At 44.0% G+C, this 144,179-nt stretch overlaps 1 long non-coding RNA gene across 5 annotated transcripts; it reads right to left on the bottom strand.

Annotated features, from left to right (window-relative positions):
• Positions 1–55,275: 55,275 nt before the first annotated feature.
• On the bottom strand, positions 55,276–134,102 carry LOC142830023 (uncharacterized). Of its 5 annotated transcripts, none has more exons than XR_012905038.1 (6): positions 133,830–134,102; positions 67,088–67,189; positions 65,857–65,959; positions 64,428–64,556; positions 62,108–62,269; positions 55,276–57,516 (listed from the first exon to the last, which is right to left on the bottom strand). It is a non-coding gene; the product is annotated as an uncharacterized LOC142830023 (long non-coding RNA). The 5 variants fall into 5 exon arrangements; XR_012905027.1 differs by lacking the exon at positions 65,857–65,959 and adding an exon at positions 59,435–59,466; XR_012905034.1 differs by lacking the exon at positions 133,830–134,102 and adding an exon at positions 96,836–97,143.
• Positions 134,103–144,179: the final 10,077 nt, after the last annotated feature.

The raw sequence follows: 144,179 nt of genomic DNA, 5'->3' as shown, positions 1-144,179 counted from the left end.
CTGTACCAGCTCTTCCCCAACTCCAGCAGCCCCAGCTTTTGCCCCCCAGTCTCACCAGGCCCGATTCTCTCCCCGTGGCCACCTGGGGGGGTTGGGCCAGGCCTGGGCAGAGGCTGCACAGCTCCTCCCCCCTCCCCAGGATGGGGGATTGGTGAGGGGGGAGGCCATGTGGCTGAGGGCAGAGCGAGGGGCTGTGGGATCTAGAGTGACACATGATGTCACTCTGTCGTTCTGTAGGAAAAGATTTTTTGTGTATCTAGATAGAGAGATGCCTATTACGCCGGGGGAGCGAGGGAAAAATGAGAAACAAGATCTCTGCAGCATCAGAACTATGGACATGCTTGCCTGAAACTAGTTTCAATAAGCATTGCACTGTTTGCCCTTTGGATTTCTGGTCCTCTGCTTTCTGTCTGCATGACAAGAACCAGAAAAGTGTGGGACTAGGTCCACACATCCCCGTCAATCTCCTCTTTTCCAAACTATAGGTACCCTGTTTCTTCAGCCTTTGCTGGCCTTACTTGCATTCTGTCCCTTTGACATCTTTTTCACTAGCCTGTGGACCCTTTCTGAAACCTTTCCAGTTTCTCCAAATCCTTTCTATAGACACAGTAAAAGTGACCTTAAACTTCTCTTCACATAGAGTGCTATGAATGATGTTTCAACACCAATAAACTGATTAGCAAGCAGTGATCTATCCCGGGAAGAATCAGCAGAAGTAATTTGGAAAAAGGCATCACATGGTATTGCCTTTGATCGTGAGGCAGGTATTTCAGGAACACCTCTGAATGCTAGCAGTTATATCGTAATCTCTTCAAGTGTATTTTGTAACAAATAAATAAGGCATGTTTTTAACATATATTGCAAGGGCTGGCTGCAGTTTTGATGCCAGAGCTGAGTGCCAAGAGGGAAATCTGAGAAAGACAAGAAGTACCAAGGCTGAGAAAACAATAATAAATGTTACTCAATGAATTTCTTCTGCAAACATTCTTAAGACAGAGAGCTTAGAAAAACTGTACACTTTTAAATTATTTCCCAAACAGTTTTGTCTTTGCTGAGCCCTCTTTCTTAATAGTCATTTGCTGTTTCTATTTCATCAGATTGCAGCCCACAGTCCAGCTTCCTTTGCATTCTGATTCATTTCAGTTGTGAACCTGCGTCTTAGGGGTTCACTGTTTTTAAAAAAAAATCAGGTTCATTCTGCCATATATTGGAAGGAGTGGAGCAGCTTTACCCTGGAAATGCCTAGGTAAGATCCTATCAATCACCTGTGACTGCTGTGACATGTGGTTACTAAAAAGTAATGAGGCATTAAGCAGTGACTTACAATTACATTGACTTAACTCTTAGGCTATGTCTACATAGCAGAGTTTTTCCCTACAACAGTCATTTTTGCTCAAAAACTCATGGAGCGTCCCTGCTACAAGTGTGTTTTCATACAAGAAAAAGTACAGTACATTGTCAGAAGACAGGGCTTTTTGCGCAAGAATTATTCCTCTTTCTACGAGGAATAAGCCTTTTTTTTGCGCAAGAGCTCTTGCGCAAAAAGGAGTGTATGGGCGGACAACAGGGGTTTCTTGGAAAAAGCACAGGTGCTCTGATGGCCATTCTGTGAATGGCCATCAGAGCTTTCTTGCCTAAGAGCATCCATAGTAGTGTGGATGCTCTCTTGCACAAAAGCACATCCCTTGCGGAAAAGCACATGGCAGTGTGCACGCGCTCTTGCGCAAGAAATTTTGCAGAAGACCTTTTCCACAAAAAGTTCTTGCACAGGAAGCCAGCAGTATAGACGTAGCCCCTTGATATCAGTTGCCCAGGGATTCTAGCTTGTCATGACGCTGCAACTCCACCCCTGTCTATTACCATCAGCAAGTGATGCTCTACCCAAGAAGAGAGGAGAAGGAGGAAGAGGAGCAGGACATCTGACTAGTCTATCAAGGAGTCTGACTCCCACAGAAAATCAGCTGCAAAAAAGATGAATGAAAAGGCTCTACCAGGCCTCCCTTACCTACCTTACGTCTCCCTAACCTAGCTTAGGTATTCAGTTCCAGGAGAGGGTCATGGCTATGAATCCCAAATGGACATAAGTGCCTACCTCTGGCCCAGAGTTACATAATTAAGTGCCTTTGAAGGGCTGGCCTTATGCCACACCCCTTTACTTGCTATTTCTTATTGGTTAACTTAGGGTGCATCTAGACAGGGGCGCTATTTCGGGATACTTCCAGTATCCCAAAATAGAGTTTTCTGTGTCTTGACAGTGTGCCTGTTATTTTGAAATAGCTTTTGAAATAACGGGCACGCTATTCCGACGTCCCTGTAAACCTTGTTCCTCATATCAGAATAGGGCTTTATTTCAAAATTTGGGATGCTGTGTAGACAATGCCAAATTTCGAAATAAGCTACGCAATTTGCATAGCTCAAATTGCATAGCTAATTTCAAGCTAAGGGTGCAGTGTAGATGCACCATTGGGTGGCTCCCCATTCAACTTGCTGGCTTTTGTGAACCCCTTTTTAAACACCTACCTGTCCCCTTACATTGTGCAGGTAGCCAGGGTACCTAACTTGGGATTACAAATTCCACAAGGTAGCCCGGTATCTAAATTTAGGCACATCAACACTTGGCTATGTCATACTTACATTCCCACTTGTGAATCCAGCCTATAGAACTTTTCTGCTGGCTGGCAATGACCGATGACTCCCATCCTCATGCAGGGAGGCAAATTTCAATATCAGGGTTGCTACTTTTCTTTAATGAGTCCAGCACTATGCAGATTTACAGCTGTGTATCACCCAGAAGAAGGGAAGTGAAACAGTGACTGTGTTAAATGGCAGTATGCTGCCATGAGAGCTCAGAGAAGCCCATGCAGCTGCTGCTGTGGGATAATTTAGCCACAGGTTTTACAACCTGTAATTGGAAATCCCCACAATGTCTCTTGAAATACATTAGCCTACTACAGTAACTTGTGTTTGGTACATAACTGTGCAGGACTGATCTTTGGAATGCTTCCCTTAAGGGACCCATTGTTGACCCTGGGGATCTTGTCTGAGCTCTGAAAAAACTGAATGGCCTTTACAATCTCGCAGTGAATGTTAATATTCATGGCAATGCAGTTGGAATGCTGAGCTTTGCTGTCAGGGGCCCAACAGGTTTTCTATTGCTATTTTGAATGCCTGGCATTTTGCTGTACATTATCTAGGGTAAGAATATGCTTTGTATAAATGTCAGAGCTAAGCTTGGTGAGTCTGTTAACTCGAGAGTTACACAGTTCATTATTGATAAGCTCTGGCATTTCCCAGGGAGTCAAGTATCCAAATTCCAGTGGATTTTAACAGGAAATGGACACCTAACACCCCAAAGGTCCTTTCAAAATACCATCCAAAATCATAGTAAAGCCCATGTTAATGCCTTGTTTTGTTCCCCTCAGATATGTGGAACTGTGTGCTGTAATCAGGGTATTTACTCATTGCTATTTCTGCTTTTGTGCCACAGTTTATTTAAATTATTAGACTGTACTTCAGTACCTTCGGGAAACACTTATCCTTTTGATCTCCCAGTGTTTTTTTCTTTTAAAGTGAAGTACAAGGGTCAGAAAGGCATGTGAGGAATCAGGACGATGGTAGGCGTTGAGTACTCATGGAGATACTAACACTCTCAGCCATGTAGGGCTACTTTGACTCTCTCCTGTCTTAGGGTACCACATTGCCCACAGTATGCTGAGGGGTAGCAATGAAAATGTTTCTAGAGGTGGGACAGGAGTCAGGACTTTGCCGCTCAGTGGTGGTGGCAGAAGCTGAGCACATGTGAAGCTATTTGAAAGCCATTTTGAGTACGTCTACAATTTCTCAGGGTTCACTCATAACTATGGCGCCTCCTGCTGGATGTAACAAGTATTAGTGCGGCTCTCTGGTGCATCCTCGCCTGGTGGTACCTTGCCTATCATTGTCACTGCCTGCAGACCTACCTCAGTCCAAGTGCTGCAGCATCTTCTTCATGATATTGTCTTCCAGCCATATCACTGCTCGTGTTTCTCCTTACAGGGAAATAGTTCTATTGTTTAGCCAATTCTCCAGTAGTTAGTGGGAAGCTGGGGATGGTAGAAAGAGAACATGCCTTCCATTTACTACAGGGCCCAGCCCAGGGACTCTGTAGCTAGCATACTCCTGCTGTCTCTGCTTAACTTCTCACCAGTGTGGCTTCAGTTCCCTTGACCAGTCCCCATGGCACCCCTACCTTCTTCACCCTCTTCTCAGGGCCTTGAGCATGCAACTCCCAGCAGCCATCCAGTCTCTCTCTCTCTCTGGCTTTCCAGTTCCCTGCCCTGTCTGAGGGGTTACCTTCTTGTAGCCTTCTAGGAACCCAGTCACCTCCCTATTTTCTGCAACTGCTCCTGCAGCTCCTTTTATGTGAGCCTGTTGTGCCCTGGTTGGTTGCTCCTTGCAACCTCTCTTAGATTGGCTGTTTTCTGTGCAGCCACCATAAACTGACTGTGGTAAGACTATGACCTATGGTCTTTCCCCAAGGTCTCTGAAAGGAATAAATGGGGCTGCATATGTGGCTGCCACCTTTCTATGAAGGGACCCCCCAAAAATTAAGAAAAAATCCTCCTGATTTTGAAATCTCCTGATCTCATTATTTAGGAGGGCCGAACTCATAATTTTTTAATGTTCAGAACTGGCAACATTATTGGTGTTACTCTTTGGCTGCAGCTAAGTCTCAAAGAGGGCAGACAGGAAACGCAAGAGGGGAGACTGAAGACAAGAAAAAGGAAAATAGATTTTAAAAATGCTTAAAATTAACAACACTCCTAATTCCTAACAGGATGATCCTGATATAATATTTTTTATATCTAATCCGGTCTCCAGTTCAGGACTCCAAATGGATGAGAAACTAATAAAACTTCAACCTCGAAGCCTCGAGCCATCCAGTGAACTAATGTTTTGTATATGTAAGACGAGTAGGTATTTACAAAGGCTTTGCTCCTGGACTTAGCATTTCACAGACCAGATACTCTCCCACAAGGGCTGTTTCAAAATATATAAGTAAAGTTTCAAAATTATTCTGCGGTTTTGGGATGTGAACACATGTCCACTGAGTACAAGGTTGATTCCCACCAAATACATTTCACTTGTGACCTACTTCAGATTTCAGTTTAGTTATCCAAGCCCCCCCCCCCCCCCCCCCAATTTAGTTCCTTACAAAGACACCATCAATTTAGTAATTTAGAAAATGGAAAAAAACTTGTATTGTTGCCATCCATTTCCTCTGCACATGTGACAGGACATTGTAGATAGTTAAGCACCAGTCCTGGAGTATGATGCATGTGGGTAGACCCCTGAATCTGTGCAGAGACCCAGCAACTTCACATTGCAAGAGCAGAGCTCTTCTTACTTAATTACCCAGATTGTTTGTATGGGTCTTTCATACAACGGGGGTGAAAGAAAAATATTTTAAATAGGGGAATGTAATTATAAAACCCCAGAAAAATTGGCACATGGTAGCTGAAAATACTTTTAACTCATGTTTTGAAACTATTTATCAAGTTGCACCATCCCTTTAATATCTCATAGCAGCACCTAACTAATATGATTAATGTGCACTACAGATATTAACCATCCTTCATGAGAGAATGGGTCGATGATTTAAAAAGGCTTTCTTACAGGAACTAGATCTCCAAGAGATTGCAAAACTAATGAGAGACTTGGATTGCAAGGCCTTAGAAGAATGTCCCTTATCCAGAACTAATGACATATTTAAATCTTTTCTCCTGGGTGGTCAGGGAATAGTGGAACTGTTATTACAGTGATAAATGACATCCTCTGGGTGTATTACCACATTCACAACAGTCTACAGAGTATGAGCTATTTGCTTCTAACATTGACTGAGATAATCAAATACAATCTGTTTAGAGGAAAATGAGCCAATTAACCTTCCAAACTGAGTTGAATTATATGATTTATTGTGATGGCTATTCCTTTAGTTGTATCACACTGCTACACATAGCTCCCAAGAAGCTCTGATGACCACTTTGCCTCCCAAACAATATAGTGTACTGTGTATTAAGCGTTACACTTTACTTGACAATATATATATATATATATATACACAATATGTGCTCTTTCATGGGTATATTAAAAGAAGGAATGGAAGGAACTTCTCCTTTCAGCAGCTTGTTCACAGTAGATGGTCATAATGTGATGGTCAGGACTTCTGCGACAGTTCCCATCTTGGATACAGGATAGCTATTTCAGGATACCTCTGTTATCTCAAAATAGCCTTGCAGTCTAGACATACCCTCACTCTGAGATACACTCCTGCAGAAGAAGAGAACCTAGTAATACTGTGTGTGTGTCGGACAGGGACGGGCCTAGTCCAGCCCCTCTCCACCCTCCATTCCAGCAGCTACCTGGAGGCCAGGTTTGGAAACAGACTTACCTGAAGGATATATCTTCTGATGTTGACAAGAGTTCATTCCTGTACTTCTGGAAGCACTGTGTTTGCCTCTGCCTCACATGAGATTAATGCCTCTCCTTCCCTTGAATGGGGCGCTCAAGTTTTATGACTGCTTTCCCTGATTTGGGTACTAATGGATCCAAGAGCCATAAATTATCCCTCTTTTAGTTTTCCAGTCAGGTAATCCAAGACATATTGTTCCATATGTAGCCCCTCCTGTTCACTAGCCCAGTATGTGATTATTCAACATCAAGCATCGGACTATCACAACTGGAAGTGTATATTGTGAACCATATTATTAACCTTCAAGACTTGCCTGCATACAGACAAGGACTCCCGGGATGCCACCAAATATTCTTATGTAGGTGACCCAGAGCTCTTGCTCTCCTATGCAACCCCAAGTACTGTCCCCCACAATCTCCCCCTGCAGCCAGCTCCACACACTCCATTCCCTTCACTCTCCTTGCACCTTCCCACAAGGTCTCACATACCACATTCCCCCATCCCCAATCTGAGCTCTCTGAAGGTGACGTAGCACTCAGCCCCACACTGTCCCTCTGTGTCCAGCTCTACATACTCCCCTCCTGCCCCACAACCAACCCCCATGCTCCTCCCCCTGCACCCAACCCTGAGCTCTGACCCAGAGAGTCCATCAGGCTGAAGAGCACCTTGCCTATCTAGGGCTAGGTAGTTCTGGAAGCTCCAGACTCCGTCTTCTTTCCGTGTCTCTATTTCTTCAGGAAGCACAAAAATCAGGATCCAGTCTTCTCACCCTCCTGGACAGTGAGGTTTCTCAAAGCACGTGGACAGTGGTCTAGCCTAGGTGGGGGAGTAGCAGTGAAAGCAGGCATATGGGGTTGTAGTGCCATTCAGATTTGGCCCTGACATCTCTCCATTGCAGAGTGATATAGACCGGTCAAATTTCCAAGTGTGGTTGTGGCAGGATTGGGATATCTGTGTCTCTCCATGCCTTCAGGCCCTCATTGCCCCACTGAGCAACACCATGCAGTAACTTAACAGCAAACATATAGCAAAGACCAGAAATGTTATGAGTTTCTGCTCCAGAAGCCTCTTTCCATTGAGCTATGTGCAACTTCATTTCAGAGCTCACCATGTCCACTTGAGCAAGAAAGAGCTGACACTACAGACAGTGGGGCATTATTATTAAACTGCACGAGCTTGACTTTGCATTGTGTCACATCTGCTGGGCTAGACCTAAAGCAATAGCAGTCCTATCTACTCAAAGTGGGTATAAAAATGCTACTGAGTCAGAGTTCTTCACACCTTCCCAGAAGTCCATTTTATAGTGATTAAATCTCACTTTCCACAGGTGCAAACAACCACACCAAGTGCAAAGCAAATGAGAATCACACTCTACATGTTTAAAGATGTATTATCAGTACACATTTCTTGGAAATGACCACATGCATGGGACATAAGCCTTTTTGTAGTAGAGATAAGTTTAGCTCACATTTCAGCTGTGAGTATCTGGTCTTGGCCATATTTGGTCTACTACAAGTTGCTGAATGAACAAACGAGGCAGCTGTGGAAACCCTTGCAGGACTAATAACTTCCAAATAAATGTCTCAGCAAAATAAACTACCACAAAGACAGCATGTTCATTGCACTGCTCCAGAAATAGATGTACATTAAAATAGAGTCAAGTGTTTTACAAAGTGTCCTGGCAACAAGAATATTGCAGTGAGTTGTAAGTCCTAGGAATGCAAAGAGAGTTGGGCAAACTGCTCAGTTATAAACAGAGGCTGCTGCAGAAAAAGGCAACTCCCATAATGAAATGGATGAAGAGACACTATAAATCTGATGTATTAAGTTCAGGAGGCAGCAAAATATCAGAGGAAATAAAAGACCCAATCTTTCGGAAGCAGTCTCCAGGGAACTTGAGATATGGTTAGGTCAGTTAAGGCAGCTGGAATAATTTCAATCTGAAGCATTGCCTACTTTGGGGGAGATGGTCAGAAAACAGGACAGACACCTCAAGCTCATGGTGTGTTCTTTAATTAGATTTCACCAAGTCTATAGCAAATGGGAACTCCTGGGTCACTCTAACAGCCTTACAAAGGTGTCACAGACAATCCTCTTGAATCAGGGCTGGGCAATAAGTGATCCAAAGGCAGGACATTGTTTGCCAGGGTTAGCCCCTGACAAGGTGCCAGATGCTTTATTTACCTGCACATCCACAGGTATGGCCACTCACAGCTCCCATTGGTCTTGGATTGCCATTTCTAGCCAAGGGGAGCTGCGGGAAGTATCATGGACTAGTACAATGCTTCCTGCAGCTCCCATTGGCCAGGAACAGTAATCTGCAGCCAGTGGGACCAACAAGTGGCCATACCTGGCCAATGGAAGTTGTGGAAAGCAGTATCCTGGTCCGTGCAGTTTCCTGCAGCTCCCATTGGTCAGGAACAGTGATCTGTGGCTAATGGGAGCTGCAGGCAGCCAAACCTGCAGATGCACAGGCAAATAAAACATCTGGTTACCCATCAGGGGCTAACTCTGGCGAACTACATCCAGCTCATGTACAGTTATTAACCACTTTTGTCTTGGACTCTCAGTGCAGACAACTGAACAGACATCCGGACTTTATGATAAAAAGGTCACTTACACCAAAAATAAAGTTATAAAAAATTACTCTTTGGTATTGCTAAGACATGTTCCAGGTTTAGAAAAGCAGGCACGAAGCAGTTCCTTAGAGACAAAGGCAAACTCAGCCAGCTGTCAACAAGGGAAGGAGCCTGGCTGAAAGGATTCCAGCCAGTAAGAGTATTGATGTATGTGGTAAGAGAAACCCTTTAGCTTGTGAAAGTAAAGATGAATGGCAGAACGGCATTTTAGCTTTTATTTTCTTATAAGCAATTCTGCCTCTTATGCCTCCACTTGTAATAATTTAAAGATCTATCAGTATTTAATAAACTTGTTTTATTGTCTCATTAAAACCAGGGTTTGTTTGGACTGAAGTGTTTGAGAAAGTCCATTTGAGATATCATGGGTTGTACACATTATTTTCTACTAATAAAATGCAGGATTTTATATGAACTTCCCATGTCCAGGAAGATGCTGGACTGTTCAAGAGGCACATTTCTGGGGACAAGTCTGGAACTGGGAGTTTGCTGGCATGGGTGGTTTGCTATAGCATTCATACAGTATAGATGGGAGTGATTTACATGTTGGAGGCTGTGTGAGAGCAGACCAGGAGTGGTAGGTTTGAGAGCAAAGCAGTGTAAAAGACACGCCCATGTAGAGAATAGAGGAGACACAGCTGTCCTTCAGCTCAGATTGTACCCTGGAGAATATCACAGCAAGCATTTAGTGAGGCTTGGGGCTTGGCCATGAATTGGCACCTGCTCAGCTAGCATCACAGGCGGTGAAAGGGATGATTCAGGAATGGTGGAAGATCTATGCAGGATGCCAGGAATTTACAATATTCTAAGAGGACAAGTGAAGATCCCAAGACATCTCCTGTTTGTGGGTGCGCCTGCTGGCCCGGGCGCGGATGGATGGTCCAGGCAGGGTGGTGCATCCTGGACTCGCAGGTGCTCCGGCTGTGATGAAACAAGAGAAGTGGTGATTTCTCCCTGGGGACACAGTGAGTGAAACCCCGCCTCCCTCTGCAAGGTGAGGATGGCAGGTCTCTGCACCATCACGTCCTGCTATCCCCAGGAGTGTGAGCTGGCCCAGGACTGCACCCCAGCCCCTGTGCTGCCTATAGTGTGGTGTGTGGGGGAGGGGGAGGGGAGATATGCCCTGCCTCTGTGTACAGGGGGCATCTGGAGGGAGGGCAGTGTGCAGTGTCTCTCCCCGGGGACAGGAGCCTGTCATGTGCCTTCACACGTAGACGCATGTGGGGAACTGGCTAGGGCCCCTGCATGGCACCCAGTTGGGGCCACATGTCCTGGCTGGCACAGCAGATGCACAGGTTGCTGCCTGCTCGATGGTCAGCAAGGACCACGCGCATGGTCCCTGGCCCCCTCCCCCGCCACCGCCCCTCATAAATGGACTGTGATGGCACTCACATGTGGAGGCCTTCCCGGCCTCAGATGAGGCTGCTGATGGGCTCTCCAGTACGGCTTGGGGGTCCTGAGTGCAGGACATGCTCCCTGCAGGCTCCTGGCTGCCATCCTCCTCCTCTTCCTTCTTTTCCTCTGTGTCAGGGGCGGGGCCCTCTGCCCGGGGTCAATGACCACCAGGCGGTCACGGACCATCTGACTCTCCAGGATGCGGTCCAGGGCCTCGTACTGTGGGCAGGCCACCAGGTCAGCCCCTGGTTGGGAGGCCCTGGCATTGCCCTGCTGCAGCTTGCTCCGCACCTGCTCCTGGCTGCGCATGTGGTCTCTGGTGGCCAGGCTGGGAGCCATGCGGCTGTAGACGGCCACATTCCTGTGCCTAGTGTGGAGATCATGGGCATTGGAGGCCTCCCCCCAAAAACTCAATGAGGTCCATGATCTCCTCAATAGACCAGGCAGGAGCCCTCCTTTTGCGACCCCTGGCAGGCTCCTGGGAGCTGCCAGCCTGGTCCTGGGGAGCGGTGGAGGGCTGGGTGGAAGCGGGTTGCTGGCTCATGCTGTGCCAGGTGCACGGTCTGCTGGCTGTGTGCTGGCAGGCTTGCAACTGGCACAGGCACTGTGGCCAGAGTCTACCCCTTTAAGGGCTCCAGGGCTGAGGGGGGAGCAGATGAGTTTTCATGGTTGTGCCCAGAGTGGCCACCAGGGCTCCCTCGGAAGGGGTGGAGGCCCCCTAATTTGAAATAAGTGTCTACACAGCACTTATTTCGAATTAGCTATTTCGAATTTGGTCTTATTTCTTATAGAATGAGGTTTACCAAATTCAAAATAAGTGATCCACTACAGGCAGTCCCTGGGTTACGTACAAGATAGGGACTGTAGGTTTGTTCTTAAGTTGAATTTGTACGTAAGTCGGAACTGGCGTCCAGATTCAGCCACTGCTGAAACTGACCAGCGGCTGACTACAGGAAGCCTGAGGCAGAGTTTCTCTGCCCCGGGCTTCTTGGAATCAGCCACTGATCAGTTTCAACAGCAGCTGAATCTGGACGCCTGGGACAAATTTATTTTGAAATAGCGGTTTGGCTGTGTAGACACTATTAAAGTTAATTTGAAATAACGGCTGTTATTTCGAATTAACTTTGTAGTGTAGACATACCTTAAGAGACCAGAGGAGCTGACCAGGATCACTGAAAACTGATAATATCGTAGGGATGAGAAAGGAAACTCTTAAGAAGCACCAAAAAGAGTCAAGCGTAGAAGATATATATGAAGCCTTAAAGCTATTGAAATACCTGGGCAAAGCTGCAAGAATGAGAGTGAGAGAGAGAGGCACTGGATCACTTTTAATAGTGGATGTGCTGAAACCCTTAGCCCATGCACCTCTTGCCTAGCTGGGGTGAGTATCAGGGCTGTGTTTCTGGGAAGGGCAGACCTGGACAGAGGTAAAGGGGCCAAGGCTGAGAATAGGCATCGGGGCCAACAGCCAGGATGCTGGGCACAGGACCAGCAGCTGGGACCCTGGGCACTGGGCCAGCAGCACAGCCCATATATGGGGCCAGCAGTAGAGACCACATGCAGGGCTGGGAGCCAGAAGCCTGCGTGTAGGGCTGGGAGCCAGGAGCCTGTGTGTGAAACTGGGAGCTAGGAGCCTGAATATAGGGCCAGGAACAGAGTACAACTACTTTCCGCAGCCTACACTTCTAGCACCCATACCTATGCACACACCGGCTACGTCTAGACTACATCCCTTTTTCGGAAAAGGGATGCAAATTAGACGTATCGCAATTGCTAATGAAGCAGGGATTTAAATCTCTCTTGCTTCATTAGCATAAAAATGGCTGCCGCTTTTTTTCGGTACAGAGCTTTGCCGGAAAAAAGCACCAGTCTAGACGTGGATCTTTCGGAAAATAAAGCCTTTTCCGAAAGATCCCTTATCCCTCTTAAAATAAGGGATAAGGGATCTTTCGGAAAAGGCTTTATTTTCCAAAAGATCCGCGTCTAGACTGGTGCTTTTTTCCGGCAAAGCTCCATGCCGAAAATAAGTGGCAGACATTTTTATGATAATGAAGCGGGGGAGATTTAAATCCCTGCTTCATTAGCAATTGCGATACGTCTAATTTGCATCCCTTTTCCAAAAAAGGGATGTAGTCTAGACGCAGCCTCCATGTAATAGAATTCTTCTGTCTTTATTTTGTATTCCCCAAATTGTGTGAACTCTTAGGCCAGGTCAATGCACCAGAAGTCTGTGCTGATGGTGCCAAAGTTTGAATTCAGTCACATCGACTCCTGCTACACAATTAACATAGCTGAAGTTGCATATTTTAATTTGAACTTATCCCCAAGTGTAGATCAGGCCTTTTGATTACAAAGGTGTTGGAGTGGCCAGTGTGGGATGAATTGTCCCGATTACAAAATGCTTAATAGTGACAGAATGCTTTAGTCAGATTCTTAAAATGTATGATCTTGAGATACAGAATCCACAAAAAAATCTTGTATAGACCTTAAAGGAAGTCCTTAAAGGAAGACATGAGTAGCTGCCAGACTAAAGCCTTTATATTTTACTCTTCCTTTTTTTCCTCCTGCAATGAGGTTTAACAGGTAGTTCGAAATAGGGCTTTATTTTGAACGCCTGTTTCACTGCCGCGTGCAGAGGCGGGCAGTTATTCCGGGCTTGTCAATTTCAAAAATGGTGCCCGGCTGGGAAGATGCAAATCAAGCACGGGATATTTAAATCCTGGGCTTGATTTGTAATTCCGAATGCCTACATTTGCAGCAAGTGAAATAGGCTGCAAGTGTAGACATACCCTATCAGATTTTATTGAGATGGAGTTAGTGGCAATGGTCAGGAAGATTCACAACTGTTTGGATTTCTTTTTGTCAAGAATGTAGACTTTGAAAAAGAAAAATGAATCTAAACTTAGGGCTCTTGATAATAATTGTGGAAACTTATGTTTTGATCACACAGAGCAGAGCTGTTCCAAATACCAAAGATTGGAAGGTGCTAGGCACTGTTTTGACAGGAGATACCAAGGCTCTTATTTATGCAGCCTTGTGGTGAATAGTAAGAAGAGTTCTCAGAGGAGAGCAGTATACATTGTTTGATGTCTCATTTGAAATATAGTGAAGGTATTTCTCATGAAAGAAAATACACATTCCTAGGAGCCCAACTGTAGATTAGAAAAATATTTGTCTTCAGGTCACATACTATGTTGATAGTGTAACCCACACACCTAGGGTACGTCTAAACTACATGGCTCCGTCGACGGAGCCATGTAGATTTGTTTGTTGGGCAAAGGGAAATGAAGCAGCCATTTAAATAATCGCGGCTTCATTTAAATTTAAATGGCTGCCGTGCTGAGCCGACAAATAGCTGATCAGCTGTTTGTTGGCTCAGTGCGCTAGTCTGGACGCTCCCCTGCCAACATGAAAGCCCTTTATCGACCTCCCCGGTAAACCTCATCCTACGAGGCATAACGGGGAGGTCGATAAAGGGCTTTCAGGTTGGCGCGGGAGCGTCCAGACTAGTGCACTGAGCCGACAAACAGCTGATCAGCTATTTGTCGGCTCAGCGTGGCAGCCATTTAAATTTAAATGAAGCTGTGATTATTTAAATTGCGGCTTCATTTCCCTTTGACAATCAGCCTAATCTACATGGCTCCATTGATGGAGCCATGTAGTTTAGACACACCCCTAGTGTGGTTACTGAGTAATGCAAGTGGCACCGAGACCACTGCAATAGTTAAGATCAAGAGACCTCTACAGCATGGGCTGGGAGCTAGCTGGCTTTTAGCTCAGAGGGTAAAGGTTCCCTATAGTCAGCTCCCAAGGTCCCAGGTACAAATCTGCCATGGTGGTGGTTACAATAGCAGCTAATAAGATATATAATGAGCATAGGCACCTCTATCTGCCAAGGTAAATGGTCTTAATATGGAGCTAATAAGGTCAGTCAGGTCACATTAAAAAATCTTATAGAAGATAGTTACTGTCTTTGAATTTACCTGAGAGGATTAAAAATTAAAGTGATGATTCGGTCTATGGCAAGAGACTATATTGTAACAGTAAACAAGAGTAATCCCAGAGAGACTGAGAAACTCTTACCTGTCAAGAGGAATGACATCTGAGAAGCAGACATACAAAATCAGAAGCTACAGAAAAGCCATAGCTGCCTTTAAAGTAAATAGGAAAATGTAAACCTGGCATGACCCCTGTGTGGAGAGCATATGAGACACAGAAACAATAATTAACATAAGATTAAATTAAATATCAACATAAATTGCTTTGCCTTGGAATTGATACTGAGAAGTATATTTCACAGGGATTGACTCTTTTCCATCTCTATTCCAGAGGAAGATGCATTATTTTCAACATTTTTAGAGTGCTACTCAGTGAATTCTGGTCAGCCTGCCAAGAGATTTTTTAAAAATCTCCCATTATGAAGCATTCTCAAAGAAATGGCCTTCCAATCCTTGCAGATAGGATATAAACTTCCATATGGTATCATCCATAGAATGATTAAATATGTCAGCATCATATGGCCATTAACAGTTACCTCAAAGAGTTTGTTTTATTCATTGGCTGTGTCTAGACTGGCCAATTTTTTCCGGAAAATCAGCCACTTTTCTGGAAAAACTTGCCAGCTGTCTACACTGGCTGCTTGAAATTCCGCAAAAGCACTGATGATCTAATGTAACATTGTCAGTGTTCTTGCGGAAATACTATGCTGCTCCCTTTCGGGCAAAAGTCCTTTTGTGCAAAACTTTTGCACAAAAGGGCCAGTGTAGACAGCTCTGATTTGTTTTCTGCCAAAAAGCCCCGATCGCGAAAATGGCGATCGGGGCTTTTTTGCGAAAAGCGCGTCTAGATTGGCACGGATGCTTTTCCGCAAAAAGTGCTTTTGCGGAAAAGCGTCCGTGCCAATCTAGATACTCTGTTCCGAAAATGCTTTTAACGGAAAACTTTTCCGTTAAAAGCATTTCCGGAAAATCATGCCAGTCTAGATGTAGCCATTGTGTAAATGTAAATAGAAATCCCTATAAAAATCTGCTGTAAAAGGCTCTAAAAAGATTATCTCCTGGCTATGTGTAAAAGGTTATTTTATCATTATTGTTACTCTTTTTCAGCTTTTCTTGTTCACCTCCTACCTTGTACATAATTCCTTTATCTCTTTCTGTGTCTCTTCATTCTCTCCCTCTTATTCCATTTCTTTGTGTTTCTCATGCTTCTATTCTTTAGTTTCTTCCTCCTCATTCTCTAAACTTGCTGTCCCAAATATTTGACAGGCTTCAGCTACCATGGTTATGTGAATGATTCCCAAATTCACGACTCTATACTTGACTTCTCCCCTTTGCCTAGTGTCACATCTTCAAATGCCTTTCAAACATCTGTTTTGGGCTATTCCTCCACCACTCAATCTCTCCCAAACTCCACTTCTCTTCTTGATTCCACTTCACTTCTTTCCCACAATGTTGTTTGTTCATGTCTACCAAATCCTCAGGCTCTGTAACATCTCTAGTTCCTCTCCCCTCTTATCTAGTGTTATGTAATACCCTATAGATTTCCCCTCTTTGATAAAATCAAATGCTATCCTTTCCTCACTACTATCATTGCAAAGAGGCCCACACCTTGTTCAACTCATGCCTTGATTTCTTTAACTCCTTTCTTGGTTGGGCAACAAGTGATTAATATTCTCCTCTGATCTCAGCCTGCCCTGTCCCACCATACCTGCAAAAGAAGCACAGACCAGACAAGGAATTAAAAAGGAGAAGAAAAACTCACTTGGGAGAAAACCTGCTATTTGCTGCTCGTGAGAAAAGAGCTGAAAGAAGGAAAGATCTCTCCCTAGAACTGCCTGAAGAACCCTCCCTGCGGGAAGAAAGGGCCTGTTGCAGATACACACTGAGGCCATGTGTACACTAGGAAATTATTTTGAAATTACTAAATTACTAAGAACTTGTGGGTTCTCACTATGGGGAAGAATGGAATGTAGTCCAAGGCAGGCGTCATTAATATAGATAAGCTACTTTGGATTCAGAACCCCAGGAAGCACTTTGGGGAGCTGCGAGAGGCCTCCCGGAGGCCAATTAATTGGCATTAGAGGCACCAGAGTGTTCACACTAACGTTATTTTGGACTTACAAATTTGGGAATAGCGTCATTCCTCATGAAAAACAGGACTAGAGAGTTCAAATTCTGCAGCCCATTATTCCGAAATAACAGGCTTGGTATTATGGACATATCACTTACTAATTCTAACTTGGTGGGGGGTGTATTTTGGACTAAGATCCTAATGTAGACCGGGGTGAGAGGGAGGCATTTCTCCCCTTATCCCATGAACTCAGTTCGTGTTAAGTCTCCTCATTTTGTTCATGGGCTACCCCATCAGGGGAGACACTTGGAACTAAGGTTGCCAATATCATATTTACAAAATAAGGAACTGTTTTCTTGGCAACTATGCCCCACCCTTCATCCTGATATTATCATAATTAAGAAGCAATACTCAACTATACACACAAAGGGTATTTCTCGACGCTTTTTGCACCACTCAGCAACTACCAGTCTTGTTATGCAGAGATGAGGAAATATTTGTAGGATAACGAGAACTTAATGTAAATTAGACTTGGCTTTTAATTAAATCGATGTTGTATCTGTTCCATGCATGGAAGCATTATTCCCCATTCATGAATCATAGAATCATAGAGCCATAGAGCTGAAAGAGACCATCAAGGAGACCATCAAGGAGGTCATCAAGTCCAGCCCCCTGCTCTAGGCAGGACCAATCCCAACTAGATCAAACCAGCCAGGGTTTTGTCATGCTGAGACAAAACCTTCTCTACAAATGTGTTTGGTTCTGCTGTATTAAATACAAACAACCCTATTTAGAGCAAGTTTTTAAAGTTTTCTTTTCCACATTTCTGAAACATATATTCACTGATAGATTTAGAAATATCATTTCTTGATGATTTGATCACATCTGGACTGGTGCAGAATTCCTTGTAGAAATGGTCCATATTTAGGATATCCCTCATTTTGAATGCATCTGTTACATCCTCAAGGTCTGAGACTCCAAGTTTCTTAGGGTATGTCTACACTACCACCCTATTTCGAACTAGGGTGGTAATATAGGCAACCGGAGTTGCAAATGAAGCCCGGGATTTGAATTTCCCGGGCTTCATTTGCATCTTTCCGGGCGCCACCATTTTTAAATGTCCGCTAGTGCGGACTCCGTGCCACGTGTAGCCATGCGGCACGGAGTCCGCACTAGCGGACATTTAAAAATGGCGGCACCCGGCGAGATGCAAATGAAGCCCGGGAAATTCAAATCCCGGGCTTCATTTGCAACTCCAGTTGCCTACATTACCACCCTAGTTAGAACTAGGGTGGTAGTGTAGACATACCCCTAGAGCCCAGTGGCTTTCAGCTTCACCACTATGAGAATACAAAATATTTATTGATCAGTCATAAAACTGAATGAAGTCAGGCTTTGCCTTTGCTTTTTGTTGTGACAATAGCCTTCCCATCAGTTGGCTTGGAATCCAGAAAACAATACTCTTTCCAATTTAGACTCTTCGTCTTAAAATGGCACATCTCTATGTACATATGAGGATAGCATAGCTTTGATTCCTTCCCAACTTTCCCACAAGTACACCGAAGACAAGCCAAAGTGTGGAAAAAAAAACCAACCACATGCACATTTCCATAATCCAAGCATACTCAATATCTTCTGTGTACACATTCTTTAATGCTACTGGACTAGACTCCCCTACTGACTCGAAATAGGCTGTAATTGCTGGCCAGTTTCTCAAAAGCTGATCAACTGGTGGGTTACAGGATAGCCATTTTGCATTCACCTATCACAATACTTATTTCCCTTCTATGTCAAAAAACTCAAAAACACTTTGGTGTTCTTCTCTGAATATTGTAATCACAAAAATGGCTGTACATTTTCACCATGATTGTTTCTATGTCAACCAATTCCCATGTTTGCAAGTATTGTGTGCTATGTGTGCAGGGCAGTTTGCCTTCATACTGAGGTTTTTTTCAGTACATAACAACTGATACTCCACATTTTGTTTGCCTTAGTCCATAGTAAGCTCTGAGAAGTTCAGATAGCTCCATTCACTTCAATAGCTGTTCCTTTCCTCCTCTCAGAATACTTTAGAGCCTGTGACAGGCATAAAATATGCCTAATCTCAGCTCCTGTCTCAAAAGAGCAGAACTTCCCAAATCCCAGTTTATATGAAAAGACAGCAAGGGGTCCTCAGATCTTCCCAAAAGCATGAAAGGAGATAGAGAGGGTGTCCAACTCCAGACAACGGGGCTCCCTGATCTTGAAATTACCGCACAATCTGCCTTTTGCAGATTCATCATTATCTTCACAGAAATTGAGTAGAAATTGCTATCTGCTACAGTGAAACACTGCAGGCATGTCAGAAACTTCTTCCTATTCCCCTTATTTGAGGCATTGTCACTGCACAGAATTACCCATGCTGTTCTGGTGGCAATGGTAATAAATCCCATAAACAATCCCCTGAGACTTTGGGGCAAAAACCTTGGTTGCTAATAGCTGCTGCTTTAGTTCTTCCACAACAAAAGTTTCTCCCAGTATTTGCAATTTACTCCAACCCTCCTGCAATCCCCAGTGCTGCTAGTGCACCCAAACCCCCATGCCTCCTCAAAGTCTTGGGAGGAAAATCAGACATGTAATTGATTCCAAGAAAGGATAATTAGAGGGGGGAAAGAGGGGAAATAGGAGGAGAGAGTTTGGGGTCTGCAGTAGGATTATGAGGAGGGGGATAAATAGAGAATGGCGGCAGAAGAGATGAAAGAGGTTGGGGACTGGGGATGGCTTGAGGGAGTGAAGGGATGAGATAATAGGAAGAGGAACATCAAGTGAGTGGCAGGGCTTGGGAAGAATAGGGAAAGGGGTACTCTAAGCACCCTTACCTGCCCTCTCCATATGAGCCCTTGCCCCTCTGGGTGTATACGCTCTTGCCATGTGTGCTTGTGGAATTTTGGAAGTGGCAGGGTGTTCACCAACACTAGATTTGGCCCACTCTGTCTGGCAGTTAAAATCAATGGGTAGCCACTGAGTCTATTTTTGTTAGAAATTGCCAATTTACCCCCTTATAAAATAGGATGTCTGGGGCTTTCAGACAAATCTAAAGAGGCAATGGTTCATCTCCTGTTCAAGAAACTTGATGTTGACTACCTTGTCAGCTATCTGCCTGTGTCAAACAGGAGAAATAGTGCAAGTATTCCCAATAGGACAAAGATGGTATTTTGTTACTGTACTGGAAGACTGCCATAAGACGAAGTTACAATAAAATATACAAAGCTTAATCCTGTACTGTATTTGAAAAGAAAAACCGAAAATGAAGACAACCTTCTTTGGGGTATGAGGATTTATATCAGATGGCAAAAATAGGAAATATCACTATATTTAGGAAGGAAAAGATATGAGATAGGATCTAAGAAAAAGAGGAGAACATGTATGTGGAAAAGATCATGAATTCAAGTTACACACAATTTGAAAACATGAGTTGTTTCTATGATCTCAATGTTCAGACAAATGATATCGATAAGGTAAAAACTCGCAGAAATAGGGAGAGAACAGGGAGAAATATTAGTAACAGACCAACTGACTAATGTAGTTGAACCCCCTTTTATCACAAGTGACCACAAATTCAACCTGTAAAACTTCCTCAGATCCAGTAGTAACACCAGCACCAGAAAGTCAATTAAGACATTTTCCCCTGTTAGAAGCAAAAACAACTCATATTCCAGTTAGCTTTAATGTAAACCAGTGGGGTTGAATACAAATTTATCAGGGTAGAAAGGTTAGGGTATGTCTACACTACCCCGCTAGTTCGAACTAGCGGGGTAATGTAGGCATACCGCACTTGCAAATGAAGCCCGGGATTTGAATTTCCACGAGGTGTACCGGTAGTTCGGAATAGGAATCCTAGTCCGAACTACCTAGTTCGAGCCCTGTGTAGCCGCGCTGCATGGGGTTCGAACCAGCGGGGTTTTAAAAATGGCGGCTCCCCGCTTGTGCAAATGAAGCCCGGGAAATTCAAATCCCAGGCTTCATTTGCAAGTGCAGTATGCCTACATTACCCTCCTAGTTCGAACTAGGAGGGTAGTGTAGACATACCCTTAGAGACTTACACAGCAATCTTAGCAATGGTTAAGATGTCCATGTTGTCTTTTATATGAACTCTCAGCAAGTTTTGGCACTGTTGATAATGAGATACTGTTAACATATCTGAAGTCCCTTGCAGGAGTGGACAGTGCTTCATTCCTTTTTAGTAGGAAAGACCCAGAAGATAATTTTAAATAAATACCAAGACCTCTTTTGCACAGCTTAGAAAGCTGCTGGAAGGGTAAAACTGGAGATCAAGGGCTACATTGTTTTCAGTATACAGAGGATAAAGCTAGACATGTCCATCTTATCAGAACCCATCAATGCAGTAGAATGGTTTACTTTCAGGATCTGATTAAGTTTTTTTTCAGGATCTGATAAAGTTTAACTAATTGATGTTTAATCCACAGAACTGGAACAAAGTTAGTGGGTTGCAAGAAGCAACTGCAAGTTCTGGAGGAGATGTTATTTAGGACCCCTGATTGAGAAAATAAAGCTAGCACTAGTAAAACAGGTTTGCAATCTAGGATCTGGCTGGACCAGAGGCTCTTGCTAGATAATTCGATCACAGTTGTGGCTAAGCACATTTTTTTCTATCTACAGGTAGTGAAACAAGAACAACAGATCTCTTATGTCTTGTCACCTTGAGGCTAGACTTAGTGGTAGGATTTGTACCTACATTTAATTGTAGTATTCAATATTTCAGGGATAAAGAGGCTAGCACTGAAAATATGGTTCCTAATATTCTTCTATAGTTATAATCTTCACAGATGATTAGTATCCAGCTCTGTGATTTCTGTAGTACTTTGATATAGGATATTCCCCCTCATTTTGTTTACATTTTTGTTTTCAGTTAAAGAACATCCCACAAAGGAAACAGTACTGTAGGTGCTACAAAACCATTTGAATAACTGGCTTTAGGGAAGTACACATTTTAGAGAGAGAGGATTAATATTTTAATATGGAAGAGCTTACATGCTATTTAGTAAGCTATTTTTAATGACTGCAAGTCAAATTTTATGCATGAGTTACAGGGGAAATGAACAAGTCATTTACCAGAAAAAGTCCTAGTTATCTGATGCAATAGAAGAAAGTGAGTATTTACATTATTTGTTTAGCACTCTTAGGTGTTAATTACAGCCCTTTTGATGTCAACAAATATCATTTAATTTTCCCTGCAGACATTTCAAAGGCGTCTGTAATAATAAGAAATATTTTCCCATTGCACAATTTCAGCTTTCAGAATAAGAACCTATCAGTCTAGTTCCTTGTTATTTGTATTTATCTTCTTTGAACAGAAGTTTATTGCAAATAAGAATCCATTCTTTTTTCACATTTAATGTCATGCTAGTAATAACATATACTAAAGAAATTGTGTTTCCATGACAAAGCAACAGCACTCTGTTATGCAACATATTTGGAAAGCAGTTTTAGTATTCTCTCAGAATTTTTTTTATGTTTGTATTCATTTTGCTTCCATTTTATTTGGAGTTCCTAAAACCTTTGTCATTCAACCATTATCACACCTAGCACTATTACAGAACTTTGTGTCTTCAAAATTTTGTGAAAATTAAAACTCATTGTATTGCTAGGAGAAGATTGAGCACAGCTGCCGAATTTAGAGACAGTGTTCAAATATCAGACCAGCTGGGCCTTTAGAGGTTATAGTCAAACTTAAATTCCATGTGGAAACCAATAGGCAACCAGTATGGTTAGGGAAGTACAGATTGCATATGCTCCTAGCAAAATACACTACTCAGGAAACGAGACACTACCTTCTGTACCACTTCAGTCTGGTTGCAGGTTATAGCCCCAAGTAGACTGCCTAGTGCTCTAGTTTAATCTGCAGATAACAAAAGAATGGATAACAGAAGCAAGGCATTCATCCAAAAGAAAAGGTCTCAGCTTCCTTGCCAGGTACAGATGATAAAAAACTGATTGGATTACTCCCGACATTTGAAATATTGACCAGCAGCTGGGGTTATAATCTAAATTGTGAGCCCTACTTATTAATGGTAGAGTTACTCCCTCACAGGGAATGCACCAGTTAGCTCTGCCATCTCCTCTGGCTGCTTCTCCAACCCACCATAATCACCTCAGTCTCATTTAGACTGAGCTTCAGTCAGCTTGCTCTCATCTATTCCTTACCCTCACATGAACACAGGCAAAGGGACTGAATTGCGTTTATCTGAGGTAAATGAGACAGCGACATTTCACAGGGTGCTGTCAGCATAGTGAGAACATCCATTGGATGCCTCCTTACTAATCCTTAGGCACATTGAAGAGGCTGACGAAAATAGCATCTGACAGAATGCCACACATGAGAGCATATCAGGAAGAATATCCAGCAACTACCAGTTGAGATCTGTCTGAGAAAAAAGAATGAAGCCCCTGAAAAGCAGCTCTGTCTGCTTCTGCCAGGGACCTCAGGCACCACTTCTAGACAACTGTACTGAAAGCATCTGATAGGTCTCGTATTCAGCATGGATGCCTCATCTTTATCCATCCCTGTCCCCATAATCTTAACCTTTTCCACCTCTCAAAATTCCTCAACATAAATGTTCTCCTATTAACACCATTTAAAACACATTCACCACAAATAAAACCAGCAGTCACAAGCATGAAGGTATGTGTCCAGCCCTCTTGTTGAGTCTTTACTGACTGGAAACAAAACTCTAGTGTAGGCACAGAGGCCCAACAGCAATAGGTTACAATCTGATAAGGTACACTTATAAAGTTTGCAGATGGTACTAAGCTGAAGCTGCAAGTGCTTTGGAGGAGAGGATGAAAATTCAAAATGATCAGGATGAACTGAAAAAATGGTCGGAAGTAAATAGGATGTAATTTGATAAGGAGAAATGTAAAATACTCCATTTAGAAAGGAACAATCAGTTGCAGACATACTAAATGGGAAATGACTACACAGGAAGGACTAATGAGAAAACGGATGTAGGGGTCATAGTGGATCACAAGCCAAATATGAGTCAACAGTATGACGCTGTGGCAAAAAAAAGCTAACATAATTCTGGGATGTACTAGCAGCTCATGAGAAGTAATTCTTTTGCTCTACTCTGCACTGATTAGCCCTCAAATGGAGTCTTGTGTCCAGTTCTGCTTGCCACCTTTCAGGAAAGCAACAACAAATGATTAAAGGTCTAGAAAACATGACATGTGAGGCAAGATTTTTTTTTAAATGGGTTTGTTTAGTCTGGACACAGTAAACATTTTCAAGTACATAAAAAGTTGTTATGAGGAGGAGGGAGAAAAATTGTTTTTCTTAACCTCTGAACAACAACAGGCTTAAATTGCAGGAAGGGAGGTCTAGGCTGGACATGAGGAAAAGGTTCCTAATGCTCAGGGTGGTTAACCACTGGAATAAATTGCCTACGGAATTTATGTAGTTTCCATCATTGGAGATTGTTAACAGCAGGTCAGACAACCTATTAAGAATGGTCTAGATAATACTTAGTCTTGTCATGCGTGCAGGGGACTGGACCACAGGGCCTTTCAGTCCTATGATTCTATAAGAATCATTTTCAATACAAGGGTGCAGAGTTTCTCTCTCCCTTTAATAAATAAGGCAACTTGTAACAAGTTATTTGAAAAAGATCCTATATGATGTTAGCATCTCCTGGCTAATATTTTAATACTGCTTATGTTTTTCGTGTAGGCCAGTGACTCGCAAGAGCCATAGTATAATCTTATTTTATTCCAGGAACTGATAAAAAATATGCCAGAAAACAAAACAAAACAAAACAAAACAAATCAAAATCTACCAAACCAAAAAACTTCCAACTCTTTTGTCTATATGGGTATGTCTACACTACAAAGTTAATTCGAACTAACGGACGTTGGTTCGAATTAACTTTGATAGGCGCTACACTAGCACTCCGCTAGTTCGAACTTAATTCGAACTAGCGGAGCGCTTAGTTCGAACTAGGTAAACCTCATTCCACGAGGACTAACGCCTAGTTCGAATTAAGTAGTTCGAATTAAGGGCTGTGTAGCCCCTTAATTGAACTAGTGGGAGGCTAGCCCTCCCCAGCTTCCCCTGGTGGACACTCTGGGCACCACCAGGGAAACTCGTATGCCCCCCTCCCGGCCCCGGAGCCCTTAAAGGGGCACGGGCTGTCTACGGTGCCCGTGCCAGGTGCAAGCCTGCCAGCACCCAGCCAGCAGATCCTGCACCTGGCACAGCTCGAGCCAGCCACCCGATGCCCCCCAGCCCTCCGCCGCTTCCCGGGACCAGGCTGGCGGCTCTCGGGAGCCTGCCCAGGACTGCAAGAGGCGGGCACCCGCCTGGTCTAGTGCTGACATCGTGTACCTCGTCCACGACCTCCGCACTAGGCACAGGAAAGTGGCCGTCTAGGGCAGGAAAGCTGCCAGCCTGGCCACCCAGGCGCAGGTTTGCATGAAAATCAAGGTGGTCCACTGAGACCCCCGCCCCTGAGCCCTGAGCTTAGAATGGCCGTACTGGGTCAGACCAAAGGTCCATCTACTCCAGTAGCCTGTCTGCCAACAGCAGCCAACCCTAGGTACTCTGGAGGGGATGGACCAAAGACAGTGACCAAGCCATTTGTCTCGTGCCATCCCTCTCCAGCCTTCCACAAATTTTGGGCAGGGACACCACTCCTACCCCCTGGCTAATACCACTCCATGGACCCAACCTCCATGAATTGATCTAACTTCTCTTTAAACTCTGATAGGATATGTCTACACTACCCTCCTATTTCGAAGTAGGAGGGTAATGTAGGCATACCGCACTTGCAAATGAAGCCCGGGATTTGAATTTCCCGGGCTTCATTTGCATAAGCCGGGCACTGCCATTTTTAAATCCCGGCTGGTTCAAACCCCGTGCCGCGCGGCTACACGCGGCACGAACTAGGTAGTTCGAACTAGGCTTCCTAGTTCGAACGACCGTTACTCCTCATGCAGCAAGGAGTTCCACAGGTTGACTATTTGCTTTGTGAAGAATAACTTTCTGTTACTAGTTTGAAGCCTGCTACCCATTGCTTTCCTTTGGTGTCCTCTAGTCCTTCTATTATGGGAACTAATGGAGAACTTTTCTTTATGCACCCTTTCCACACCACTCATATTTTTAGAGACCTCTATCATATCCTCCCTCCGTCTCCTCTTCTCTAAGCTGAGAAGTCCCAGTCTCTTTAGCCTCTCTTCATATGGGACCTGTTCCAAACCCCTGATCATTTTAGTTGCCCTCCCCTCTCCCAGCCCCTCTCTTCCCCAGTTTTGTTCAATAAAGAGAGATTCTATTTTTGAAAACACATGTCCTTTATTTTGTACATCAGGAAGGGGGGCTAGGGAGGGGTAAGTGGAAGGAGGTGAGGGAGGAATGGGGTACGAGCCCCGGATGGGGAGGACTGGGCTGGCTCTGCGGGCTGCTCGGAGTGGAAGTTCTCCTGCAGCCCCCCGATTGTCCCCTCCCCCCGGATGGCAGCCTGCGGCAAGTGCAGTCGGGCTGATGGCCGAGCGCTGTGATGTTCCGAGTGTAGGCACTCAGGGCACTCCAAGCCAGGACTGCTTTGCAAGCGGGGCACCCCTGAGAACTGTCTGTCCGGGGTGGGGGTCGGGTCCCTTTAAGCACAGCCCTCAGCTAGCCTGAGACAGCAGCTCCATGCTCTGAGTCCTACTCTGATGCCCTGCTGGCACTGCTTCCAGCCATCCTTAACCTCTGTCCACTCAATGTGGGTCCACTCAATGTGGACATGCTAGTTCGAATTAGCAAAACGCTAATTCGAACTAGTTTTTAGATCTAGATGCGCTAAGTTGAATTAGCTTAGTTCGAATTAACTAATTCGAACTAAGTTAGTTCGAATTAGCGCTGTACTGTAGACATATCCTATGAGCTGCAATTACATTAGGCAGGTTTTCTGGTATAGCTATAACAACAAACCCTCTTTAGTGTAGGTTAAGCACTTATGACACTGAGTTTATCTCAATCAGAGCCTGCCACAGCAGAACCCACAGCATCTGTGGGCCCTTGGGCAAGGTGGCAGGGGCAGTATTGTGCTTCCAGAATGGAAGTGGAGTTGAAAGCGGGAAGAGTAGTGCTCAGGGTAGCTGGCCCACACTGTGAGGCACCCTCCTCCCCCAGTCCTTAGTGCTAGCCAGAGCACATGGTGCAGCACAGTGCCTCTACTGCATTACAGGATCAACTCTGCTGACATTTCTGGCCTGGAATACACTCAGAATTGCACTGGTTTAGCAACTTTCATTGCTAGAATATCCATGTAACTTCTGTATTTAGAAAATTTCCCTGATACTTTCATCTCCTTCCACTTACATCTCAGTACCTCTTCTTCCTCCCCTCCCACTTAGTTCCTATGACCACAATTCAGCAGATGCTTATGACCATGCATATTTTAAAGCAGCTGTATATTTCTAGTGAAGTTCAAGAAGGTACTTATGTTTCTCTCCTTTAGCACACTTAGCAATTTCACTCTCCTACTTGCAGTCTCTGATAAAAAGTACTTTCTACCAATAACCAGTCACTACTGCTCTCTATGCACCATGTAGTACTTTAGAGAACATTCCAGAATAATTTAAAACACCTCTAAACTAATCTTTAAGTAGCCCTTAGCTATTTAGTTACTTTGCTTTTATATTGCACCACATCCCACCCCTTCTGTTTTTAGACCAGAGCTCTCCAGGGCAGTGTAATGTTCTTATCACTCCAGAGCACCCTCTGGTGATATTGCTCTGGGGTAGTCACTCACTTCCTCAGATCACTCCCATGGAGCATGATCATCTATTTTATGTAGTGGGGTATTCACCCTCCAGCCAGGTTCCTCTGGAGTTCTACTTTTCAATGCCCTTAATCAATATTAAAATGCAGGTAGCAAAGTAAAATGTCTTCTGACCCATCTGAAATTTTACCTCAGTTTCAGTTTGTTCACTGAAATAAAGTAATATCTCACACCTACAGCTTTGCATTTTCAGTTATCCACCCAGAAAAGGACTTAGGAGAGCATATAGATCTCTTTACTTCTCAGTCTTCCAATGCTACTGCTAGGAACCACTACTTCCTTTGAGGAAAACACTCAACTCCTCCACAGCTGGCTTTGATACTGAATTGAGCCTGACAAGGACTCCAGTGCAGTAAGGTGGGCTAATTGAGTGCTCAGGCTACTGTCAACTCTTCGTTGACCTGCGCGGGTTTTATACTCTCCTCATATAAGCAGTGTTGTGGATGTGTAAACAATAACCAGTGTGTTTATATTAGAAGACTAAATAAAATAAAATTCATTATACTGAAATTCTGTGTGTCTTTTTGTTCATTATTATCATTCCTGTTCATTTTTCATTCACCAGTCAGGAGTCACAGTTTTTGGGACAATGTGCAGAAGCAGGACTTATGAAATTCTGAACGGGGTTTAGGTAGTGAAGGTTGGTGAGATCTGAAAGTTCCTTGGGCACTCAGGGGCTACGTCTAGACTACATCCCTTTTTCATAAAAGGGATGCAAATTAGACGTATCGCAATTGCTAATGAAGTGGGGATTTAAATCTCCCCCGCTTCATTAGGATAAAAATGGCTGCTGCTTTTTTTCCGCACGGAGTTTTGCTGGAGAAAAGTGCCAGTCTAGACGCTGATCTTGTGGAAAATAAAGCCTTTTCCGAAAGATCCCTTATCCCTCTTGAAATAAGGTATAAGAGATCTTTCGGAAAAGGCTTTATTTTCCACAAGATCAGTGTCTAGACTGGCGCTTTTTTCCGACAAAGCTCCGTGCGGAAAAAAAGCGGTAGCCATTTTTATGCTAATGAAGCGGGGGAGATTTAAATCCCCGCTTCATTAGCAATTGCGATACGTCTAATTTACATCCCTTTTATGAAAAAGGGACGTAGTCTAGACATAACCAGAGTGTATCTACACTGCAGCGTTATTTTGAGATTAGAATTATTTCAAAATAACAATGTGAGCATCTACACAGCCATTCCGTTATTTCGAAATAATTTTAAAATAGTGGGTGGCTTATTCCACAATCTGTAAACCTTATTCTATGAAGAATAACACCTATTCCAAAAATAGCTATTTTAAAATAAGACGTATGTAGATGCTCCACTACTGCTATTTTGAAGTAGCTCCTCACGAAGGCCATTCTGAGTTATTCCTCCGCTTGCATCCTGGGGATCAAAATCAAGATAGCATGTCCACATTAGGGAAGTCTGTCTCAGACTAATTTTGAGGCTTCTCTGCATTGTAGATGTGCTATTTTGAAATAAGCTATTTTGGAATAACTATTCTGGAGATGGGTGAGCTCTCTACCTTTAGCTCTGGATGCAGGTACCTTATCCACTGCACCACTGGAGAAGCCCCCAACCTCCCTACCTTCTGTGCTCCCCTTATCCATCCTTTGTTCCAAAGGTGCCAGATCCGTCCCTCCAGAAACTAGAGGTGATTATCTCTAGGGAGGGTGGGACTCCAACCCTCAGCCACCCTTGGGGACTGCACCTAAAACATCACTTGACCTAACTTCCTCTTGTAGAGGTATATGTATTTCAGCAAAGGGCAAAACCCTTCTATCACTAGTCTTCACACCACAGCAGCACAACAGCTGTGCCACTGTAGCATTTGCAGTGCCAGCATAGTGTCAGCTTTCAAGGTTATGAGAAAGCTTTAAGTCTGGAGTTCTTCATGAATACTAAATTGGTATCTGCGTCTGCAGAAATGATCCACAGATATCCACATCCACGGATGCAGATAGCCAAGGATATAAAGTGAATATCCACAGATTTGCAGCGCTCTAATTAATTGTTGGTCATACAAAATTAACATCTAAAACTGTCTCAGAGGGTATCTGTGTTAGTTTGTATCTGCAAAAACAACAAACAGAGTCCTGTGGCATCTTAGAGACTAACAGATTTATTAGGGCATAAGCTTTCATGGGTAAAACTCACTTCAGATGAATTGGAGTGGAAATTACAAAGGCAAGGGCATATATATATATATATATATATAAATAAAACAAGAAGGAAATTACTTATCATGTTACAAGGAAGTTATTTATCACGTGTAAGTCCAACTTTAATGAGGCCAATTCAGTCAGGGTGATTAATCAGGTTTTACCCATGAAGGCTTACATCCTAATAAATCTGTTCATCTCTAAAGTGCCAGAGGACTCCTCGTTATCTAAAACTTTGTTTGGAGCCAGTTTACCACAGCAGGTACAAGTGATACTATATATAGCAGATCTGGGAATAGGATTGCCAGATTTGGTTGTGAGGTTTCATCACACTAAATTATGATGTCACAGCTGTTCACCAATCATTAGGAAATTGATGCTAGGAACTGTGTCATTAAAAAAAATCTAAATCAGCTGCAAGTCAATAGTTCATCACAGAACTGTGTTTTCTGACCCATGTGCTATGGTACACTGGTGTGCCACAGAATTTTTTGAAAAACCAGCAGAGGTGTGGGTACAAGCGAGATGGAAGGAAGGAGGAGAAGGTCACCTTCCAATTGGCCATCTGCATTATTACCTCACCTCATCCAGGGAAAAACAACCAATCAGAGCTCAGTCTCCCTCTCCTGCTCTGCCCCTCCCACACCTTCCTGCAGCCATTGGTGAAGGGAAGAGCCTGAAAGGGGAGCAGGGATCCTGCGGCAGCCTGCCAGAGTTCTGAGGGGAGAAGAGCCTCAGAAAAAGCAGAGGTGATGTCAGGGGGGCTGAAATGGGGGCTGGGAGCTAGATGTGAGTTGAGGGAGCCATTGGGACAGCTCTAGTGGGACTTGGGTGAGAGCAGAACTAATGCAAGGTAGGGGCTGGATACAGGTAGGGCAGAATTGGTGTGAGGTGGGAGCTGGACTGGTGGAGGGTGAGGACAGAAGTGATTGCCAGTGACCATGTAGGAAGATATGGCTTGGCCCAGCCCAGCCTGTACATAGCCACAAGGAACAGAGCTCACCCCACTCTGCTAACTAGGGACATATGGCTGGGCCCCACAGTGGAAGTACCCCCTTGGACATAGCCACTACCTATAACCTCAGCCACACAGGCACTAGCTTCCTCCTTTCTCTCTCCTAAGAACTCCAGAGTGGGAGGAAGATGGGTAGTGGAGCACCCCCAAGGATACACCTCTTGAAGAACGACTTTTACTGCATAAGATGAGTAACCTTCTCTTTTTCTTCTTCAAGTGCTGTCCCTTGCAGATGACTGTAGAGCAGTGCCCCTCACAAAGCAGAAGGGATTTCAGGTTCATTTGAGTCATAGGCTACATCTAGACTACAAGCCTCTTTCGAAAGAGAGGGTCTAGACTACAAGCAGATTTTTTGAAAAAGCAAGCTGCTTTTTTGAAAGAGAGTCTAGATGTTCTCTTTTGAAAAAGCACAGTTTGCATTCAATAGCACTTTTTTTCAAAAGAGCACTTTCGAAAAAAGGCGGTATTCCTCGTAAAATGAGGTGTACCGCGATCAAAAAAACTGCTGCGTTCTTTCAATTTACTTTCAAAAAAACATGGCTGCAGTCTAGACTCAGGTGAACTTTTTTCGAAAAAAGGTCACTTTTTTTGAAAAAGCCCCATAGAGGGCAATTGACCAGATTGAGGTCCCAGGCCAGAGTAGGTTGGTAAACCTTTGGATAAATGTTCTGGCGACCCATGAGGAAGTGTTTAGTTATGGGGTGTGTTCAGGAGTGGCCCAAGGCTGGCTATAGCAGCTGGCGCCCCAGGCGGAAGGCGTGATCGGCACCCCTGCCTTCACAGCCGTCAATGACCGTGATGTAATCAAAGGGCGCCCGGGCCATGCCTTGACATCATCATTGGGCGCCTGGACCGGTGGCACCCTAGGTGACTGCCTAGTCTGCCTAGGCTCACAGGCTGCCCCTGGGGGTATGTCTACACTACAGCGCTAATTCGAACTAACTTAGTTCGAATTAGTTAATTCGAACTAAGCTAATTCGAACTAACGCATCTAGAACTAAAAATTAGTTTGAATTAGCGTTTTGCTAATTCGAACTAGCATGTCCACATTAAGTGGACCCTGAACCGGGGTTAAGGATGGCCAGAAGCAGTGCTGGCAGGGCATCAGATGAGGACTTAGAGCGTGGAGCTGCTGCCTCAGGCTAGCCGAGGGCTGTGCTTAAAGGGACCCGACCCCCACCCTGGACAGACAGTTCTCAGGGGTGCCCCGCTTGCAAAGCAGTCCTGGCTTGGAGTGCCCTGAGTGCCCACACTGGGCACATCACAGCACTCGGCCATCAGCCCGGCTGCACTTGCCGCAGGCTGCCATCTGGGGAGAGGGGGCAATTGGGGGGCTGCAGGAGAGCTTCCATCCCCAGAAGCCCGCAGAGCCAGCCCAGTCCTCCTCATCGGGGGCTCATACCCCATTCCTCCCTCACCTCCTTCCACTTACCCTTCCCTAGCCCCCCTTCCTGATGTACAAAATAAAGAAAACGTGTGGTCAAAAATAGAATTTCTCTTTATAGAACAAAACTCGGGGTGACTGGGAAAAGGAGGTGGCAGAGGGGAGGGCAACTAAAATGATCAGAGGTTTGGAACAGGTCCCATATGAAGAGAGGCAAAAGAGACTGGGACTTTTCAGTTTAGAAAAGAGGAGACTGAGGGTGGATAGGATAGAGGTCTATAAAAGCATGAGTGGGGTGGAGAGGGTGCATCAAGAAAAGTTCTTCATTAGTTCCCATACTAGAAGGACTAGAGGACACCATAGGAAAGGAATGGGTAGCAGGCTTCAAACTAGCAACAGAAAGTTGTTCTTCACAAAGCAAAGAGTTAACCTGTGGAACTCCTTGCTGCAGGAGGCTGTGAAGGCTAGAACTAGAACAGAGTTTAAAGAGAAGTGAGATAAAGTCATGGAGGTTGGGTCCATGGAGTGGTATTAGCCAGGGGGTAGGAGTGGTGTCCCTGCCCATAGTTTGTGGAAGGCTGGAGAGGGATGGCACGAGACAAATGGCTTGGGCACTGTCTTTGGACCATCCCCTCCAGGGTACCTAGGGTTGGCCGCTGTCGGCAGACAGGCTACTGGGCTAGATGGACCTTTGGTCTGACCCAGTACGGCCATTGTAAGCTCAGGGCTCAGGGTCGGGGGTCTCAGTGGACCACCTTGATTTTCATGCACACCTGCTCCTGGGTGGCCAGGCTGACAGCTCTCCTGCCCTAGACGGCCACTTTCCTGTGCCGAGTGCGGAGGTCGTGGACGAGGTCCACGATGTCTGCACTAGACCAGGCGGGTGCCCGCCTCTTGCGGTCCCGGGCAAGCTCCCGGGAGCCGCCAGCCTGCTCCTGGGAAGTGGGGGAGGGCTGGGGGGCATCGGGTGGCTGGCTCAAACCGTGCCAGGTGCAGGGTCTGCTAGCTGGGTGCTGGCAGGCTTGCACCTGGCACAGGCATCGTAGCCAGCCCGAGCGCCTTTAAAGGGCCCGGGGCCGGGAGGGGGGCATACCAGTTTCCCTGGTGTTGGCCAGAGTGGCCACCAGGGAAAGCTGGGGAGGGCTAGCCTCCCACTAGTTCAAATTAAGGGGCTACACACCCCTTAATTCGAACTAGTAAGTTCGAACTAGGCTTAGTCCTCGTAGAATGAGGTTTACCTAGTTCGAACTAAGCGCTCCGCTAGTTCGAATTAAGTTCGAACTAGCGGAGCACTAGTGTAGTGCCTATCAAAGTTAATTAGAACTAACGTCCGTTAGTTCGAATTAACTTTGTAGTGTAGACATACCCTGGGTGTGCGAAGATCAAGGCCTTGTCAATCTCATGATGAAATGCTGTAATGACTGCAGGATGGACTTTAATCGTGTGCATCAGTGAACCTGAGTATTTCAGATCCAGTAGGTATTCTAACACTAATAGTAAAGATGTAGTGGAGGCCATCAAATGGTTTTTTTTACACCAAGAGGAGAATCTTTTTGAAAGTAAATCAAAGGGTAGGTCTTCAACATTGTTTGAGGTTCTTTGGGAATGCCCAAGGATTGCAGACAGGATGCCTGGTGCATCACTATGGAGGCTATGGTCATGGCTGCTGTGTCCACTATGTCTAAGGATACTTGAAGGGCTATTTCAAGTGACAAGTTGGCTTTCATTTAAAATGGCCTTGAATTGAACTTGCTTCTTCTCTGGAAGTTCCTCAGCTGGAAGGCACTCCAGCCCTACTGTGCTGGTGGTGGTGAGGTCCCTGTGACATTTTAAGTCATCTGCAGGGGCTGTCAGACAAGGCCAGAGGACAAAGGAGGTAGGGAGTACAGGGAGTGGCAGGTGGCAAGCTTTGGTGGATCCCAGCCCCTGGGCTAGGACTATAACTGATACTGGGGCCATGGGCCTATATAATTCGCCACCTATGATGGCACATAAATCCCTTTGTGGATCTAGCGCTAAAGGTGATATATATTTAATAACTTGGAACCAAAGGAGAAGTTAGTCCTTTTGTCCACTCACAATTTTCTAAAAATAAATGCAAACTGAAGAACCAAATTCAGGGAGATCATGAAAATAACAAACACAGCACCCACTCATACAGCAGCTCCATACACAACTACACACTGAATTAAATTTCCTAAAGTCAAAAAGCAGCTACAAGCACCTGCCCACATTTTTTGATTTAACAGAGAATAAACATGACTGCTTTAAAATCCTTACCAAACATGCCTTGCAAAACAGTTTCTTCTTCTCTTAGTCATATGTTATGTGACACGGAATATCACTATGTGGGCTAATAAATGAAAAGATCATATGAATCAAAAGGTGGTTTTAATTCATATATTTGTGACTCTTACATTAGTGACTCATATGAGAAATTATACATCATTAGTAACTTAAAAAACCAGAAGTACCAGTGTTAATGTGTTCCTATATAGTAATCACCTGAAAAACTTCATAATCCCACAAGATGACCAACATGCAGGCTGGACGGATATGCCTGTCCAGCTTTTTGAGTCAAAGCAATTAACTCCAGACTTCCTGAGTGAGAACATTTCCTAAAGAAACAAAGGGTGGTCCCACTATGTTATCTAAGTAACTTGGCCTTTCTTGGCTTCTGCAAGGTCATATGACTGAAAGCATGAGGTAGTCTTGTCATTATTTTTTCTTAATGATTTTTTTTAAAGGGAGTACCCTTAGAGGCCTTGAAATTTGTAAATGCCGTGTGTTCCCAATGCCAGCCACATTATAAGGGTTTCAGAACTGGAGAAGCAGCAAAATGATATCACAAGTAGCTTAATCTCCACGTTTCTCCCTAGTTCACAAAGGAACATTTCAGTATTGAGTGCCCTGGGTGCATTTGGCAAATATTGTGTCTTTTGCTCTTTACACAATATAAAAATGTGATGGGGTTCAAACAACTATGTTTATAAGAAGCAGGGATTAGCTACATAGACACAATGTTGCTCTGGATGTTGACAGAACACTGTGAGTGCTGTTAAAAGGCTCAAAAATTAAATGGATACTGGCATATTCCAGCACACACCATCAAGTTCTAAAAAAATCCATGAATCCTGTATCAAAGACATATACAAACTGAGAAATATTAGAGTAATACAGTTCCTTCTGTGATGGAAGCCTGTGTTAGAAGGCAATTTCAGGAACGCATCTCTGGGTAAACATATAGGGCCAGGATGAGATACTTTTTGCATAGTGAATAGCAGATTAAATTCATATGTAATCCCATGTTTTTCCAAATGAAATAATGCAAGTGATAAAATATTACAAAATAATTTGTCTATGAATAAAGGTGGCAAAATCTAGCCCTTTGTGTGCACATACTGGATCTGCTTGGGAATTGTTTTATGTTTTAGAGGAGGGTGTCATGTGTAGGATCCCTGCCTCATTTGTAGAAACTGGAAGGTGTATAGCAAATGAGGAAGGGGACTGAAGGAACAGAAAGGATGTTGCTGTTGTTAAAGCAGATGGATGTTGCCTAAGAGAACTGGATTCTATCCCTGTGTCTTCCAGAGGTCCTGTATGATGCTAAGCAAATAATTTAAAACTAAACTTTTCATGGATGGTCACAGTGTGTGTTCCTTATTCTCTGGGTGTTCAGCTTTATGCTCTGGATCAGATATGCACAACTGCTGAGCACTAACTGCCCCAAAGTCCAGGCAATGGGAGCTGTGCTTTGAGCATACACAAGTGTTACATTCTATTAAGTATTCTGAAAAATTAGGTCCTAGATGACTAAAATTAGGCACCCAAATGTGGTGGAAACTTTGAACTTTCTCTCCATGCCTCAGTTCTGTATCTATAAAATGAAGACAATACCACCGTAAGTGATGAGGGCTACAGAAAAGCCCAGAAGAAATTAGCCATTTTGTCTTCATAGTGGGTTTTGAATAGTGTACACTAAATAAGGCCTTGAGCCACACTTCAAATAATGTGAATGAAAAAAAAATTAAATATCTGCTTATCTAATGAGCACCATCTCATGTACTGAATGTGTGTGGAGTCCCGTGAAAAGTACAGTACAAGATCAGGTAACGAAGAGTGCACAGTAATGACTGTGCACAATGGTACTAGAATTAAGGCTGCATGGGCATTTTTTAACTTGTGAGTGCTTGACTGTGTAACCTTAATATTATTATTTTATTGTAATTTTTAGTATGTAATAGTTTGTAAAGAACAGGTGAGGTTTTAAAATATTTTTGACAAAGAGGAAGAGAGTTTAATAAACATAAACCATGAGGCAGCTCTCAGCAAAGAAAAAAGACACAAAGTAAGAAGCAAGCACTGTAGACAAAGGGAACCATCAGCAAATGGGCTTAGGCAGAGCACAAGTAGTGGGATGCAGAGCAGAAGGAATAAAAGTAAGTGATGAAAGTTGTTTCAAGGAAAAATTAATTCTTTTATTTACTGTTCCTCAGTCCCGTGGATGGAGTGGAAAAAAAATTAAACATCTATACTTTATAGGTAGAGTACTTTACATTTTTAAAAATAATGTTGTTTCTAAGAACTGTATTGTTATACAGTACTTCAAAACAGAAATGAGAAAGTTAACAGAAATCTGTATACCCATGGAGGAAACCAGTGGGGGGAGGGGGGAAAGAGAGGCAAGAGACTTCTGCCAGCGATCCCAGAAGGGGCAGGGCCTCAGCTAGAAGGGGCTGGGCTGGGTCAGCCAGCCCTCGGTACCGCCCAGAACATGCAGCGCAACATTCCAATGGCATTTTAAAGAGCCCAGGGCTCCAGCCTCTGCCACTCCTACAGAAGTGATGACGGTGATCCCTGAGCTCTTTTAAATTACCAGGCCCCAGGGCAGTTGATCTTTTGCTCCCTTCTTCCCTCCCCCACCATTGACAAACCAGCTTAAAATTAGTACACAGCACAAACACCATTAGGGTGCAAGAGAATGTATGAGTATACAAATATAAACATCTGAACACATGAGACTAAACAATCTAAAATACTACCCTTATATTTTGTCATAAATCAACTTATATATAAAATATGTAATACAAAAACACAAAACAGTAATATAACATTACAAGTGACATAAGAAGCATTATTCTTCCTCACTGTGTTTTACATCACATACACTGTAAAGCTATAGAAATAACATAACTGGATAATTTTTGACAATATTAAATACTCCCTATGCAGAATTCTCTCATATTCCTGCTACAGAGTAACTCCTCCAGGTAGCATAGAGATGCCACACTTCTTGGACATACTTTATGCAGTCTATTTTCCTGAGAGGTACTGAATGCTGGGACAGAGAAAAGAAAGAACCCCAGAACAGGGCAAGTGCAAGTTACCACTGAAGAACAGTAGGAGGTTTTGTCATCTTATTAGTGTACATACTTTCCATATCTAATAAGGGTTTATCTTGAAGCATGTCTGCTCATTGGTAAAATGGATGGTCTCAGAAGTGGGTGGAATGATGTTCTGGAAGACCCAATGAAACATAGAAATGGCTGCTACAGACCCTGTGCAACTGCAAATAAATCCCCCAACAGCCCTGAGAACAAGAGGAAATACTGAGAATGACTGGAAAAGGCTCAAACAGAAATTTAAGCTACATATAAAATAAACTAGGGGATAAGCAAAAGTTTGCTCTGCTAGTAGTGGCAGGCATAGAAGTGCCAAGTGTATATAATATAAGGTGGGGTGAGAAAGGAAAGATTTTCAGGAGTCATGAAAATATCTGAGGATCATTATGTCCCTAGAGAATAAAGTTACTTATGAGAGAGAAATGTTCAGGATGAGATTGCAGCAGGGGTTAGTCACAGATTTAAAACTAAAAAGTCAGTCCTGAGAATACGGGACATTAAAAGACTCTCTCAGGAAAGACCAGTTTAGCTTGGTATGTAACAATAAAAAAATTCTGTAACCATTGTTAAGGGAGGTGGTCTGTCACTAGAAAGGGCAATATGTATGTGACAAGAACAGAACCAATATAAACAAAATACAATACCTAGAAAAAGGCACAGAGTATGTGACTGTGGACCATAGCTAACCAGCAAGGGAAAAGGTCACAGATATCAAATTAGCTAAAGACAGAAACATGGAAAGCAAGAAACAACTTTCTCATAAAAGCAATGGCTGCAAAAGAAGATCCATATTTAACTCTACACAAGCGCAGAGCTACATGATTGTAATATGGAACTCCTCTACAACAGCTGTAGAAAAGCACAGTTAAACACATTTGTGAGGAAAATAAAGGATGATCAAGAAGTCCGATAGTTAGGAAAAGACTGGGAAAGTACAGAAAGTTTCAGAACCTAGGTCAGCTGAGTTCCAGCCTGAGCCTGAAAGTCTGCAGTGCTATTTTTACCCTCATTGCGTGAGCCCCACGAGACCAAGACTCTGAGACTCACAGCCACAGGCCTTTCTTGCTTACTTGCTGGCTCTGTAGCTATACTCTTAGGTTTCAGCATTCTCCCCCGACTACTGTATTGCAGGTCTTTGTCTGGAACAGACTGTTCAGTCTCAATAAAGGCATAGAAGGACTGATTTGTACAATGGTAGAGCCCAACTGCATTCTTCCCTTTTTACTACTAGGGTGCATGGGGGTGTAGATGGGAGCTTCAATAAGCATTACCAGAGGGGATCAAAAATATTTTACCTGAATGTCCCTATTTTGAGACTTACAGTTTCCAGTGACCACAAAGAACAACAAAGCAACACAAGGAATCCATAAAGTATGCTATTTAATGCACATGTTTGCATGTGAAGTATATTATTTAATGCTCACTAATGTAACACGTGGGTTTGTGTGTTGAGACATGAGCTTATTGAAGTCCAACGGCAAGGTACCATCAATGGTAGATCAATACTGAGATTTGATGCACAAAAGTGAACTGAATCCAGCTACAAACAAATATAGACTTACAAATGATGGGCTTGCAAAAGACAAGATACATATTTCAAGCTGCATATTGAGAGTGCACAATAGTCACTCTTGACAGTGAATCTGAACCCTGGGAGAGAAAGTTGGGCATATGTTCCTTGCAGGAATCAACTGTGGGAAATTTTGATGAGCACTTCAATTTTAGATGCAAGCAAATCCATGATCTCAGGCTTGAACTAAAAGGGTTTTGAAGCCAATCATTCTTTGCCATGTCATGAAAACAGTCTCTCCAGGAGGGTGGGATACTCAGCCATCACCTGCATAGGAGGCTGAATAATTTGACTGACAGCCAGGGACTTGCAAAGATGAATAGTTTGTGCTCAATAGACTATCCTCCCAAAAAACAATTTCCTTCATAGATCTTTTGATTCAATCACTCAGCTGAAGATCTGGGTGTTCTTTCTATTGCAGACCAATATTCAATTCATTACATTTCACAAAGATGCCTGGGAGGCAGAGAAGAAGGTACAACTTCCTTTGGGCATTTTGACCTTTTATCAAAAAAAGCTTGTTATGTATGTGAGCATGTGTCTTGAACTCTTATTTTCCATGTGTAACTGAATCACGAGACTCACTGCTGGAAGCTAAAGTAGACTGTCTGTGTAAAAATAGTCTGAGTCCATTGTGCCTATTTTCACAATCCAGAAAGAGGCAGTCACTGTTAATCCAATGATACCAGGACTTAAGAAGGCCCTGCAGTGATGCCAGAGCAACACAGAGACAGGGACTGACAAGTATTCTTTATCCTTGAGTGCCAATAGAGTACTCAGGGTAGCATAAGAGACAATATGGGTCCTGCCTTAAGGAATTTACAAGCCACTGCAGATTCCCATCTCAGAAAAGGCTGTCAAAGGCTCTTCCCAGCTCTGTTGGTGAGGCTGCTGCTCATGGATAAGGATCTTCTGAATTCCAGTCCCTGAGCTGAATGCCTGCACAGTAGGGGTGGCCCAAGGCAGGCTTCCGGCAGCTGGCGCCCCAGGCGGAATGCCCGATTCTGCCTCCACAGCCCTCAATGGTGTGACATCATCATTGGGTGCCCCATTTAACGCAGCACCCTAGGCGACGGCTGAGTCAGCCTATACGCATGGGCTGCACCTGATGCACAGCCAGATGGTGCAAATGGCTAAAATGGCCTCTGCACAGCCTCCTCTGCACAGCCAATGTGTCTAGCTCAGCTCCACAAGCACTGTACCAGGAGACTGCTGTTTTGATCTCCAAAATGGCAGCCTCTACACAATGTGATCTCTCATGCACTGCATGTGGTCTACTGGGTGCAGTGTTTGTGGAGCAGGTCTAGACACATTTCAGGAAAGATGGCATCATCTCATAAGCTAATTTGTCCTGCTGGTTCTTTGATCTCGTCTGCGGATGACAACACCAGTAGGGGTTGTTACTCCCAGTTTGGGATCCTGGGCATTATTGTAAAGGAGAGGGCAGTCACCATGAACTCCTTTGCAACTCTGTTTGGCACGTCAGCTTTGCCTCTCCTTAGTTTCCTTCAACTGGGCAGTAATAGGTTCCATTTATTGGCCTAGGGCCCGGAGAAGCCAACACCAGGAGAAGCCAACACATAGAAACAAAAGAGCATGTCCCCTTTTAATAAGGTTTCAGGACAGGAACAACTACAATACACAGTTCATAAGGTCCTCGCCTCAGGGCCCTGGTTAAAGTATGAAACACATAGACCTTGTCTGTACTATAAAGTTTTGTTGGCAAAAGTTATGCCACTTTAATTAAAGTCCTTTAATTAAAATTGTTGTTGCATGTCCACACTAGCTCCTTAAATCAGCAGAGTGCTTCCAAACTAACAGCTTTTGCACCAACACAGAGAGGAGTGCACTATGGATAGCTAGTCCACTGGGCAACTGGACATAGGGGGCTTTGAGAAGGGTTTCCAATGTTTCATGGAGCAGGTGCAGATTTCTCAATCCTATCATTTCAGGAACATCAGTACAATACAGTAGCTTGTATCAGAGGGGTAGCCGTGTTAGTCTGAATCCGCAAAAGCGGCGAGGAGTCCTGTGGCACCTTATGCATCTGACGAAGTGGGTCTTTGCCCATGAAAGCTTATGCTCCTACACTTCAGTTAGGGTATGTCTACACTACCACACTAGTTCGAACTAGGGTGGTAATGTAGGCAACCGGAGTGCAAATGAAGCCCGGGATTTGAATTTCCCAGGCTTCATTTGCATCTCACCGGGCGCCGCCATTTTTAAATGTCCGCTAGTGCGGACTCCGTGCCGCATGACTACACGCGGCACGGACTAGGTAGTGCGGACTGGGTAGTTCGTGAAACGAGGAGTAACGGTAGTTCGGAATAGGAAGCCTAGTCCGAACTACCTAGTCCATGCCGCGTATAGCCGCGCGGCACGGAGTCCGCACTAGCGGACATTTAAAAATGGTGGTGCCTGGCGAGATGCAAATGAAGCCCGGGAAATTCAAATCCCGGGCTTCATTTTCAACTCCGGTTGCCTACATTACCACCCTAGTTTGAACTAGGGTGGTAGTGTAGACATACCCTTAGTCTATCAGGTATCCTAGTAGCTTGTCAGCCATTTTTTCAACTGAAGTGTGGGAGGTGGAGAGAGAAGGGCAGGGGATATAGAAAGCTAACTGACCTATCCTGAGGCAGGGAGAAGGAGATACCATCAGCTTTGCTCATCGCAGCAGTCTCCCGCAAAGCCGCCCACTCTGCCTGCCTACCTATGGGTCTGTGATTTCCTCCAAATTCTCCCACAGCCTCCTCAGCTGCCAGGAGCCACATCAAAGCAGCACAGCAGTCCCCTCACTCATAGACTTTAGACTTTAAGATCATAAGGGACCATTATGATCATATAGTCTGACCCCCTGCACAGTGCAGGCCACAGAATCTCACCCACCCCTCCTAGAATAATCTTCTCACCTATATCTCAGATACTGAAGCCTTCAAATACTTTGAAGACCCCAAGATGCAGAGCATCCTCCAGCTGTGATCTGTACCCCATGCTACAGAGGAAGGCGAAAAACCTCCAGGGCCTCTGCCAATCTATCCTGGAGGAAAATTCCTTCCCGACTCCAAATATGGCGATCAGCTAAACCCTGAGCATGTGGGCAAAACTCATCATCCAGACACCCAGAAAGTTCTCTATAGTAACTCCTATCATCCCTCCATTGACATATTTACCACTGATAATGAATGGTCAATTAGTTACCAAGATCATGTTATCTCATCAAACCATACCCTTCATAAACCCGTCTAGTTTAATCTTGAAACCAGATAGATCTTTTGCCCCCACTACTTCCCTTGGAAGGCCGTTCCAGAACCTCACTCCTCTAATGGTTAGAAACCTTTGTCTAATCTCAAGTCTAAACTTCCTACTAGCCATCTTATATCCCCACAGCAGCAGCCTGCCTGTTGCTTTGTTCATAGTGCAGGGCAGAGCAGAACCATTCCATGTGAACGATTCACTATTTGTTCCCCCAATGGGGCAGCACACTGAGGTGCCAGATATGTCCTGGAGTTTGAAAGGGGAAAGGTAAGACTGGTGAGGAAATACCTGGAATAAAGACTTGTGAAGCTAAATCTTATCAATTAAAATATATTTTTTGCTTTTGTTTATCCTTTCTACCATTATTCCTTTTCCTTGGTACCACTTATGCCTATATCGTTTAATAAACTTGTTTTACTTTTATTATAAACCAATTCTGTGCTGTGTTTGAACGGAAGGGCATATTTATTACAGTTAAATTAATAAACTGGGCCTTAAGAAGAGCAGCAAATGTAATAAGTTACTGTACATGTACAGTGTTAGGAGCAGTGCATTGCAGAGAAACATATGAGGAGCCCAGAGGGTTACCACTTGCTAGGTACAATTTGGGCTGGGAGAGCCTTGAGGAAATTGCTGGTGAGGAAAACAGACTGCTGTGGCAGGGAGATGATTTATAATCTAGTATCATCAGCAAAGTTCATTCTTGCTGAGCCAGATAAGTAACACAGTGGCTCACAGCCCTGAATACCTCAACACTATGTGACCATCACCTAGTTTCTTTCTGCATTGCCCATCAACTGCCATCACCCCATACCCTGCCACTTCTAATCCATCAACTTTCTATTGAAGTCCACAGAGTCCAAATGCTAGTTCCCCTTTTTTCCTCCCTCTACACCTTTTCACTGGGTAATGCCATGTAAATTCAATTACATTCCAAGATCTACCTTCCTGTGGTCTCTCTCTCTGGCATCTCCTTGTGAACATCTAGCCATCAAGTCACACTCAACATGGTTAAAACAAAGCTCTTAATTTCCCCGAAGCCCTTCCCACTACTTCCTTTCTCAATCATGGTGATCAATACCACCATCCTTAACCAGGGCATCATATTTGATGTGGACTCTCTTTAGGTCCTCATATTCAGTCTTTAGATCTTCAGATTCATATTCAGGTTTTTCATGCTTATTTCAAAATAAGCTATTCCGGAATAGATATTCTGAAAAAGCTTATTTTGAAAGATCATGTCTACACTGCAGGGAAGCCTCAAAATTAATCCGAGGCAGACTCCCTAATGTAGACGTGCTATCTGAATTTAGAGTCCCAGGAGGCACTGGAGAGGAATAACTTAGAATGGCCTTGATGAACGGATATTTCAAAATAGAAGTAGTGGAGCGTCTACACACACCATATTTTGAAATAGGCATTATTCCTTGTAGAATGAGGTTTACAGAATTTGTAATAATCCATCCCTTATTTTGAAATCATATTGTTATTTCAAAATAATGGTGCAGTGTAGATGCACCCTAAAGCGTGGCCTTTCCTACCCATTCAAATAGCAAAGGATCTTATTCCACCTCTCTATTACTGCAAAAACCTTTTCTCTGGCCTTTATAAATGCATCTTGCACTGCTTGTATCTATTCAGAATGCTGGTGCAATGATCACTTTCCTAGCTCATCATTTGGATCAATTCACCCCCCTCTTTTCATCCCTCCATGGGCATTTGCTATCATATCAAACATAAGCTGTCTGTTGTCCCTTCCAAGGTCCTTCATGGTCAACACCCACTCTATCTATCAATTCTCATTCAGATAAATCTCTGCCTCATTTGGTACAGGGTAAGCCACCATTGTCCAACTGTAACATTTTCAAACATGCACCTTTGAGCCTTTTCCCATTTGCCTCTCATGCTTGAGAAGACCTCCCAAAAATATCTGCAGAGTCATTTCACCGCTCTCCTTCAAATGTCTCCTTTAGAACTGTCCTTTGCCATTTCTTCCTGCAGACATTTGGTGTCTTACACTTAGACTGTCCACTCTTTGGGGGCAGAGACAGTGTTTTTGTTCTCAGTTTGTACAGCGCCTAGCACAATGGAGTCTTGGTCCATGATTAGGGCTTATAAGGGCTTTGGTAATAAAAAACAAAACAAACAAACAAACAAGCAAGCAAACAAACCAACCAACCAACCAACCAAAATACCCATCAACCATGTGCAGACATTTACAGATAAATAAAATAAGTGCCCAGTGCTGCCGTTCTCATTGCTAGTGAATTTAAATGGGTATACAAAGTGTAGGGCAATGGAGAATCAGGCCCAGAAGCTTTGTTTTTTCCCGTACTAAGGTATTATTACAGAAAGGATTCCATGTACTTACATAGGGCTCAGATCAGCAAAATGCTCTAGCCAATTCAATAAGATTTAAGCATGTGTTTGTGCTTTACTCAAGAGCAGGGGTGGGGAACCTTTTTAAGGGTAGGAGGCCACTGACTCACAGAAAAAATCAGTCGAGGGCCACACACAAGTGAAAAGCAACAACTCCCCCCCTCCAAAACCTTAGTGATGTGGCCCCTGACTGAGAAGAAGAAAGGCACTCCCTATATTCCCATCACACACCAGAGCCGGGGTGGGGGTGGGGGGCAGCCTAATAGATTTTGTGTGCTACAGCTCTGCCATGGGACGGCAGAGGGGCTGATGGGCCAGCATGGGCTCCCCAATGCTGGGGTGTGGGAACCCTGAGTGTTAGGGGCCGGATCCAGGCAAGCTGAGGGCTGTATTTAGCCCCTGGGCCTGAGGTTCCCCACCTCTATAAGAGGGATGGACATAAACATGAGCTTAAATTTAACTGTGTACTTAAATGAGTTGGTGAACTGGGGCTGAGTTCTGATATCTTTCTGCCCTGCAAAGAGTTAAATTTTTCATGGTACATCAAATCTAGCAAAACCAGTAATCAATAAGAGACATTTCTTTATTGTGTATGGCCAGTAACATTTTAAATTGTGAGAATAAGATAATTGTAGCATTCTTTGCAAATGTTTAGAGAACTAGCTGGATAGAATCCTAGAAGAGAAACAACTGGATTGAATTAACATTGGGATCATGTGTTCTTGTGTATATCATTGACCTTTGACCTGAAAGGATATGGACAAAAACTTTATTACATTTTTATCCCAGCACTTCTCTGAAATGTCATAATTTATTACACCTAATTACTTGTGTTATTTATGTAATTAAAATACTTAATTTATATTTCCTGAGACATATATAGAAAATAAGTCCTTTTACTTAGATTTCCAAATGATCTTGCTGTCTTTGGCTGTGATATTTGGATAGGATTTTTGGATCGTGGCTTTCATTTCTGATTTTATGCTAAGGATTGTTTTGGAACTATTTCCATTAATGAATTGTGCATCCTTGACAATAAACATTGTAAATTAGATTATGATTTTGTGTTCCCATTAAAAGAGTTTCCTAAGAAATTGTAGTATAAGTTAGAGATAAAAGTATAAGTCAGAAATTCAGCCTGTCATATTTCAATTATTTCCTATATTTTAAAGATTTTTACGTGGCCTTTAGCTTTCATGATATTAATAAAAGTAAGAGGAATCTTGTTTGAAATTAGTGTATGAATCTCTGTAGGGATATAGGAAGAAAATCTCTTGATAATGTTGCAGATTTCATAATTTGTTCAATTTTCAAAAGAAAGATGAACTGGTATCCTTGATTTCAAAAAGGAAACTTTAAAAAAATTAAGGGGATTATATAGGACTGAAGAACTCAAGTATCAGGAATTACTTGTAATCAAAGTTGCAGAAGCTATCTCAAGCCTGTATCCCAAGCAATAGGAAAAATTCATAGGAAACAGTTGCAGACCAAGCTGGATGAGCAAGCATCTCAAAGAGGTTATTAAGAGAAAGCAGAAAGCCTACAAGGAATGGAAGATGGAATAGATCAGCAAGGAAAGCTACCAGAAAATGTAGGGATTATGTGAGAACTGCCAAAAAGCCAAGCTGTGTTGGACCTTGCAAAGGAAGTTAAGACCAATAATAAAAGGTTCCACAACCATATAAATAAAAATAAATCAAGGAAAGAAGAGGGACCATTGAGGATTATCTAGGCATGGCCCCACAACTGAACATATAACACAACTGAACATATAACTTTGCCTCAGTTTTTAGTGAGGCTAATGAAGAATTTAGAGAGAGTGGTTGGGTAACTAATGGCAACAAGGATATGGAGGTAGGAATTACCACATCTGAGGTGGATGCCAAACTCAAAAAGCTTCTTCTTCTTTGCTCTTAGCTCCTATGGGAGCATACACTATCAACAATTTCTTTCCAAGCCTCTCTGTTTTGTGCCACCTTTTTCTCCAGCTTTTGCCCGTTTTCCTCACATTCACATCCAAGTCTCTTCTCCAACTATTCTTTGGCCTTCCTCTTCCTCTTTTTCCCTGTGGGTACTAGGATAAGGATTGTCTGATAATGCTAGTTGGTGGTTTCCTCAGTGTATGGCCAATCCATCGCCATCTTCTTTTCAAAATTTCTTGCACTACTGGGCATTGCCCTGCTCTTTCCCAAAAGCTAATGTTTGTAACCTTGACAGACCAATTCAGGCCAATAATCTTATGCAAGCATTTATTAATAAAAGTCTGCAATCCTTTGATGTTTGTCTTTGTTGTTCACCATGATTCTGAGCCATATAGAAGTATTGATTTTACATATGAGCTGAAGATCCTTATTTTGGGCTGTAGCTTGATCTCTCTTGAATTCCATATGTTCCTCAAAATAATAAAAGAACCTCTTGCCTTCTGTATTATGGTCTTAATATCTTCGTCAGTACCTCCCACTTTATTTACAATGCTATCTAAATAAGTAAAAGTATCAACTTCCTCCAGTGTCGTTCCTCACAGGACAATTGGGATGCTGTTATTTGCTGCATTCATTTTTATGATCTTGGTCTTCTTCTCATGGATCTTCAGTCCCATCTGCTGTGAAATCTTGTCCAGCTTCACTGTTTTATTTTGCATTTTAAGTTGATTATGTGACAGAAGAGCTAAACCATCTGCAAAATCAAGGTCTTCTAGTTGTTTAAACAGGGTCCTCTGGATTCCATTCCTCTCATTAGCTGTTGTTTCTCTCATGATCCAATCAACAGCCAAAAGAAAGAGGAAGGAGGACAGCAGGCAACCTTGCTGAACATCAGACTTTATTCTGAAGGGTTCTGTAAGTTGACCCTTATGCACGACCGTACAGCTCGTATCTTTATAGGTCTTTTTTATGAGATTTATGAGCTTCTGAGGGATCCCATAATGCTGTAATAATTTCCATAACGTTTCCCTATCCAAGCTGTCGAACATTTTTTCATAGTCCACACATTTGATACACAAAGAAACATTCCATTCTAAACATTGTTCAATAATTATATGCAAGATCTATTTTGACGAAAGCCTGGTTGTTCATCTCTTAGCTTGGAATCTAGTTTTCTTGCGTCTTTCTAGAACTATCCTGTTTAATACTTTGCCTGGCACTGACAAAAGCATGATTCTTCTATAATTTGTGCGTTCTTGTACATTACTATTCTTTGTCAGTTTTACTAAATATCTTTTCCTCCAGTCTCTCGGTAATTCTCCCTTTTCCCAAATGTTACCAATAAAGTTGTGGAGTATTTCTGTTGATTTATCTAAGTCCACCTTTATAGCTTCTGCCAGTATTCCATCAGGACCTACAGCTTTCTCACTTCTTAGAAGTTGAATTGCTTCCTTTATCTCTTCTTTACTTGGCTTGCTACAATCGACAAAGAAGTCTTCAGCTGGCTGGATTTCTGGGGCATCTTCAGGAACTGGTCTATTAAGAAGTTTGCTAAAATGTTCTACCCATCTTTCCATCTGATCTTCTACATTTGTAATCTTTCTCCCCATTTTATCCTTGATGAGTCGGTTGTAGGTATTTTCCTAAGAGTTTCTTGGTTAAATTATACAGACCTTTCATACTTCCTGTAACTTCTGCTTCCTCAGCTTCTTTTGCCAAGTTGTCAATATAATTTTTCTCATCTGCTGTAATGCTGTTCTTAGCCCCTTTGTTTGCATTTTTATAGTTCTCTTTGGCTATAATTTTGGCAGCTCTGGTTTTACTATTATATAAGAATACTTTCTTCTCTCTCCTCTTTGATCCTCCTAAGTGTTCTACTGATATCCACTCTGTTTTTTTTTGCCTAAGACTTCTTCACATATACTGGTTCAGGCACCTTTATTTGTTGCCACTGGCTGTCAATGCTTAAATTTTTATCTAGATGTTCCAGTACTTGATATTTATTGCTAAGCATGATACAGAACATTTCTTCCTTGACCTGGTCTTTTAAAAATCCTACATTATAATGTGGTCTATAGTTTTGTATTGTCCTGTTCTTTTGTAATTTTAGCTTCAATTTGGCCATCAGTAGATGGTGATCTGAGGCCACATTAGCTCCTCTGTATATTTTAACATCCTGTAAGGATCATCTAAATTGTTGATTAATGCAGAAGTGGTCGATCTGATTCTTCATTTGATGATTGGGGTATATCCATGTTGCTTCATAGATGTTCTTATGTGGAAAAACTCTTCCTCCAGTAATAAGTTGGTTAACTGAATAAAAATTAGCAAACATTTCCTCATTTTCATTCATAACTCCTATCCCATGCTTCTCCACAGTCTTTTCATATCCTGTGTTGTCATCTCCTACTTCGGCATTAAAATCGCCCATGACTACGATGAAATCTCTTGGTTTTGTCTTGTCAAGCACATGTAGTATGTTATAAAATTCTTCTTTTATTGATTCCTCTTTATCATTTGTCAGTGAATAACACTGAATGACATGCATATTAATTTCCCTGTTTATGGTCCTGAATGTTGCAAGGATACTTCTTGGCCCTGCAGGTTCCCATGCTATAAGAGCTTTATGTGCCTCTGGTGACAGCAAGAGTGCAACCTCCTCTGTATGTGGTGCATCTACCTTTTCATGGCCTGAGTAGAGCATTATTTTCCCGATGAAACTTGTACTGTACCTGACTGTACCCATCTTATCTCACTAACTCCCATGATGTTTAGCTTGTACCTGTTCGTTTCTCTTACTACCTGGGCAGTCTTACTTCCCACAGGGCCAGGGCAGGATGAGCCTGCCTTAGCCCCACTGTACCACCAATTAGGAGCCACCAGCAGTGCCCAGCTGAAGCCCGCATGCTAAACTCCTGCTGGAGCTGCCACATGGCTCCCAACAGCAGACAGCAGGATGTTCCAAAGAAGTACCTTGTGCTGAGGCAAGTCTCATCCCGGCGCCACATGGTGCTGTTTAAGACCTAAATTTCTAGAAATCTATTTGTTTTAAAATGAATAACAGCTGCTGCACCTCTTTGTAATGAATGTTGCTTCCTCCCACAAGTCACAACAAACAATGTGTGTGGGTGGTTACTATTGGGGATAACAACTCCATCTAATCCAAGAGAGCAGAGCCTGCTTTACAGCGTATAGCACCACTGATTGATTCTGGAAATGATAAAACAAAAATAATAATAATAAAATTAATTGCAGAGTACAAATAGCTATTAAACTATTGACATATGGTAGAAACCAACTCTCTAACTACAAGGTCAAAGACCCATGAGGAGAAACTGCCTTAGAGTTCTGACTCTGCTCTCATAGGGTATGTCTTCACTGCCACCCTAGTTCAAACTAGGGTGGCTAATGTAGGCATTCGAACTTGCAAATGAAGCCTGGGATTTAAATATCCCGGGCTTCATTTGAATGTTCCTGGGCGCTGCCATTTTTAAATGCCCCGTAGTTCGAACTACCTGCCCGCGGCTACACGCGGCATGGTTTAGGTAGTTCGAATTAAAGCGTCTAATTTGAACTACTGTTAAACCTCCTTGCAGGAGGAATAATGGTAGTTCGAATTAGGAGCTTTAATTCGAACTACCTAGTGCATACCGCGTGTAGCCACGGGCAGGTAATTCGAACTACGGGGCATTTAAAAATGGTGGCACCCAGGAACATGCAAATGAAGTCCTAGATATTTAAATCCCGAGCTTCATTTTCAAGTTCGAATGCCAACATTAGCCACCCTAGTTCGAACTAGGGTGGCAGTGTAGACAAACCCATATAGCCTCAGGAGAGGCAATCAGGAAGCACAGCTGCATGTCACCCCCTGACGGTTTCTGCTGTGGTGTGCTGAGTGCTCACACACCAGGGTGGAATACATATCTGCATCTTCTCAAAAAACACCCAAGCAATACAGAATTAAAGGACATGCCCATTTAGCTTTAATTTTGCACATCTCCAAGGGAGCTATTTATGGGGGTGCTATAGGAGTCTGTAGTTTCCTCCTAAAGTTTGAACCTTTGGATTTCATACTTGAGGTCTGCTTAAAGTGCATACCCTAGCTCAGTGGTCTACAACCTACTTGAGCACAAGATCACTTTTTGAATTTAAGTGCAAGTCCAAGAGCTATCTCAAATATAAATACCTATCAAGACCCCTAGTTAGCTAGCAGCTCTTTATGGGAGGAAGAGCTAGGGATGGGCTTCCCAGTTCCCTCAACTGGGGGACGAGAGGGGGGAGCCTGGGGCAGTGCTGCCCAGCACTCCAAGCCTGATGACCAGCAGCTCCTGGGATAAGGGGCCCACCTGGCCTGTACTGCAGCTGAGAGCCAGGGGGATAGGCTTGGGAGCCATGTGGCAGCTCCAGCAGGAGTTTGGGATGTGGGCTTCAGCTGGGCACTGCTGGTGGCTCCTAATTGGTGGTGCAGTGTGGCTAAGGCAGGCTCACCGCTGCCCTGGCCCTGGACCACTCCCTAAAGCAGCCAGCAAACTCCATCCCAAGCCCTATTGTGCCCCCTCTCTGCTCAGTGGAGAAAGGATACAGTGGGAGTGGGCACCTTAACATCAGTGCCCCTCTTCTCCCTCCCCTGTCCTGCTCAGAAAGTAGGAGGATCCCAGGGGCGGGGCAGCTCCAAGGCAAAGGGCAAGAGATGCACAGTAGTAGGGAGAGGGGCAGCTGAAGTGCAGGCACTTTATAGACTCTTGGCCAAATAGTCAAGATCACCCACCTGAGGCTCCAAGATGTACCAGCAGATCCCGGGCTACTGGTTGATGACTTCTGTCCTAGCTCCAGAGACAATTCTTAACTGCAACAGACTTTGGGTATATCTAGACTACATTCCTCTGTTGGCAGAAGCATGTAAAATAGGCTACCTGACATAGTCAATGAAGCGGGGATTTAAATATTCCCAGCTTCATTAAAATAAATATGGCCACTGTGCTGTGCCAGATCAGCTGATCATCGGCACAGTGCAGCAGTCATGACACGGATTGGTCGACAGGGGAAGCCTTTGTCGATTGCTCCCTTATGTCTCGTGAAATGAAGTTTACGGGAGCAGTCGACAAAGGCTTCCCCTGTCGACTGATCCGTGTCTTGACTGCCGCGCTGTGCCGATGATCAGCTGTTCCGGCGCAGTGCGGCGGCCATTTTTATTTTAATGAATCCGGGGATATTTAAATCCCCACTTCATTGACTATGTTGGGTAGCCTATTTTACATGCTTCTGCCAACAGAGGCCTCAACCAGTCGATTGCGAGGCATCCTGTCCACCCCGCCCCCATTTCTCTCCCACCCCCGAGAAGCCCCACTACTTACCTCAAGTGAAAATGGAGGTAGTGTCGGCTTCCTGGGAATGGACTGAAGTCCCGCAGCTTAGCGTCACTTCTGGCAATTCTGGAAGTGCGCTAGCTGCTCTGCTGGGTGTACTGCGGGAGGGAGCATCGGTTCCCTGCACTGCACGGGAGGGGTGAGTCAGCCCCGGGAGAGGCGCGCAGGGGGGGGGGTGGCGGCCCCGGGGCAGGCGCGCGCGAGGCTTCCCTGCACCAGGGCGGGGGGAGGGTCGGCGCCAGGGCAGGCATGCGCTCTGCCTCCACTGGCATCCCACTCCCCAGCCCTCACTCCACAGCTACAGAATGCTGTCCCCACTCCCCTGTCCCCAGCTACAGAACGCTGACCCCACTCCCGTCCCCACTCCCCGAACACTGACTCCACTCCCCTGTCCCTAGCCACAGAATGCTGTCCCCACTCCCCGTTCCCAGCTACAGAACTCTGTCCCTATTCCCGTCCCCACTCCCCAAACTCTGTCCCTACTGGCACTCTGTCCCCTACTGCAGAACCCTGTCCTGTGCCCTCCCAGCACCCTGTTCCCTCTCCCCTGCCCCCAGCTGCAGAACTCTGTCCCCACAAAATGTATAATTATAAATGCTTAATTTTAGATTTAAATAGCATGAATAAAAAACAGACCATTTATTTCATAACTATAAACACGTGATTTTAATTTTATATATAGCATAATTTAAAAATAAACTGTTTGTCAGAGTGCATAAGTAAGGGCTGAGGATAGCAAGTGATGGACAGGAGGAGAATAGAGAGGGCGGGGCTTCAGGGAAGGGCCGGGGCTTCAAGGAAGGGGCGGGGCTGTAGATCTTCACCTGTTCTGAGATGTAAAAAGTGATCTTGGGTGTAAAAAGGTTGGAGACCACTGTACTAGACTATTTGGTTTTTTTTAAGTTTTTTCTCAAAATAGATAAGTCCAAAGCTGACTACAAAGTGTTACAAAGGGATCTCACAAAACTTAGTGATTCAACAATACAATGGCAGATGGAATTCAACATTGATAAGTGCAAAGTAATGCACATGGAAAAATATGATCCCAGATACATATACAAAAATGATGGGGTTTATAATAGCTGTTACCACTCAGAAAAGAGATCTTAGAATAATTGTGGATAGTTCTCTGAAAACATCTGCTCCATGTGCAGTGGCAGTCTAAAAAGCTAACAAAATGTTGGGAATCATTAGGAAAGGAACAGATAATAAGACAGAAAATATCATATTGCCTGTATTTAAAGTCATGGTATGCCCACAACTTGAATACTGGAAGCAGATCTGGTCACCCCATCTAAAGAAGATATATTGGATTTGGAAAAGGTATAGAGAAGGGCAACAGAAATGATTAGGGATAATTATCACCTTCCATATGAGGAGAGATTATCAATACTGGGACTATATTAGAGGTTTGGCAAGTCACAAATAGTGTGGGAAAATAAATAAGGAAATGTTATTTATTCCTTCATTAACATAACAAAAGAAGCGTATAGGCAGCAGATTTAAAACTAAACAAATTATTTCTTCACCGTCAACCTGTGCAACTCTTTGCCCGGGGATGGTGGAAAGACTCAAACTATGAGTTCAAGAAGGGCAGGTCCATCAATGGCTACTAGACAGAATGAGCAGGGATGGTGTTGTTAACTTCTGTTTCCCAGCAGCTAGGAATGGGGGACGGGCACGCATCATTTGATGATTGCCCCTTTGGTTCGTGCCTTCTGAAGCACCTGGTATTGGCCACTGTTGAAAGGCAGGGTACCGGGCTAGATAGACCGTTGGTCTGACTCAGTATGGCAATTCTGATATTTTTATACAAAGCCCAAATGTATCTGCCCCCTGCTGTAACTCACTAGACCCCAAGACCCTTCCAGAGCTGACATAAAGCCCAGGAGTCCTCTCTCTCTGTCTCTTCATAGTAACAAATTAATATGTACTAAAATTTTAAGCCTAATCAGTGTCCCTTAAGTGACTTGCCACAACATGTCAGAATATGTTAATACTAGCGCTGACTGGTTCTAATATTTATTTAATTTTCTTTTTTACATAAGAATTAGATACAGAGTTCCTTTCAGCTAATTGCTAAGTTAACTGCCAAAAAACCAGTGCCTTACTAGACCCTGGAAAAAGGTGATGTGTGTCTATGTATGTGTATGTTTGTGTGGAGTGTGGGTGAGGTCAGTCCCCCCTAATTTGCTGCTTCGCTTGTGCTGAAGCCAGTGCCTTCAGTCTGCCCCTCCCAATACCCTCAGTCTACCCACGCACCCAATCACGGCATGTACAAGACGGCCTCCCCTACCAAAATCTGAAATGGTTCTTCTGCCCCTCTCCAACACCAAGCTGACAACAACTCCAGGGAATTATCTATATGCATTGCAGCTGCTCTCAATTGAATGGTTTGAACAGAGGAGGCACTAGGTTGGGCAGGTTGGTAGAGGCATGTTTGTGATCTGAGACGATAAGGGTTAGCTTGAGGAGCAACACAGGACTGTGAATGAAATATGAGACAATCAGATGTACACCCACCACATGGATGAGTAAAGGAAAGGGAACATGTATCTCTTGAGGAACTATTGCAAAGGAGTGTAGCATCTCAGGGCATGGCAATACTATGCAAAGTACAGTTGCACAGCTGCAGCGGTAGTGCCAGTAGTGTAGCTATTTCATACAATGGAACATTTCCCCTCTTCCCCCTTCCTCCACGAAGGTACTACACCACCTCAAGCAGCAGTGGTTAGGTTGACCAAAACCATTTTCCGCCAACTTACTCCAGGTGATAGGTCAGCTTAACTACAGCCTTCAGTGGTATGGATTTTGCATTAGGTGGTTACGAGGTCGTGTACCTTAAGTCTATTTCCTGGTTTTCTGAAGTTAGAGTTTCACTGAACTCAACATTCAGGAGGAACATGAACTCACCAGGAACCCTTAGCTCTGCATGAATGAAGTTTCGGTGACATTTAATTTTCTTTTTCTTTTTTTAACAGAAAGAAAACTTGTTGGTAGGAGTTAGTAGCATACACTTAGGCTCCGTGTCTATGTGCAGTGTGATCCATTATGCTCCTGAGACTTAAGGGTACGTCTAGACTACATGGCTCCGTCGACGGAGCCATGTAGATTTGTTGTTTTGGAAAAGGGAAATGAAGCCACGATTTAAATGATCTCGGCTTCATTTACATTTACATGGCTGCCGCGCTGAGCCGACAAACAGCTGATCAGCTGTTTGTTGGCTCGCGCGCTAGTCTGGACGTTCCCCCTGTCGACATCAAAGCCCTTTGTCGGCAGCCCCGGTAAACCTCATTCCACGAGGAATAACGGGGATGCTGACAAAGGGCTTTGATGTCGGCAGGGGTGCGTCCAGACTAGCGCGCGAGCCGACAAACAGCTGATCAGCTGTTTGTCGGCTCAGCGCAGCAGCCATGTAAATGTAAATGAAGCCGCGATCATTTAAATCGCGGCTTCATTTCCCTTTGCCTATGTGTCTAATCTACATGCCTCTGCCGACAGAGGCATGTAGTCTAGACACAGCCTGAGTGTGCTTACAAGAATGTCTAACTCTAACACAAGATGCAAACTCTTTTTCTAATAATACAATTTGATTTTCCCCAAAGGCTAGGGAGTGGCATGTACCTTTCTGGGGTAAGAATGAGTGTTTGAGATGTGAGTCCTGGTTTGATCTCTGTGAAGAAAAAGAACACTGCTGGACTGTCACCTCTCAAACAAGCTGTTTTTCCAATGATTGTATCTCAGGATCCCTTTGGTCAAATTACTCCAAATTTGGAATAGTGATTGTTCCTTGCACCTCCACCAGCCACGCCTAGTTTCAAGGGAATCTGATCAACCATACAGGATTTAGAGCACTTTGAAGAATTCAGCTTCAAACAGAATGCTCATTTTAAACTTACTGTCAGCTTTGTTATAATGGAAAAATCAGAGTTTTGAGAAGAAAAGCTTACAAGCGCCACCACCACTTCTGCTACAGGAAGGTATTAACTGTTATTTTCTGTTTCCTGCATGCTTGCAAGAGCAGAATAATGTTCCCAGAATGGCCAGAGACTTTGAAGGGTGCTGAGGGGAGGACGTTGTGTTCCTAACCTGGACCTACCATGGACCTGTGAAGTGGAAGTTGTGGGAGCTGGTATGGGTGGGCCATACAGTGAAAGAATTTGAGAAACCCCTGCTGTAATTCAAATAAATATGAATCAGAAGAAGTTTATTAAAGTTGTTGATCTAAAAAGTAGATCGGTTTCATCTCAATTTGCTTTTGGTGAATACCAATTGATCTGTCTTATTTCAAAGGATTATTTTTGATCCCCTCTTAGAATGTCATCTTTTCAATTGGACTCTCTTCTGAAAAAGCTTCTTTCAAAATAAGCTTGCAATCTAGACGTACCCTTAGTGTCAACTGTTGTCAGCATTAAGTGCTCCTGCATTAGTGCTGAGACCAATTCATCCACAAGCATGGATGGAACAAAACTATTTTCAGAGCCATTGCAGAAAGCATGCTTCAGATCTGGGAAAGGATGTCTAAAGAATGCTTTCTACAACTGACCATAAAACATGCCACAAGAAGCAGAGCCTTTTTGGCATGTATGAGAGAGAAGATAGGCCACAGATGAATTGCCCAGGGCAGGAATTCTCAACCTATAAGTTGGGTCCCAAAATTGGGTTACCAGAAAGTTACAAAGGCCACATGGCACTCTTGTGGTTCCTGTCCCACACAACTGGCCAGGCTCACCTCCTGGCTCCAGGCACTGCAAACTTTCGGGTCCCAGTGCCACTCAAATTTACCCACCCATCATGATAGGAATCCCAGGAAGCCAAATTTGAGTGAGTGATACTGCAACCCCATGAGCCTGGTCGCAGCTCCACGCACACAAATTTGGTCCAGTTATGGGGAATGGGGCCAAATCTGCACTGCTATCCAAGAGGTTGCAATACTTGAAGTTGGAAAGCCAAGCCCAGCCATCCCGCAGCACAGGCACTGCAAAAGCAGCTATTGTGGGGTGAGTGCCAAGCAGACCCCAACCCTCTTGGAGAACAGGATCTCACCAAAATCATGCTGGGCCTCCACCCTCAGACTATTTAGTGAGACACAAGAGGTCATAAACATATACAAATAGGCCCTGAGCCTCAAAAGGCTGAGAACTCCTGGAGTAGGGGAAATGTTTTAATGCTCTTTGATCAAAACAAAAAATATAATGTAATTTGAATTTAAAATATTAATAAAATTGAACCATGATTAGGCAGTGGGGAAGGAACTCCATGTGCTGTGATAAGAGTCTCTCATTATTTTATCATCACATGCCTGTGCGTCCTCAGTATGATACTTACACACAAGCTCAATTTTCATCAGGACATTCCTGAATTTTGGACACTTATCTCGAGGAGCCAGTATCATGGACAATGCCCAGAAACTGTTGGTACTTAAGGAAACTTTCCCTTCCACTTCAAGAAAACAAATCAACAAATCAGTCCGAGCCAGAACTTGGCATTTTAGTGCCTGGGACACGCAAGCACATCTGTGCTCTGTACCAGCTTTTTTTCATCATTTTTCAAATTCTGCCCCACAGTAGTGTTTCCTGGGCAGGTGCCCTACTCACACATCTCTGGTTATAGGCCTGAGGGCAGCTGTCAGTAGTTTTCTTCAAGAGGAGGATGAGCCAGGGAATGGAGTAGTTTAACCAGCTAATAGATTTCCTGAAAGAGAGAAGATGAGTCACTCTGAAGCAGCTGCTTCCTTCCCTGGCAGTTCCCCTGTGAGGACTATATATATTGGGTATGTGTACACTGCAATAAAAGCGCCTGATCTAGGAGAACTGGCTTGCTCAGGGGGCTTGGGCTGTGGGGCTTAAAGCCTCAGTTTGAACATTCAGGTTCAGGATGGAGCCCAAGCTCTGAAATTTTGCATAAAACATCTTAGTAGTCACACAGAAGTAGTGTCAGTAAGTGGTTACATTAGATCAGTGTTTCTCAAAGTGGTCCATGGAACCACACTGAGAAAGCTGCTAACTGACTGCTCCGATATGTTTATTTCCCAGATCACAGCCATGGAGCCTTATGGCTCCCATTGGCTCCGGTTCACCGTTTGCAGTGATTGGGAGCCGCAGGAAGTGGCATAGCCCAGGCCACTGCTCCCCACAGCTCCCCTTGGCTGCAAATGGTAAACCAGAGCCAATGGGAGCCACAAGGCTTTCTGACTGCAGTGCTGGTAAATAAATAAACCTGAGCAGAGTGGGTCCATGCACTTTGAGAAACACTGCATTAGATAGTTGTATTTTGACACTAAGCATGTGCAAATGAGCATTGCAGAAGAAGCTTATAGCATTTTAAGCATTTAAGGAATTAACTAACAAAGGATTTCACCTCCGGGTAGATTAGATGTAACCAAAACATCATCCAAATAATACATATTTCCTTTGAAGTTATCTATGAAATTGCTATGATGCTTCTATTGTGTCACACATGTCAAACTGGTTCCAGCATGTTAACATCTTTATACTCAGGTAGATAGAAACGGAACACGTATTAATGCTCCCAATTCCCCCTGCGGGTTTCCTTGGCTCCTCGGTTTGTTTCATGGAGAAAAATAAAGTGCATACAATAATGGCTATATAAAGGGTGTAGGCTGTCCTAGCTAAGAGGTACCAATTTCATCCTCACTGTCAGGCAAAAGAACCTATATGGGGGTGCAGCTACACTCTAGTGTTTTTCTGGAAAAATGGCTGTTTTTCCAGAAAAACAATACTTGCATCCACACTGCCATTGAGTTCTTTTGAAAGAAAGTCCTAAGAACAGAGGGGTTTTTCCAACAGCAGTAAACTTCATTCTGCAAAGAAGCCTTTTTCCAAAAAAGCTTTTTCCAAAAAGGCGTGTGTGGACACAGAAGAGGGAATGCTTTCGAAAGAAGAGGACTCCAGGAAATAACACAGGTGCTCTGGTGGCCACTCTATCCAGACTAATCACAACTTAAATGCGATAGCATCCAATCAATGTGGATACTATCTTTTGAAAAAGCACATCGCTTTTTCGTTGCACTTTTGCTGTGTGAATGCTCTCTTTTGAAATAAGCTTTTCCGGAAGATCTCTTCCAGAAAAGCTTCCTCCAAAAGAAGCCTGCAGTCCAGACATAGCCTGGGACAAGCGAGACTTACAAATTGGGAATAAAACTGTAATTTGGAAGAACTGGCTAGTGATTAGATATCATTATTAATTAACCAATAATAAGGGGCTTTTCCTTTTATAATGCCAAAGTAGCACTGTGATTTGCTGCCCCTACAATTTAGCACATGCTAACAGGTCAATTTAGCTGAGATACCCTAGGTCTGCCAGAGGCCCCAGAACCACTGGCAAATTTAAAAATGCTTCATAAACTCACAAGATCCATGTCCACTATGTCTATTTTGTTAATGAAAAGGATCTTACTTAGCCCGGAGTTCTGTGTGAAAGCAAGAGATTTACCACAACCCTTTAAAGAATCCCAATGGCAGAGTATATTATGTTGTATTAAAAATGCCCCATGTATCTACAGCTGTGTTTGATACAACAACAAAACATTCTATTCAAAATATATCTGATATTACAGAGGTTATACAAAAAAGGTTATAAGCTTTGATACCTGTTGGTGCTGTAATAATGAAAACAGGACAGCTGTTGAAAAAGGCAGATGTGAGTTAAAATGGAATTCAGCAGCCAAAACTTTGCTGAAAATTATATCCAAGGATTTCTACCTGCTAAGGTGTGTTTAACTTTGTGACAAAGAGTTTAGTTCTTAAAGGCTGCAATGATCACCGAGCACGTGATTTTACAAAAATGGAGGACTAAGCTTATGCCCAGAATAGAACAGTGGCATTCAGACCTGAGTTAGAAGCCAAAGAATGAATAGCTTATTGTGACAAGGTCAGTTATTTATGTCTGAAGACATTTCAACCCCATTTCTAGATACGTTAAGACTCTCAGGGTATGTCTACACTACCCCGCTAGTTCGAACTAGATGGGTAATGTAGGCATACCGCACTTGCAAATGAAGCCCGGGATTTGAATTTCCCAGGTTTCATTTGCATTCCTCGTGGAATGAGGAGTAACGGTAGTTCGAACTAGGAAGCCTAGTTCGAACTACCTATTTCGTGCTGCGTGTAGCCGCGTGGCAGAGGGTTCGAACGAGCGGAGATTTCAAAATGGCGGAGCCCCGCTTATGCAAATGAAGCCCGGGAAATTCAAATCCCGGGCTTCATTTGCAAGTGCGGTATGCCTACATTACCTTCCTAGTTCGAACTAGGAGGGTAGTGTAGACATACCCTCAAAGAATTCCAGGTCTCGATTTTCCCTTTTCTTTTCACCTCCTTTTGATGCTCCCTTCTTCCCTCTTCTTCCTGTTCATATCTCCCTTTTTATTACTGTATCCGCCTTACTGAGGGTATGTCTACACTACAGCGCTAATTCGAACTAAGCTAATTCGAACTAACGCATCCAGACTAAAAAACTAGTTCAAATTAGCGTTTTGCTAATTCGAACTAGCATGTCCACATTAAGTGGACCCTGAAGCGGGGTTAAGGATGGCCAGAAGCAGTGCCGTCAGGACATCAGAGGAGGACTTAGAGCGTGGAGCTGCTGCCTCAGGCTAGCCGAGGGCTGTGCTTAAAGGGACCCGACCCCCATCCCGGACAGACAGTTCTCAGGGGTGCCCCGCTTGCAAAGCAGTCCTGTATTGGTGTGCCCTGAGTGCCCACACTGGGCACATCATAGCACTCAGCCATCAGACCGGCTGCACTTGCCGCAGGCTGCCATCTGGGGAGAGGGGGCAATTGGGGGGCTGCAGGAGAGCTTCCACCCCCAGAAGCCCGCAGAGCCAGCCCAGTCCTCCCCATCGGGGGCTCGTATGAAGAGAGGCTAAAGAGACTGGGACTTCTCAGCTTAGAAAAGAGGAGACTGAGGGGGGATAGGATAGAGGTCTATAAAAGCATGAATGGGGTGGAGAGGGTGCATAAAGAAAAGTTCTTCATTAGTTCCCATAATAGAAGGACTAGAGGACACCAAGGGAAAGGAATGGGTAGCAGGCTTCAAACTAGTAACAGAAAGTTGTTCTTCACAAAGCAAAGAGTCAACCTGTGGAACTCCTTGCTGCAGGAGGCTGTGAAGGCTAGAACTAGAACAGAGTTTAAAGGGAAGTGAGATCAAGTCATGGAGGTTCGGTCCATGGAGTGGTATTAGCCAGGGGGTAGGAGTGGTGTCCCTGCACAAGGTTTGTGGAAGGCTGGAGAGGGATGGCATGAGACAAATGGCTTGGTCACTGTCTTCGGTCCATCCCCTCCAGGGTCCCTAGGGTTGGCCGCTGTCGGCAGATGGACCTTTGGTCTGACCCAGTACGGCCATTGTAAGCTCAGGGCTCAGCGTCGGGGGTCTCAGTGGACCACCTTGATTTTTATGCACACCTGCTCCTGGGTGGCCAGGCTGGCAGCTCTCCTGCCCTAGACGGCCACTTTCCTGTGCCTAGTGCGGAGGTCGTGGACGAGGTCCACGATGTCTGCACTAGCCCAGGCGGGTGCCCGCCTCTTGCGGTCCCGGGCAAGCTCCCGGGAGCCGCCAGCCTGCTCCCGGGAAGAGGGGGAGGGCTGGGGGGCATCGGGTGGCTGGCTCGAGCCATGCCAGGTGCAGGGTCTGCTAGCTGGGTGCTGGCAGGCTTGCACCTGGCAGGGGCACCGTAGCCAGCCCGTGCCCCTTTAAGGGGTCCAGGGTCGGGAGGGGGGCAATAGAGTTTCCCTGTGTTGGCCAGAGTGGCCACCAGGGAAAGCTGGGGAGGGCTAGCCTCTCATTAGTTCGAATTAAGGGGCTACACACTCCTTAATTCGAACTAGTAAGTTCGAACTAGGCTTAGTCCTCGTAGAATGTCCTCGTTTACCTAGTTCGAACTAAGCGCTCCGCTAGTTCGAATTAAGTTTGAACTAGCGGACGCTTGTGTAGCGCCTATCAAAGTTAATTCGAACTAACGTCCGTTAGTTCGAATTAACTTTGTAGTGTAGACATACCCTAACACATTACATCTATGTAATATTATGTGGTCTGAAAGGGCATGTCTACACAGCAACTTAGTCCTGTGTCTACACGGCAGGCAGTTATTTTCAAAATGTTGTCAAAATTCTATCAAGCTGGAGGACTTCTTACTCCAACTCCTGTAATCCTCATTGTTTGACAATTTCAAAATACAGTAGCGTCCCGATTAGCCAATCTAAACGGGACTGACAGGTGGTCAGATTAACGAAAATGTCGGATAATACGGAGTACAGAACATTACCTGTAGTTGATTCAGGTGCTCTGGGCGAAGGGCAGCAGCACTTTGGGGATGTTCCACTTGGAGGCCGCCGAGAAGGGTGGCAGCAGCAGGAGCAGCAGCAGCAGCAGCGCCCAGAGCGACGGGGAAGCAAGTGGAGCCATTATCCCGGACTGCTCCTGGGGGCTGCAGGGAGGGAAGGGGCCATGCAGGAATGGGGACCCTGAGAGGTGGGCACGGGGGGCAATGGGAATGACCCCATGACTAAGCAGCGCCGGCAGGAGGCTCTGACCCTTGGGCTGGACTCTCAATCGCTTGCCGCGCACTGCAATTCAAGGGACGTCAGCGACTGGGGCGGGGAAAGGGGTCCAGTCACATGGCGGGTCACATGGCAGGAGGCCAGTGGCAGTGTGGGGCTTTAGTTTTGCTTTCAGGGGCTGCTGCTGGAATCTGTTCAGCCGGGGAGGCTGCATGCAGCATGGCAACACGGGGCAGCTGGCCTTAGGGGCCGCATACTCGTGCTACTCTAGGCTGGCTGGGGATTTCTCGCCGAACCCCAGGATTTATCCGGCTATGTTGGATAAAGCGGAATGTCGGATAAGCGAAGGGCGGATAAGTGGGACTCTACTATAAGCTATTTCGAAATAAGCTACAGAATTGATGTAGCTCAATTTGTGTAGCTTATTTCGAGTTAACCCTGCTGTGTAGACACATCCAAATTGTCTGCTCTTGCAGTTTTGGTGAGTTACAAAATTGCCTAATTGCATAGCTTTACTGGAAGTCCCGTGAAGTGTGTGTTATTTGGGGCTATCTACAAGCTGTAAGTTATTTTCTTTTCTGTGCTTTTTCATTGCCTATTTTATGAAAATTAATTAAAAACAAATCGAGAAATAGTGAAACGGAAGCCGTTAGCATGCATAAAAGCAATCTGTTTCAGTAAAAATATTTCTAGAATTCTTTTGTGGGTTTAAAAGTGGTTTTTCTTCTTGAAGGGTAAGGTGATGAAACAGGGATTACAAGAAGTTCTAGGCTCAACTTTGGTAGTCTTGTTAAACCAGGCTCCATACATCAGACTTAGAATATTTGTAGACCCTTTCATAAGAGGATTGGAGGAATTTTCTTGAATCTCTCCTTTTTGTTGGTGTGGGGAAGAAGGGGGGGATTTGACATTTTTTGTCATCTGATGTTCCACAATAGTTTGTCTAGTGTCAATAGGTCTTCTCTGTCAGGCAGGAGACAATGTCTGCTGGAGACCAGTATTTCACACTAGAAAATGTCTCCTTCCTGTCTGGTGACCTATAGTTTCAAAAGGCATATAGTACAAAAACTTAAATATTACCTTATGATAAGATTTACTTGGCATTGCCTGGGTCTTTAACTCGATTAATTTTTGTTTTTTGGAAATTAAAATGAAAATGTACATACTTTATTTGAATTATTGCTATGGTGTGGGGCTGGGGATGAGGAGTTCAGTAGACAGGCTCCCTTGAGGAGATAGGACTACACCAGCCCTCTCTCACCACAGCAACTTGGGGCCAAGTGAGACACTCCAGCAGGCACAACTGGGGGAGGGGACTATTACATTGGAGCCTAGATCTCCTGGAGACCGATATTACACACTAGTTAATGTCGCCCTCCTGTTTGGAGATTTACACAGTTACAGAGGCATATAATAGAAATGCTTTATATGTCTCTCTCTATAAAAAAACGTTTCCTATGGGATGACAGAGTGATGTAATCACTTCACTCTTGCATCCCACAGCCCTTCCCTCTGCCCTCAGCCCCTCTCTCCACCCTCAACCACCCTGCACATAGTCGCGGGGGATGGAGGACCAGGACTGAAGCCATGCAGCCTTTCCCCTTGTGGGAGGGTTGGAGCCACCAGCTGCATGGCCTTCCACCCTCATAGGCGGGTGGGCCCAGAGCCTTACACTCTCTCCCCTTGCGGGGGGAAGGGGGAGAGGAGGGGAAGTCACAGCCTCCAACCAGCCCAACCCCACAGCGGCCGGAGGGAGAGAGCCAGGCCAGTGACGGCTTCAGCCTGGCCAGGCCCACTGGTAGCCTGGCCCCCTGGTGGCTGGTGGGCGAGAGCTGGGGTTGGCTGGGATCTGCGACACCTCAGCCTGGCCCGCCCCGGCTGCTGGGGGAAGAGTTGGGGCTGCCTACCACCAGAGAGAGGTGTTGGCAAGTGTAGTGAGCAGGGGGCACCACCCCCTAGTTATCTTATAATACAGGATAAAGATGATCTAAGAGAGATTAAATGCATGAAGCAATTTACAAGCATTTAATAAAGCCTAAACACTAAACATTTTATAAGTCTATTAAGTATGTTACCAATACTTACACATAGGCAATCCAGACTGATTCCAGGTAAATGTTTGTCAGTGTTTAAGTGGTACACAGGTATCTTGGCATAAGCAGGCACCTGGTTTGCCAGCAGCATGGCTGTATTTCAGAGTCTGGCCAACTGGAGCTGGTAGTGACAAGTACAGATTTATGGCTAAGTAGGAAGTATTCTCCATGAATCTTCTTCATGTCTGTCACTCATTCAGAGAAAGCAGAGATTTCCTAGAGTTTAATTAACATGAACATTTAATAGACTAAGCCAACAAAACCATATTCATGTTGCTATTATTCTCTAAGCATCATGCAATTTCCTAAATATTTCCCAAAATTCTATATGGTAAAGGCAGGCTGTTATACCCTAAAATGATAAGCTATTATAATTTTATTAATAATTATTTTGCATCTATTTTGGTGTTTATCCTGCACATGACTGTCCACTCTCCCAGTCCATTTTCCTCCTGTGCCCAGTCCTACCTCACTGCAAAGCCCAATGTTTCCAAAACTCCCTCAATTCAAAGACTAAGTACCCTAGCAAAAATGAAATCCAAACAGTTCACAGAAAGAGGCCTTCAATTACACCTGAGGCTGTGCTTGCTTACCTCTGGGTAAGCTCCAGTGTTGGAAAGAATGATGTGAATGCTACTGTGTTGATCAGATAATCACAGTTTAACCAAGCCATTATCCCCTAAACCTGCTCACACAGCGAGGTGGTTAAAATCCTGAGGGCTAATGGTATCTTGTTTACATTAAAGTTTCCACCATTGCTCCTGCAGGTGAAGCTACACTAGTAGGCTATTTTCTAAAGAAACAAAAAGTCTCTTGTGGATAAGACTGGTTTACAGATATAGTCAAAATGAATGAGTCAACTGATTTCAGTGCAGGTCTTAATGGCACAGACGATGAGATAGTGAACAAATGCCAGCCTCCCTTTTCAGCTGAAGATTAGCACAATATCATGAATCAGGGATACCCATGGCACTCCTAAAAGAAGAAAGGCCTGGACAGTGTCACGGGAAATTGCCTAGCACACATAAGAAATATGCAAGGCAAGCTGGCTCTGGCAATGGCAAAGCAAATGGAGCTTATTGGGCAGATGAACAAAGCAGTCTTTGGAACTTAATACTCCAGCTCACTAGAGTGTTGAGTGTTCTTTAAAAACATTTTTGGAGGATTTATACAGATCTGATTTCTAAATTAATACCAGAACCAAGTTGATTATTAATACTACAATAATGAATCAATGAAAGACAGTGGCACAGGTGATGAATTATGTAGAAGTGGGACATTTTTGTTTACCACTAACATTACAGGGAAAACACAACATTCTTGATCTCAATGCTGCAGGGCAGAATTCAATTTAGTTTCTTTTATAATAAGGTTGTAATATTAAAAATATGTTTCTATTTATTAAGTTGTCACTGACTTACCACAGCATACTTATTATTCTTTCCCTTTTATGGAGATTGCTTTTCAGTCTATTGTCTTTTATCACCTAACTGCAACCATCATACTGCCCTGGGAACATATGTGCTGGCAAAACATCAGAAAATATAAAATGAAAGTTAAAAAAAATACTCACAATGGAGAACAGGAGAAAGGATTGGGGTGGAGAAACAGTGTATTGGGGTGACATTCATATATTTTTCTTGCTTTTGTTTGTATTTCACAAATGAGATCTTTCAAAAAGTGAATGGGATTTAGAGGAAATTGTAATGAATAGCCGTTGCTAGTTATATCTTTACTGCCATAAAGATCTGATCCTGTAATCTTTTCTTATACAAGTAAATGGTCTTATTGAAGTTAGAAATTCCATTTGGAGTGAATAATGTAGACTTAATTCAAAACTGTAAAAGTTATTGATTCTACAGATCCTAGAGAGGACCAAGAACTTGGTGGGAGAATGTTGGATTGTTGTTTGTAACGTTACTAAAAAGAGAAGCTTATAGGTAAGGTTATTTCTTCTTTCCTACAATCTTGGCATATGTGCCTAAATGATCTCTGCTACCACAAAATGGTGTCAGCACCGGTAATTCCTACTGATCAAATGAAGTGACAGTTGCACCTATGCCTGTTCACTCAGACCATCTGAAAAATCTCTCATAGTTATAGCTGCAGGCAATGAATAAGGTCCATTTCAGCTCTTTCTTGCTACTCTTAAAGCTTCTGCTCTATTGTGTATCCTCTCCTTGATGTACCCATCTATCCCCCATATAAAGATATGATGTACTGAGTGGTGCAGTTTGAAGGGTCTATCACTGGATGGGAAATAATTTTTGATGGGGAGCCACTCCAAGATTTTGGTAAGAAGTCAAGGGTTTTTCAGTGGAAAAGGTGCAGGGTCAGGAATGAAGGCTAGGAGCAGAAGGGAGCTCATAATAGGAAATTGGAGTGAAGGAAAGGGTTTTGGGGTTTGAGAGGGAGTTTGGATAAAGGAGATTGTGATCTGGGATAGGGCTTTGAGGGGGTGACCTAGGAGGGGATATGGATGCATGAGAAGATTTTGGCTGGGGGAGAGGTGTTAGAGGGGATACAGGGTCTGGGAGGGACCTGTGATCTGAGGGGGAGGATGCAGAGGGTTTTGGTGGTGGCCTGGGGAAGGGAGTTGGAAGGTGGGGAAGCTGGCATGCCAGAGGCAGTCTCTGTCCGGGAGGTGCTTACCTAGGTGACTTCTGGCCAGCAGCTCTGCAAGACCCCAAGATAGGCTCCTAACTCCTGCAGTCTCAGGCTGCTCAAAATGGTTGGGCTCTATCAAAATGGATGCTGAGGGGATATGAACACAAAATTTGTGAGAAAGGTTTCTGAAACAAGAGTCTTTGTCTAAAGAGTCAGTTTTAATCAGCCACCACGTCAGCAATCCCTTTGGGCTCTTTTATATATACCCCGAATTCTGTAATTTCCACTTCAACACATCTGATGAAGAAGGTTTTAGCCATGAAAGCTCATGACCTAATAAAATTGTTAGTCTCTAAGGTGCCACAGGCCTGCTCATTGTTTTTACAGTTACAGACTAACAGGGTCATTCCTCTGTACTATTGTAGTATAAATTATTTAAATTGCTTCATCTGCAATTCAGTCTGTATTAAAGAAAGGAAGTTTTAAATTAAAATGTAGTTTTCAGGCAGAAAGAAACTATAATAAAAATACTTGGCCTATTAGTTCTTTTCCAATGATTAATAGCAAGACTTGCTTGGAATTTAGTCTTTGATTTCCTCTGTTTAATTGTAGCTCAAAGTCAAATAGGGTTTTGATCTACAGAAAATGCAGAACTGGGTACAGAAAGTTTTAAAATTGAGTAACAATACATTTTCCACAATAATAATTTCATATTCTTTCAATTAAGAAGAGCTTAGGGTTGATTTTTGGGAGGTGGAGAAACTACAGTAGCCCATTTCTACATTTAAAACCAGAGCAGAAAACTCTAATTACATTTCCCTCTTTAATATATACAGGAAGTGGGGGAAAGAGTGTTTCAGTGGAGCAGTCTTCCCTACCACTCACTGTGACCAGGGCACCTTTCCATCCACAGCAGGGGGAATCCTAGGGTGGTTGGGAATCTCCTCTGCCTCCTGACCATGGCATCTCCCCACATGTCAGGCTTCAGCTGTGGGCAAGGGTCTATTGCAAGCAGGGACAGGGTAGAACAAATTTAAGGGGAGCGCCTCACTTCCAGTGGCTCCCCAAAGCAGCTCCATGCTGCTCATGGAAAAGAGAGGTGGCTATGGCTCCACATTAAGTATGATGCCTCCATCTGCAGGAGTTGCGCACTTCGGCCCACATTGGCCATGATTTCTAATCCTGACCAATGGACTGGCTGGAAGCTGTGGAGTCAGCCGTTGGAAAGGGGGGACGAAAGCTGTGTGAGGAGCCAGCCCTATGGGCTTCATCATTTTTGCCACGGACACTTGTATCCATGTACAGACATGTTGCCGACCCATGGCAACAAGTGCAAACTACTTGCACAGATGTAGCTAATAATTTAGAACTTCTTTCTACAGAGCTGTTGGTTCCTCCAGCATAATTAAGTGCAGTCAAAGGCAATTATAAAAAAGCTGGAATCCAGTCTACAAAACACATTATAGGTTACTATAAAAACTCTTAGATCAGTGGTTCTCAGACTACATTGCACTGTGATCCCCTTCTGACCACAAAAATTACTACACAACCCCCAGAGGGGGAACAGAAGACTGAGCCTCTCCTAGCCCCACTGTCTGAGCCCTGCTGCTCTGGACAGGGCAGGGGGAAAAGCTGAAGCTCAAAAGTTTCTGCCCTGGGTGAGGGCATGTAACCTTAGCTCTGAGCGATGGTGCTTAGCTTCAGAGTTGCTGGGTCCCAGAGCCAACACCAGCCTTGGCAAATCTATTAAAATGGGATTATGAACTACTTTGGCATTGCAACCCACTATCTGAGAACCCCCATTTTATAAGCTCTGAAAAGTCTTTTGTGATGTTGGAATTGTGCTAATCCCAGAAAATTAAGCAGACAAGATGGAAGAGGTGATACCTTTTACTGGACCAGTTTCTGCCAATACACTTTACTTCTCCCAATTTATATCTTTAAAATGTCTGTACCTTTGGCCTCATGCTTTTAATGCTATACAAGGCATACTATAATTACCCAGAAATTACTTCTTTATTTAAATCTTATTAACAGTACGTGGATTTTTGCATGCAAACCAATGTGACTCCTTAATTACTGTCATATACAAAGCCACAACATTTTTAATAAGTTCAAGCATGTGAGGCATATGTGTGGATGAATTACATACACATGTTTTAATAAAGTATTTGCACTTCCATTTTGCAATAAAAAAATACACTTCATGTGCCATGCTAAAAGCAAATTGAACATAACAAGTTGAGAAATACCACAGATTCTAAATAACTTAATTTTCAGGATGTGACATACATATTTAGCGATTTAGTTGGATTTAATGGTGCGTTTTATAATCCCTTACAGTGGTTCCTAATTAAAAGCAATAGACTAATTTACTCTTTCGTAACATGTTTCTGGTTCTCATTGTGGACAGTCATGTTTAGAAATCAGAGCAAAATTCTTTCAACAGTCATGTTTAAGTATTTTTATGTCCTATCAATATTGACAATGCAACTTTAATTGGGGGAAGCTTCATTAATTCAGATTGATCAAGCTTCAGCTGATGCCAGATAAAGACTTGTCTTTGCACATATTCGCTTTACATCTGTTTAAGAACTTTAGCCTTTAGAGAGACCAGAACTTGGAAATCACCAAGACACTTTGGATCTGTTGGGACCAGGAAAACAAGGCCTGGTCAACGTTATGCTAAGGAAAGTTAACAAAGGCTAATTACGTAGGCCTCTGGGTATTCTTGACCAGAACCAGGAATGTGGTTCAATCAGAGGCGCACCCTTCATGCTGGCTTAGGTTATAAAGTAAGATAGTGATAAATTACATATTTGTACCTACTGTAAGTAGAATGGTTTGCTTTGGGAACTGGTCAGTAACTCCCTGTTTTTGTTCCTCTTTGCTAATCTTACCTCCCTATTTTTGCCCTTTGTTTGTACCCAACTCTTTTGTCTCCTTGTTCCTGGTACCTGCCTTTTGTGATTGATAAGAAAGTTACTGATGCATTATGAAGCGCTTTTGGCCACAATGTATAGTTGGCTAAGATATGCATAGATATTAAAAGTTTCTAGAAAGGGGGGCTAAGTGGCTTGGGTGAAGAGCTTATGACGCGACGGAACTGTCTTTATAAGCCTACCTGTTACTAAAATCGGGGCTGGTTCTCTTTGGAGACGGGCCGCTCTCTATTGTTGTGTGCACTCTTCAATAAAGAGTTTGTGATTGAACTTTGCTGGCGTTGCCTGTCTCTTTGCGGTCAGACAACGAACCGAGCCGTCTGGGTTAGAGTCCCTGACAGATCCAATCATGACCTTTGTATGCTAACCACTTTTGAACTGCAAGACTGGACCCTTAATTAGTAAGAATCAACCAGTGAAATGGGAAAGCATCTTTTACACAACCAATAACAAGGTGCTTTCCAGATTCCCACAGCCATTTTTTTATTTCACTTTCAGGATAAGAAGTTAAATGAATTATTTAAACTATATATAATCTCAATATTTCACTGTCCATGAGAAAAATGTTTAGATCTTTAAATATGTAATAAAATACTGGAAAAAAACCTAATAAAAATGGGGAAACGGAGATCAAATGGAATCAAGGATTGGGCATCTTTACACTTTTTCTGTGAGGGAATCAGTGATGTTTGAATAAAAGGTAGATGAGTGTTTTGGGGGATGACTGTGTTACCTTTTAAATGGAAGAGTAAATGTATTCTCTCCTTTTGTAAACCATATTGATTGAAAGAAAATATAATTTACTGAACATCTGTAGGTTTTCTCTTAGATAAAACATTTCAAATATAGGAAGCAATTCTATTGGGGAGAAAACAGACATGTTCTGTGTCTTTTAGGGATGTGAAGGACTAGTCAACTAGTTGCTCTCCCCCCTATCAAATAGAGGCAGCAAGAGGTGGGGAAGAAAAGAAGGGAGACTTCAAAATGGCAGCACCAGGATCAGTTGGAGACTCCATGTGGTGCTTTCGCCTTTGAAGAATAGCAACAGCCCTAGGGCTGTTGCAACACTTCAAAGGCGGAAGTGCCCTATCAACTAATCAAATAGTCGATGCAAAATGCATTGACTATTTGATTAGTCAGTTACCTGATACTTAACATCCTTAGTGTCTTTTGTCTAGAGCACATAAGCAGATTATGTGCTGGGCTCCTCTTTGTGCTCAAGCTAGGCCAATTTCAGCAGGTCAAGCATAGCAATGATGCTTAGCACTATGGAAGTTCACCGCTTAAAGTAGTTTACATCCTAGTCAATTTTAGTTAGAAATTGATTTGCCAGACAGAATGGATATACAAGCATCACAGCCGTGATAGAAAAGGCATATCATACATAACAATTCTCAGTTATAATATATATATAGGGGCTTGCTACCTTATAGAGAACATTGAAGACAGGGGAAAGGGCAAAAGGAGTCCTCCCAACCTTGTGCAGGCCATGTAAGAGCCAATCACAATGACAGCCTGGGAATACATCTGCTATTCCACCCAAACTCTCCCATGGGTACCCAGAATCTGAAAGTGGGCAAGGCAGAAGGGGCTGTGGAGTAACTTCCCTGGTCCATGGTGGAGCATGACCAGACTGCAGAGTGAGGTGGGATGCAACACTCTAAATACGGATACAGCAACAGGTGCACTCTGTTGTGTGCCAGGGAACTCCATAAAGAATTCCAAAGCTCTTGATTGAGTGGCGAAGCTCAGCCCCACATCCAGTGAAGGGCTGCAATTTAAAGGTATGATGCTGCCTCAGAGAACAATCCACTCCAGTATGACTAGATCATCTCTGTCAGGCCCAACCAAAGAGTTTGCAAGGCCTAAGGTGGCATGCTTTGTTTGGCTGCGCTGTATGGCTGGGAGACTCCCAGCCAGGGCAGCGAGTAAGTTGCCAGGCAGGCAGGTACAGGGCAGTGTGGGGCCCTGAAGGTGCAGGACGCAAGGAAACTGCCATGCCCTAAGGCTGAACCTGACCTCTATAAACAGCTACGTAGCACATTTAGTTCAGAGAGTTCCATTTTCATCTTAGACAGCCTCAGAATCTGATTCTGATTTATGGGACAAGTGAAAAAGATTCTCATCCTAGTTTCCATTTATGCACCTCCCCCACCCCCCACAAAGAGTAACAGTATTGGGCACAATTATGCTCAGAACCAATGTCCCCTCTAATTTTTTTCCATCCATGTGCAGAATAAATTTTGTTACATGCACCAAGGCATGTGCAGAGGTGTTCCACCAATAGGAACACATGCTGCTGGCTTGTGGGAGCTCCCCTAATCAGCTGCACAGAATTTGACTCTTCCTGGTTGGCTGCCCAAGCACTTCACTTACAGGAAACACTGCTCAAAACTGAGCCAGAACCAGAACAGTATGAAGTGTGCACATTAGGGTCAACAAACATGTGGACAAGGGGAATACAGTGGATGTAGTATACTTAGATTTCCAGAAAGCCTTTGACAAGGTCCCTCACCAAAGGCTCGTAAGTAAAGTTAGTTGCCATGGGATAAGAGGAAAGGACCTTTCATGGATTGATAATGGGTTAAAAGACAGGAAACAAAGGGTAGGAATAAATGGTAATGAATGGAGGAATGAATGGAGACAGGTAACTAGTGGGGTCCCCCAAGGGTCTGTCCTGGGACCAATCCTATTCAACTTATGTATAAATGATCTAGAGAAAGGGGTAAACAGTGAGGTGGCAAAATTTGCAGATGATACCAAACTGCTCAAGATAGTGAAGAACTCACCAAACTAAGTGATTGGGCAACAAAATGTCAAATGAAATTTAATGTGGATAAATGTAAAGTAATGCACATTGGAAAACATAATCCCAACTATATGTAACCCTTCTGCCGGGTAGACCTGGCAGTAACCAGGGCTGGGTTCAATATCTTGTGGTCAATCTCACAAAGAACCGGCTCGAGCCCCCACCCAGTGATCTGGGAAATTCACGCACCCATGGGCGCCTTTGAGAAGCAATGCTTCCCCACTCGCAAGCACTGAGTCTGAGTGTAGGAAAAGAACATTTAATGAAACAGAGAGAGAATTCATATGGCATTAGCTTGGGGAAAACACCACAAACAGAGTTCATAACCCAAACATGAGCCAAGCCCCCACCCCAGCCAAGTATCGCCCAAAGTCCACAGAATCCGACTCCCCAAAAGTCTCTGTCCCCACAAGTCTCTGTGCCACCCAGAGTCCCAAAGTTCACCCGCAGGGTTTCACCTCCCAACCAGGGTAGAAATGGGGGTGGGGGGAAAGATAGACCTCTGGACCTCCGCTGGGCACCTGTCGCCGCTTCTTGCCTGCCACCGCTCCTCGCCTGCCGCCGCACCACGCCACGCCGCTGATGACCGCTCCTCATCCGCCGTCGCTCCACGCCACACTGCTGATGGCTGCTCTTCACCTGCCACTGCTCCACGCCAGGCCACTGATTGCCGCTCTTCACCTGCCACTGCTCCACGCCAGGCCACTGATTGCCACCACTTTACTGGCTGCAATAGGTCTGGGGCTCAGCCAAAGCAGTGATTTCAGCTCAGTGATTTCAACTCTTTAGCCACCAGCTGGGCTGTCAAATGACTCCAGCTTTCACTGGACTAGTAAACAAAAAGACTCCTCAGGGAGTCTGCTTTAGGTCTGTCCTTAAAACAAAGGGGGAAAGGTGCAGGCTGGGCCAGTCTTATAGCTCACACCTGGCAGGTGTGAAGCAGGCTGACTGAAGTCCTTTAACCCTTTCCCCCAGCTCTGTTCACTCTACTCTGGAAGGGGGGAGGCTTGTTCTTCCGAGTCCTCTTACCATGATGGTGGTGTCTCTCCTGCAAGCACTGCTGGCATGTTTTACAGTTCCCACATTTAGGGGTAGCATGATTAGTTACCCCCACAACAGTCCCAAATTATATACAATTCTCCACTTTCCATTCCAACACTGACCCTCCATCAGCCCTGGCTGAATGGGATTTACATAGCCACACCTTGGATTCTCTCCTGAGCAGTATTTACATGTCAACAGTTAACAGTTAATTACCTTGTAGAGCTAAACAACTGTAGTGGGCACACCCACCCCTCCTTTTAGCTGGCTGACAGCAAGTAGCAGTTTAGCCCCTGCTTACATATATATACACAATATGATGGGGACTAATTTGGCTACAACTACTCTAGAGAGAGATGAAAGAATTGGGTTTGTTTAGTTTAGAAAAGAAGACAGAGGGGGGAGATAATAGCCGTTTTCAGGTATCTAAAAGGGTGTCATAAGGAGGAGGGAGAAAACTTGTTCATCTTGGCCTCTGAGGATAGAACAAGAAGCAATGGGCTTAAACTGCAGCAAGGGAGGTTTAGGTTGGACATTAGGAAAAAGTTCCTAACTGTCAGGGTAGTTAAACACTGGAATAAATTGCCCAGGAAGGTTGTGGAATCTCCATCTCTGGAGATATTTAAGAGTAGGTTAGATAAATGTCTATCAGGGATGGCCTAGACAGTATTTGGTCCTGCTATGGGGGCAGGGGACTGGACTTGATGACCTCTCGAGGTCCCTTCCAGTCCTAGTATTCTATGATTCTATGTTGGAGTCATTGTGGATAGTTCTCTGAAAACATCCGCTCAATGTGCAGTGGCAATCGAAAAAGCAAATATAATGTTAGGATTACTTAAAAAAGGGATAGAGAATAAGACAGAAAATATCTTATTGCTTCTATATAAAACCATGGTATGCCCATATATTGAATACTGAGTACAGATGTGGTCGTCTCATCTCAAAAAAATATATATTGGCATTTGAAAAGGTTCAGAAAAGGGCAACACAGATATTAGGGGTTTGGAATGGGTCCCATATGAAGAGAGATTAAAAAGACTTGGATTTTTCAGCTTAGAAAGTGTAGCCAGACAGCCCCCCCCCCCCATCTCATCCATCTTATTTTGCCTCTCTGAGGTTCCTGAAGCATACAGGATAGAGAAGGAGCAATAAAAGCAGCATAGTCTATGCTGGCTCATCTGATCCTGAGAAGCTGAAAACATGGATATGAGGAGAGAACAATTAAGGCAATAAGCTGAGCTCGAGGCTACAAGAAGTGACCCATGTTGATACGAACACACACAGCCGTCCCTGGGAGAGGAATCCCCCATTGAGAAAAGAATGCTTAGTACTTCCAATTTAATTCTCTCAACTCTCTCTTACAAGTGTAAATTAAGTTCATAACTCCCTTGTAAGAACTGGTCTCACAAAAGGCAGACCAGCACTATTTGGCATCACAGATAAGAAAGAGAAATATGTGACCCCATGGGTATAAAGATGGGTACAGCAGCACACTCACTTTTGAGTGTCAATCTACCCTCTACCTGCTGGTCGGCTTAGGTGTTTGACCTCCCAAGGTTCTTTGAGGACGCCCACCTCGTATTTTCGTCTTTCCTAGGAATTGAGGGACCGGCCCTGGCCTGACATGCTGGAGTCGAGAGGCACAGAAGGGGATAAAAATTGTACTTGGATGTGGTCCTCTGTCTTAAGTGTACACAGACTTAGAGCTCTTTAAAGATTAAGCTGTTACTTGGTACTATTATTTCTGTTTTCCTATCTTTATCTTCTTTGTAACCATTTTTAAGATCTATATTTTGCTAGCAGTTAAGAAATAGAACAATAGCCATTGCAACCATATGATTTATAAGCTTCCTCAATAAACCTGTAACTGTTTAAGCTTTAACCTGACTCCTTCAGTTGCTGTAACAGAACCAGGCACAATTTAAAAGAACTTCAGCCGGTCTTAAGGGACAGATATAGGGAGAGCTTGGGTGTTTGGATTTGTGTCACTCCCAGGTGGCAGATCCGTTGGAGCATTTCTCAGCCTCCCCCAGGCTGCCCGCTGCGAAGGAATCACGGATTCTAGCAGCTAAAATCTGAAGTGTAATAAGCTCTCCTTGTAAACTTATTGGGGCGCTCGTCAACCTCCTCCAGGTTGCCCGCTGCAAGGGACCCCGGTCTCAGCAGTTGAAGTCTCGGGTGTATAGCACACACACACACACACACACACACACACACACACACACACCACTCACTGCCCTGACCATCGGCTGACAGAAAGAGGACACTGAGGGGGGATATGATAGAGGTTTATAAAATCATGACTGGTGTGGAAAAAGTGAATAAGGAAAAGTTATTTACTTATTCCCACAATAAAAGAACTAGGGGTCACCAAATGAAATTAATAGGCAGCAGGTTTAAAACCAGAAAAAGGAAGTTTTTCTTTATTCAGAGCACAGTCAACCTGTGGAACTCCTTGCCAGAGGATGCAGTGAAGGCTAGAACTTTAACAGGGTCCAAAAAGAGCTAAATAGATTCATGGAGATTAGATCCCTTAATAGCTATTAGCCAGGGTGGGTAGGTGTCCCTAGCCTATGTTTCTCTGGAGGTGGGAGACAGGGGAGGGATCATGTGAGGATTACCTGTTGTGATCCCTCCCTCTGGGACCTATGATATTGGCCACTGTTGGAAGACAGGATACTGGGCTAGATGGACTTTTGGTATGACCCAGTAATTATGTTCTTATTATGAACTAGCCAATTAGCCCGTCATCAGATGGGATTTTCAGGTCTCTCCTCCACGTCGGTCTTCTCTGCTGAGCCTCCGCTCTCTCATTCCGTCTCTCTCTCTCTCTCCTCCTCCTCCTACTTCCTCCCCCCCCCGCCCCCAGCTCTTCTCTGCCTCCTGCCTCTCTCTCTGTCTCTCTCTCTCACTTCTCCTCCCCTTCCCCTCCTGCAAGGGTAATTACAAGGGTAATTTGTGAGAGCTGTGTAGGGAAGATGCAATTACCATGTATTTTAAAGAACATTTAAAAGAAAAAAAGTGAAGCAAAATATTGGAAATCCAAGTATTTGCAAGGGGCAGGGAGTGAGAAAGAGGAGTGGAAAGTATCAGTAGATGAGCACTTAGGAAACATATAGTAAAGTACCTCTCCAAAACTACTTTTCCAATTTAAAGAGCGTGAACATGTTTAATTGCCATTCTTTCTTAGATTGCTAAACTCTTTATATTTATCTAAAGTGCACTTTTTTGAACTATATAAATAATGAAAACATTTCATTTATTTTCCACACTAACCTTTCATATTTTTACTATGGCAGTTCTCTTCATCCTGAGTGAAATTAAATAGGATCTGACTAATAGTGTACACTAGTGGTGGAACTAGAAATGCCCTAACATGCCTTACAATTATATATTCCAATATCTATGTAAGTAGTATGCTCCCATGGCTTATCGACAATACACAGATTAACTTCTCTGCTAAGAAATAGCTTTGTATCTTTAATTATTGTGTCCAAAGTTCTCATCTTAGTCCCAAGATAAGTCTGCATCACAAAACCTTCTTATAAATTGGCCCAGTTCACCCTCTGTCCCCAATGCTAGAGTGAGCAGGTCTATTATGGGCCAGGTTGAGACTCAGGAGCATTAGCAAATCTATGCGAGTGAGCTTGCAAAGTGCCTGCGTTAGTAAAACTAGCACTACTGGTCATTTGCTGTATTAATCACTAATGAATCACAGACATTTCAATTTAAAAATCTGCTTTAAAAATAATCTATTGTATAATATGCTCCTGGTTTCAGACTCCACAAAGACACTTCAAATTCCCTGGGCTGGGAAACTTATGAAACCTGACATATGCATGAGTTACTTTCCTCCACCATCCATTTTGTGCAAAACTTTGGCAGTATGTAACTACTAGCGGAAATCCAATATTGAAAACATACACAAAGCAAATACAGAGCTCAGCTTGAAATGCAGAGACAAATGCTTGCAATGTTTTATCCCCTATGAATAACATCATCTTATTCGGTTTAACCAATTACATGATGTCCAGAGGGTTAGACAAGTTGAGGGTCTTCTTTATCAGAGGTTTTTCAAGGACTTGTTTGAAAGGCCATTGGAAATGTAATGGTTTTGAACTTAACAGGTTTTGGCTATACAGCCAAAATATAAAAGTTGTTTCATAATATTTTCATTTAGGCTACTACTGAGCGACAAGAATGATTAAAGGTTTAGAGAACATGACCTATGAAGCCAGGCTTCATGAACTGGGCTTGTTTAGTTTGGAAAAAAGAAGATTAAGGGGGGACATGATAGCAGTTTTCAAATATCTAAAAGGGTGCCATAAGGAGGAAGGAGAAAATTTGTTCCTCTTGGTTTCTGAGGACAGGACAAGGAGTAATGGGCTTAAAGTGCAGCAGGGGAGGTTTAGATTGGACATTAGGAAAAAATTCCTAACTGTCAGGGTGGTCAAATATTGGAATAAATTGCCAAGGGAGGTGGTGGAATCTCCCTCTCTGGAGATATTTAAGAACAGGTTAGATAGACATCTGTCAGGGATGGTGTAGACGGAGCTTGGTCCTGCCTTGAGGGTGGGGGGCTGGACTCGATGACCTCTCGAGGTCCCTTCCAGTCGTATTATTCTATGATTCTATGATACAGAATAAATATTGCCTGTCCCTTGTTATAGTTTGTCACACAATATTATAATTGTGTTTTTATTATAGTAACTCTTGGTCTCTCTTTAACCTATGTCCCTAGGTTATTGGTTATTTGGTTAGTCTCACTGCATCATATCCAGAATTTAATGGTGGGTTCTTTATACTTGAAATCATGTAATTCTTGTATGGTTTTTTTAGTTTGATTGTCAGGGCCTAGAATATTTGGATGTGCTTTAAATATAAGAATCTAGCAATATTAAAATCACAAAAGAACAAGTGTTGTCTTCTTGTGTATTTTTATGAAACATCAAATCCATAAACTGTCATCCATCCTACCAGGTTGTCCCGCAGTGACTTCAGAAAATTAGCAACAGCCTCAGGGAAGACTTTAAGGGTATGTCTACACTGTGGAATTATTCCAAAATAACTCCCTTTATTTCAAAATAACAAGGTGAGTGTCCATACTGCAAAAATAGCCAATTAGCCCGTCATAAGATGGAATTTTCAGGTCTCTCCTCTACATTGGTCTTCAATCCTGAGCCTCTGGTCTCTCGCTTCGTGTCTCTCTCTCTCTCTCTCTCTCTCTCCTCCTCCTCCTACTGCCTCCCCTCCCTCTCTCTCAGCTCTTCTCCTCCTCCTGCCTCTCTCTCTTTCTCTTCTCCTCCCCCTCCTGCCTCTCACTCGGGGGACCATGGTCCCGCAATGGCTGTTTGGGCTCCATGCTCCCTGTGCTGCAGGGGGAGTGTGGAGCCCAAACAGTCACTTGCACCACTTGCTCCCACGCAGCGGCCTGGCTGAGTGGCGCAGAAGTCAACTGAGTGCCACTGTGGGAGGCGAAGGGGGCCGGGGCAGTGACGTTCACAACCGGGAGGTGGAGTCTGGAGCTGCTGTCATGCTGCACATCACCACCCCGCCCCCTTTCGCCTCCTGCCGTGGTGCTCAGCTGACTTCTGTGCTGTTCAGCCAGGCCACCCCGGGGAGCCTAAACAGCCATTTGCTCCACTTGCTCCCCCACAGCAGCCCGGCTGAGCGGCAAAGAAGTCAGCCGAGCGCCACAGCGGGAGGTGAAGGGGATGGCCCCGCCCCCGGCTGTGTACGTCACTGCCCTGCCCCCTTCTCCTCCCACTGTGGCACTCAGCTGACTCATTCACCCCTGTGTTGCATGGGGACCGCGGCGCCCAAACAGCCGCTTGCGCTGCTTGCTCCCCCGCGGCAGCCTGGCTGAGCAGCGCAGAACTCAGCCGAGCACCATGGCGGGAGGTGAAGGACATGACTCAGGCAACAGCGCCACCCAGAGGGAACAACCAGGTAGGCAACAGCGCTGCGCAGAGGGAACAGCCAGCATTTCAGCGTTACAGAGTCACAGACATTGGGCTACTATATATATGATAATGGACTTGTTATTTCAAAATAACAACTCCTGCTTGTGAAGAGGATAAGCTTATTTCAAAATAGTTATTTCAGGAGTTATTTTGAAATAACTTATTTTGAAATAACCTGGTAGTGTAGACATAGTCTAAGGAAACAGGGTACATACCCCCAATCAGTTGAGAATTCCATACTTTGATTTTACCAACCAATTATCAAGTGTAAACTTCTCAGGGGCTATTACAAGATAACTATAGAATCACAAACAGTTCTCTTGGGAATCTGATCTGTTTTGCCACACAACTAATCTTACCTTTTGTGCTAGACGATCTCTTACACTACAGATCACAGCAACATTCAGGTTACCCCCTGTCTCAAAGGACCAGTCATTTCCACTAAGTCAATTGCACTTATGATCTCACAACAAAATCTTTTGTCCTCTTTCATATTCCACGGTAGTCTGTCTGGTGTTGATGATCCTTCCTGAACACCTTTTGTTGGAGACTAGCATTCCATGCTAGTTAAAATCTGTCTCCTATGTGGTGATTTACACAGTTACAAAGTATGGCTTGAAATGCAAACATTCAGATATAAATTTATAATATGGATAAGTGAGAATAATAATGAAGCAACTTATAAGTATTCCATGAAGTCTAAATACTAATTACATTCTTATAATTCTAATATCTATTTTAATCACAGTAACATGTAGGTGAGCCAGCCTGAGTCTAGCTATGTGTTTGTCACTATTCAGTTGAGGCATGGGGATTTTGCTTGAGCTAGCAACATGTTTTCAAGCCTTACACATCCTTCTTCAATATGCTTTTTCCAGGGTTCTGTCTGATGTTTCTGAGAGAAGATACATAAGTCACAAAGCGAATTATTTCCAAAACTATTTCAATTTTTCAACCTATCCCTTGTCCTTATTGCAATAATGATATTACTAAGTTTCCCCAGAAGAGCCGTGTAATTATGGAGAAGCAGGATGAGATGAACCTAGAGAACAAGTGCAGGTGGTTAAGAGTATGGCCTACCAGATATGGGACTGGAATTGTGATGGAAACAATCAAAGGGACTTATTTTCTGAATTTTACAAATGCCATTCAAATGTAGTGACAAAAATATCTCCTGACAGTTACCCCCTTTGCAAAATTATGAAAGCATCACATCTTCAAAAATAAGAAATTTGAAGTATCAGTTTTGTATAAATCATGGGTCCCTGTCATACGAACACAAATATCTGCATGCTTGTGTTAACGGAAGTAGTACCACTGGAGTCTGATGATTTACATAAGTAAAGTTATACAAGTGCACCAGAGTTTGTGGGATCATAGCCATAGAGATTTTGTAACGATCACATATGCATTTAATTAGCAAGGAGTTACTCTGAATCACATTTTGGTCTCTATTTCTCCTTTTTTGTTTGAGCTGGCCAGAACTTTCAATGTGTGTCACTTATGTAGAAGGGAGAACGGCAGACCTTTTACAGAGGTTGCTCTCCTCTCTGTGTACCAGCTGGCAACATGAGGGAGCCAGGCAGGAAAGTAAGAGTTGATCCCGTGCACGAGCATGACAAATGGTTCGTAGTTGAGTGCTACATTTTAAGGTAGTTAAAGACAATGCCGCTTAGGGCCTGCTCCAGCTCTTGCTGACTTCACGAAGGGTAAGATTGGAACCTTTTTTGTATTGTATCTTCATAGTGTTTTCAGATAAGATCTGAAAATGGATGGAGAGCTTGGTGAGGCAGAACGATCACAGGGTGGCTAGTTACACGTAAATGAAGCAGGTCAAGTCCCCCTCTTGCAGGAATGGTGCTCTCATTTGGCTGATTAAGAGGGTAGTCTGGGCCAGCAACCAGGGGCTATACAGGACTATGGAGAATATGAATAGGATAGAGTCACTAAGCAACAGAGAGCTGGGGTGTATGAAAATGAAAGCCAGACTTAGCCCTGCGGCACAGGCACCCACTCCCAATGAGATAGGGCTGCCCAAGACTTGAGAAAGTGTCTAAGAAAAGCTGTAAATCCTCTCTGGAATGAAGAAGGAGTCATCTAGAAAGGTTAATCTGAAGGCTTTCAGGAGTCAATGCTAATGTTGGGTGGTGGGAACAGGGTGAGAGCTAGGAGCTAGTGGAGTAGCTAACTAGCGGTCCTTCCAGAGTCAGTGGACTGCAGCTGGAAAGGTACAAAAGTTGGAAACCTAGAGGAGAGACAAGGGATGCTGTCTGTGGCTGTACTGGACTATGACTATGACTCTTAATGCTGGGGCTTTTTCTCTTATGGTTTTATGTGCAGAGGACTTTCTTTCATAATAAACTAATCACACAACAGCTCTTTGTACTCAGAAAGATGCTTTAGACTATTTCCAGGGACTGTGAAGGAGGGAAACAGTCAGGCCTGCCTGTCATGCTCCAGCCTGCCACAGTTTGGTGGTCAAGCCAGGGCTACTCTTTGACACTGCTATAGAGAAAGGGAAAGACAACAGATAGGGACTTGTTTGTTAGCCACTCATTTGTAAACCCACACTTTGACCTTTGCAGTGACAGTCTGTTTTCCTGCATTGATAGGGTTGCCAGATGGTTTTTAAAAATATCAAAACTGTGTCGAGCAAAAAAAAAAAAAAAAAAAAAAAAAAAAAAAAAAAAAAAAAAGCGTCAGGATTTGGGCGGTCAGGATGAAATGTAGTCATGACCCCTTTAATTGCCATGTGTTTCCAGCGAGCTTCCATTGGGCTCAGGAAAAGCAGAAAAACATACTTAATTAGAAAATACCAGATATTTATATGTCTGGTATTTTCTCAATTTGTTTACTGGACACAAAGTCCAAATACTGGACTGTCTCATTCAATACTGGACACATGGCAACCCTATTTATTGATGAAATTATCATTTAGAAAACTCTAGAGATTTTGTAAATGAGTAGCATCTGAAAAATTTGCTTCTGTAGATAGTGGTAATAATTCTTAGAGACTGCTAGGGTGGTACTGTATAAATGTCACAGCCTGATTGCCCCCCTGGTATGAAGAACTGTACCCTATAGTGATAGCTGCCCAGTTGGTGAGGAATGGGTGCAGATGGTGTCCAAATGACTGGATGGCTACAGTAGATGCTGGGTAAGGAACGATGTCTTCTATATCCTCAACTAAAGCTTCAAATTTATTTGTTTACGGTATGGGGTTGGGTCACTGTTATTGTGGAGGGTGATGTCATTGGGTTCTGGGTCTGTGGTGTTGCTGATGTGTAACATATTGGCTTCAGTGTTTTTGTGGGTAGGCGGGATACCATGGCTGTCGGTATGGCTGATATGTATATTGTCTTTTTTGTGGTAGGTGGTTGAATGTCAAGTGATTTGAGTATCAGAGGGGTAGCTGTGTTAGTCTGAATCTGCAAAAGCGACGAGGAGTCCTGTGGCACCTTATAGACTAACTGAAGTGTAGGAGCATAAGCTTTCGTGGGCAAAGACCCACTGACATGCATCTGACGAAGTGGGTCTTTGCCCACGAAAGCTTATGCTCCTACACTTCAGTTAGTCTATAAGGTGCCACAGGACTCCTCGTTGTTTAAGTGATTTGAGTGTGGCACATGAGTTCTTTGTGATGTGCAGCAGATCACTGGTTGTAGCTATGAATTGCTTATCACTTTCAAAAGGGAGCTCCTCAATGGTATTTTGTATTTCACATGGGATGGTGAAAGGAAGAAACCCGAAGGCCCGTTGAATGACAACAGCTAGTGGCCAAGTCTGCAGCATCAAGGGTCGCCTGAAGAGCTGTATGGGAGATCAATTGTTCCTTGGAGACTAATGCTTTAAATAGTTAATTGTCTTCTGAGATGCGCTCAATAAATTCCAAGATTTTGGAGTGGTTTCTGTGGTCATATTTTGCTAATAGCAAAGCAAGATTTGTCACTAAATTGTAAGGTACAAAATGAATATACCTTTTGGCTGAAGGAGTCCATTCTCCTGGTTTCCTTGTCAGATCAGGGATACTGTTGTTTACTTTTCTGATTTTCCATGTTGGCCACCAGTGAACAGGGTTTTGGGTATGTATGTAGGAATATAGAACCCTTAGATGGAACAAAATACTTCCTGTCCACTCTCGTTAGTGGGTGTTCTAGTAGTTTTAGCTGGTTTCATGATGGCACTGTTAAGATGCGGTGGCTTGTAGGACATCAGTGAGTTCATGCTGGGTTTCGGGTATTCCTCAAGAGTCATCTTGGGATCATCAGCTATCCTGTTGAAGAGGTCATGGAAGTGTGTGAGCTCGTCCATAGATGTAGGTGGGAGAGGTAATTTAACCTCCTTTTGTAAAATGGGTGATTGCTTAGCATAGGAGAGGTACTGAAAGCCATGTTTTCTACTGGCTGATCAGACTTGTCAGCTCGTTGCTCTGGTTTTACAAAAGAAGTAGAGGCAGGAGATTTAACCTCTCTCTGGGAAGCAAGATGGACCCCAGAGGGTCTCCTGTAATAGTCCCTTGGATTCCGGTATGGCCAGTGGCCAGGAAAGCATCCCATCCAGGGGTGATTGTACCAGTGTGGCCATTTCCTGGGATATGAGGATCTTGCATTAGTACGTCCCCTCAGTAGCATGTGTCTGAACAGAGAAATAATATTGTGTCTTTTCAATGTCTTCTTCTGCCTCACTGGAGAGGCATAATGGGGGAGGTGAGAGCTGGAGATAAGGTGCCCTTGGGACCTTGAAATCTCTTGGTATCTAGTAGTAAAGACTCAGGCACATGTGAGACAGTTAAGTCTCCCTGGTGGAGAAACTGAGGTGGTGTGCCCCCCCCCCCCCCCCATATCTCCGCTGAACAGTTGCCTCTGACAGGGATTGTGAGTGTGTGAGGGAGAGAGACAGAAACAGTGTGTGTGTTGGGGGAGAGCATATTGCCATGCTGTCTCTTTAAGTTCATTCAGCAGATTGAGCTGTCTCTTGCTCTCCCCACCCCTCATATTTCTGTCTCACTCCCCCATCCCCATAGAAGCAGTTTTCCTCTGAATTTTCACGCAGCCTCCTCAGCTTCCCAGAGCAACATCCTCAGCAGCTCCATGTCCTGGAGCTTTGAAAGGGGAGGGTTGCATGCCTGCATAGCTAGATGCAGGGCAGCCAAGCTCAACAGTGGTGGGCATTGTGAGATACTAAGGGAGGCCAATTATGTCGACATAACGAACAGCAGCTTCTTCACTGATGCTTTGTCACTTCCACGTGACCACCAAAAGCTTTATGTCTCTTGTTGAGGTGGTTTTATGTTGTTGGCAAAACAACAGAGTTTTGCTGCCAAACATAGCTTTGTGGTGTGTACACTTCCCGTTTTGTAGGCAAAAGGCGGCATTTGCTACCAAACTATATAGTGTAGAAAAGTCCTTTGTCTCTGGTACTTTTTTTCAGTGCATGTCAGAGTATAAGAGACTAGCTCGACTGTTCTGGTGAAGGTTTCATGTGTAGTCCAGTGGACAAACCTCCACCAAATTCACTGCTTTGCGACATATTCTGCTTCATTATAGTCAGCAGCAATTCAAGGAAGCTACAGGTTTGTATCCTGTGCGACACTGGCTTTAGCAGTTAATATGAGGCTCGAGGCCTACAAAATTTGGTATTTATAAACTTGGTAACTCATAAGTGATATGGAATTGGAAGTAGAATGTAAAAGAGAGCTTTGTACATATGACATCAGCTGACAACAGAACATGAGTGGACACCAACTTCTGGAAGGCTATGGATGTGAAATCCAACTGCCTATGTGTCATGCAATGAATTGATGTATATGATAATGAAGAGAAATCATAGATATACTAATCTAAAGAAAAAGGAACCTTAACATTGGTAAGGGGAGGAAATACAAATAAGAAGAGAGGAAAAACCCTACCTGAATATTCATTAGACATGGTAACATCAGTGTAATCTATGCTATTATAAAAGGAGAGGTGTCTGTCACACTGTCTGTCACAGAACATTTGAGAAAACTCGAGAAGTTTAAGGGGAGGCAGGCCCCCAGCCCCACCTACAGTCCCGTCCAGTCCACTGAGGCCCTGCGCCCACCACAGGGAGGGGAGGAGGAGCAGAAAACTGAGCATGTGCATGCCACCCCCCACCACAGGGAGGGGAAGAGTATGCACATGCACCCCAAGCAACCCTGGACCAGCAGGAAGGGAAGAGGCCCTAACCCCCCACTGCCCCTGAGAACAGTGGGGAGGGAAGAGGCCACATGGCCCAAGCTGACCCAAGCCTCCCCGCCCCATGAGCAGCAGTGGGGAAGAGACCATATGTGTGCCCCTCCCTGCCATGGGGAGGGGAAGAGCGCACATGCATCCCAGAGCAGCAGTGAAGGAAGAGGATGCCTTCACTGGGAGCAGCGGGGAGGGAAGAGGCCACACGGCTAGGGTTGCCAGGGCTATGTCTAGACTGGCCCCAAATTCCGGAAAAGGGATGCAAAGCAGGTAAGTCAGCATAGGGAAATCCACGGGGGATTTAAATATCCCCCGCGGATTTAAATAAACATGTCCGCTGCTTTTTTTCCGGCTTGGGGAAAAGCCGGAAAAAAAGCATCTAGACTGGCGCGATCCTCCGGAATAAAGCCCTTTTCCGGAGGATCTCTTATTCCGATTCTGGAAAAGGGCTTTATTCCGGAGGATCGCGCCAGTCTAGATGCTTTTTTCCCGGCTTTTCCCCAAGCCGGGAAAAAAGCGGCGGACATGTTTATTTAAATCCGCGGGGGATATTTAAAACTCCTGCGGATTTCCCTATGCTGACTTACCTGCTTTGCATCCCTTTTCCGGAATTTGGGGCCAGTCTAGACGTAGCCCAGGTGTCTGGTTTTGAAGCAGACAGTCCAGTATTTTAGCTTTCTGTTCAGGAAACAAATTGAGAAAATATAAATGTCCGGTATTTTCTAAATAAGATGTAATGTATATTGTGAGGTAAAGTCAAGTGTGTCCAGGTATTTCTGTTGCAGCCATCTGGCTACCCTATTCCTGGCCCTGGAGTAGTGGGAAAGGAGGCAGCCGTGAGGCCTGAGCTGGCCCAAGCCTCTCTGCCCCCAGGAACAGCAGGGAGGGAAGAAGCCACATATATGTCTACCGTCACAATGAGACAGGTAATAATAGTATATTATAAAAGTGGCATCCCAGAGCAGCAAAGGGAGGGACATAGACCTTGGGAGAGGGAGGGGAGGTCCAGAATGAGAGTCATTGGTAGAGATGGGGAAGTTTACAGTGACAAGGAAGAGAATGGCTAACATTTCATTTCTTCTGAAAGGGATCAAAGGATGGTATGTCCAAATGTACTTTCTGTATTATCTCTATCTACCTTGCTGAGTTAATGTATGTAACTTTACTAAAAATGTAAATCAATTATTTGTAAATATAAAAAAATTCCTATAGTGTGAGTGTTTCACCTGTCATATTGCAGTTCCCAGCCACACAATAATTGCAATAATAATTTAACTGGGTTCAATTCTGGGACTACAACCCATCAACCCTCAAAATGATAAATGAGAGTCTCTGGATCAGGCTACATATGCTGCTACTTACAAACAGCACAGTGCTTTACAGAATAAAATTTTAAAAACTTAGTCTTCATGACCATCTGTTATTGTTTGCATAACTGCCAGATCACATTTCCTGTTATTTACATGATGAAATACAAAATAGGCATTAAAGTAAGCAACACTTGTGCAATGTTTTTATATCATAGACTTAAAATATTCTCACCAAATCTCATAATCCTAAAAATTAATCACAGCAAGATAGTCTTGTGCAAGAGCATGTCCACACTGCAAAAACTCATTTTAAAAAAGCAATGAGCTTTTTTGAAAGCTAGTGTCCAGACTGCCTGGACACTATCTCGCATGTGTACAGTGATTGCTATGGACAGAATGGCCACCAGGGCATCCATGCTTTTTCCTTTTCCCCTCTTCCTCTGAAAAAACTCCCTCTTCCCCATCCACACATGCCTTTTTGCAAAAGAGCTCTTTTGCAAAAAGGCTTCCTCCTCGTAGAATGAGGTTTACCAATTGTGCAAAAAGCCCTCTGTTCTTTCAATTTACTGTCGAAAGAATATGCTTGCATTGTGGACACAACTCAAGTTGTCAGAAAAACAGCCATTTTTCCGATAAAACTCTGTAGTCTAGACATAGCCTGAGAGCCTAACATGATAATCCAGGGTCAGATTTACAGAGTTTGAGTGCTCAAAAAGTGAAGTCAAAATGCAGGCAACTTTATTTCAGACCTTTTTCTAATTTTTAAGTGTTTGATTTTTCACTCTTAATACTTCTGCATACATTTTGTGTTTAATAGATATATATATATATATATATATCTCTATATCATCTCAAATAAACATGTATGAAATCCTGTGTATGCCACTAAGGCTATGGCTAGACTGCAGGCTTCTTTCAAAAGAGCCTCTTTCGAAAGAGAGCGTCTAGACTGCACGGAGAAATTTCGAAAAAGCGGCTTGCTTTTTCGAAAGAAAGCATCCAGTGAGTCTGGATGCTCTCTTTCGAAGAAGCCCTATTTACATTGAAGAACGCCTTCTTTCGAAAGAGGAACTTTCGAAAGAAGGCGTTCTTCCTCGTAAATTGAGGTTTACCGCCATCGAAAGAAAAGCCGCGTTTTCGAATTAATTTTGAAAGAACGCGGCTTGAGTCTGGACGCAGGGGAAGTTTTTTCAAAAAAAGGCTACTTTTCTCGAAAAAACCCCTGAGTCTGGACACAGCCCCTGTAGAATCTATAAAAGTTATAGACATCTGATGTGTTCATATTTTTTTGGCATTCATATATGAATATATAAAGAAAAGAGGAAAAACTATTCAATTTACTATAAACAAATGATTAAAACAGAATGTTGCTGAATTGTCCTCACTAAACTCTTGGCTGGGGTATTTAAAAATTTTAAAAGAAACATTTTGTATTATGGCTTACTTGTAGCAGCACAATATATTACCTTCTTTGGGCATTTATATTAGTATTTCTCTGCAAGATCTCTTATTGGGTTGCATTATAGTACATGGCTCTAGACAAACAAATGAGAAATATACTAACAAACATAATCTCTTTTAGGATTGGTATAAAGTTCCAGATAATTATAAGTGGTTTGAACACTAAAGTAATTTACAGGGTGGTAAAGCTGAAGAAAAATATGTTTCCCTTTACTCTGCTAATAGGTGTAACTTCCTTCTCCCCTGATTAGCTGGAGGGATATGCACTATATTTATCATTCCTCTACTTCCCCCATCTTAGGAGGAAGGAACTGAAGTAATTCCTTACACTGATGACATCAACAGTCTCACAGAGCCCACCAAAAGAGAACTGGGGGAGTAGCTACTAAAATCCTCCCTGAATAGTTAATGCTAAGATAACACTGAAAAGATTCAGACATAGAATCATAGAATCCTAGGGCTGGAAGAGACCTTGGGAGGTCATCGGGTCCAGCCCCCTGCCCAAAAGAGGGCCAACCCCAACTAAATCATCCCAGCCAAGGCATTGTCAAGCTGGGACTTAAAAAACCCTACGGATGGAGATTCCACCACCTCCCTAGGTAACCGAGTCCAGTGCTTCACCACCCTCCTAGTGAAACAGTTTTTCCTAATATCCAATCTAGACCTCTCCCACTGTAACTTGAGACCATTGCCCCTTGTTCTGCCGTCTGTCTCTACTGAGAACAGCCTCTCTCCAGTCTCTTTGGAACCTCTCTTCAGGAATTTGAAGGCTGCTATTAAATCCCCCCTCACGCTTCGCTTCTGCAGACTAAATAAGCCCAAATCCCTCAGCCTCTCCTCGTAGGTCATGTGCTCCAACCCTCTAATAACTTTGGTTGCCCTCCGTTGGACCCTCTCCAATTCATCCACATCCTTTCTATAGTGGGGGCCCAGAATTGGATGCAATACTCCAGACGTGGCCTCACCAGTGCCCAGTTGAGGGGAATAATAACTTCTCTAGAACTGCTGGAAATGCTCCTCCTAATGAAACCTAACATGCCATTAACTATCTTGGCTACAAGGGCACACTGTTGACTCACATCTAGCTTCTCATCCACTGCAATCTCCAAGTCCTTTTCTGCAGAACTGCTACTTAGCTAATCAGTTCCAAGTCTGTAACAATGCTTCGGATTCTTCTGTTCCAAGTGCAGAACTCTGCACTATACTTCTTGAACCTCATCAGATTTCTTTTGGCCTCATGGGTAAATAAGAATTTTTGTCTCAGAAATAAGTTTCTTCCCTGGAATGTCACTCTTTAAAAATGGTTTATTCCAGTTGTTCTCTCATATGTATTCAATTTAGAAGTAACAAGATGTTTTTCTGACAGTCTTGCAAACTTACCCTTAGATTTGGAAATCAAGAGTTATTCTTTCTGCTTCACACATTACCAAACTGTTTCAAAGCTATATGATTTCAACAAAAATATGTCCATCTACTTCAGTGCATTTTTATCAGTTTTCGAAACCATCAGAAATGTTTTGGACAGCTAAATTTAAAACAGAATAATTCCACTATTTGCTGTTGGGATGCACAACTTTAAATAGCAGAATTTGGCTGGGGTACTTCAACAGACTTCAAGTGTCTATTGAGGCTGCTTAAGACAAATATTAATTATTTATGAAACTGTGGATAAATATCCTTCTATGCTAGGCAATGTATGAGCACTTCAGTTCTTGTCCTGAAGTATTTATGATCTAAACCAAGGCATGAATATGAAAGATAGTAGGAAAGGGAAACAAATCTATACATACTTCATATTTTCATGAATGTGTTTTTAGAACCCAGCTCCTATTTATGCCATTATAGTGCCTCTTTAATGCAATATATAATCAACCTTCCTATATGGAGATTCTGGACACTTAAAGAAAGAGAACTTGGACTCTTTAAAAATATGACCTGAGCACTCTAAATATTGATGTTACAAAGGACTGTTAAAATTAGCTGAATAACTCAAATTAAGATGGATGAGGTGATAAGGAGGGTTAATTTTAAAGAGCACAATTACTTGAGCTCTGAGGATAAGAGAATAATATCTCTCTGGGTATATCTACACTACAAAGTTAATTCGAACTAAAAGCCGTTAGTTTGAATTAACTTTAATAGGCACTACACATGCAAACCGCTAGTTTGAACTTAATTCGAACTAGCGGAATGCTTAATTCGAACTATGTAAACCTCATTCTATGAGGACGAATGCCTAGTTCGAATTAAGTAGTTCGAATTAAGGGCTGTGTAGCCACTTAATTCAAACTAGTGGGAGGCTAGCCCTTCCCAGCTTGCCCTGGTGGCCACTCTGGGCACAACCAGAGAAATTCTTCTGCCCCCGTCCCCAGAGCCCTTAAAGGGGCATGGTCTGGCTACTGTGCCCGTGCCAGGTGCAAGCGTGCCAGCACCCAGCCAGCAGACCCTGCACCTGGCATGGCACGAGCCAGCCACCCGCTGCCACGCAGCCCTCCGCCTCTTCCCGGAACCAGGATGGCGGCTCCCAGGAGCCTGCCCGGGGCTGCAAGAAGTGGGCACCCGCCTGGTCTAGTGCAGAGATCGGGGACGTCATCCAGGTTTGGGGGGAGGCCTCCAATGTCCACGACCTCCGCACTAGGCACAGGAAAGTGGCTGTCTAGGGCAGGATAGCTGCCAGCCTGGCCACCAAAGGCCACATGCAAACCCAGGAGCAAGTTTGCGTGAAAATCAAGATAGTCCAGTGAGACCCCTGACCCTGAGCCCTGAGCTTAGAACATAAGAACATAAGAATGGCCGTACTGGGTCAGACCCAAGGTCCATCAATCCCAGTAGCCTGTCTGCCAACAGCGGCCAACAACAGCTACCCCGGAGGGGATGGACCGAAGACAATGACCAAGCCATTTGTCTCATGCCATCCATCTCCAACCTTCCACAAACAGCGGCTAGGGACACTGTTCCTACCCCCTGGCTAATAGCACTCTATGGACCAACCTCCATGACTATCTAACTTTTCTTTAAACTCTGTTATAGTTCTAGCCTTCATAGCCTCCTGTAGCAAGGAGTTACACAGGTTGACTATTTGCTTTGTGAAGAACTTTCTGTTATTAGTTTGAAGCCTGCTACCCATTCATTTCATTTGGTGTCCTCTAGTTCTTCTATTATGGGAACTAATGAAGAACTTTTCTTTATGCACCCTCTCCACCCCACTCATGATTTTATATATCTCTATCATATCTCCCCTCATTCTCCTCTTTTCCAAACTGAAAAGTCCCAGTCACTTTAGCTTCTCCTCATATGGGACCTGTTCCAAACCCCTGATCATTTTAGTTGCCCTTTTCGGAACCCTTTCCAAGGCCAAAATATCTTTTCTGGGGTGATGAGATCACATCTGTACACAGTACTGAAGATGTGGGCGTACCATACAGTTTTATATTTCCCCTCCTTCTTCCTCTGACTTCCCCCTTCCAGCTCCCTCCTCCCAGGTTTCCCCCTCCCCTCTCCCACCCTCTCTCCCACCTCCTTTTCCCAGTCCCCCCAGAGGTTAATCCCCCCCCCCCCAGTTTTGTTAAATAAAGAGAGTGTCTATTTTTGAACACACGTGTCCTTTATTTTTTACATCAGGAAGGGGGGCTGGGGAGGGGTAAGTGGAAGGAGGTGAGGGAGGAATGGGGTATGAGCCCCCGATGGGAAGGACTGTGGGGGCTCTGCAGGCTCCTCGGGGTGGAAGCTCTCCTGCAGCCCCCCGATTGACTCCCCCAGATGAAAGCCTGAGGCAAGTGCAGCCGGGCTGATAGCCGAGTGCTGTGCTGTGCCGAGTGTGGGCACTCAGGGCACTCCAAGACAGGACTGCTTTGCTGTCCCTCATCAAGGTAGACAAGCAAGTGAGGAACCCTGAGAACTGTCTGTCCGGGGTAGGGGTCCCGGCCCTTTAAGCACAGCCCTCGGCTAGCCTGAGACAGCAGCTCCACATTCTAAGCTGTAACCTGATGCCCTGCTGGCACTACTTCTGGCATGCCTTAACTTTGGTTCAGGGTCCACTCAATGTGGACATGCTAGTTTGAACTAGTTTTTAAGTCTAGATGCGCTAATTCGAATTAGTTTGAATTAGTTAATTCAAACTAAACTAAGTTAGTTCGAATTAGTGCTGTAGTGTCGACATACCCTCTGTGGATACATTGCTGATTGACTGAGTGCTGAAATTGAGTTGCTTTGCATGCTATAAAACAAGATCACAGGCAAACTGGTAAGAGGAAGAGAGCCCCAACCAGGCCTGGCCTTAGGGCAGGGCAAGCAAGGCCCTGTGTCTCCAAGGCTCTGCACTGAAATTGGCAGCACTATGTTGGGGCTTAGGCCCACGAGTGGTGATTAGCACCAGCAGCTCGTATGATGCTCAAAGGGGATAAAGCCCTGCTGGACCCCATTCTCCCTGTGCTCCCTCCTCTCCGCTCCCCTACCATGAAGTGGTCCGTGCTCCACCTGTTGCTCCTGGCTCTCACTGTCAGCTGCTGCTTCCTTCGCTGGCCCCACTCCCCAAGGCTCCACCTGCACCGCGGCATCTACTAGCCTGGCCTTGCGGTCAACATGCTGCCTTGGGCCCCACAAACTCTTTGGCTGATCCTGGTTCCAGTTCTGTTAGAAACATCACCCAAATAGATTGGTATCCAAAGGGGAAGGAGAAGTTTTACCATTCTGTTGCAATTGAAAAAGATGGAAAGTGGTGGTTGACAACCGGTGCACCAAAGATACTTGAAGTCTGAACTGAATTATAAAAGAAAAAATAGTAGAATGTTGTTCTGCCATTAAAGTAAAGTAAGGAATACACACAGAGGTCAAATGTCACGAGTAAAAAAGTGACTTTCCTACAGTCACAGCCTGAATATAAATCCCTCCAACTACCTCAATGGTATTTCAACCTGTTTTAATTCAATTTTAAGGTTAAAAAAGTATATGCTCCAAAATGAAGAAATGCAGAACTTGAGTTTAAAGTGTTGACAAGTTTCAGAGGGGTAGCCGTGTTAGTCTGTTTCAGGAAAAACGAGGAGTACTATGGCACCTTAAAGACTAACAAATTTATTTGGGCATAAGCTTTTGTGGGCTGAAACTAATCCATGCATCTGACATAGGTTGAAGCCTTGTTTCCACTAGGTTTCAAGAATGTGTTCAAGTTCTGCAAGGGAATAGTCTGAAAGAATTACTCGTTCTTATCATGATTCACTATCTCTGATCTTGCCATCCCCTAAAATCTTTTCAGAAGAGAATGGTGGACTCATTAAGTGCTCTGCTGGATCAGAGAATTTATGAAGCAAGATGAAGGAACCTTGAATCGCTGAAGACCATATTCTGATTTTCTTATGGTGAATAGTACTTTATTCACTGAGTAGGCTTATTGATATCAGTGGAACCATTCTTGGAATGTTCATTTTCCCCTCTTTTCTCTGCTGCCATGACTCCTTCAAAAAGTGGAAGAAAACTAAATGAACATAATCTTGATAGGCCTAATTTAGTCTGGTTAGATGCGATATTCCGATTTTTCCTGATAAAATTGCTATTCCTATTTTTTTAGCATCATCATCCTTCTCAATAGGAAGATTAAATTTGTATCTGGATTAACAGCTGTACTTAGTAGCCTGGATCTTGGAAATGTAACTGATGAAGATTCTAAATAACTGGACAAGATCAAGCAGTTCATGCTGGAGATGTTCAATCTGCTCACTAGGGCTGTGTCTAGACTAGATGGCTCCATCAACAGAGCCATGTAGATTAGGGTTGTAGGCATAGGGAAATGAAGCGGCGATTTAAATATTCACGGCTTCATTTAAATTTAAATGGCTGCCGCGCTGAGCCGACAAACAGCTGATCAGCTGTTTGTCGGCTCAGCACACTAGTCTGGACGCTTCGCAGTCGACATCAAAGCCCTTTGTCGACCGCCCTATTATTCCTCGCGAGATGAGGTTTACCGGCGAGGTCGACAAAGGGCTTTGATGTCGACCGCGGAGCGTCCAGACTAGCGCGCTGAGCCAACAAACAGCTGATCGGCTGTTTGTTGGCTCAGCACGGCAGCCATTTAAATTTCAATGAAGCGGCAATTATATAAATGGCTGCTTCATTTCCCTTTGCCCAGTAAACAAATCTACATGGCTCCGTCGACGGAGCCATGTAGTGTAGACATACCCTTGGAAATATCATGGCTGGAAGCAAAAACCTCTGTAGAGGAATACAGCATCTGCAGTTTGCCTAGTTCTTATAATTTTAGAATACTTACTATACTTTATGAAATCTGACGTCTTTTTCCATCATTAATATGTAGCTCATCATCAATTTACAATTCTTTTTTCATAAATTCGAGGTGGTATCTCTTCTTCAAGCAAATCCTTAAGATACTATTGGAATTCCCTCTAAAATAGACCACTGCCCTTTTGATTTTTCCAAAAGCCCCTAGTGAGCCTTATAAGACCTGATTATTTAACATGGAAGTAAAAAGAGCTATTAGCTATGAGTTGAATAGATTTAAGAATAGAATCAAGCCCTTTTTGAAACCATCCTGGTTTTCTATAGCATGTGTGGACAAATCCAAAGGGGGCAAAAGACTCCTTGATATCTGGAACAATAAGCTTCAGCTAGACTGACCAGCTCAGTGTCCCCCAACACTTTCATAATCTGTATTGAAAAAGTGTCATGTAAGACATCAATAGAAAGCTAGTAATATATGGATCGTTAATATTATTGTCTGGTGTGTGACTGTAGTGCAAATTCAAAACAGATAATACAGTTTCCAATATGTTTGTAAAGTGTGTCTGCCAAGCAGGATTAAATCTACTCCACCCTAAACAAAGGAATGTGGTTTGGCCACCTGGAAGGTATTAAGAAACAAGGCAAATGCAAATTATATAAAAAGTAAAGGAGACCATTAACCAAAAGGAGAAGGAGATTGAAGGAAATAGATCAATTTGCACTGGGAGGGAAGAAACAGCATGAAATTAATTTCAGCAAAAGACTCTATGTTGCCTTCCTCACAGCTTCAATTAATTTTACTTTAGGGGATACCCGTCAGAGAAATTCATTTCCAACATTCACTGAACTATCAAGAAAACAGCATATAACCCCAACTTATCTTTCACCTAAGAACACAAGAAACGGAGCAATTTAAACACTGTGGGAGATTCTAATCAGAGGTGCTGGTCAGTCATTTGGCTGGAAGTCAGACTGGTGAGGAAATGACCTTGAATAGAGGCTGTAATCTATTAGGCTCACCCTCTTTAAAAACAACAAGGAGTCCAGTGGTACTTAAAAGACAAACACATTTTTAGGGTAGTAGAGCACATTTAATCCCTAACTCGCTAATACATTTGTTAGTGTTTTAAGTGCCACTGGACTCCTTGTTGTTTTTGCAGAAACAGACTGACATGGTTACCTCTCTGAAACCTCTACATTTTTCACTTATATTCTAAGCCTTTCTTACTCTGACCTTTATATCTGAACTTCCTTAAGATCCTATCTCCTTTTGTTAGATACGGCGTTGTGGAAAAGTGGAACCAAGGAGCAAAAGGTATAACAAGAGTAGGGATCTTGTATGTTGCTGGGTCAGAGCACTGAACCAGGGCTTATCATGCTGACACTCAGTGCATGCTTACATGCCATCTGGAAGCATCCAATCAAGAGAGTTGCGGCAGCAAAGCATTTTGAGGCACCCAGGCTTACAAGGCAGAAAGTGACCCAACCTCTTACTGGTCTGAATTTCACGCTAGAATGTGCCAGAAATGAACTGTTCAGAGACTGTCTAATTCAAAAGTACAATGCACTGGAACCTCCAGTAAAATGCAGGGGTTGCAGCATCAGAGTAATTCAGGATTGGTTCTGCAGGGGCCAGGACATTTTCTGATTTGTTTCTGCATGTTTCTGTCCCCAAAGTTTCCTGTACAAATACACTAGTGTATTTTAAAATAATAGTCCAAAACATTACATATCAAACAGCATTAGAGCATGGGAAATGAGTGCAGGCAGTCCCCGAGTTACAAACATCCGACTTACAAACATCCTCACATACAAACAAAAACTCACCTTCAGTCTCAGGGGAGCAGCCAAGAGGCATAGGTGGCAGCAAGTAGTACAAGTCCTGGCCATAGGAATCTGGAGGAGCACAGGATAGTGAGGGGAGAAGGGTAGGGGATGCCCAGAAGTTCCCTTCAGAATGTCCACCTATCACCTCATCCTCCTCTAATTAAACTTGCTTTTCCTCAAGCACCAGCATTCAAGGTTAAATACAAAAAAAATCTACTTTTTTATTGCAAATATGCAGCATTTCAGCTACATATTATGGGTTAAATAAGCTTTTGTGGGCTAGCCTGGGAACCTAGCTACCATTTATGTCAATGTTTCTATGAGAAACTGCATTCCAAGCTCTAAACAACTGACTTACAAATGAACTTTTGGAACATAATTGGTTCATAAGTTGGGGATTTCCTGCCTAGTATTTTATGAGTTGTAAGGCTGCTATGTGGGTTTCATATAAACAGACTTACTTACAACTGAGAACAACTCTATTCAGAAGTAAGATCAGATACTACATTGAGTACACAGTCCTGACATCAGAGTCAATCAATCAGTATAAAATTGAAATTACTTTCATTTTATTTGCATATTGGCCACAAATACGCAATTAATTCATAGTGGTTACATCATAGCCAACATCAGTAAAACAACACTTATTTCCTTAACTGAAAGGGGATTTTTGTTCAGATAAGCTTTACTTAAAAGCAGAATTTGTTAAAATGTTCTATGATATATCTAGGATTGACTATTACTGTTTCAATATATAGTTTATATTCTATGACATTATTAACCTGCTTACATTTGCTACATAAGGAGTAAATATACATCACTTTGGAGTAATAAACAAGAAGAAAAATAAGAAAAACATCTCACTGATGTCAGGCATGTACTAATCTGATCATAATTCTTAAATTCATTATTTGAGTTTATTTTACTAGTTATAATTTTTTTCTTTTGCTGGAAAAAATATTTAAGTTGAAAACTAGATCTAGATTTTAGGTGAATGTGTTCTGCCATTTTGTAATAATACAATACCTGGCAGAAATAGCCTAATAGTGCTGGGGGGTTTCTTGCCATTGCAGTCAGATACTGTAACTAAAGTGAGCATTATTTTTCCTCTTCAGGGGACCTGTTAAAAAAAGTTACTTGGGAAATTTTACTGAAAGCTATTCGCTTCTGAGCCAAAAATATTTATGGGTCATGTTTATAGCCTTGTGAAGGGTTAAACTCAGAAAAATCCCTGAAAAAAATCCAGGAAGTGGTGGCAGGAAGCCAGGAGAGTCAATGGGAAGAAAGTGTTAAGATTTGAATTGAAAAACAGGTTGCCAGCTTCAGTCTCCTTTGTGTGAGAGTATTAAGAGGGACTGTGAAAGAGATGGATTAAGCCTGGCAGGCAGATATGAAATATGCAGTAATAATCGTATCTAGGAGAACAAATGCTCGAAGCAACAGATGTAAGCAGACAGGGAATGTTTATTTAGACCCGATCAGGTTATCTTCTTTGTTTTGTAGTTTGGTTAAATTCCTCTTCTGAGGAAGTCCTTTGCTGAGTTCATGTGTCCCTCCCTCCTACACTGTAACTAAAGCTGAATCCCAGAGAAGCAATTCTCTGTGCTTTAAGCTGTTTTTTGTCAATTGCTCTATAATACCCAACAACGAAGTATGCTTTGCCAAGTACATTTTTTTGTGTTGTTAATAAAATCACCCTTTTTAAAGCTATGATTTGATTCCTGTGTCCTGGAAGGTACTAGGAGGTCTGTGTATGTATGCCTAAGACTAAGAGGTCAGCTATCGGAGATTACAATTTTTTTTCTTTTTGTTGTTATTTTGGGGTTTTTTTTAATGCTCTCTCTCCTGGCAAAAGAGCTTGATGTACCCCTCTGGAAGAAGTTCCCAAGTGAATATTCTTGGGTTCAAGAAGAAAGTGTTTTTTTCCCCCACTTAGGTGGTGGCAGTATATCTCCCAAGGTCAGGGAATCTGTGACCTTGCAGAGTTTTTTTAAACAGAAGCCTGTAGAGGCAAAGTATTGTTAAGGTCTCTTGCAGGCCTCCACCTTCTGCACTCGAAGTGCCAAAATGGGGAACAGCCTTGACTCCTTCTTAATAAACTACTTTGTCAGACTTCCCTCCTAGATTCCTCAACATCATGTTCATTCATGGCTCTTTCTTATGACACAGTCTTAAAATGTTAACAGACATTCCAAAATTCACCTCCACAGAGCGAAGTTTCATGGCATGCCTTAGCCTTAAATCAGAGTAAATTGTAGGTGCCAGTCCAGTGACTGTAAACCTTCCCAATTTGTCCCAGCCAATGAAACTTAACCTATTTTGATTAAAGGCTCTTATAAGAAGCCTTAAAGAAGCCCATCAAAACAGAGATCACTTGAAATACAACGGAGTCAAAGAAATGTCAGTTGTAGCTTTATGCTATACTGTTTACAAGACCCATACAAATCAGTGTGATATGTGTATAGATAACCTGATAACTAGTAATACCCAAAATGAGTAATAAAATGTATAAAAGATTTGATCTCAGTTGTCATTGACATCTGATTCTCCATAACAACTTGTGACCTTTAACTACTTCAAGCCCCAGTGATAAGGTGGCTGGATCTTCTTAAGAGAGATGAATCTCAGCCCACTTCCCCAGGTAAAGAGAATAATTCACTCATGTGACAGATGAACTCAGTAAAAATAAAACGCAACTGAACTCAGTAAAAATGAAAAGCACTATTTCCTACAATAGAGCTCAACCTACAAGGCTTTCATATTTCACATCATTCCTGCACACTAAAGTCAATGAAAAGGCTGTTACCAAATTCAACAGTTTGTGCATTAATGGAAAAATGTATTCCACTCAGAGTGGATCAACTCTCCCAGCAAACTGTATAGAAAAAGTTATGATAGCTAACTGGAATAGACACCCTTCATTCCTGATGGGAGTTCAGTCAACTCTGAGAACAGTGTTGCTCTTCTCTAGTTGTTTCTTTTTAAAAAAATGAATGAAGAACTCATCTACCAGGTAGTATTTTGACTGACTTAAGGAAATATCCAGTAAATTAAACTGAACTATACTGAAATGTTAAATTTATGATTGAACCTGCAAGACATTTCTGTGATTTAACTAATTTTTTTCCATACCAACTCTCCCTTATCTGGACACATATATGGAAAGTAACTTTATCAAATTTTTATACAAAACAGGAATAATATTAGCCTTACTATGTTTTCCAAGACAAAACTAACTTCAAACTTAAGGGAAAGAATATCAGTAAAAGGAAACTCAGTGGTAGCAGAGAAAAACAATGTGAAAATGATGTCAAACCCATCAATGTATTTAATATTTTTAAAGCATGTGTTTAAAAATGAGACCAGTAAGGGATTAAGGACAATCACAGGCATTTTACTTCAGCCTTGTGTATACATAATTTGAAAGGTCAACTGCAAAATTTTTGGTCCCTCAAAAAGCTCTGTATTTTTTCAAAGGTAAATACTTTGGAACAGAAGTTAGTGTAGATCAGCACACATCCATTGCAGGCTATGGAGCTTGTCAATTTACATTAGCTGAGCGTCTGTCACCTTGTTTATAGAATTCCAAAAGAGGAAAAAGGCGGTTTCTTTTTTTAAGAATATCTGAAAATAGGAACTGCAGATTTCCTGGTTAGAGTCTGTCTCACCAGAGTGAAGTCACAAATACCATAAAATCAAAGCAATGATAACAGGCAGTTAATGGAGCAGTTCTTGTGGGGGGATATGCGCACTGTGCTTTTATGTCTGCAGCAGAAAGTGCAGTTTCTATGGATGACTTTGGGCAGCCACATTTGGAGTGTGATACTTGTAGGGATAGGAAGCTCCTTGTTTAGTGTTAGAAAAAAGTGAATCTTACCCTGACATGACAGGTTTTTTTAATTAAAATTTTAATTTTTAAAATGTAATAGTCCTTGTCATGCCACTTTGGCAGAGAAACTGGGAAGTTTGCAGCCCTGAATTCTCATACAATTAAGGAGGAGATAATTTTCTAAAATGGGGTTTAAAATATAATTCTAATTACATAAGAACATAAAACTGGTCAAACTATGTCAAACTATGATCCAGCTTCTTCTTTATCATGTCTCACACAATGGTCCATACCAGCTGCTTCAGAAGGGTGCAGGGAACAGGATAACTATGCCATGATTCACCCATTTTCCTCTACCTGCTTCTGACAGTGAACTGTTTTAGGGTCTCTGGCCTTGAAAGGTAAACTGCAAAATGTCTGGTCCCTCAAGAAGTGTTGTATTTTTCGAAGTTAAATAATTTGGAACAGACCCTTTGCTAGTGTCTTGTACATCAGACTCTCAGCTAGTGTAGATCCTCTTGTTTGTATTAAATTTGCTTCTGCTGCCTAGTAAATGCATCAAGTGCTCTCCTGTTTTTGTATTATAGTTTTTAAACAATAAGTATAAACTTTGTTCCTCTGACAAACTTACTAAAGAGTTTTATGGATTTAAAAAATATAAAGGTCACTGTTAAAATTTGAAATGGTCTCATTTTGTAACTTTCAGTTTTTACTTGTTTTTATTTTAATATAAATAATATTTAAATGTATCATTCTACGTGTAGATGTATTGGATAAAGAGCAAAAGTGCCTTTTATCTCAGGATTATGAGTGCTTATCAAGTTAAGAGAATGAAAATCAGACAACCTTTTCATGATGAGTAGTTACTTCACAACTAATCTCATTGTTTTATCACAATAAAAACAGATTTAAGATGCATACCAACCATTCATATTAATAGACAGCTTTTCAAAATGAATTTGTTATTTTCTATTTTAGTCTCACCAAAAAGCAACTTACTTTCACTGTTCCCACTTGTGTTACCTCTTGTGATGTAGGGTAAGACACTGTAGTGATTACTTTAAAGGACTAGAGACAGATTCTTGAGTTCTGTTCCCAGATCTGCCAATGACTTGTTGTAATGCTTGAGTCAAAGCCCAGAAAAGTCAGTAAAAAGCCTTAACATATTTAATGTGTGGGTAAACTAAATCAACAAAGTTATCAGCTTAAACCCGCTCCTACTGTGGTCAATGGTCAATTTGCCACTGATTTCAACAGGCTCATGATTAGGCCATTAGGCTTTGGTTCAGTTGCTAACAGCAAAACTTCCATCCACTTCAATGGGAGCAGCATTCAACCTCTTCAGCTTAGGATATATCTAATATTTCACCTCTATATTCTTTATGGAAATGTGTTTTTGAATATGAATATGCTTAATTCAAATATGCTTTATGCAAAATGTGACATGTAACCTGTCATTAAAAAGCTTATAGTTCACTAAATGTGCATATTCTATTTGTGTGCATGTATCTGTCCAGTAACTCCGCCGTTGCCTGGTCCCAAGTCCAGGATGTGAAAGGAGGAGGGTTGTACGTTGGGCTAGCAACCCACTACGTAAAAAACTCTTGCTACAGAAATGTCAATGAAAAATTTAAAAAGCCATCAAAGGGGTGATCAGCTGAGGATCGAGGCAGCAATGCCTAGCATGACGAGCAGAGATGAAAGCCAAAAGGAAGTTTCTGCTCCGATACAGTCCCTAGCGAGACCCAAGCAACAAGTGAGAGTGGCAGCATGGAACGCAAGAACCATGTATGAGACTGGAAAAACAGCACAGGTGGTGAGAGAAATGTCCAGGTACAAGATCAATATTTTGGGCATTAGTGAAATGAGATGGACTGACTCAGGGATGCTAACACTTGGTTCAGGGGAGACTGTTACTCTGGAAGGTCAGATGGACAGCATCAAGAAAGAGTTGGCATCACCATGGATATTCAGGCTAAGAAGAGCCTTCTGGGATGAGAACCAGTCAACTCTTGCATCATCAGAGCAAGATTCTTTTCCAGCTATGCCAAAACCACCATTATTCAATGCTATGCACTCACAGAACAAGCTACAGGGGGGAGAAGGATTTATTCTATAGCAACCTACAAGAGCAGACAGACAAGACACCTCGCCACGACGTTTTGATCGTAATGGGGGATCTGAATGCAAAAGTCGGGTCGGATAATGAAGGCTACGAATCCTGCATCGGCCCAGAGGGTGTCGGCAAAAGAAACTATAATAGACAGCGTTTTGTAGATTTGTGCCTGGAGAATGGTCTGGTGATAGGAGGCACTGTCTTTCAACATAAGACAATACATAAGTTGATCTGGATATCTCCAGATAGAAGGACTTGTAACCAAATTGATCACATTGCTATCAACCAGAAGTGGAGAAGATCCATGAGAGATGTCCAAGCGCTGAGAGGAGCAGATGCCAACAGCGATCATCATCTTCTTCTTTGCAAGCTGCAGCTCAAGCTGAAACATCTGAAAAGAACAGACAGAAAGACTGGTGGCAAGCTCTTAGACTCCAGTAGACTAAAACATCTAATAGTAAAGATCCAGTTCACTCTAGAGCTGTCCAAAAGATTCAGCCTGCTCGAAGATCTGATAGCAGATGACATTAATATCCACTGTGAGGAGATCCAGAAGGTATTCCTGGAAACCAGCAAGATTGTACTGGGATACAAGAAGAAACAAAGAAGGGAGTGGATTTCAGATGCTACATGGCAGCTCATTGAGAACAGAAAGGCGGTTAAACAGCGCACACTTGCAGGCAGTGACGAAGATAAAATAATAGCTGTACAGGTCTACAGGGACCTAAACGTTGCCGTGAAGAGAAGTGTACGAAGAGATAAGAGAACGTACGTGGACAATATTGCCACGGAGGCCCAGTCAGCAGTAGATAGAGGTGTTAGTAGGACAGTATACAAGATCACCAAGACTCTTATAGGAGACTTTACCAACAAGTCTACTGTAGTAAGAGACAAGAACGGGAAAATGCTGGTGACAGCAAAAGAACAGCTCAGCAGGTGGATGGAACACTTCAGGGAGACTCTCAACAGACCAAATCCAGAGGAAGAGGCTGACATTAGAAGTATGAACCTCCAAGTAGACATGGAATGTGGGGACATCAGTGAGCTGGAGATAGCAGACGCTATCAAACAGACGAAGGACAACAGAGCACCTGGGGAAGACCAGATCACTGCTGAAATGCTTAAGGCAGACCCCAAGGCAAGCGCGCAAGTTCTGAAGGGTCTCTTTAACAGGGTCTGGGAAGAAGAGAGGGTACCAGAGGCCTGGAAGAAGGGCATCATTGTGAAGTTACCCCAAAAAAGGTGATCTGTCCATCTGCGGGAATTGGAGAGGCATTAATCTGCTGTCTGTGCCGGGAAAGATTTTCTGTAGAGTCCTGCTACATAGAATGAGTAAGGGCATTGAGAAAATCCTCAGGGAAGAACAGGCTGGCTTCAGAAGTGGAAGGTCGTGCATGGACCAGATCTTCGTCCTATGCACAATAGTGGAGCAGTCAATAGAGTGGAATTCTTTGCTCTACATTAACTTCATCGATTTTGAGAAGGCGTTTGATAGCATCCACCACCCGTCACTCTGGAGGATTCTACAAGCATACGGGTTCCCTGAGAAGGTCATTAACATCCTGAAGGACCTGTACGCTGAGAATCAAAGCTGTGTGCAACATGAAGGACAGCAGAGTGACTGGTTTCACGTGAAGACAGGGGTCAGACAGGGCTGTGTAATCTCACCTGTTATCTTCCTTGTGGTCATCGACTGGGTGATGCACAGAGCCACTGAGGGCAGATCAAGGGGGGTGCTATGGGGACCAACTGCTTGGCTTGAGGACTGCGACCTGGCGCTTCTCGCACATGATCAGCAGGACATCCAAGAAAAGACCAACATTGTTGACTGGATAGCCAGAAGCGTTGGGCTCAGAATTCACCCTGGCAAGTCCAAAGTGATGAAACTGAGACCAACTAACACCGATAAAACCACAGTCATGGGTGAAGAGTTAGAGGAAGTAAATGACTTCAGGTATCTCGGCAGTTACATCTCGGCGGACAGCAACATCGACAAAGAGATCTCTGCTAGAATTGCCCTGGCAGTGCATGCCTTCCAAAAGCTTAACAACATTTGGAAGTTGTCACTGTTGCAGACCAGGACTAAACTGAAGCTCTATAGGTTGAATGTGCGCTCAGTCCTGCTGTATGCCGTAGAGACTTGGAGGACTAACAAGAATATTGAGAGCAGACTCAGAGGCTTTGAAGGACGGTGCCTTCATCGCATCCTGAGAGTCCGCTGGGAACAGCATGTTACCAACAAGGAGATAAGCCAACGCACTGGCATCAACAATGTTGTGGACGAGATCAAGCAGAGACTCTGGAAATGGCTGGGGCATGTCCTTCGGATGAGCAAAACAAGACTCCCTCATATGGCACTCAGATGGACTCCACCTGGAAAGCGTAAAAAAGGGAGGCCGTTGGGCACCTGGAGGAGGACTGTAGAGGAGGATATGAAAAGGAAGGGCATGACCTGGGAAGAAGTCAGACGGCTTTCTCAGGACTGTGAAGGCTGGAGAAGATTCTTTGGTGCCTTATGCTCCATCAGGAGCGAAGAGGACTAATAATAAAAAAATAATCCGTCCAGTATTTGAAATTAGGAAAATGAAGTATAAACCTGTTTATATAGCTAGATGTGCTAATAAAGACCATTAATAATATTCAAGGAACTTAATGGCACATTACTCATGACAATTGTGATGCTATTCCCCCATAGTTTTATGGAATATGCTTTTTGAAAGAAACAAATAAAATGGCACATTTGCTGCACTAAATGACCTCTCCTTTCTAAATACAGATTATGAGGCTTGTTGGAGTCTAATTCTATGGCAAATTTTAGGAAAGTCAAAGGATTGTCATAGTGAAAAGATAAAAAATAATGGAACAAAAGGGAAGAAGGTCACGTATTCACGTTTCTCAAATAATTTTTAGCATTATATTTTAATGGAAATTATTAATAGTTGGGTTGTTCTGGGATAAAAGTAAATGGTTTAACATACTTCTATACTGGAGGTGGTCTTTGTCAACCTACTCTAAGGAACTAATACAAACAACACATGGAATTCAGTAGACACACTTGTGTAAACAAAGATTACATCTATGACTAAAGGTCAGAAGAACTGGGATGTAAGACCAACATATAAAATCTAAGTGAACTGATAAGCACCTAAATCTATGCTTAATCAGAAAAATGAGTTGATTTTTAAAAATGTAATTTAAAATCACTGGGACCATTATTTGATGCGCTGCACTTTTAAAAGTCAGGTTGCTTCTACACAGGTATCTAATAGATTTAAGAGATAATTTTTGACACTCAGATTTGAATATTTTGCCTAAGAGGAAGACTCCTTACCATCTTTGGAAAAAAATTAACTAGTCTACTATTGCTTTTAATTACCCACTCATTCAATTAAGTGTTCTCGTAAATTTTTAAAGTCCTCAATGAAAAGGATTCAACCGTTTATTGCGGTAGCCTTCCACCTACTCACAAAAATCCACCAACTTTTTTTAAAAATGTAAAAATCATAAAATAAGACAGCAGTGCAAAAATGCAGTCCTAAAAATGCATAAATCCAATCAATTAAGCATAATAAAATAGCATCCTTTGGGATTAGACTTAACGACCTCCACAGAGGCACCACTCTACAATGAAGACATGAAATGCAATATGTTTTTGTATTTTCCACAGGACTGTTTTGATAGGTCTTAATGGTCAAACTATTTAGGAAGGATCAAATGGGCCAAAGGAGCGGCACTGGATGTCAAAAATGCCATTACAGTGAGCCCTCGCTACTTCGCGGTTCGACCATCACGGATTCACGACTTCGCGGACTTTTTTCATTACGTATGTATATACGTGAATCCGCGATGGTCGAACCGCGAAGTAGCGAGGGCTCACTGTATACATGTTAAATAAATACGTAAATATGGTGTCCCTACTTCGCGGATTTTCAGCTATCTACCGCGATAAACGAGGGTTCACTGTATTTGTTTCCCACCCACAGATAACTCAGAAGAAAGTTATTCTCAATGTCCTGACAGATAAAGCACACAATGGGTATATTTCTGATATCTCCTGCAGACCACCAAATCAAATTACAATATAGGATGAATGGCATCCTTTAGATCCTACCTATGATGTGTTAAGGGAAAAAAGTTGTGTGTGTATAAGGGACTTTTGAGTGACATATGCTAGAGGTCACATGTGGCTAGTATAAAAACATCCTCGGAATTTCTAACCAGTGTAGCTAGGTTTAGCAGGATTAATCTGTAATTGTTGTTTTGCTTTATAATTGAGAGCAAAACTTTATTTTAAGTTTTATTTTCAATTTTTACTTATTTAAATATTCAGAGTTGCAGGTAATTATTTAATGACAAGTCTCAGAGGGGTTGCTGTGTTAGTCTATAACTTTAAAAAATGAGTAGTCCTGTCACAGCTTAGAGACTAACAAATATATATAGTCTCATGAGTTCATCAGATGAATTGGAGTGGAAACAACAGCAAAAGAAGTACCTGTCAAGTGTAGGGCCCTTGATAATGAAGCTAATTAAGTGGGCTGGATGTGTCCCATTCATAGGTTTTGATACAAAAATGTGTCTGTCAAAGCCAGGGGAAATTGGCTTTGTAACGCATTAACCAGTTAATGTCTTCATTCAAGCCTGGGGTACAGTTTCAAATCTGTAGATGAATTATAGTTCTGCAGACTCTTTTTATAATTGGGTAATGAAATTCTTTTGAAGAAGAATGGCTTCTTATTTAAATAAATAGTCATTCTTCCACACAGGAATTTTACCACAACTTCAACAGCGCTTGTGCTGCTTCCAGCTTTGCCTTTACAGCAGGGAGTTCGTTTATAAACAGAGGGATGCAGGTTGATTAAGATAACAAAGGGCTCGCTATTCAAGTTATTCAAGGATCTTTAGATGATCATGAAAACATTTCCAGATACTACACTTAAAAGACAGCAAACAAAGGGTAGCAATAAATAGTGTGTGCCTTGGGACGGGTATTGGGACCAGTACTGTTCAACTTATTTATAAATGATCTTGCAAAAGAGGTAAACAGTGAGGTGGCACAATTTGCAGGTGATACAAAATTACTCAAACTAGTTAAATGCAAATCTGACTGCAAACAATTGCCAAGGGATCTTACAAAATGTAGTGATTCAACAATACAATTGCAGATGGAATTCAATATTGATAAATGCAAAGTAGTGTACATAAAAATATGATCACAGTTACACATAAAATAATGATTGGGTCTAAATTAGCTGTTACCACTCAAAAAAGATTTTGGAATCATTGTGGATAGTTCTCTGAAAGCATCTTCTCAATATTCAGTGGCAATCTAAAAAGCTAACAGAATATCGGGAATAATTAGGAATGGATTAAATAAGAAGTCAGAAAATATCATATTGCCTTATTTAAAGCCATGAACATAACATAAGAACATAAGAACAGCCGTACTGGGTCAGACCAAAGGTCCATCAAGCCCAGTATCCTGTCTACCGACAGTGGCCAGCACCAGGTGCCCCAGAGAGGGTGGACTGAAGACAATGATCAAGCGATTTGTCTCCTGCCATCCCTCTCCAGCCTCTGACAGACAGAGGCCAAGGACACCATTTTATCCCCTGGCTAATAGCCTTTTATGGACCTAACCTCCATGAAATTATCTAGCTTCTCTTTAAACTCTATTATAGTCCTAGCCTTCACAGCCACCTCTGGCAAGGAGTTCCACAGGTTGACTACATGCTGTGTGAAGAAGAACTTTCTGTTATTAGTTTTATACCTGCTCCCCATTAATTTCATATGGTGTCCTCTAGTTCTTCTATTATGGGAACTAATAAATAACTTTTCTTTATTGGCCCTTTCCACACCACTCATGATTTTATAGACCTCTATCATATCCCCCCTCAGTCTCCTCTTTTCTAAACTGAAAAGTCCCAGTCGCTTTAACCTCTCCTCATATGAGACCCGTTCCAAACCCCTAATCATTTTAGTTGCCCTTTTCTGAACCCTTTCCAAGGCCAAAATATCATTTTTGAGGTGAGGAGACCACATCTGTACACAGTATTCAAGATGTGGGCGTACCATAGTTTTATACAGGGGCAGTAAGACATTCTGGGTCTTATTTTCTATCCCTTCCCTAATAATTCCTAGCATCCTATTTGCCTTTTTGACCGCCGCTGCACACTGCATGGAAGTTTTCAGAGAACTGTCCACGATAATGTAAATACAATCTGGTCCTGAAGCCTTTCTCTGCAGCCCCCAGCTCATCACTAGCTGTCAGGGAGAGCTCATTTTGACTTTGCTTACAAATCATAATTTGAAATTATTAAGTTGGCCAACATCACCAAAATGAATGCATTGACATTGTCATAAAAAACAACAGCTGTATAAGGAAGCTAGTCTATGTTCATACTTTTCAAATCTATTATATATTTTTAGATTCACATATCATACACTGTATATGCTTTTAAAGTATGTATTAATGTTTCAATTTCAATTCAGATTTCCAAACAATCACTAAATTGGCATGTAACTGGCTCGCGAAACTGGGGTGTATGTGTTGGGGAAATTCGGGGAGGGGGGGAATATACACCCCCATAGGGGAGGTGTAGGGAAATCCCTGGAAGCTTCTGTCCTAACTTTGCTCCTCCCCATGCCCTCACTCTGCCCCTACCATTATCACAGCATGCTCAGGTCTCTATCCCTCTAGCAAAATCTGAATTGGTGCCCCTGGCCAGCTTGGGATGCCTCTGTCTGAAGACAGGCACTTGGGCCATCCAGAGGCTCCTCCAGCTGAGAGGGAGAGGCGCATGATGCTCCAGGGGGGCACAGTGTGGGCAGAAAAGACCAAGTTGGGGGCTAGCCTTCCCAAAAGGGAGCTCCACCCGCTGTCCATGCTCTCCCCCCTAAAAAGCAAAGTGATAGACAACCTATGTAAGGGCAGTTATCACCTGTACTTTAATTATGCATAAACCTTTTTTTGGGTCAACACCCCTCACCTCCTTTTAGTGTTTTTGGATACAAAGTAGAGCCTCGTAGTACAGTCTACCCTTGCTTATTCTTTTTCCTCCTTAAGTAGCTAGTAGGGGGTAGGCCCACCACAGCCTGGGTGAATGTTCTCTTTTGTCTCTTCCTAATTATCATGCATGGAGGGAAGATTAACAGGCTTTTTGTTTCAAAGGCAACTCTCTGCTTTGCTACTAGCAACAGATGCAACAGCTAATTTTATCATACTCAGCAATCTTTGCCTGTGTTCCAGAATCCAACTTCTAACATAAGTGCCACTCTTGAAACAGCATATAATTTACATTGTTTGTAGAATCAGCAGATGGAAATCTAAACAATGAGCTAGATTTTGACGGTTTCCATTTTTGTAATTAAAAAATCTCCATTGATTAAAATTAAATTAACCAAGATTTACCCCTCGATGACCAAAATCAGAATCTGGCCCTTTCTTATTGGGTGCTACAATAAGCAGCAGTGACTAACTTAAAAAAATTCCCCATTGATAAAACAGACTTTTTAAAATGCAAGGAAAAGAGAAGAGAATACACAGGTGTACTTCCATCAAATCATTATTTTGCCATACAGCAGAATGCAATTTGTGGCCTAAACTACTTGAGTGTTCTGTAAACTATTACTTTTTTGCATGTACTTTTGTTTTCTATACCGTTAATAAAAACAAAATCCCAAAACACTATCTGCATATTCAAAAACAAGATGGCACAACATGTTGTCAAAAGTTTACTAAAGAATTAAATAATTATCACTGTATGTTAGACTTTATTGCCCCCCTAGAATAATATTAAATGTTACAGCCCACTCAGAAATGAGACCTGCAACTGCAGTCTGAAGAGGCTTTATTGACAAAAGAAATATAATTTTGTTTTGAAAATACTTCTATGGCAGACATGCTGTCTGGCCAAACTGGCACCATTACTACAGGCAGTCCCCGAGTTACGCGGATCCGACTTACATGGGATCCGCAGTTACGAACGGGGATTTCTCGCCCCGGAGGACTGGAGCAGCAGGACGCCTGGTCCTGCCGCCCGCCTCCTCCGGGGCGAGAAAAGCTGCTCCCCGTCTCCCTGGTCTGCTGGGGGAGCCAGCAGACCAGGGAGACGGAGAGCAAAGCGGCGGAGGACCCGGGGCCGGACCCGCAGCCGCTTCCAGACATTCAAGTGGTCAAGAAAAGCATAGAGATGGGTTGATACACCAGTGGACAGGAGAACAATTCACTGAACAGTTCTCTGAGTAGACTGTAAGAGCAAAGTATACTACTGCCTTCAATATATATGAATTAGTGATCTGCTGTTGAGCACCAACAGAAGGAGCAGCGGGTCAAAAAAACCCAAAGCATCAAAATAGAATTGTAGATAAGATTCCTGATCATGATATGAGTGCCATAATGGGAGATATAAATATAAAGGTCAGTAGCAAACACAGTAAGCAAATGATTAATGTTGGACTACAAGGCATCAGGATGGCATATAATAGCGGGGAAAGGTTAAAAATGTGTCAGATGCACAATCTGATTATTAGTGGTTCTTGGTTTCCTCACCAAATATGTACAAGGTTACATGGAACTCATCCTGGGGTCAGACTGAAAAACAGACTGACCACATTAAACAAAAGACAATAACTGCTGGCTTTTACACTCTATAAAAATTCCACATGTGGCAATGATCATGAACTACTAATAGGAAAGATTAAGATTAGTTAACATTTTTTTAAAAATGGTTGCAAATGGAGCTAAATTTGATCCTGATAAAGTAAGGATTGCTGTGTCAGAGAGGCAAACAGGGTAATGCTTGAGGTATGTTTCAGGCCATTAATCTGTGATGGTAAACAAATATCACTACAGACCAGAGGTGAAATATTCAAGGAAATGATCTACTAGCTTCCTCATCATTTTGCAAGGGAAAAAAAAATAAGAATGAAACAAGAATATTTCGGGAAAAGTGTAAGATTACTGGGAAAGCAGAAAAAGTAAAAAGCATTACACAAAGTGGGGAAGAAAAATACTCACAAAGATTGAACATGCAAAAAGTTTTGGAAAGAAGAGCCTAAGCAACTAGAAGCCGCATCAAGAAAAGATAACGTTTTTGTGTAAGTTTATGGAAAGAAGCCAAGCAGTCAAAATGGCTTCTGAGGAACTGACAAATAAAGAGGCACTTTGATAAAGTGCCGAGCCCTGAAGTTGATCCAGGTGCAAGTACTCTAGACACACTACATAAACCGAGCAGTTTTCAAGGTAAAATGGAAGTCAGCTCTGAATCACCATCAGAAGAAACAGAGGGTATGTCTACACTACAGCGCTAATTCGAACTAACTTAGTTCGAATTAGTTAATTCAAACTAAGCTAATTCGAACTAACGCATCCAGACTAAAAAAAAACTAGTTCGAATTAGCGTTTTGCTAATTCGAACTAGCATGTCCACATTAAGTGGACCCTGAACCGGGGTTAAGGATGGCCGGAAGCAGTGCCGGCAGGGCATCAGATGAGGACTTAGAGCTGCTGCCTCAGGCTAGCCGAGGGCTGTGCTTAAAGGGACCCGACCCCCACCCTGGACAGACAGTTCTCAGGGGTGCTCAGCTTGCAAAGCAGTCCTGCCTTTGAGTGCCCTGAGTGCCCACACTGGGCACATCACAGCACTCGGACATCAGACCGGCTGCACTTGCCGCAGGCTGCCATCTGGGGAGAGGGGGTAATTGGGGGGCTGCAGGAGAGCTTCCACCCCCAGAAGCCCGCAGAGCCAGCCCAGTCCTCCCCATCGGGGGCTCGTACCCTATTCCTCCCTCACCTCCTTCCACTTACCCTTCCCTAGCCCCCCTTCCTGATGTACAAAATAAAGAAAACGTGTGGTCAAAAATAGAATCTCTCTTTATTGAACAAAACTCGGGGAGACTGGGAAAAGGAGGTGGGAGAGGGGAAAGAGAGGGTGGGAGAGGGTCAGGCAACTACAATGATCAGAGGTTTGGAACAGGTCCCATATGAAGAGAGGCTAAAGAGACTAGGACTTTTCAGTTTAGAAAAGAGGAGACTGAGGGGGGATAAGATAGAGGTCTATAAAAGCATGAGTGGGGTGGAGAGGGTGCATCAAGAAAAGTTCTTCATTAGTTCCCATAAAGAAGGACTAGAGGACACCAAAGGAAAGGAATGGGTAGCAGGCTTCAAACTAGTAACAGAAAGTTCTTCTTCACAAAGCAAAGAGTCAACCTGTGGAACTCCTTGCTGCAGGAGGCTGTGAAGGCTAGAACTAGAACAGAGTTTAAAGAGAAGTGAGATAAAGTCATGGAGGTTGGGTCCATGGAGTGGTAATAGACAGGGGGTAGGAGTGGTGTCCCTGCCCAAAGTTTGCCCAGTGGAAGGCTGGAGAGGGATGGCACGAGACAAATGGCTTGGTCACTGTCTTCGGTCCATCCCCTCCAGGGTCCCTAGGGTTGGCCACTGTCGGCAAACAGGCTACTGGGCTAGATGGACCTTTGGTCTGACCCAGTACGGCCATTGTAAGCTCAGGGCTCAGGGTCGGGTGTCTCAGTGGACCCCCTTGATTTTCATGCACACCTGCTCCTGGGTGGCCAGGCTGGCAGCTCTCCTGCCCTAGACGTCCACCTTCCTGTGCCTAGTGCGGAGGTCGTGGACGAGGTCCACGATGTCCGCACTGGACCAGGCGGGTGCCTGCCTCTTGCGGTCCCGGGCAAGCTCCCGGGAGCCGCCAGCCTGCTCCCGGGAAGACGGGGAGGGCTGGGGGGCATCAGGTGGCTGGCTCGAGCCGTGCCAGGTGCAGGGTCTGCTGGCTGGGTGCTGGCAGGCTTGCACCTGGCACTGGCACCGTAGCCAGCCAGTGCCCCTTTAAAGGGTCCGGGGCCGGGAGGGGGGCAATAGAGTTTCCCTGGTGTTGGCCAGAGTGGCCACCAGGGAAAGCTGGGGAGGGCTAGCCTCCCACTAGTTCAATTAAGGGGCTACGCACCCCTTAATTCGAACTAGTAAGTTCGAACTAGACTTAGTCCTCGTACAATGAGGTTTACCTAATTCGAACTAAGCGCTCCGCTAGTTCGAATTAAGTTCGAACTAGCGGAGCGCTAGTGTAGCCCCTATGAAAGTTAATTCGAACTAACATCCGTTAGTTCGAATTAACTTTGTACTGTAGACATACCCAGAAAGAGCAGAGAAGCACTGGAAAATAGGAAAGCTGCAGGAATAGACAATATCACACCCAAACTGCAAATAGCCAGCAGGACAAGCACTGTCAGAGCATTAGAAAAATATAGATATACAAGAAGATATGGGAACAAGAGGAGATACCAGACTGGCCAAAGACAACAGTTACATCAATCTTGAAAAAAGAAGAGCTTGCCAATCCAAATAATCATAGAAATATAAGATTTATGTTGGGAAGAACATGATGAAACTAAACAACAGATGAAGGCCAGTTTTAGAGGCAGTAGTGGGTGAGGGAATTGAGCGACTTTGGGCCAAAATTGCATTAATAACACATTCAGGTTTCAACAGGTGATTCGCAAAAATTGAAAATGGAGACTAAAATTGTTTTCAGTTTCTATGGTTTGTAGTTGTCTATCACTTTCAAGTCAGGAGGACAGCCACTCCACCTTGCTGTGTCACAACAGCACTCAAGCTCAGGTCCCACTAGAGTTCTGGATCCCTCTGGCAAACAACCAGTAACAATCTGGTGCTCTAGCCCTCCCTCCCCTAGGTGGGACAGAGGCCTGAGCAGTCTTTAGCCTATAGTCACCTGGCTGGGGCTGGCAGTAACTAACAGTCTATGGCTCTCGTCCTTTGGGCGGAACAGAGCAGAGAGCAGGCTTTAGTAGAACCGCCCTAGATAAGGCAGATAAGGCACCCAATCTAGGGTTCACAATCTTCTGAAGGGAGCAAGCCAGAAGCGATGCACAGGTGTGCATCAGCTGCCACACAGGAGCGGGATTGGCAGTGGAGATGTAGGGGAACCCAGATCCACCAAAGTCCACCATGTCCTAGCTGAAGACTCTAATAGGAGTGGAGTGCTCTGCCACAGGGTCAGCAGGGAATTCCGCTACAACATGCTGTCCCCTGCTCCAGCAACAAGACAGGCTGAAGTCTGGTTTCCCTGGGTTGATTCCTACCATTGTTTGGTGAGGGAGCACCATAGTCTGAGGGCCTTTACCTTCTCAGAGTGCCCTGCAGACAGCAGGCCTGGCCACATCTCTCTAGGATCGATCTCCTCCAGAGGCATGGAGCCTGGCGGCAGCAATCAGCAGATGACTGGGGAGGTTTGTCTCTTACTCTGGCTCACCCAACTGAGCTGCAGGGCTCTCCTTCTATACTTCCTGTCCCATTCCAGTATCTGTGGCAAGAAGGGCAAGGTAGGTCTTGCCTACCCACCACAGGGAGGATAGTGGTCTCTTGCTCTCAAGTCTGGAGAAATGCCAGTCTGCCTCACCACACACACTCTCTCAAGTCCATCTTAGGAATCTGGAAATGGCAAAGTACCTTTCTCCCAAATGAGGGACGACATTAGCATTAGTGTGATCCCTACCAGCCTAAAAGTGTAGGGCTGCAGGGTGAGGTACCAAGGTATCTCTTGGGGGTTCGTCTCCTTGATTGCGTTCAGTCACTTCAGAAGGACACAGTCAAGCACAGCATGAAGGGAGCTCCCAGAAGGTAGTATCTCAAAGCAGCCATGATCCCCTTCAACACCAGAGCTTCCTCAATAACCAAGAAGTTCTACTCTTAGGGGAATGATTTGCAGCTGATATGCAAGATGGGCTGCTCTTCCTTGTTAACCTCCAGGGAGGGGATGGTTTCCAATCCCACCTCCAAGGCACCAGTCTGTAAAAGGAACTCCTGGTGAAGTCCTGGCTGAAGAGCATTGGCTCAACACAGCTGGTTTTTGAGGGTCCGGAAGTCCCATCCACAGACATTTGTCCAATGCATGTATCGGGGGTGTCCTCTCTCAGGAACGCCATCAACTGAGGCAAAATTGGAGATGAAGTGGAGGTAATACCCTGCTAGCCCCAGAGATGGTCACACCTGTCTTTTTTGGTAAGGGCAATAAGTAAGACTACATTTTAGTCACAGGTAGTAAGCAAAAAGTCATGGCCTGTGATCTGTCCATGACATATGTTATATACCATTGACTAAATATTGGGGGGTGGGAGGGAGGAAGCAGCCTGGAGGTGTCATAGGTGTTCATGGTGGGGGGAGGTCGGGGAACATCACAAGTGCTCGAGAGGAAGCATGGGTTGGCAATATGTCTGTACACAGATTCAATTGTCCATGGTAAAAATGTTGAGGCCTATGGGAGAGGCTCAGCACACTGCTTCCATTCCCCCCTACCCAACAGTTGACTCCATGGCTTCCAGCTAGCCCACTGGCTGGGACTGGCAACTGTAGTCAATAGGATTTGCGAGAGGCTGCACCTTCAGACAGGGGCAATGTGCCCCATGAGGAGCCATGGCCACATCTCAGAGAGCAACTGCAGGGAGCTGCTTTGGGGAACTGCCAGAGGTGAGTCTTCCTAAGAATTTGCTCCACCCCCAACTCCTGCTTGCTGTCCCCCACCCGCAGCTGGAGTGGTCAGAAGGCAGATGAGATTCCCACAGGTAACCCCTTTTTGTGGAGAGTGTGCGTACACTCTAGTCACAGTGAGGGAAAGAGAAACCCTTCATGGGGTAAGAGGTGTATCCTGGTCAGTGGGAGGTACTCGTACTCCTCTTGTCTACACACCCCCATTCCTCCAGTCTAAAGACATGCACACACACACAAAGATGAATTTCCCTGATATCAAAGAGATTTCCCTCCTACCATACACCTGTGACACCTCCATGCTGCCCCCTTGTCCCTTCCCCACAAGATTTAGTCAGTGGTATACACAATATGTAGTATTCTCTATATACATCTGAAAATAACCCATAAAAAAGCTGTTGCATACATTTAGTAAAATACATTGGCATTACACTACAATTATCCATACATAACTCCATAAATAAAATTCTGACTATGTATTCAAATTATTTATGGATTTATTTTCCTTTCTAGCCTCAACAGCTGCTCATTGAAAAGTACAGATGTGACAATGCTTGAGCTGACACAATACCACTAGACTATTATTTAGGGCCTGATCCTACAGTCATAGAATTCAGTGAGTTTTGTTCTTAACAGCAATGGATGCAGGCTTACGCCTTTGAATGTATCTGAGCTTCAGTGTGAGGTTTTTTAAATATACCTTTAAAATAACACTTAAACCTAATGAATGGGAATTTTCATGTTCCTTATTTAAAGAGGATCACAATAGGACATGTTATTTAAACAAGAACAGTCAAAAAGTAGTGACAATATACTGGATATATGGTTTTAGAATAAGTACTTATTTTAATTCCCCATCCTACCAAAAAAAAGCTGACTGTGGTGGCAAAGCACATTCAAAACCAGCCCACCCTGCAGTAGCAGTAGGAGTTTGGGTGTGGGAGGAGACTGGGGGTTGGAGCACAGGAGAGGGTGAGGGCTTTGGGTGGCACTTACAATGGGGGGCTCCCTGGGAGCAGCATGTCCCTCCCCACAGCTCTGAGCTCTCCACACTGCCTCTGCCAGCAGGCATCAACCCAGCAGCTCTTAATGACTGTAGTTCCCGGCCAGTGGTAGCTGCAGAGCCAATGTTTGGGCGGGAGGGGGGCGCAGAGTGGGGGCAGCACATGGAACTAGGACTGGAGGGAAGGACTAGTCTTCCCTTCTCAGGTGCTGGGAGGAGTTGGGTAGGGAGCCTGCCTGCCCTGCCAATACCTCTCCCCAACACCAGTGGATGGGCTAGTCCATGCACTGTTGCCTCCCCCCCAGTCCCAGAGGGGGCCCAGACTGCTCCCATCCAGGGGTAGGCACATCCTGAAACATGGTGGGACACTTGATAACATTTCCGAGCTTAGTGACAGACATTGGCAGGAGGTTATGTCATCATCCAACCTGTAAAACATTGCACAATTTTCCACTCTGACAAAACAAAACAAAAGACAGTAGCCTAACTAGCTTGCTAGCTAATTACAGGCCTCAGTCTGGCCCCGGGTGGGCAGCTCTTCTCCTGACATTGCAACCAGAATGTCTGTGGTGTGATCTTGAGTGTGCCAATGGGCTTCAACTGCCCATTGTCTTGGGCCTCCCCTGCTGAGAGCCCCCGGTAGGCAGTCTGGGCACAGCCTGTCAAATACAGGGCCAATAAGGTAGCCCATTGCTCTAAGGCAGTTTATTACTCCAGGAGTCACTTAGCAACCAAGTCAGCCCTCTCAAATGGTAATAAGGAAGACCTCTGGATCATCCTTGGGGCCCATTTTTGCCAAGGCACCAGAGCTATGGGGTCAGTCGGGGCTACTGCTTCCCTGGGATTGGAGCCTCCTGGTGTTAGCATGAACATGGCAAGCTGCTGAAAGCACTTGTTGCTGCTCACTGTCTTGGACCCCCTGCTCTCAAATCAGTTGCTCTTGGGGTATGTCTACACTAGCCCCTTAGATCAGTCTAGGGAGGCTAATGAGGGCGACCGGAATTGCAAATCAAGCCCGGGATTTAAATATCCCGGGCTTGATTTGCATGCTCCTGGCCAGTCTCCATTTTAGAAATTGACTAGCCCGAAGTAACTGCCCGCGTCTACACGCGGCAGTGAAATGGAGTTCTGATTTAAAGCCCTAAATCAAATTAGGTGGTATTCCTCCTGCAATGAGGTTTACCACTTAATTCAAATTAGGGGCTTTAAATCGGAAGCCCGTTTCACTGCCACATGTAGACACGGGCAGTTTCTTCGGGCTAGTCAATTTCTAAAATGGCGACCAGCCGGGAACATGCAAATCAAGTGTGGGATATTTAAATCCTGGACTTGATTTGCAATTCTGGTCGCCCTCATTAGCCTCCCTAGATCAATCTAGGGGGCTAGTGTAGACGTACCCTTACTGATTTGCTAGCCATCCCAGTAGCTGTTGCTACTGCTAGAGCAATGCCAACTGCTGTTGCCTCTCAGTGAGCCATTTGATCAGTTTCTTGACCTCCATCATTCTCAGAGCAGGGTCGGGGAAGAGGAGCTCAATCTAATTCTATCCTAGGTTTGTTCTCTTGTCTCAGGGGAGGGGAAAATGCCAGCATTCTCCATCAAATGTAGTGATCTCTTGCTCTCACATGGGACGAGTGGCAACCCTACCTTGTTGTGTCAAGTAAAAGCATTTGGGCTCATGTCCTCTAGGTAGGGCACGGCAACATGCAGTCTTTAGCCTACAACCTCCTACTGTGGCAAACACAAATTAACATTCCAAGGCTCTGGTTCTTTGGTTGAGGAGGAGCACAAAGCAAGCTTAGCTTAATCCTCCTGGGTAAAGCAGCCGGCAAACACTCAGTCTAAAGCTCTGGCGCTTTGTATAAGGCAGAGCTGCAAGCAGGTGTAAGTTAGCCTATACCACCTGGCTAAAGTATCCAGAAAACACATAGTCTAGGACAGTGGTCTCCAATCTTTTTTACACCCAGGATCACTTTTTGAATTTAAGGACAACCCAATATCTAACCCATCCCTTTCCTGAGGTCCTCCCCCTTCCCTGAAACACAGCCTCACTCACTCCATCCCCTCTTCTCTCCATACTCACTCCCCCCCATCCTCACTCCTGTTCACTAGCCTGGGACAGAGGGTTGAGGTTCAGGAGAAGGTGCAGGCTCTGGCCTGGGGCTCTGAGCTGAATCCAGGGTAGGGTACTGGAGTGCAAGTACTGGGATGACGTTTGTTTTCAAGAGGGGCCTCTAGGTTGAGGCAGAATTTTGGGCTGCAGGAGGGAATGAGGGGTGCTGGCTCTGGGAAAGGGATCAGGGTGCAGAAAGGGGTTTGGATGAAGGAGGAGGTTTGGTGAGCTGGCTCTGGGAGGGGGCTCAGGGCTGAGGCATGGGATACAGAATAGTGTTCAGGGTACAGTGGTTATGCGGGGCTGGAGAGAGTAATGGGATGCTGGCTCTGGTAGGAGGTTGGGGTGTGGCCTTCCGCCTGGAAGCACTTACCATGGATGGTTCCCAGTTGTCAGCACAGCAAGGCTAAGGCAGATTTCTTGCCTGCGCTGGCCTCACACCACTCCAGGATGTGGCTAACATGCCCCTGTGGTCCCTAGAAGCTGGGGTCAGGGGCAGGTAGGTGGCTCCACATGCTGACCCTCTCTGCTGGCACCATCCCTCTAGACTCTGGTATGTCAGGAGGGACAAATCACTGGATGGTCTCTTAGGACTTGGATAAATGGAACATTTTGTGGTCTTTGGTAAGTAACAACCAACTATCACTAAGTGTAGCTTGGCAAGCAAATCTGGAATACTCATGAGGACTGTCTGTGGTTCTGTGGTTAGACTGTTTCAGTGTTTTCAGAGTTCACACTTGTTACTGGGTTGGCAAAACCTAATTATAGAACATATAACCAGTTCACTGTCTCTGCCTTAAATATTGACAATCTCCCTGAGGTTCATGGTCATACACCACTCCAGACAAAGTAACACCTTTGTTGTCTTAGAAAATTGGTATTGTCTTCTTGGACTTACAATAAATACTAAGACGACAAAGCAGTAACATTCTGAAAAATGCATTGAAATATGAAGTCATCAAAACTTCATGTGTACATAAGAAACTTGAGCAGTGCCGATGCTGCTCCTCTCTGTTGGCAGAGACATTGAGGCAGAGGTTAAAAGAGATGTGTCTTAACCACAAATGCTGAACAGAAGCTGACAAAATTATGGATGGATAAAAACTATTATTGTTGATACCAGAGTGAAATGGTACCTGAAAGCTAGTTATTCCACTATTGTTCGCTATGGGGTTTCTTGCACCTTCTCCTGAAACATCTGTTATTAGCCACTGTCAGAGGCAGTATACTATATTAGACATAACACAGATCTGGTAGGGCCATTCCTTTGTTTCTTGGTTAGAATTACAGAGAAAAGTGTGGGGGGGGGAGGAGTCATTACATTGTAACATGCAATAGTTGAAAACCATGGGAAATTGTTCTTCAAAAGGAATTTTTCCTTTTAAAATGAACAATCCAAAATCATATTACTTCATAAAGGAAAGCAGATTAACCTACATTTCCTCCTTTTAACTACTCTTTTTTTTAAAGTTAGCAGATGACTTTATATATTGGATGACATATACTGCTCTTTATAAAGACTCTCAAACAAAACAAGAAACAGGAAAATAAGTCATTCTTTCATCACACAGGTGGCAGTTTCTTTCATGTCCCATATATGAGCAATCCAATTATTAATCATACATGGAACTGGAACGAGATACACTTCACATTTGCAATTATAAAATACAGCATTTGACTTTGGCTCATTTCCAGCATTGTGTGGGAAGAGTCTTCAAGCCTCCTGGAGTATATTTACAGTTCTGCACGCGCATGCGAGAGAGAGAGATTGATCCAGAGGGCAACCACAGCATTATCATAGCAATATCTGAAAATAGGTAAAATCATCTGTTTTCAAGTTTTACTATGGAAGCAAAATGTCAAATATTTTTTGGAGTTCAAACTGTTTGACAAATCTTGTCTCATTCCAAGATTCTTTTGTCCCATTTTGGCTGGGATCTCCAGCTTTCACGGAGGTTTGTCTTTCCAAACAAACTGAAGCACTCTCCGCTCTTGGTGCCCTTTTCTAATGGAAGAAAGTGTCCAGTGACCCACTGTCATGACCATGAGGGGTGGGAAGCAGCCTGGAGATTCAGGGTATGTCTACACTACAGCGCTAATTCAAAATAACTTAGTTCGAATTAGTTAGTTTGAACTAAGCTAATTCGAATTAGCGCATCCAGACTTAAAAACTAGTTCAAATTAGCGTTTTGCTAATTCAAACTAGCGTGTCCACACCGATTGGACGCAGGGGCACATTTAAGGGCGGCTGAAACCAGTTCTGGCAGGGCATCAGGTCAGTAGTTGCTTTGTGTGGCTGCTGTCTGAGGCTTGTGCTTAAAGGGACCCCCCTGGACAGCCGGTTCTCAGCTTTTCCGCTTGCATGCCTACCTCGCCGAGGGACAGCAAAGCGTTTTTCTCTGCTCCCGTCTGTGTTGGTGCTTCCCTTTGGGGATGCCGCTGCAGGTGGCAACATGGAGCCAGAGCTCACCCTGCAGTTTCTGGTGCAGTTTGTGGACTTGCTGCTGCAAGCTTGCCAGCAATGGCTGGAGGCTGCCTGGCACCAACTGGTGCACATCAGCCTCCTGCCTCTCCGCCTGGCCTCCCTGGGGCAGAGCAGCTGGGGTGCTGCCGGGTTGGTCCAGTAGCGCCCAGAGCGGCGCTGCAGGACCAACCGGCAGCGCCCCAGCTGCTCTGCCACAGGCGGCTGGAGAAAAGCCTAGTCTGCTGGGGAGGGGGGGGCGTACTAGCTGCGCCCCCCCCCCCCCCCACCCCAGCAGACCAGGAAGACGCTGGCGGCGGACCGAGATGCACCGCGGTCCCGCCACCTGGGTCCTCCGCGGCTTTGCTCCCAGTCTCCCTGGTCTGCCAGGGAGACGGGGAGCAAAGCCTCTGAGGACGCCAGCAGCAGGACAGCCGTGGGGCGTCTGGGCTGTCCTGCTGCCGGCTTCCCCGAGGCTTTGCAAACCTCGGGGAAGCCGGCAGCGGAGCACCCCAGGCGCGCCTGGGCTGCCTCGCTGCCCGAGCCCCCCCGCGGCTTTGCAAAGCCTCGGGGAAGCTGGCAGCGGAGCAGCCCAAGCGCGCCCGGGCTGCCTGAGCCCCCCCGTGGCTTTGCTCCGCATCTTCCTGGTCTGCAGACCAGGGAGACGCGGAGAAAGCCCCGGAGTACACAGGCAGCAGGACCGCGAGGTCCCGCAGTCCGTGTCCTCCGGGGCAGCCCCATTCGTAACTGCGGATCCGACATAAGTCGGATCCGCGTAAGTCGGGGACTGCCTGTAATTTAAAATAATGTCTTTGTTTCAGAAAGTTAAATATGTAGTAATTTGGAATGATTACTTTATGAAGGCTTAAGATTTAATATACTTAAAATATAGAATCAACTCAATTAAAATGTAAAACAGAAAAGAGCTGCATTATGTATTTCGGAACATTTAATGTTGTATTCAAAGTTTTTGCGAATAAATCTGAGAACTTTCATGGTATATAAAACACCTGTGACTGACATTTTTTTATTCCCAAGTTTAGTGCTCTTAATTAAGTACCTTCTGCATGTTCAGTATTCACCATCTGGCATGCCGTGAAAAACATGGTACAATTTCTTGAGAAAGAAAATGCTAAGCAGCAGGGGGGTTTTTCAAATATAATTTGCTTCATTTGGGTTGAGGTATTTGGCAGGAAGGGAAAGAGCAAGGAGTGGGACAGAAGAGAAGAGGGAGACTGTGGTGGTGGGGGGGAGGAAGGGAGGGAGGAAGAGCAGGGCCTGGCCCGAGTGGTGGCAGGGCTTGGGATGGAACAGGAGCGGAGTATGGGCAGGGCCTCAGGCAGAGGAGGTGGACTGGGGAACTTGCTTCCCCAAGCGGCAGCTTCACCCACCACCCATTCCTGACTCATTCTCCTGTAAGCAGGAGTGGTTCTGAAATAGTGCCATTGATATTCCCCCTGGAAGAGGAACTCACATAGTCCAGGAAATAAAGTGAATACCAAATCTAAATTCAGCAGGCATATGTAATAAATAGCCTCCTCTGCATCCAAGGTAATGGCAGCAAGAGCTCCTTCTATTTCAGAGGTGGGCAACTTGTGGTCTGTGGACCACATACTGCTCATCAGGGCTCTATGTCTGCCCTGCAAGACAGTTAGTTCACCTTTGCCCACTCTAGAGTTGGCAGATTCTGCTGGTTTCCATCCACACATTTTTTCCTACCAATATTACTAAAGTGGCATATGTGTAAAGCAAGGGTACCTGAATTGAGGAGCATGCTGATTGCACACTATCGTGACTGAAAGCCATATGTTCCCTCTTCAGCCAATCAAAGTGCTGCTATGTTTCAAATGGTGTACCCCATCAATTCTAGGTATGTAAGAGCAGTTAGCAAAACTACCTTATCCTGGCAGACCATTTGGGTTACAGCAATCTTTCAGCCACTGACATGAAGGAGGGTCACTCATGCAGCCTACTCATTAGCTGAGGCTGCTCATTGCTATTCTGTTGTCTCAAAGCTCCTCTGTCACTCAGCTGCTGCAAATTGTCAGATCCATGTCTGTGAGAGAAACACAAACTACTTGACTTGAATAATTTGACATAGGATCTTGTCAAGCCTGTCTGCAAAGACTTTAGTTAATATTTTGGTGTCACATTTGATAAGGGAAAAACTAGCCTATAGCTACCATATGGCCTGGGATATTTACCAGATTTGGCACTGAAATGACAACTTCCCTAAAGCGTGAAGGGGCGTTCTATTTTTCCTGGCTGCACTGTATATTCCCAATAACCTGGTGTTAGGGTCTCAGAATTTGCTTTATGAAATTAAATGATATGCCCATCTGTGCCTGGTACTTTGCAGTGGGCACCCAAAGCCTTTAAAAGCTGTGACAATGATCAATTTTTGAACGTCACCTAAATCATCTGCATCAGTCATTAAATCAGTTGAATATAATTGGAATGAAATTGTTCAAATTGTTTATTAATGGACAGCTGTAGATAGCGTCAGTGGTGGCCCGTCAATATAGGTGAACTAGGTGGTTGCCTAAGGCACCAAAATAAACGGACATTGAAGGCTTTGGAGGCGGGGGGGGCCGATCGTGTGCCGATCGCGCATTTCACCTAGGGCGCCAGTTGCTGGCAGCTTGTCTAGGGCTGCTCCTGGATAGCATAAAACAAAAGTTACTCCATTTGGAAACCCTTACCTCCATTAACTGAAAATGGGCAGATCACACAGACATCAAGTTGGTGCAGAATAAAACCCCAAATTCTGTGAAAAATGACAGTGATAAGATAGCAGGTCATGGCACTGAGTGCAGCAGCAAGTACTTAACCATAATGATGGCACACATCCAAAGTCTTAACATAAAGATAAATAAGAGCAAAGAAACAAGAAAAAGAGAGAAGGAAGATGCTCAGTAAGAGAAGATGTTGATTAAAACTGCTAACAAGAGCCACTGTCACAAATCATTTTCTCCAAATGACCCATGGATGATTGGCCATCAGAAGTGCACAATCAGCATCACCTTTGATTGTATATAATAGTGATTGGCGTCTAACGTATGCAATAAAGATTTCTGTGTTAGAATCATAAAAACCTAGGGCTGGAATAGACCTCAGGAGGTCATTGAATCCAGCCTTCTGCCCATAGCAGGACCAACCCCAACTAAATCATCCCAGCCAGGGCTTTGTCAAGATGGCACTTAAAAACCTCTAGGGATAAAGATTTCACCACCTCCCTAGATAACCCACTCCAGTGCTTCACCACACTTCCAGCAAAATAGTTTTTCCTAATATCCAACCTAGACCTCCCCCACTGTAACATGAGACCATTTCTCCTTGTTCTGCCATTCGTCACTACTGGGAACAGCCTCTCTCCATCCTCTTTGGAACCTCCCTTCAGGAAGTTGAAGGCTGCTATCAAATCCGCCCTCACTCTTCTCTTCTGCAGACTAAATAAGCCCAAATCCCTCAGCCTCTCCTCACAGGTCAAGCGCTCCAAACCCCTAATCATTTTGGTTTCCCTCCGCTGGCCTCTCTCCAATGCGTCCACATCCTTTCTGGGGGGGAGGGGGGGTAGAACTGGATGCAATAGTCCAGATGTTAATAAAAGTTGTTGTGTGTTTGAACTGCTTGTTGGATGGAGATGCCTTGCCCTTGGGAAATTCCTAAAACTGATTACCATAGCATAGTGAAATCCTTGGAAGGGTAACAGATTTGGTGGGCCAAGCAGGAGAGGTCAACAGGAAGAGCATGATTGATACTACTAGAAATCCAGCAGTTGGCAGACGGGTATGAAGTAGGATCATCACCTTCTTCCTGTGTTAGTCATGAGCTACCTTAGGGAATGTAGGACTCAGGAATACAGTAGATAAAAAAGGGAAGACAACATAAAAGGGAGAGTTAGGTAGACAGGGTTAGAAAATTTAATTTTAAAACTTGGAAAGCATCCTTGTGGGACTTGATGCCATTATGGGACTTGGAATGAACATTGGGATCAGTGGGTAAAACACATGAAAAAGGGGATCTTTTCAGGAGCCTCAAACAAGAAGATGAAAAAACAGCTACTCTAGAGCATTGGCTCCCAACCGCCAGTCTGCAGACCAATGCTGGGCCACAAACCGCTGGCTGTTGGGCCACAGCACTTTGCAGCATGGCAGGGGTCACACTAGGATCCAGCAGCAACAGCAGGAGCTGGGGGAAGTGATCACTAGCTGAGGCCCATCAGCAGAAAGTGATTTACAGCCGCTGCTCATGTGGACTCTGGGCCAGATCTGAGTCCCAGTGGGGACTGCTACTGGCCCTTGGAGCTCAGGCTGCAGCTGGGAGGGACAATCTTCAGCAGGGCCAGGCACACCGCCCCCCAGGAGCCTTTCCCAGGGCAGCATCCTCAGCCTGGCTAGCCCCTGCCTGGCCTAGTCCCTACCCTAGTGCAGGCAGTGCTTGTGAGGCAGGTAAGAAATACCTCCCCTCTCATCCCCTCCTCACTGGGAGCAGGGCCCCCGGTACCCTGGGATTGTAGGGGGAGGGTTTGTCCCCAGGATGTTCCCAGCAAAGCTGTCTGCAATCCATGCCCAGGGCCTAGGGAAGCTGCCACCAGCTCATAGCATGTGCAGGGTGAGGGGAACCAGCCTTGAGGGGTGTTGGAAGGGGCCTGAAGGGGGTGGGGCCAGATAAGGAGGGTGAGGGGGAACAGGGATGTGTGATTTTGTGTGTGTACCTAAGCAATGTAAAACAACATGTGACCACTTAAATTGAATTACCATAATGCATATGCAAATAAAATGTTATCAGGCCACCAAAAGTTTATGAATGGGTTTGCCGATACCCAGTATAAAAATGATTGGGAACCACTGTTCTACAGAGTTTGCAAATGGTAGTTATGGTCACCGATAAAGAAATGGAGAGCTTGAGAGAGTTAGGAAGTTTTTCCTAATTTTCAGCTTTAACCTCCCTTGTCATGGTGTAAGCCCATTGCTTCCTGTCCTATCAAACATTAAGGAGAATAGTTTTGCAACACCCTTTTAGGTACTTAAAAGCTGTTATGACCCTTCTCAGTCTTCTCTTTTCCAAACTAAACAAACCCAGTTCTTTCAGTCTTCCCTAAAAGGTCATGTATTCTCTGGCCCATACGCAGGAATTTCTGCGGGGGAGGGGAGGTCCTTTTTTTTGTAAATGCGGACTGCAATTTTTTAAAATATATAGGAGTTTTATGCAATGAGTGCTGGTAAGAGGTTAATGAAAAATTTGAGTGGAAACTGATTGGTAAAATGATTTTAATATACTAAAAATATATATAGTAATAAAGGTTTTCTAGATATTTCCTTCTGGGATCTTGCTGGAATTTCATAAATGAAAAACAATATTCCAAAATATTCCAGTTTTTGTTGCAGTGAAATTATGGCTTGGCACTGTTGTATGCATGAGCACCTTTTTTATCTTGGTGACATTAGTTGTCAATTTAGGATAATGTGGCTTGCGTCTTCATGACGGTGTGTAGAGCTGATTGGCGCTCTGGGGAGGGATAATCAGTGTGGATGTTCCATAAGCTCATTGCTAGTCATTTCTTTTGTTTGAAAACAGACAACTGGAAACTACTAACCTACTTCAAACCCACTGTTTCCTCCAAACTGGGACCAGTCAGCACTGCCTGATATAGGGCAGAAGGTACTCTTTGACCTATTAGCTCTCTTCAGGAAGAGAACTTTCCTATATTTATTTCTTGTGAAAGGTAGACCACTTAAAATACAACCCTCAGACTCATGAGAGGAAGTTCATGTGGTGTTTCCAGTGATGTGTGCAAGATGGAAATATAGAGTTGGCATGTTTGATATAGACATGTGCACTGGGAAGTGAATTGAGACCACCATCTCATTCCACAAGAGTGCATGACTGAACAACCATCAGATCATAAATGACTTTTTGACCATTTGCTCTTGACTTCAGCTAAGGAATTAGACCATGAAACTCCATAGCTCAATGATGATTTTATCCCCATTAGTATTTTTTAAATGAATGTTCTGTAGCATTTCATAGTGAGAGGAATTCTGAAGATCATCAAGACATGTAAAAAAATATTAGGGAGAAACTTATAGCTTTCCTTATTAAAATGTCTGCCACTCTGGTTACAAAGCTATTTTAAAATTATTTGCTGAGGTAAAGTTAGTATTACTTTTCAAGTGTGAAGGTGGTCCCTGGAAAAGTTTGGAGTGTAGCAGAGCTTGTTTTCATTACTGAAATTTGACCAAATTAATATCCAGTCTTGCATACCCATGTGAAACACACCCAAAACGACCAGAAGAAAATAAAAAACTTGAAGAAAATTAATTTTGGTCTACTCAAACATTTTTATTCAAATTTTGAAAAAAATCCCAACTCATCGATTTCTTAAGTTCAAATAAACCTTTTCTCCCCCTTCAGGTTTGGGGGCCAAACAGGTTTGGGCTGCAAGAGGGGACCAGGTGCTGGCATGCAGCTCATCTGGGCAGGGGACAGGCAGGGAGCTGGCACGTGGCTCATCTGGACTGAGGGGGGAGGCAGGGAGCTAGTGCTCAGGTCAGCTGGGCTGTGGGTGAGGCGGGGGACAGGAGCAGGCATGAGGGTCATCGTTGCAGGAGCCGGCATGCAGCTATGTTGGACTGGGCTCAGGAAGACCACAGTGGGGGGTGCGTTTACACTCTTGACACTCCCTCTGCATAGGGCCTGTTTCTAATCCTTTAATCATTTTTGTTACTTTTCTCTGGCCCTTCTCCAATTTCTCCATCTTTCCTGAAATGTGGTGCCCAGAATTGGAAACAATACTCCACTGGAGGCCTAATCAACCTCAATGCATTCCATCCTTGCCCCTCCCTCTCCCTCCTGGAGAATCCTGCATGCATGAAATAGCTGTTCGCCGCAGGTGGGAGGCACTGAGAGGGAAGGGGAGGAACTGATCAGTGGGCCCGCCAGTGGGTGAGAGGTGCTGTGGGGAAAGAGGAGAAGGGGAAGCTTGGCTGCCAGGGAGCACTGAGTACCCACCATTTTATCTCTGAGGGTCCTCTGGAGCTGGAGCACCCATGGAGTTGGCACATATGCACCACAACATAATGCACAACAAGTCTTGGACCAGAAGACAAGGACTGAGACAATATCTGCAGGGTATCTTTTAACAGAGAGGTTCAATCAATACCATACCAGGCCATACAGAGATGTTTAATCCCATTTAATTAGTTAACTAGGTAAATGTTAAATTTAACCGGTTAACTGATTAAACGGGGCAAGTGTGGGGGGTGGGGCTGCTCCAGCCTGACTCCTTCTGGCCCCGCATGGGTCTGGCAAAGCTAGCAGCCAGAATTAGCAGCCTCACAAGGAGCTGTTACTCTCTGCCCCTTGGGGGGCTGCCGGCTCTCAGCCCATGTGAGCTGAGAATCAGCAGCCCTGCACGGGGGTTTGGTAGTGCTGGAGCAGCTCTCTGCCTTCAGTGGGCTATGGGTAGGAGGCTGCTCCCTGGGTATTGGGTAGCTGTTACCCAGCAAGTATCACTCATTAAAGATGCTTACTGGGTAACCAGTTACCCGTTAACAACCCTGGGCTACGTCTAGATTGGCATGATTTTCCGGAAATGCTTTTAACAGAAAAGTTTTCCGTTAAAAGCATTTTCGGAAAAGAGCGTCTAGATTGGCATGGACTTTTCCGCAAAAGCACTTTTTGCAGAAAAGCGTCTGGGGCCAATCTAGATGCGCTTTTGTGCAAGAAAGCCCCGATCGCCTTTTTCGCGATCGGGGCTTTTTTGCGCAAAACAAATCTCAGCTGTCTGCACTGGCCCTTTTGCGCAAAACTTTTGTGCAAAAGGGACTTTTGCACGAACGGGAGCAACATAGTATTTCCGCAAAAAGCACTGATTTCTTACAGTAGGAAGTCAGTGCTTTTGCAGAAATTCAAGCAGCCAGTGTCGACAGCTGGCAAGTTTTTCTGGAAAAGTGGCTGATTTTCCGGAAAAAACTGGCCAGTCTAGACACAGCCCCGGTGTATACCTCCAATATATTTTCTTAACATTGGACATCTTATCAACACTGGCTGTGAGCAACTCAATGTGGGAAGGGAGGAAGGAGAGGAGTGATGAGAAGATGGTGGCAAAGGAAAAAATAATCAAATTTAAACATGCAGAGCATAGCAGACATTAATTTTGTATGCACGGAAAGCCACTGATTGCATGCTACATGATGACTAGCTGACCAAAAGCTTTGGAACAGCATTTTCGGGAAATCGGTACACTCAAAGAATCCATTTGTCCAATGTGGCCACCCCAGGGTATCACTGCCACCCTCTGTATTGACTAGGGAATGGGTTTGTGGATATAGCACCAGAGAAGAAATATTAAATGCTAGGAATCCATTCTGTTCATTAAAAAACCTTACTCCTAGATTCTGGTAGTACCCAGTCTAGCTACTACTGGGTAGTTCCTGCATAATATGTGCTGGATTTTACATTGTCAGGAAGCCCAGCTCCCTCAATGAAGCAGCCGAAGATCAAGAATCTCAAGTCCTCCTCCTTAGATAGCGACCCTCGTATAATTTAAACAGCGCATTTTAGCTACGGAGGAGTGTTCAAAGGAAAAAAAAAGACATGAATTGGATTATGGCACTTAATAGATTATCCCTAAAGAGAGCTAGAAAAGAATAGGATGCAATCTTGGACAGATGAGGATCTTCTGTGCTCTCTTTGCAAAGGTAAATTGCAGCACTTTCTCCCATGGGTTTACAAATGAGAGCACATTAGACATTTAGAATTCTAGGAACCCAACAGCAAAAAAGGAAATAAGGAGTGAAATTTAATCCATGGGCCATTAGTTCAGGATAGTTAAATTTGTTAGGAGTTCATTAGAGATCACAAGTGTCAATCTTTTAAAAACAAGCATACAGAGAGAGAAGGCAGCTAATCTTGTTGGAGCCCTCTACCCTTTGAGGCTTTTACCAATTATTGTCTCCTCTCAGTAATTTATGAGAGACATGGCTGAAAACTCCATATAGAATATAGGGCTTTCTTGCTATGCTTCTTTCATTATTAAAGGGAAAGCTGCACTCAACACATCTAGTGAGAGCCTGAAAAATCATAATATTAACATTCAAAGCACATCAGAGTTCTCTTCTCCCTAGTTTTCTACATAACAAACTTGTTAACAATACATTTCAGGAAATAGACAATACTGGTTCTTGGTTTATCTGCAGACACACACCTACAGGCAAGGGACTTTTATGCCCATTTACAAAGGCATAATCCTCTTGTAAATCCAGAATCTCTGAAAGAAATTAGGGAAATAATTCCAGGTGTTTCCCCTTCTCAGCTCCCTCCACAAAGCTCAAAATTCTCAAATTATTAAAATACAACGGCTGTGTCTACATTAGCATCCCTTTTCCGGAAAAGGGTGCCAATGAGACAAGTCGGAATTGCAAATGCCGCGGGGGATTTAAATATCCCCCGCGGCATTTGCATGAGCATGGCTGCTGCTTTTTTCCGGCTTGGGGCTTTGCCGGAGAAAAGCACCAGTCTAGATGGGATCTTTCGGAAAATAAAGCCTTTTCCAGAAGATCCCTTATTCCTCTTAAAATAACTTACGAACGGGGCTTTTCTCGTGTCCTCCGGGGTGAGAAAGTGTCCTCCGGGGTGAGAAAAGCTTCTCCTGGTCTCCCTAGTCTGCTGGGGGGGTCCAGCAAAGCTGCTGGACCCCCCCCCAGCAGACCAGGGGGACAGAAGCAAAGCCACCCAGGAGAAGTGAGACCGGGAGAAGCTTTTCTCGCCCTGGAGGACACGGGCGGCGACCTGCCGCCCGTGAGCTCCGGGGCAAGAAAAGCCCCGTTCGTAAGTGCGGATCCGACATAAGTCAGATCCGCGTAAGTCAGGGACTGCCTGTATAGCAGTAGGGATATGTTATCGACCACCTGACCAAGATAGTGACAGTGACTATGAAATGCTAAGGGAGATTAGAGTGGCTATCAAAATAAAAGCCTCAATAATAGTGAAGGATTTAAACTATTCCCAGAATTACACATCACCTCAGGACAATATGCAGAGATAAAGTTTCTTGATACCTTAAATGACTACTTCTTGGAGCCACTGGCTCTGTGATCAACAAAGTGAGAACAATTCTTGATTTAGTCCTAAGTGAAGCACAGGATATGGTCCAAGAGATAATTATAACTGGACTTAGGAATTGTCCCAGGTTGAGGTGTCGTTAGAGGAGGTTTTGGGACAAACTGATAAATACTTAACAGTAACAAGTCACCAGAACCAGATGGCATTCACCCAAGAGTTCTGAAAGAACCCAAATGTGAAATTGCAGAACTATTAACTGGTTTGTAACCTATCCTTTAAATCAGCTTCTGTATCTAATAATTGGAAGATAGCTACAGTGATGCCAATATTTAAAAGGGCTCTAGAAGTGATCCAGGCAATTATAGATGCCAATGAGCAGGGCTCGACAATCTATGTAATCTACTCACCCGTGGCAAGTAGATTACATCCTGGAAGAGCCAGGTTTGGGTGATCTGCGCATACACAGAACGATCTACGCATGCGCAAAACGCTGGACAGCGCGCCACGGCGAGCCCTGCCAATGAGGGCTGCTCTCAGCATTCGATTTGGAGGTCTCCTGTAGATCTGCTAAATCGAATGCTAGAAGATTAAACTCCAGAGAGTCACTCTTCTCTATAGTGTAGACATGCCCTTAGTAAGAAATACAACATTCACCATTGGCTAGAATAATTTAAAAAGTAAAAATTAAGAATATGAATAAGTGTAAGCTAAGCAACAGAATTGCTTAATTAAATGCATATAAATATATTGTATCTTTCATATTAGCTAAAAATACCACAAGTAATATTAGCTAAGAGTGTCACTGTATTTAGGTGGAAAATGTGTTTTATTGCTTCCTCGATTATTTCTTCCTTAGGAAAATATTTTAAAAGTACAAATACAAAACATGACCAAAACTGAACATTTAATCAAAGTTTCTTGCTTACTTTTAAAACCAGGATTAAAATTGGTAATTTAGATAGCTGATTTAAACAAATCCACTCTATAAAGCACTCTAAGAAGGAGCTTTTCCCCTGTATGTGGTCAAACTTTAAAGCATACAGACAAACATTGCTACCAAAGGAAAGGTCACTCACACTCCTTTGTAATGTATTTTAACCCTGTCAGGAGTGGCACTGTACAGTACAAAACTCTAGAAAAGACATAAAAATAGATTTTACCATGCTTATACTTCCTTCCCATGAGTTCACAAAAGCATGTTGAAAAGTAATGGAAAATGAGACAGGGAAAAAAAAAAAAAAAAAAAAAGAGGAATAATGCACATAAATTGTTCAGTGCGCTTCTCCCTTCCCCAATCTCCCTATGCTCCACCAACACACCAGAATTTGAATTGTATTCAGTAAATGTTAGCTTGTATCACTTGCAACACTGCCAAGCAACACAAATCTTCCAGTACAAAGTCATAAATTATAACCAATCCTTAACAATAGATGTTTCTGTCTGGAGTTTTACTGATTAGCCTTTAAAATAATTTATGAGTCTGGACTAAAGGTTTTGTGATCTGACATTTATTTTGCTGGTTTTACTTAGGTCTTTTAGCTGTGATTAGTAAATCATGTATGTATTTAATAGAAAATAAACACAAATCAATTATTTTCAGTGAAATTAAAATTTAGGATATGATAATCTGCCTCTGACACACATTACAAAAAGCATATATATGTTTGGTCTTGCATAATTATGAATAATAAAAATAATACTTAGCACTTCTATAGTCTCAATATCTCAAACCAATGAATGAAAATGGACAAGTACTGTTAATTAAAGCTGTCAAGACCTTAAAAATTAATTAATGGCTAATTAAATATGATTAATGGCTCTGTTAAGCAATAATAGAATTATATTTATTTAAATACTTTTGGATGTTTTCTGTGAGGGGGTCACTCACCACCGTAGCGGGGGTCCGTCGTCTGTCCCCGGAATCAGTCCATTCCACCCGCACCGGCTTCCGCTCATGTGGCGTTCCCCCTCTGGAATCTTCGGTCGCGTTGCTCTCTTTGCCACACTGCCCTCTGGCAGTGCCCAAGTCACTCGCTCTGAGCCCCCCTTCCGGGGGTCTGGTGTCTCTCCAGCAGGCCTGTCCGCAGGCCTAGCAGGCTGGCCGGTGGGCTGCCCAAGCGCCCTGGCCCAGCCTAACTCTCTAGCCCGGCCCTAGCTCCAGAGAGCATTCTGCTCCCTCAGCAGCCAGGCTCACACTGCCTTAGCTGAAGCAGCCCTTCCCTTTTATAGCCCCCAGCTGGGCCTTAATTGGCCAACGCCGCCCAGCTGGGCTGAACTCGCCGGGCCTGCTCCAGGCTGGGGTTTGGCTCTTAAGGGGCCAGTACAGGGCAGCTGCCCTGTTACATTTTCTACATTTAAAATATATTGATTTCAATTACAACATAGAATACACAGTGCACAGTGCTCACTATTTTCATTACAAATATTTGTGCAATAAAAAAGAAACAAAATACATAGTATTTTTCACTTACACTGCAGTGCAATCTCCTTATTATGAAAGTTGAATTTACAAATGTAGAATTATGTACAAAAATAACTGCATTAAAAAATAAAACAATGGAGAACTTTGGAACTAACAGGTCCACTCAGTCCTACTTCTTTTTCAGCCAATCACTGACACACACAAGTTTGGTTTCAGTTTGCAGGAGATAATGCTACTAGCTTCTTGTTTACAGTGTCATATGAGAACAAGCTTTCACATGGCACTATTGTAGCTAATATCACAAGATATTTTATGTGCCAGATGCACTGAAGATTCACATGTCCCTTCATACTTCACCCACCATTTCAGGGGACTTGCTTCCATGCTGATGAATGCTTCTGCTTGATAATGATACAAATCAGTGAAGACTGATACACATTCATTTTCATCATCTGAGCCAGATGCCATCAACAGACTGAAGCGGCAGCAGAAGTGGTTCCCCGTGCCTCTGAGGCTTTGCTCTGGCAAAGCCTCAGAGGCGCGGGACCCCCCGCGGCTGCGGCTTCAGTCCGGGTGCCTGTGGTCTGCTGGGGACCGTCCCCAGCAGACCACAGGCACCCAGACTGAAGCCGCAGCCACGGCGGGGTCCCTCGCCTCTGAGGCTTTGCCAGAGCAAAGCCTCAGAGGCGCGGCACCCCGCTGCCGCTGCGGCTCTGCTCCCTGTGTCCCTGGTCTGCTGGGGGGGGGGGCGCAGCTAGTGTGCTCCCCCCCCCCAGCAGACCAGGCTTTTGTTTTGGACTCTGGGGCAGAGCAGCTGGGGCGCTGCCGATTGGTCCTGCAGCGCCGCTCTGGGCACTACTGGACCAACCCGGCAGCACCACAGCTGCTCTGCCCCAGGTCCTGATTCAGCCGCTGCTGGTCAGTTTCAGCAGCGGCTGAATCAGGATGCCTGGGCAGAGCAGATGGGGTGCTGCTGGGTTGGTCCAGTAGCACCCCAGCTGCTCTGCCTCAGGCGTCCCCAAGTCAGCTTCTGCTGAAACTGACCAGCGCTGACTACAGGAAGCCCCAGGCAGAGTTGCTCTGCCCCGGGCTTCCTGGAATCAGCTGCTGATCAGTTTCAGCAGCAGCTGACTTGGGGACTCCTGGGGTTCTTAAGTTGATTCTGTATGTAAGTCAGAACTGGCGGTCAGTTTCAGCAGCGGCTGAATCTGGACGCCAGTTCCGACTTACATACAGATTCAACTTAAGAACAAACCTACAGTTCCTATCTTGTACGTAACCCGGGGACTGCCTGTACCTTGTATCTGGACCTAGAAATAATATAGAATGGGGAATTTCACAAAGAATCAAATCAATGAGTCATATTTTGGACAGTAAGATAGCAATTACTTACATTGGTTACAGAAAACAACAAAGTTGTAGGTCTAGATAATAAATCCTCTTAATAAATAGATAAGACAGTTTGGGCACTATGACTATATGGGTTTAAACAAAGACTCTAATTATCTCACCCATTACAAAGCTAGCTTCCACAATTATCACCCCTAACATCATTACCTCACAGAAACTTCCCCTATTATCACCCCTATGTCATTACCTCACAGACACTAACCTTCCCCCCTCACCCGTACTCTGTTCTAAAATTTGATTTGTCTATTTCATATGCGTTCATTTTTTTGATTGTATCACTTTGGTATATATGGTTGTGCCCATTTTCTTCTACATATTGATCTGAGGAAGTGGGTCTGGCCCACGAAAGCTCATCACCTAATAAACCATCTTGTTAGTCTTTAAAGTGCTACATAGTTCTGTCTTTTGTTTCAGCTAGACCAGACTAACACAGCTGCATCTCTATCACTATTCTGTATTGAACTATGAATTCCATTGATTTTATGAACATGATTTATTATTGTAACCATCAGTGTAAATTAGATCACCCATTTTTTAGAAAGATCTTGACACAGTAGAGAAGAATGTGGACAAAACCTAAGAGTTTGTGAAAGAAGGCAAGGTCAAGCAGAAGGCAATTGCCTTCAAGAGTTTGCTGTTTTAAATAAATCTACAGCTTTCTTGGGCTTTTAAAGAGTCAAGTATGTGTGGGTGATTTTTTTTAAGAAACTTCTTTGCCAAGTCCATGTGTCCTTGCTGTACTGCCATTGTGCCTAAAACAGGAGGCTGGTCAAAACTAGAGCTCCCATAGCCAGGTGGACTTTGGACAGAACATGTCTAAACAACTGGAGAGCTTGAGAAGGCTGAGACACAAGAGGCAAGATCTAGGAAGCCAGACTCTGAGGTCCCACTGCTAAGAGAGATCAGGGTCTACACCTGACATATGTACTTTAGCAACCCAGACATAGGAACAATGACTAGTCATTACCTAGACCCATGGGAATTCATGTAGGGTGACCAGATGTCCCAATTTTCATAGCATCTTAAGGTTAGATGAGACCACTAGGGTCATCTAGTCTAACCTTCTGCCAAGATACAGGATTTGTTGCATTTGAACAATCCAAGAGATATGGCTATCCAGTCTCCTGAAAACCTCCAGTGAAGAAGTTTCCACACCCTCTCTATGCAAATTGTTCCATTTTATAGGGACAATCCTGATATTTGGGTCTTTGTCTTATATAGTCACCATCAACCTTCTCAACCCCTGTCCTGCTTTTTCACACTTGCTATCTGATCACCCTAGATTCAGCCATTAGATGTTATCACAGCAGATTGATGTTTGTTCAAAAAGTGGGACAATACCAGATAGTGACAGTAGGTCAGAGATGGGTAATAATTGTTAGTGGGGGGCCACTCCTAGATTTTAGAAAGTGGTCAAGGGCCGCACTTTTCTGTGGAGGAAATGAGGGGTCTAGGATGGAGGCTAGGTACAGAAGGGTGCATGGGGTAAAGAACTGGGGTGAAGGAGACGGTAGAGGTCTGAGAGGGAGTTTGGGTGAAGGAGGTCAGGGGATTAGGGTGCAGAGTCTGGGAAAGTGTTTGGGTGCAAGAGAGGATTCTGGCCAGGGGGAGGGGTGTAGGAGAGGATACAGGACCTGGGACGGAATTGTGAACTGGGGCAGGGGAGAGCAGAGGGTTTGGATGGTGACCTGGGGGAGAGAGTTGGGGTGCAGGAGGGGCCGGGATGCCAGAGGTACGCTCTAGCTAGGAGGAGCTTACCTAAGCGTCTCCTGGCCATCACCCCCAAATGGGCTCCAAATGGTCTGCTGCAACCCCAGATCACCCAGGGTATGTCTACACTACCCTCCTAGTTCGAACTAGGAGGGTAATGTAGGCATACCGCACTTGCAAATGAAGCCCGGGATTTGAATTTCCCGGACTTCATTTGCATAAGCGGGGAGCCGCCATTTTTAAAACCCTGCTGGTTTGAACCCCGTGCAGTGCGGCTACATGGGGCTCAAACTAGGTAGTTCGAACTAGGCTTCCTATTCCCCATTCCACGAGGTGTACCGGTAGTTCGGAATAGGAAGCCTAGTTCGAACTACCTAGTTCAAGCCCCGTGTAGCCGCGCTGCACGGGGTTCGAACCAGTGGGGTTTTAAAAATGGCGGCTCCCTGCTTATGCAAATGAAGCCCGGGAAATTTAAATCCCGGGCTTCATTTGCAAGTGCGGTATGCCTACATTACCCCGCTAGTTCGAACTAGCGGGGTAGTGTAGACATACCCTTAGAGCTGTAGGCTATTCCATTTATGTAGCTCTCAGCACCAGGAGGGGGAAGAGGTTTGAGCTGCCCTCATCCCCCAGGCCGATCTTTCAGCACCTATAGGCAGGTTGTTTTCAGCCAATAGGAGCTGAGAGACTGGCTGGGGTCAATTCCTATTGGCCGGTTGTTTCTAGCCATTAGGAGCTGAGGATTGGGCTGGGGGCAGGAAGATCACACAAAGCATCCCCCTCCCTCCAGAGCAAAGAGCCTCTGGACTGCGCCTTAAACCCAAGGCAGCTTTGTGCCTGAGGGTCCTGCAAAGGTGGTCCGTGGGCTGCATCCAGTGGCTTCGCTGACCAGATTTGGTCCCTGGGCTGTATTTTGCCCAACCCCGCAGTAGATGCAAGTAAATATTTTCTACGCTGAATTTGTGTTTAAATTGATCTAATAATATTATAGAAGCAAAGTCATTTTTTTAATAAACAAAAGAAAACACACTAGAGATACTTTAAAGAGAACTTATTTTAAAGACTGAGGCATGTGAGACCTATACATAAGATTTTTCCAGATAAGTTAGTGATGATATAATAGCCTCTCTCAGCCCAGTGACCTCAGATACGGACCTATTCTATGAGAGATGTGAGTAATACCCTCCCACATGTTATGGAATGTATCACTAATGTCCATACTAGCAAAATAAAAAGAATGTACAAACGACAAACAAACTTCTCAGTGCTTCCCCTTCAAATGATTCTCAGTGTTTCCACTCATGAACACCTCAATCTTCTCTAGGCTTTCACTTATCCAGTTGTCTCTCATTCAATTAAAATTATTATCTAGGCAGTTTATTAGCTGAGAAACAATCAAAAAGAAGGTATAAAGTTAGATGTCTCTAACATAATGATAAAACTTCAAGTAATATTTTATATGGTCTGCCTCACTAGCTGCACATATACGTATAGCAAAATAACAGGATATGATACCATAGTACAGGTTACTACCTAAGATGGGGAATGCTAAGTGAAAGAGAACTAGGAAAGATAATAGTGTAATCACGCTCCGAGTCTTCCTCTGAGAGCTAGCTGGCCCATGGTTGATTCACTTGATCTCAAACGCCATGATTCACTGTCAGTCCAAAGGGGAAAGGAGGAGTAACAGTGCCTACTTTTGACCTCTGGGACAGGCATACAATACTTGGCACTTCCCATCTGCATCTGGGCTTTTCCCCTTAAGTGGGACATGGAAGGGGGACCCAGGCCTTGCCTTTCCACAAGGACCCAGTCCAGGGCTCATTCCGAAGTGCCAGATGCGCTCCCCATACAGAGTTCAAGTTTGCTGACAAAGGCTATTTCCTCTCTAAATTTCAGTTGTGGTATGACTTTTTATAGTCCAAACAGTAAAAAAGTGTCATTAAAAAAGGTCCAAATGACCCATGGTTCTCAAAGTGGACAGTAGTTCGAGAAGGCACTGCTTGGGGCCTTACATATTCTGTGGTCCCCTCTTAGGCTCTACCATCTGTCTGACTTCTTCTCTTTGGAAGATTCTTCTCTTTGGAAGCCTGTCCACCACGCCTTTCCTGGGTGTCTGAGCTCCTTTTAACGTGCTGATTCTCCAATGGGAGGATGCACAACAGGCCTCAGGCAGTGGAGCATCTGGACCCTGTACTGACTTTTAAACTCCTTTGGGTTCAGTATGTAATTAGTATACCCCAACATACACTCCCTCTTAAGATGTGGGACCACTAGAGACTCCTGTTTTATCAATAGTGGCTGATGGCCAGTAATATCAATGGCAATTGAAAAATGCATCATAATGGGTACCGGTATTTTTTTATTATCCATTGTATATGGAGATCAATCACTATATGAGACAATCTAAAGCCTGAATGAAATGTGTCAAAATAAACTGAAAAATCCAGAGTCATGTGAATGTTTTGGAATTATCAGTCATAGATATTCAACAGTATTAACAGATTCATAGGAGAGAAGAGGGTATTATTGTTATCTGGTTTGGTTTAACTCATTTTATAACACAATCCACAGAATTTTCCCAAAAATAATTCCTTGATCATATATCTTTTAGAAAAATATCTGATCTTGATTTAACAATTGTCAGTGATGGAGACTCCACCATAAACCTTGGTAAGTTGTCCCAAATAGTTAATTACTCTCATTGCTAAAAGTGTTCACCTTATTTCCAGTCTAAATTTGCCTAGTTTCAACTTCCAGACATTGAGTCATGTTATACATATATATTGAAGAGCACATTATTAAATATTTTTCTGTATAGGTACTTAGACATTGTAAGGACACCCCATAACCTTCTCTTTGTTAAACTACATAGATGGATTTCTTGAGTCTACTATCACTACAAGGCATGATTTCTAATTCTTTAAGTATTCTTGTGACTCGTCTCTGAATCTTCTCCTGTTTTTCAACATCTTTCTTTAATAGTAGGAACCAAAACTGGCCACAGTATGGGTATGTCTACACTACAGAGCTTTGTTGGAAAAACAAATGTTTTTCCAACAAAATCTGAGTTTTGTCCACACTGCAAACGCATTCTTTAGAAAGTAAATCGAAAGAAAGGAGGATTTTTTCTGGTGTTGGTAATCCTTTTTCTATGAGAAAGAAGCCTTTTTCTGAAAGAGCTCTTTTGGAAAAAGGCGTGTGTCGACAGGGAGGAGAGTTTTCTTTTGAAAGAAGAGACCTACAGGAAATAACAATTCTATAGCTCCTGTCTCCTTCCAGCTCTTAAAGCTGCAGGCACCCTGGGCAAGCCTTGTGGCAGGAAGCCGGCCTGAGAGCAGCACCTCACTGCACGGCTTTCCCTGCCGCAGGCCTTGCCACCTATGGTAGAGCCACAAGCCCCCCGCGACCCTCCTGGCCCTCAAAGGGAGTACTAGCAGGGCTCCCAGGTCCCATCAAGGGGGACCAAGAGGCAGGAACCCTCCTGGTCCAAAGTGGAGATCCTGTCCCTCCTAGAGCTGTGGTGCGAGGAGGAGACATTGCAAGATCTCTACTCCAAACACAGCAACGTGGTCATCTTTGGGCACATGGCCAAGTCCTTGGCAGAGCGCAGACACCCACCCCAGGCCTTGCAACACTTCCGGAGTAAGGTAAAGGAGCTCTGCCAAGAATATGTCAGGGCCAGAAAGTGCAGCTCATGCTCGGGGCAGGACCCCACACCTCCCCTATTACCAGGAGCTTCACCAATTCTTGGGGGGTGGGGAAATATCTTCCCCACCCATTGTCGTGGACTCCAGCCTCGAGACCCCCATCATCATCTGGCTGGAGGTCACAGCGGAGGAGGAGCACCAGGGTCACCAGGAGGAGGAGGATTTATGGTGCCCTATGCAGGATTATTAAACTGGTGCCCCTATGCCTAGGTTTGTCAAGCAAAAAAAAGGAACCCACAATACATTAAAATCACATTCCTGCCCAAGACCTCACCCCTTTGAGGCCCCGTCCTCTCTGTTCCCCTCCTCTCCATCACTTGCTATCCCCAGCCATTGTACACTCTCACTTGGTTGAGAGAGGACGTGAAGGCTGTGGGGTGGGAATGAGGGATTTGGGTGTGTGAAGAGGTGAGAAGTGCAAGCTCTGGGAGGGAATTTGGATGCAGGAGAAGGGGATGCTGGCTCGGGGAGGGGTCTCCAGGCTGCAGAGTGTTGGGCTCAGGTGGAAGGTTGGGGTGCTGAGCAAGCCACAGGCTTGTGGATGTGAGGGTGCAGGAGTTTGTGTGGGATATGTGTGGGGCTCAGGGCAAGGATGCTGTGAGTATGATGGACTCAGGACACACATTTGCCATGTGGGGATGGTGCAGGAATGTTGTGGCAGAAGACTGAGGAAGTGGGGTTGCAGGAGTTTGGGGATGTGAGAGGCTCAGGAGAGGGGGTTCCAGTGTATAATAGGCTCAGATTTGGGGTCAGGTGGTGCAGGAGTGTTATGATGCTGCAGTGAGATGGGGATTTGGCCCCAGTTGGGGGGATGTTGGCCGGGCTTCATTTTTAAATAAAATATTATGTCAAACTCAAAAGGTTTTAGCATTGTCTTTATATACGAGAGGGGCAGGGAACTTGTTTTGAGTCAAAGGTCACTGACCCACAGAAAAGTCAGTTGGGGCCACACAAGTGAGATGCCAAAAAAAAAAAAAAAAAAAAAAAAAAAAACACCAAGCCTCACTAATGCGGTCCCAAGGATGCTGGAACAGCTGTCAGGGTGCTGGAGCCAGGGACAGGGTGGTGCTGGGTGTTGGTGACAGTGTTGGTGGGGGGGTCTGGGCAGGGAACAGGGGCAGCTGGGACTAGTACCTGGCAATCCTGCAGCATCTCTGGCAAGTGTGCAACTGCACTCCTCCTCCCCAAACAGTTGGTGTGTGAGCTGCCTGAGCAGCGGAGGCTGTTGCACCCCAGCAACTTACCTCTGCGATGCCATCCTGTGAGGAGGTGGGAGGGTGCGGGAAGTCCCAGGAAGTGAAGCTCTGTCCCCCCAGGAGGAGTTGTCAGCACAGCATTGTCACCCTTGTAAGCCTCGTAATCTCTTCCAGCTTCCTCCTGAGTTCTGCACCCTCTACCTCCTGCCCTGACTCCTGCTCTCCCACCTCCCTACCCTGAGCCCCCCAATCAGACCCTGTGCCCTGAATCCACCCCTCCTGCCTTCACTCTATCACCTTCTGCCCTGAGCTGCCCTCACAAACCTTCCAGCCCCATGCCCACACATCTTAACCTCTACCCCTTACCAAGAGTCCCCCATATCTCTGTCCTGACTCCAGCCCTGCAACCTTATACTCCAACCCTAATGCCCCGCACCAAACCCTGTGCCCTCAGCCCCCGACCTCCTGCCTTCCCAGCGGGATGGTTCTCCCCCATTTTCCCTCCTGATTTTCCCCAGCCAGGCCCCCTGTACCATCCCCCAGCTCTGCTTTCCGCCAGCCTGTTCCTCTTCCTGATCTCCCCCGGCCAGCGCCGCTGCAAACACCCCCCCCGCCCGCCAGCTCTGCTTCCCGCCCCCCACTAGCCTCATGGCCCCCCAGCTTTGCCTCCCGCCCACCCACGATCAAGTGTCCATTTTTGGGGGGGGTCTACTTGGTAACCCTACCCAAACCAGCAGCAGCATCCACATGCTAGGGGGAGGGAGGGTTGGGTGAGGTGTTGGAGGGAAGGGAAGAGGAGGGGCTGGTTGCGTGCTGACTGGGGCAGGGGCGGATTGGCCCAGTGGGCTGTCTGCCAAAGGGTCAGCTGGCGGCAGATATGCAGGGCACCGGCACGCTGCAGCCTGAGCCCGGCACCAGCACTTTAAATTCCCTGGTGCCAGCCAGGGCACTGTGTGGGGCCGAGGGAGCGCCTGCGCGGCGTGTTTATAGTATAGCCCTTCGGCCACTTTAGGAAGATATTTTTAATCAGATAGCCTGATATGAACCATTAGCAATGTGTTCACTGCACAATGCTGCTTTATCTCCCTACTGTTGCCTTCATACAAACGGAAGAAAAATGATACTACTTTAAATTGTCCTTAGTACTCACTTCCCCCCAGGCAGATCTGCATAAATTGTAAATAGACAATAATAACCTTCCCAATTGTTATAACAGTTAAGTGAAAATGAAGAAGTGTACACTGCTGCACTTCAGCTGTCAAGTTGTCTAGCTACCTTGGCAAACAAATAATATATAAATTAATTTATACACTTAAGGATTACAATCCTAAATACTCACAGAATGCTACACTCTTAAAACTGTTCTCTGACAATCACAGGATTTCAGGATGAAAAAAAATCTTACATTTCTGGGCTACAAACCTAAAGACCCGTAAGCATAATGAATTTCAAATAGCTGAATTATGCCTCCAGAAATTGTGAGGTTGAAGAATTATGTAGGGGTTGCTTATCTTAACCATGATGACGTTTATGCACGCTCTCTCCATTAAGTATACGTAGATCTCTAGTGTCTGTTCTGAAAATCCAGTTCTGCAAGGGGACAAAAGACTGAAATCTGATAAGTGTTATAAGGTAATCATTATGGTTAATCTGCCCAGTTTCAATGAAGAATACCTGTTCACTCATAAACAGAGGACCATATCACATTTCATTTTTCCTAGGAGGGAGAGGTCTGGGTCAAAGAGAACACAGTTGATTTTAGGTTTTGCTTATATAATATTATAATGTAA

This window comes from Pelodiscus sinensis, chromosome 1, assembly GCF_049634645.1.
Source record: "Pelodiscus sinensis isolate JC-2024 chromosome 1, ASM4963464v1, whole genome shotgun sequence".
Lineage (NCBI taxonomy): Eukaryota > Metazoa > Chordata > Testudines > Trionychidae > Pelodiscus > Pelodiscus sinensis.
This window is presented reverse-complemented; position numbering and strand designations above follow the sequence as displayed.